We start from the raw sequence: 121,896 nt of genomic DNA on the forward strand, positions 1-121,896 counted from the left end.
CTCACACTTCTCTGGTTGCCAGATATAGAGCTTCCTGCCTGGACTTCTATACTGACCCACTGGAGCTATGTTGCTGCGTTCTCTGGTTGTTGTTCCAGAACGTTACCCTCCGGATCCCTGTTGGACCTTTGTGGTCTGCTGTTGTCACCCACCTGGGTTTATATGTTTGTTTGTATTGTCTGTCCTCTCCTTGGTGTTTTCCACTTAGTGTCAGTGGTGCGGACTAGCGATCCCACCAGCCCGTTCACTACCTAGGGCTCATTTTAGGGAAAGCCAGGGTTTAGGCACGTGATCGGCGCACGGGTGAGGAACCCGTCTAGGGACGTCAGGGCAGTCAGGTGCCAGCCGCAAGGTGAGTCAGGGGTCACCACCTTTCCCTCTCCCTTGGGCAGGGCTTTCCCTTTTACCTCCCTGTACGTGACGCCGGTCATTACACAAGGAGGGACAGCTAGCTAGCACAGGATATTAGGGTTGGCAGGGCCAAATAGTTGTAAGAGACCCAGTATCAGAGCCCCCCAACGCTAGTATTAAGTGTCGCTGCGGTTTAATGTGGTTTTGCACAATTTTACTATGGACATCTAAATATTAGGGCAATTTTACAATAAAAATTATGTATTAATTAAGGTACCTGTTGGATATAATTTGCGAAGTGTTCTTTGAATTTTGGGTTACCCTCAGCTATCTAAGCAGTGACCATTGCTGAATTGGTTGTGTGTACAGTAACTAGTGTGAAAATACCCTGAGACAACCCCTTTAAGTTCACAGTCTGCCCATGGGGATGGGATGCCTTGGTGGACTGGGGTACCTTAGGGCCCACCATTAAAATTCATTCTTGAGGCCCAATGTACAATTACGTAGATGCAAATACTACCTACAGCGGCAGGCAGAAGCAGGATGCTGAAGATGATTGATTATGGGATCTCTGAAATGACTTCAGAAAGGCAGGTCCCTGGGGAGAGAAGATACAGGTTGGACTGCCTCTGTGCATAGAAGTCTCCACCACCTCTGCATTTATAATAACAAATTGGGCCGTCTCTTAAATAATCTACCCAAGTTTTTTATATGGATGAGATTCTGTAAACTGCCTATTTGCATGTGTTGCAGTCAATCTACTGTGTCATGTGCCACTTGTGCAAGGGGTGGGCAACTGGGGGTCCACCTTTCCTCAGGGACCCACCGAGGTATTCACCTAATCCCCTGAGAGCCAGTCCAAGCCCGATGGGATATAATATAACCTAAGTAAAATTCTCCATCCAAAGGGGTATAGCAAATGCGCATTTCAGCAGCCGCCTACAGAGAAACCAAGGAGACAAATCTAAGGGCCAATTCACGTGGCCTCTTTTGACACCGGCGACTGCGCAGAATCTGCCTCCCATTGTTTTCAGTGGGAGGTTGTGCTCCTATATGTGCAGCCATGTCTGCGCCAAGAAAGCAGATGTACTTTCTTGGCGCAGTGTCCAGACGGATGCTGCAGCGGGTGTCCATTTGCAGTTTAGCTGAATTCAGTAGAGCTAAACCACAAGTAGATCCACAGCATTCAAACTGAAAAAAACGTGGCGATTTTTGCAGCGGACTATGCCTTTGCAAATTCCACCATGTGAACTAGCCCTCAGTTGGGAGGGCCTGATTTGGACATGTTTTATGTTTATATACTCATGTTGGGATATTTTTTCTTATTTAGGGTACTTTCACACTAGCGTTATTCTTTTCCGGCATAGAGTTCTGTCAAAAGGGCTCTATGCCTGAAAAGAACTGATCAGGCATATCCCAATGCATTCTGAATGGATAGAAATCCGTTCAGTTTGCATCAGTATGCCTTCCGTTCAGTCACTGTCAGGCGTTTTGCGGTTTTATGTCCGTCCAAAATGCCTGATCAGTCGCCGGCATTAATTCCCATTGACTTGCATTAGTGCCGGATCTGGCATTGCAAAACAACTGAAGGGCGTATCCGTCCTTCCGTTCTGCGCATGCTCAGAGTGGGAAAACTGTAAAAAAAGACTGCAAGACGGATCCGTCCATCCGCAAGACAAGCGGAGAGACGGATCAGTTCTTGCAATGCATTTGTAGACGGATCCGCACCCAGTTGTCACACTGATCGGCAGATCCGGCAGGCAGCTTCGACGACGGAACTGCCTGCCGGATCACACTAACGCTAGTGTGAAAATAGCCTTAGTTATTTATTTATTTATTGTATTACTCATTTTTATAGCTCCACTTTTTTTTATCCCTTTATGTCACCAGCTTATTTGCAATTTTTGTATTGAAAACTATAAATGTAGTTTTTACCTTCCACACAACTATCAAGGTGTTGGACCGCAATGTAGCCAGCAGTGTGCACTGGTGAGTTTTTCAACAAGATACCAGATGAGGTTACATATGTACACACAGTTTTCTCCTCTCTGACATGTTTACTGTTTAGTCACTGGGAGGAGACGGCCAATGATAATCTAAGTGACCCAACCAGTCAGGGAGCATAATTCTCCTTCCAACAGCGTGTACTGTGCCTCAGCAAATCCTACTCTACTACATACATTATGCTACCACACCTGCACCACTGAACTAGTAATTAGGTGTCACTTAACATGATATAAAGAGCTTTTCCTCCAAAACTCAAAAGTTGCCAACTTGTAGCAGCCATAATCTAAAGGGTTTGAGTTTATTTATTTATTTTTTTATATCTTACCAAAGTGCCAGGAGCCTGGTAAAATAATTTTAAAAATGACCTTTCTTTTGTGCACAACCTTGGAACCAGTGCTGCCACCGTGTCCGCTTCTCCGGGCGACAACCATTGACATATTGTTGTAGCTGCAGCGATGATTTCCCAAATATCACTGCAGACAATCACTGGCCTCAGCGGCCTTGAGGCATACACCAGTGAGGATAACGACTGGCTGCAGCAGTATACGGAACATCGCCTCTGCAGCCAAAGCAATATAAGGCTAGGTCTACACGACGACATTTGTTGCGCGACAAAAAGTTGCGCGACAGATAGGGCGCAACATTTGTCGTGCGACATTTTGTTGCACTAATGTCGCGCGTCAATTTTTATAATGGCAGTCTATGGTGTCGCACTGCAACATGCGACATGCTGCGACTACGACGCGACAGTCGCAGAAAAATCCATCTCGAATGGATTTTCTGCGACTGTCGCGTCGCAGTCGCAGCATGTCGCATGTTGCAGTGCGACACCATAGACTGCCATTATAAAAATTGTCGCGTGACATTAGTGCAACAAAATTTCGCGCGACAAATGTCGTCGTGTAGACCTAGCCTTACACTGGTTGCAGAATAAAAAAAAAGAGGTGGATCAAAGGGGCTGCAGGAAGTTTTTTTTATTAATTTACCAGACTTTCTAGCACGCCTTTAATCAAATGTTTTCTCTAATTTAATGTCAACTTTTCATATCACCAGGTCAGGTTATAAAAGAGCTTTCCCATCATTAAAGATCATATTCATTGTATAAATCCTAAAAAAAAAAAAATTAAAGGGGTTATCCAAGACTAACAAATTCTCCCCATATGCCGGGCCCTTAACACTGAATATACTTACCTGGCTCCCTGCTCCCGGTGCCGCTCCTGGTCCCTTCACCACCGCTGCTGCTTCTCCCTGTACACAGATGAAAACATCCGGTGTCGGGGGGAAACAGCCAATGGCAGGCGGGGACGAGCCCCCCTAGCGTCACCCGTGAGCTGTGGATAATAAAAATAAAAAAATCCACTTGCTTGTTCATCTTGTTATACTATCGCTGGAGGCGGGCTCCTTTTCATGGGCCACCCTGTAGAACAATGGTACAACTTATGGGGAAAAAAAGACCAAAAAAAATACCCTTTTTCGAAATCTCAGATAACCCTTTAAAAGTTACATTTCAGGTAAAACTCATACACTGTGGTGTTATGCCTAGCGCAGGGGCTTAAGGGGCATGTATGGTATGGGGATTCTACCTTTGGTGCCCTCTGAATCCCCATGGACAAGGCAGTGTATTAGTTTTAGGCTATGTTCTGCATAAGAGCCATAAAGCTTCATGGTCCATATAATTAACATACATGGACCGATCCTTGGCCATAACAAGTGTCAATTAATGACACCATGGGAGACACAAACAGTATGGGAACCAGCAAGACTGTTCGGTCACTGTACAGCTTGCATGTGGTAAGCAATACATAGAAAGCCATAGAAAGTTTCTTATATTCTTAGGGCTTGTTCACATCTGCGCCGCAGGCTCCTTTTGGGGCATCCGTTGCAGATTCCGTCAGTAACAGTGGAGAGAAAAACCCGGCATGCAGGACTTTTTCCTCTGGTAATAAAGCAGGTTTCCAGAAGGAAACCGAACAGGCCCCTAACAGACCCTATTCGGGTCATCTACATGCCTAAAATAATCCCTATAGGAGGATGCATTGTGATATGATGCACATATCTACTGGTAAAGTGGTCTTATCAGACAGCAGTGTCCAGCATGCATGGTGCCTTGGAGAACAACTTGTTGGCATAACAAATTTTTGCAGCGTACCGTTATAAATAGAAGCCCTCTCCTTATCTGACCACCTCAGATATCAAGGCCTTGCTCCTGACGTTCCTGCTGACACTTAAACCCATACTTTCTCAGACTGGTCCTGTTATGACTGCCCAAATATATGAAACAATTAGTTATCAGACTCGGACACTGCCAGCTGGTTACTGGAGAACGCAGTTGGATCTGCTGTAGCATCCGACAATGTTTAATACCCAACACAAATAAAGTTCACCGTAAGGCTAAAGTACATCTCGACAAAGCAGTCAATAAAAAGTTTCATCAGAATCCGCTTGGTGGTGTGACATGTTCAAAGTGCCAAGCTGCAATATTAGCAGTCAGGTGATATGCCATCCATTGTGATGTAAGATTTCAATTTTTAGGAGGACATTTTTTATAGAAATTCATATAGAATATCAAATAATGAAGTTAATGTATACCACTTTAAATCAAAGCACATGAGAAACATACTTTCGTTCATTTGTCCATCCCCCTTTTTTTATATGCCCTATTAAGGTATATGGACATCATGGGGGGTGGTCACCCACTTAGTACCCCTCTATTAAGAGAGTCTGAGGAGCTGCTAACAAACAGTGGCTTTTTTCTGCAAGTCTTGTGTGGTCCATCCATGTATTATGTGGTCAGCCATTTATCTAAATGCCTAGTATGTTCTACTACATTCTGCCTGCCGTGGCCATCACAGGGTTCATGTATGACCACCAGCTGCTTCCCCCCAGTAATAACAGCCGATCACCATTTTTTTCCGATCACCAAATGGCTGGACCCGCTCCATCAAATTATCTTGATATGAACCCCTTAATGACATGTTGTGGTCAGTGATTGTCTGCTACAGACGTGTAACGTACCGTGTGCTGGATTGCATATCATCACAAAGATGACCAAAGGACCACAGTGGCTGGTGACATTGGAAATTTAAGTATATTGGAATATAGTAGAACTTTTTTGTCCCCTTTTTACACAATTTTTATGGAATGAGAAACAAAACAGTATTATTTTAGTGCCCAGCCAGTACTATAGCATAGTGAAGCCTTCACTGGATGTTCCCTGTCCTTCTCTGAACAGTGAGCCCTCAGGTTCTGCTGGGACCTGTAGTTCCATGATGCCAACACTGATCTATGATTTTGGATTAGCAGCAGGAGGTGCCAGGACTGATGCTTGGTAGTACCACATGCAGCTCTACATATCAGGGAGCAGCATGAATGAGGAGTCCCTAGTATGATGGTACTGCCAGCAATGCTTCCCAGAGCTTCAGAACTGTCCTGGCTGCTAGATGAACTAGCATTTCCCATCTGCTCTTAGTAATGTTTGTCAGTTTCCCCTACAGGTCCATATCAGTCCATGTCATGTTTGGGCATTGCTATTTAAGCAATACTCTGCTAGATTCTTTGAAGTGGCTTCCAAGGTGGAGCTTCAAGCCTGAGTGTAAACTGTCCACGTGTGAGCCCACTTCCTCTGCTGTCTGTCCATGGGGGGGGAAAGTTATGGCAAACTGTTGTGTCCTCCAGAGAGTGCTAGGAGCCCTGTGCAATGAGAGCCGCCGCCTGTGTGCTGGGGATCCCAAGTGCCACTCCTATGTAGGGCATGTGCGATGGCCCCCGCCTCTCCCCTCCCTGCAGGAAGTCTTGTGGAGGAATGAAGCCGAGCAGATCGTCAACTTACTGGAAGTTGTACTGCTAGAAAAACAAGGACGGAGAGTCGGGAAAGCTGCCTGGACTGAGGGGAGGCTGAGCAGTATGGTGGGGCACTGAGGGATGGACCTGCAGCCATGGATCCTGGGGCTCTGTGCCCTGCTCCTGCAGGGGGGTCTCTGCAGAGAAGGTAAGCCATGGATAGGGTGTCCTGGGTCAGGAGAAGCGCTGGGTTAGGCCCCGCTGACTAGTGCTCCTGGGACTGGAGTTGCTGGTTGTGGTTTGCTGTGATTTTATTTTTGTGTGTAGATGATGAGATTTATGGAAGAGTGGAATACTGACGATCAGGAGGTTGCTGATGAGATCTAATAAGGAAGAACGAGATCATATTGTGTATACTGGTGATCAGGGGGTTAATGAGATCTAAAAGGACGTGTGCAGGTATATACTGGAGATCAGGGGGTTAATGACATCTAATGCAGAAGAATGTTGTTATATGTTGTATATTCTGACGATCTGGAGGTCACTGATGAGATCTAATGAGGAAGAACGAGATCATATATTGTATACACTGGCAATCAGGAGGTTAATAAGATCTAATAAGGAAGAGTGTAATCATATGTTGTATATACTGGCGATCAGGGGGTTAATAAGATCTAATAAGGAAGAGTGTGGTCATATGTTGTATATACTGGTGATCAGGGGGTTAATGAGATCTAATTAGGAAGAGTGTGGCAATATATTGTATATACTGGTGGTCAGGGGGTTAATGAGATCTAATAAGGAAGAGCAAATCCTGAAGATCAAGGGGCTGTTGATGAAATAAGGAAGAGTGTGGCTGTATAATGTAAATATTGACAATCAAGGGGTTACTGATGAGATCTAAGGATACAATGTAACAAATACATAAATACATATGGAGTGTCCATTAAAAGGACGCTCAGGGGGCAGATCCAATAAGTGAGAATTAAGACACAGAAGACAGGTGAGCTCCTTCAAAGAAAGTACTGCAGTGATGTTGATAGGTACATTGCCTTGCAAAAGTATTCACCCCCCTTGACTTTTTTCGTATTTTGTTACATTACAGCTTTAAGTTCAATGTTTTGTTAATCAGAATTTTATGTGATGGATCAGAACACAATAGTCTAAGTTGGCGAAGTGAAATGAGAAAAAAATATATAAATAAAACTATTGTTTAGAAATATAAAACAGAACATTGCCATGTGCTTATGTATTCATCCCCTTTGTTAGGAAGCCCATAAAAAGCTCTGGTGTAACCAATTACCTTCATAAGTCACATAATTAGTGAAATGATGTCCACCTGTGTACAATCTAAGTGTCACATGATCTGTCATTACATATACACACCTTTTTTGAAAGGCCCCAAAGGCTGCAACACCTGAGCAAGAGGCATCACTAACCAAACAATGCTATGAAGACCAAGGAACTCTCCAAACAAGTAAGGGACAATGTTGTTGAGAAGTACAAGTCAGGGTTAGGTTATAAAAAATATCCAAATCTTTGATGATCCCCAGAAGCACCATCAAATCTATCATAACCAAATGGAAAGAACATGGCACAACAGCAAACCTAAAACACGAAAAAACCCATAGGGACACACATACAAAAAATATGAAACTTTATTAGGTAATTAATAATTACAACACCTGATTCAAGACAAATATCTAAAACAAGTAAAGCATCAATGCAGGTAGTGCTGCAAGAAGTAGCTGACCTGCTGACTGACAAGGTATAAGAGCCCAATATCTAATCTTGCTCAACACAAGGGCAAATAAGCAATAACAAATTATATACCAATAATCTCCTGGGGACTATCTCATAATCCCATATGCCTTGTGTGCAAAAATCAACATAAGGTACCAATAGGAGACCATCAGTGGATATAAAAGCTGCAGGCAGATAAAAGGGAAGAGGGACAGAAAATACCTGGGAAATGGTACAATACAGGGATCCAACCTTCAGTCAGCTGTGAGTGCATCCCGACGCACGTTTAGCTTCAAGGGGCGGAGCTAAACGTGCGTCGGGGTGCGCTCACAGCTGACTGAAGGTTGGATCCCTGTATTGTACCATTTCCCAGGTATTTTCTGTCCCTCTTCCCTTTCATCTGCCTGCAGCTTTTATATCCACTGATGGTCTCCTATTGGTACCTTATGTGGATTTTTGCACACAAGGCATATGGGATTATGAGATAGTCCCCAGGAGATTATTGGTATATAATTTGTTATTGCTTATTTGCCCTTGTGCTGAGCAAGATTAGATATTGGGATCTTATACCTTGTCAGTCAGCAGGTCAGCTACTTCTTGCAGCACTACCTGCATTGCTGCTTTACTTGTTTTAGATATTTGTCTTGAATCATGTGTTGTAATTATTTGTTAATATTAATTACCTAATAAAGTTGCATATTTTTTGTATGTGTGTCCTTACGGGTTTTTGGTCTTTTATGTGATGTCATGCATCTTACCAACATCTTGTTGGTTTAATAGGTTGTATTACAACAGCAAACTTCCCAAGAAACGGCATCCCACCAAAACTCACGGACCGGGCAAGGAGGGCATTAATCAGAGAGGCAGTACAGCGACCTAAGGTAACCCTGGAGAAGCTGCAAAGTTCCACAGCAGAGACTGGAGTATCTGTACATAGGACGACAATAAGCCGTACGCTCCATAGAGTTGGGCTTTATTGCAGAGTGGCCGGAAGAAAGCCATTACTTTCAGCTAAAAACAAAAAGGCACGTTGTGAGTTTGTGAAAAGGCATGTGGGAGACTCCCAAAATGTATGGAGGAAGGTGCTCTGGTCTGATGAGACTAAAATAGAACTTTTCGTCCATCAAAGAAAACGCTATGTCTGGCGCAAACCCAACACATCACATTACCCAAAGAACACCATCCCCACAGTGAGACATGGTGGTGGCGGCATCATGCTGAGGGGATGGTTTTCAGCAGCCGGGACTGGGAAACTGGTCAGATATGAGGGAAAGATGGATGGTGCTAAACACAGGGATATTCTTCAGCAAAACCTGTACCACTCTGTGCGTGATCTGAGGGTAGGACGGAGGTTCACCTTCCAGCAGGACAATGACCCTAAACACACTGCTAAAGCAACACTTGTGGGGGAAACATGTAAATGTGTTGGAATGGCCTAGTCACAGCCCAGATCTCCATCCAATAGAAAATCTGTGGTCAGACTTAAAGATTGCTGTTCACAAGCACAAACCATCCAACTTGAAGGAGCTGGAGCAGTTTTAGAAGGAGGAATGGGCAAAAATCCCAGTGGTCAGATGTGGCAATCTCCTAGAGACTTATCCAAAGCGACTTGGAGCTGTGATTGCTGCAAAAGATAGCTCTACAAAGTATTGACTTTAGGGGGGTGAATAGTTATGCATATAGACTTTTTTCTGTTATTTTGTCCTATTTGTTGTTTGCTTCACAAATAAATAAATAAAAATAAAATCTTCAAAGTTGTGGGCATGTTCTGTAATTTAAACAATGCAAATCCTCAAACAATCTATGGTAATTCCAGGTTGTGAGGCACCAAAATAAGAAAAAAGTCAAGGGGGTGAATACTTTTGCAAGGCACTGTATATTAGGAGGAAGTGACTGATGTGACATATGTGGTGGTTGGAAGGAGGTGACATGTTTAGCCCAAGGTATTTTCAGTGAGGAGGCTGGGTATTCATTGTGATGAACATACTTAATGCAACCTAAAAAGTAGTCAGATTTGTGAATTATGACTTTCACACAGTCAGTGTACATCAGGTACAGGTCAACAATACAGAACAGGTGCAAATCTTTCCATTATACCCTATTTCTGTATAGGCACTGCTTCTGGTTTTGGCTCTGACCAAACACTGTGTGAAAGCAGCCTTTGCAGTCTTAGGAGGAAATTGTAGATCTTCTTATAACATGTGATGACATTAAAGCCTCCTTATTATAGCTGTGTATTAGGCTTTTTTACACTAGTGTTCAGGAAATTCGGCAGGCTGTTTCAGCAGGGAACAGCCGGCCGGGTCTGTCTGGATCCAGCATTGCCAGAAGCTAACATGAATGCTGTCCACCCCCTTAGCTATCATGGGGTCCAGCAGCAACCCGGCAAATATGCCCAGAACCAGCCGGACAATTACTGCTGCGTGAGGACGGAGGAGAAGTTTTCTTATGATCAGTCTTTGTTCAGGTGTCGCTTAACAGTAGAACAATGTACTACAACTACAGAGTCTGCTAAATTCTTCTGAAGGTCTTTTGCAGTCAAGCGGGGGTTCTGATTTGCCATTGCAGCAATCCTACGAGCAGATGTCTCTGAAATGTTTCTTGGTCTTCCAACCCTTCTCTTGATCTCCACTGTTCCTGTTAACTGATATTTCTTAATTACATTTCAAACTGAGGAAGTAGCAACCTGAAAATGCTTTGCTATCTTCTCATAGCCTCCTGCTTGATAGGGCTCATCCATTTTCATTTTCAGGGTGTTAGGCAGCTGCTTAGAAGAACCCATGGCTGCTGTTTTTGGGACAAGGTTAGAGGAGTCTGGGGTACTTATAATGCTTGGAAATTTGCATCATCTGGCCTTTCCTAACGATAATTGGGAACAAGCCTCAACCCTAACTGGCTATTTAAAGTCTGAGACCTCGGTCAAAGTTATCTGAGCACTCAAATCTCCTTGGGTTCCCATACTTTTGCAAGGTACTCCTTTCCTATTTTAACTCTAAAATTGTACAAAACCAAAATAATACACTGCTATTGCTTAAAATTTTTTCACCTTTAACTTTATACATTTTGGAGATCAGTTAATCTTCAACTTGCTTAACTGTTCACAGTAGCAGTAATTTTAACCAGGGGTGCCCAAACTTTTGCATGCCACTGTATGTGCACCCAGCCTTATAAATAACTGGGATGTTAATATTAAAAGTAAAGATGTCCAAAAATGTTATTCTGCTGACCTTTAGTTATATCTGTTCCTAGGAAAGATGGGTGATATCAGGGGGATGGCATTCCACTCTCCTAGGAATCTGTATAGAAAATCCTTCTAGTCATGAAGTGATACAGGAAAGTTAATTAATTTATGTAATGTAATGTTACGTTAGTAGACCATTTACTATACAGTCTGAGCCCATTAAAGTACCAGCTTCTGAAAAGATGAACCTGACCCATGAGGTCCAATTGATGACAGACCCATCTGAAAGTGACAGTGGGACATCTCACTTGATGCCTTAGCTAGCTTCTTGGAACCTAAGGATTTACCCCACTAGCCCTTACCCTACCTAGCTACACTACTGGCTTTAGTGTAGGCCACCCCAAATCATTCTCTCTGGTGGTCTCAGGGTACTCCACCCATTTGAGCTGTAATGTCAAGATACAGAATACCAGATATCAGTGTGCAAGAAGGAGGTGAGAGGTTGGAATCCTAATTATGTATTTGGGGAATGTCAAGCCTGGTGCATGTGTTATAGGTGCATTAGGTTTACTTTCTGTAATGGGGTCTGCAGTATATTGCTGTTATATTCCAGCCTTGTGTGCCCCCCAAACAACTGCCTTTTTCTGACGCACTTCAGTGCACGCTGAGACTGAAAGTAAATTGTTCAGGATCCTCCTCCACTGCAGCTCAATTTCCAGGCTCTTCTGTGGACATCCTTGCAAGACATAAACACGCCAGGCGCTACCCTGCTGCACGCACAGCCATCCTGTATTTATAAGGCTCCAGCTTACTACTCCAGTCTGTAATGAGCTGATGCTTATAAATGCAGATTGCATAATTTGATGATTATTACTTATTCGAACATAAGTCTAAAGCTGCCATACACTACAGTAGGTTTCCTGGCTAACTGGTATGTCTACCGGCGTTCCCATAAGTATGTGAGATCAATCAGTAGCTGCTGAACACCCCTGGAGCAAAGAATTGCATAGGTCAAAATTCATCTTACCCAACAAGAGATTTTTAGACACTGACAGTTTTGTCCATAGACATTAGATATTTGGTGGGTTTTGTTGAAATTATAAGGACCTATGAGGAAAAATGTAATGTGGCCAACATTTATATATCAAATTGATATGCCATAAATGTCTCCATTGGTGGCTCCCGACCCCTGAGATGTCTTGTCCCTTGTTCTTGGAGAGTTAGTCTGCCCTACTATAATAACTGACCTCGTATTGACTTCAACAGCAGGTGACCATGCAAGTGACAAACTCTGGGAACTGGGATCTTGGGATCAGAGGTGATCCTAGTGGTTGGACCCTCACTGGTCAGAAATCTCTTAAAGCTGATCATATAATATAATTTTTTCTTGGTGGCTCAAAAATAGAGATATTTTGTTATGAGGGATGCATTAAATAATTGCTTCTGACTCCTAGCAATAAATTCCTTCTTTAACTTCTAATGGTGATATCACAAATTACTAACATCTGCAGCACACCAAAACACAAGTGGAAAGCTTAGCGGTGTACTTACTCCGATGGTGCAAGCGGTGTCAGGCTGCTGCCCATGAGACCCAAGAAATTGCCAAAAATTTGTTAGAAACCCATCACACTTCCAATTTTGCATAGTAGAAAGCTGTGCCATTTTATTCACTGATTCATGTGACGTTTCCACCCCACGTGGGTTGAAAAAAAAAAATCTGGGATTGAAACATTGCATGATTTGGTGAATAAAACTACAAAAAAATCAGATGTGTGCTGTGGTTTATTATAAACTCAGTTACTTTTACTACCATCAACACAGTAGCTCTGGTTAGAGGGGTTTTCAGATCCCCAGTATAGGTCATCAGTATGTAATTGGTTGGGGTTTGACTCACCATGGCTTCTTCAAACAGCTGATCGTTGAGGGTGCTGGGAGGCAGACCCCCATTGATGAGATACTGATTACCTATCTGGAAGATAGGTAAGGGTGGGTTCACATCACGTTTTTCCCATTTTAATTTATACAAAAAACGTATAGAAAAAAAGGATGCCTCAGCCTGATACCATACAGTGGCATCCGTTCACCATAGACTTCCATTGTAAAAAAAAGTATACTTTCCATTCAGAATGCATTAGGGCAAAACTGATCCGTTTTGGACCGCTTGTTAGAGCCCTGAACGGATCTCACAAACGGAAAGCCAAAACGCCAGGGTGAAAGTAGCCTTAAAAGGGTTGTCTGAGTGTTTTATACTGATATGGGGGGTTCACATCACATTTTATGTCTCCGTTAGATTCATATGTTAGAAAAAAAAAGGATACAAAAACACAGCACACCACGTTCTTGTATCCTGCAGATTCCTTTTTTTTTATAAAAAGTATAGAATAAAATAAGTATGAGGCTGCACCAATGTGTCAAGAATCATGATGTTGTGCTCACAGTCAGATAGAATCACCCATTCCACATAAGTTAAAATATAAAGTAAAAACTGGGCACTAACTGGCAATAAAGAAAAATTAAGAGCAATTTATTTAAACAAAAATTCGCAAGTTTATAAATACTTGCGTATTTTTTTTTAAATAAATTGCTCTTAATTTTTCTCCATTGTCGGTGAGTGCCCAGTTTTTACTTTATATTTTAACTTATGTGGAATGGGTGATTCTATCTGATTGTGAGCACAACATCATGATTCTTGACACATTGGTGCAGCCTCATACTTATATTATTCTATACTTTTTTTTAATAAACGGACTCTGCAGGATACAAGAACGTGGTGTGCTGTGTTTTTGTATCCTTTTTTTTTTCTAACATATGAATCTAACGGAGACATAAAATGTGATGTGAACCCCCCATATCAGTATAAAACACTCAGACAACCCCTTTAAGGCTACTTTTACACTGGCGTTTTGGCTTTCCATTTGTGAGATCCGTTCAGGGCTGTGAGAAGCGGTCCAAAACGGATCAGTTTTGCCCTAATGCATTCTGAATGGAAAAGGATCCGCACAGAATGCATCAGTTTGCCTCCGATCAGTCACCATTCTGCTTTGGAGATGGACACCATATCGCTGCCTGCAGAGTTTTGATGTGTGTCTGAGGAAACTGAGCCAAACGGATCTATCCTGGCACACAATGTAAGTCAATGGGGACGGATCAGTTTTCTCTGACGCAATCTGGCACAATAGAAAACGGATCAGTCTCCCATTGACTTCCAATGGAGTTCATGACGGATCCTTCTTGGCTATGTCACAGATGATACAAACGGATCCGTTCATGACAGATGCATGCAGTTGTATTATTGTAACGGATCCGTTTTTGCTGATCCATGACCAATCCGCCCAAAACGCAAGTCTGAAAGTAGCCTAATAGCAGAGGCATAGCTGGGGGAGAGCCTGGTGGAGCATGTGCCGAAGTGATGGGGAGCCAGCAAGCTGCTCTGCTTATATCAGGGTATTTAGACGTGGGGATAAAATGAAATAATCTTTGCCCAGTGTAGGAAAGCCTAGCTACGCCATTTTTATGCCCCACGTTTTGGGCAAAAATGTTGAAAAATGGACGGTGACATTTTCCAGTTGCTCTCTAAGTCCTGCTGTTACTATCCTGTGATTTGCTTCTCCATAATGTCATGCAGACTCCAGTAAAGCTGATGTGTTGCAGTGAAATAATTGCTAAATCATCACTGCTTCTTCTCATAATCTGCGAGGATTCTCACGTGACCGTAGAGCAGTGGCATTATTGAGGGGAAGAAGCTGGTTGGCAATATTTGAATGACATTTGGACTCGTCCATATGCACTGCATGGAGTTTCTGATAAACTGTTTGTTGTACACCCACAAAATCTAGATGTCATAGAGGCCACTAATCCCTGCAGCAGCTGCTCCTGTCTGCAACGACTTAAGACAGATTCATTCAAGTCAAGATACTGTATGTACACTTGGTGCAAAGATATGACCCCATATGCAATGTGTGCCCGTCATATACATTTGCCGTAGTACCCAAATTAACATCGAGCATTATTAGTATGTGCAAACAGTCATTAAAGGGAACCTGACACCGGGATTTTGTGTATAGAGCTGAGGACATGGGTTGCTAGATGGCCGCTAGCACATCCGCAATACCCAGTCCCCATAGCTCTGTGTGCTTTTATTGTGTAAAAAAAAACGATTTGATACATATGCAAATTAACCTGAGATGAGTCCTGTATGTGAGATGAGTCAGGGACAGGACTCATCTCAGGTTAATTTGCATATGTATCAAATTGATTTTTTGACACAATAAAAGCACACAGAGCTATGGGGACTGGGTATTGCGGATATGCTAGCGGCCATCTAGCAACCCATGTCCTCAGCTCTATACACAAAATCCCGGTGACAGGTTCCCTTTAACATCAGAATTTGAAAGTGTATGTGAAGGTCTAATTCGGGGAAGGGCATTGCATTCCTTCATTTTATGTTAATATCATAGTGGCCATAGCATGCTGGATCTAATTGTTACAGTCCCATGGTATTCCTCATCAGTGACATCACAATTCCCCACTATCGATGACAGTCATACTGCCCCCAGTACCAGCCACAATGCCCCCAGTGTATGCCACAATCTCCCCATAGCAATTGTGGCTACAATGCAATGATCTGCACAGTTATCTGCCCGTCTAATATAAGCTCCACAGAACTCCTGTGAGCATGGTGTTTTCCTTACATTGTTTGCACAGACACAATGGTTTCTCCAGCGCCCACTATGACCGCTGTCCATGGGACAGTGAAGGATATAGAGGATCAGAAGAACCATATCAAAGATAAATATTAGACCCCTTTCAGGAAACTCTTAAATTACTACACTCCAGAACGTCTGCAAAAGGCTTTTGTCCCTATGCAGTTTTGCCAAGTGCATCTGGGGAGACCTGAGACGACATCCTTGCACAGGTTCTTATCATCTATTAAACCAGAGAACTTGGACAAACCTGAAATGGTCGCCATCTCATCAGTGGTCTCAGAACAAGTTAGCAAATCACATTGGATTGCATCTATGTTACAATTGCCTTTACCTAGGGCCTACACACACCAACAGTCAACCGTGATACCAAGATCAATGAATGAGTGATAGTACGAAAGATGCATTTATTGAATAATTCCAAATATGCAGCTTCTCCACCTTTTTCTTATGTGAATACTTCTATTCCATGAACTGAAATGTTATTTTTACACACCTCCAGGAAAGTGTTTTGTGAGCCTTCTACAACACCAGAACTTCAGCAGCCTCCTTCCTTGACCAATGTAAACTTCATTCCTCTGCAAATTCCTGCATATTTTTCCAGAAATGTAGGCATTTGGGGAGTAATTTAGGAACACTGGCACATAAATTGCTGTGTGTTCATCATTGATTTGGAAATATACTGAAATATACTTGTAGTATTGATAAAGTATTCAAGATGTTTGTGCAACTAAAGGCCTTCAAATCACATTGAAGTCATTGCTTCCATGAGACTTTATGAGTTGCTATGTGATGATTATTAGTTCAGGACTATGGTTGCCTTCTCTGTATGCTGCATATTTTGGCCTTGTACCCATAGAAAAGCCGATATTTAAATAAATCCAGTCAATAATGAGCAAAGTCTGATAAATGTTGCATCACTGATGATGCCAGAGGCAACACCACCAGGGCCATTAACATCATGCATTATATTTCCACCTCTTTTAGCCCAGCTTTCCTCCTCTCAGCAGATAACACATTTGACTGACTAGAGTAGAGATTACTCACTCAGATCCTCCATAAACATAGACCACAGCGTGCTACTGTGGATATGTTGTCTCTACTCTTAGGCTTCTACAGCTATTAGTGTTAGGCCTAATGCACACAACCACACACAACCATATGTATTTTCTCGTCTGCAAATCAAGGATCCACAAATATTGGCTTTGTGCCAATCTCCATGTGCCTCATTGTCAAAATACCTGTTTTTGTCTGCAAAAAAATAGGACCTGTTTTGCGGGACAGACATGGGATCATACAGATGTGGACAGCACACAGTGTGCTGTCCTCATTTATTGCGGCCCCATCGAAATGAATGGTTCCACATCCAATCTGCAAAAAATTTGGATCAGATGTGGAAAAAAACTAGGGTTCTGTGCATGAGTCCTTAATGAAGCTCTCTCTAATTATTTACCCATCCCAAACGAACCTGTCAGAGATGCCCCTCACCTTCTTCATCCCCTTTTCACTGCTTGCATCACAACTCTGACATGACTGGTGTCACTATGAGATGTACTAAATACAAGGTTGCTTACTTTTCAGATGATGTACTCATTTTTAGCTTCAAACCTCTCGTATCTCCCCACAGTCTCCTTACGGAATTATCACAATACACAGCATAGAATTACATAAAAATGAATTACAGTCAGGGGTATTTTGCTTTTGAAAGTTGTGATGTTCCAGCGCGACGGCTCCTGCCTCTGCCGTTTCTGGTTCCTGCCATACTGGAAGTGATTGTGTGCCATTCCTTCTCATAAGACAAGGCATGTCACTGCAGAGTTGCAGAAGTCACATGCCGTTCTTGGAGCTGCTGAGACCAGTAATTGGCTGTGGCAGTCGTGTGAATTGGAAATGCACATTCCTATCCAGTGTAGACCAAAATTTTTGGGGACAAATCATTTAACTTTCATAAATCAGAGAACCAGGGCTTGTAAGGCTGTTTTTAATTTTTTCTTAAAAAAGAGTTATCGATCACTTAACTGATCCCCTGACAATCCACTACATCATGGTCCTCACTGGTCTCTTCTTCATGGTCCCTCTTGAAATACAGTTCTCTCATCCTGATCAGCTTCCTTCTCTATCTGGTGGTTACTCACCATGTTGAAGTACTTAGTAGTTAATTTAACCTCTCATTTTTAGTGTTCGGAGCTGATAGCATTGTTTGTTATTTAGGCACCTGAATGGAGGTCTTCTACTGCATGTAGTGCAATCATTGTTATTTTGAAGAGGAACTCAAGTTGTCTTTACTTGAGTAGTTGACTCCTAAAGGGCTTCTCCCGGACTAAAAATATCCTTAGAACAGACTTCTTATATCAGATCTGGGAGGAACTGTCTCCTGGCATGCCAACAGATCAGCTAATTAAATGGCGGAAGTCAGACCCACCAAGCTGATACTGATGGCCTGTACAACGATTAGGCCATCAATTTTGTAGTTCCGGAAAACCCAACATCCACAGTTTTAAAGGGGTTGTCCGAGTGTTCATTATTGATGCCCTATCATCTGGATAGGTCACCAGTATGTGATTGGTCGGGCTCTAATTCCTGGCACACCCTGTTGTTCAGCTGTCTGAAGGGGCTGTGGCACTCTATTGGATAGTGGTTGTGCTTTGTATTGCATCTGAGCCCCATTTACTTGAATGGGACTGAGCTGCGCCTTGACCATGAACAAATAAACATGGTATCACTGGCCTAGGAAGGGGTCGCGGAGAGCTCTCTTTAAACAGCTGATCAGCAGAGGTGAGTCAGACCCACCACGATCAGGTACTGATGATCTATCCTGAAGATAGCTGATCTGTATAAAGACTCAGACAACCCCTTGAAGCATGTTCTAAAAGCACATCTTTTTAGGCGATCTACTTTTAGACTTTTTAGACTAATCTGTCATCTTTCTTTTAGCCGCCTTCTACATTATTCCTCAGAATAATGCCCCACATTCCTTGCACCTGAATGCAGTCTATATGCCCTGCTCCTTCTTGAGGCCATGCGCATTGCACTGCTTACACTGGCCACTCTCCTGCTCTGTCATGTTCTCCTCCTGGCTGTGCTGGTCCTGCTCGCCAGTGCTAGCTGCAGGCTGTTGCCTGCACATTCTAAGACCCTTGTCTTGTACTATAGGGCATGTGCACTGGCCCCTTTAAGAGGCTGAGAGCATCTAAATTCTTCCCCAGCCAAAGGTTGATCATCACTGGGTACTTAAGGCACTCTCTTCAGTGAGAGGGTGCCTGAGCTTTATGTTTCTAGTGCTTAGTATTTCAACAAAAGGTGTTATATTCTGTCTTCCAGTGTACTGAACTCCTGTCTGACAACTGACTCTGACTTCTAGCTGCCAGCCTTGTTCTTAGCCTGTTTCGTGGATAGCCTTACTACCACTTGCCCAGATTTTAGACTTGTCTCAGAGATATGCTTGTATGCTGCCTACCCTGACTTTAACTTGTCTACAGACTACACATATTGCCTGACCCCTTGGTGCTTCACACCGGATCTGTGATCCCAGTGGGCATGCGCCAACCAGACTGGGACTGACACTTGGTCAGTAATTTGCATCAGTATTTGGTCAGTATTTGTAAGCCAAAAGCAGGAGTGGAACCTACAGTGAAAATGTATAATGTGCCTCCTCTGTGTTTTGGATCTACTCCTGGTTTTGGCATACTATTACTGATCAAATACTGACCGTGTGAAAGAGGCCTATCTCAAGAGGTACCGGCCTGGTAGCTGCCCGACAGCGAAGTCCAGATCCGCATACAGGGGTTAAAGGGTTAATACTGGGAGACTGCCAGGATAACACCCCCAAACCGGTTGGTTGGTACAGTGGGACCCACTGTACCAACCAACCGGTTTGGGGGTGTTATCCTGGCTGCACACTCACACACCCACTGCCCGTCACAGTATAAAAGATGTCTGGACCGCTGCATTTTTCCATTTTGTATCACATATAATTTTTCATAGGTAATAAACTCTTCTCTGAGGGGGGTTATCATTCTTTTTGTTTGGATTTTTGTTAGCTTGTTACTAATGTCTGATTTCATGTAATGTCTGGTTTCGTAATGTCTGACTTTGCCTGTATATGTATCCTCTGAATTGCAAAGTTGGCGCTACATAAAGATTATTATTATCCTTATTATTATTAGCAGTAGTATAATATACCCCTTCAGCACTTTACAATAGGATATTTTGTAAGGCAGATAATCTGCTCCTAGTCTTGTAAAATATAAGAGTGAAACTGGATCGCACATCCTCAATACTATGCTTTTATCTAATAACTGCTTCTCAGCATAATTAGGTAGGCAGTGGGACCCAGCAGCCAAACAACACCCCCGCTGTCTGGCAGAGCCACCCTGGCACTGGGCCCCACCAACCCACCAGCACAGCACCAGAGCAACAATGGCCACCGCACAGCACTGCACCATGTGAACAGTTGTCAAAGCTCACCATATCACAAGCTCTCAGGAACTCCAACTGAGATGTAGGAATTTATACACCCTCAGGCCGAATGCACACGACCGTGTTCCGCAGCCGTGAGCGGTCCGTGGTATCCAGGCCTGGCATCCTGTTGAGAGCAGGAGCGCACGGCGTCATTGGTTGCTATGACGCCGAGCGCTTTATGCCGCCGCTGCACTACAGTAATACACTCATATGATCTATACGAGTGTATTACTGTAGTGCAGCGGCGGCATGAAGCGCATGGCGTCATAGCAACCAATGACGCCGTGCACTCCTGCTCCCAGCACTATGCCAGGTCGGGATACCACGGACTGCTCGCGGCCGCGGAACACGGTCGTGTGCATTCGGCCTTATGCAGACTCCTGCTAATTAAAAGCACCTGGGCCGAATGGGGAGGAGTGCTGATACCAAAGGGGGAAAAAGAATAAATTCTACAGGACATGTAAAATATAAGAAAAAGAACTGGATCGCACATCCTCAATACTATGCTTTTATCTAATAACTGCTTCTCAGCAAAATTAAAGAGGACCTTTTACCTGAAAATGAACGTTAAACTAAAGATATAGCCTTACTTACATGCCCCCGGTATTGCTTATTCAGTCATTCATTTTTCAATCCGTGCCCCCGTTTGTCCGGGCCTTTAAAAGTTCTCCCGGACGTGTCATTCTTCTCCCTGGCACGGAGCGCATCCAATCAGCGCGCTTCGCTCTTAGCCAGGGAGAAGACGCTCCAGTTCTCGTTAGATTCGCAGGGACTGGAGCGATTTCATCCATCCGGAGCCGGCGCCATCTCGCGAGAACTGGAGCGTCTTTTCCCTGGCTAAGAGCGGAGCGCGCTGATTGGATGCGCTCCGTGCCAGGGAGAAGAATGACACGTCCGGGAGAACTTTTAAAGGCCCGGACAAACGGGGGCACGGATTGAAAAATGAATGACTGAATAAGCAATACCGGGGGCATGTAAGTAAGGCTATATCTTTAGTTTAACTTTTATTTTCAGTTGAAAGGTCCTCTTTAACATCGCTTCTCAGCGCAATTTATACTATACCTACCCCTATGTTGCATACTGTAGGCTCCCACTCGAGGAGGCAACCTTGTCGCGGTGAGTGGGCCTAGGCTTTTTGATTAAATTGTATACCAATGCCTCATGTACAGCATGCAGCATAGGGGAAGGTATACTATAAATTGCGCTGAGAAGCGATGTTAATTATGCCGAGAAGCAGTTATTAGATTAAAGCATAGTATTGAGGATGTGCGATCCAGTTTCACTCTTTTATATTTTACAAAATCTGCTCTAGTTTTTTGCATATGTTTAAAAACAAAAATTCCAAATTGGATTTTGTATCCAGTCTTGGCATATGTTAGCATAGTAGCAAAATAAGTAGACCCTTGTACTAGAATATTTTGGGGTCATAGAGAAGCTATGAACCCCCTTTTGTGTGACAACCATTGTGCTGGTTTGTTCTTTGCTTCCAGTATGGTAACTAATTCCTATGCTGTAGATAACAGCTTGTTAGACTTTGAGCGCAGATATAGACCTGATATCTTAGTCCACAGTTCCTGGAAATGGCTAGACTTTGTTTTATATAAAAAAAATTGTTAACGGGATTTTCAGTATCAGGTGCTCTCACCTCTCCTGACAGGTCTGTGTCAGTAACTACTTGCATTCCCCAAGTAATACCGATTCTGGAGAATCTTTTCATATGACGCCATATTGTGCTGTTCCTCTATTAAGCCTCATTCACACGTCGGTGTTTCATGGACATGTGCTGTACGGACAGCACACTTCCCTATTCATTATAATGTGTGTATTCAGACATCAGTGTTTTCAGCACGGATGTATGCTCTATTTTGTCCGTGTTCACGGATCCATCGCGTTCATTATAGTCTATGGGTCTGTGAAAACCACAGATGCCATCCGTGTTTCACGGATCATTAAGAAGAGATACTTTACAAATTATTTTTCAGCTGTTCAGTGTCAGTGAAACACGGATGCAACACGTACAGCAAAAAATGGACCCACAGTCCCAACACGGATCCTTCACGGACAGCTTTACGGATGCATCACTGACCACCTGCTCATGGATTTGAGCATGGGCACGGACGTGTGAATGAGGCTTAATTCCTACTAGGAGGTCATAAATGAATTTCCAGCAGTCTGCAATACAGGTCAAACTGGCTGTTACCAGTCGGGGGCGTGTCCCTGCACAGTCTGGCAGCACTCATTGAATAATGTCAGACTGTGCAGGGACACACCCCAATCTGGTAACATCCAGATGGACCTTTATTACAGACTGCTTGCAATTCATTGATAGGAATAATAGGGATGACACAAGTATGATACGGTGCCGCAGAAGTGTTATTACATGGGGAATGCAAGTAGTTACTAAAACAGACATGTCTGGAAAAGCAATAGGACCTCTTAAATCACTGTATAATAACAAGTACTGCAGTTTTCTGTTTCTCGCCACTTAAAGAATCTCTGCTTGCTGTCAGTAAATGGAAAAATTTTTGTTTCCATCCGGATGGGGTTATACAGGTATAGAAAAACATGACTGCTTTCTTGTCAATGCGTTGCCACTAGGGATGAGCGTGTCCCCTCCTGCATAACGGAAACCAGACGGATCTGTTATGCGGTCCATAGACTTCTATAATGACGGAATGCAAAACGGAATGCCTCTAAAGGTATTCCGTCATAAAATTCCGTTATGGCCCGTGGTAACGGAATCCATCACGGAATTGTAATAAAACCCGAATCCCAAACTTGAACTTGTAGCACACAAGATCACTCATCCCTAGTTGCCACCTTTGTCCCCTGGAGGCCACCAAATGTTAGACTGTATATTAGTGGGGGTGCCAGAATGTGAAATGATTCAGAAACCTATAAAAACCTTTGTTTACCCGATAACACTATTATTATGGAATAGAGACATACCCATATTATTTTCTGGTGTTTGGCTGTAACAAAAATAACCTTGTTTTATTTCCTCGAATGGAAGCGAACAATGCGCCACACAATGCTTGACTGTTGAACCATCGCATATTTGTAAGAATTCATGCACAAAGAAAACAATGTTACGACATACAATGACCTTTTCATGAGCAGGTGAACACAGAGGAGCTAAAATACATGTGCAACCTTATTGTTCTCCATGGGACTGTCACCTGTCGGCGTGTCCTATAGAATGTGAAATGTGTGGACCACAACTACCTGGCGAAGGAGACGTTGTCTCTGAAACAAGTTGTAGTTTTAACACATAAAGTATACTATTATCATGATATCCTGGCGGTCCCTTAACATCTGCAGCAGCACCAATCCTCTGATCAAGCCTAAGTCTACCCCTATATGTGAGATTGTGGCACCCAATACCAACCACAGGCATACAAGTCTGGATAGATGGAGGTATTGTACTCAGTATTAACCTTTTTGGCTGCCATTTTTCTAGTAATCATCTTTTAAAGTTAAAAGTGATATAAATGTGTTAAAAGATTACATGCATGGCGCTGATTGAGACTGGTGTACCAAAACTAAGGGGTAGTGGTGGTCTATAGTACCGAAACCTCTTTGGGGTGCTTTACAGATCCAAAATATTACCCCCATGACAACACCTGCCCCTTTTTACCATTGTAAAAGTACTATTCATAATGTTCTCATAAGGCTTCATGCACACGACTGTTCCGTTTTTTGCGGTCCGCAAAACACGGAAGCCGCCCCCCGTGTGCCTTCTGCAATTTGCAGAACAGAAAAGGCGGCCCATTGTAGAAATTCCTATTCTTGTCCGCAAAACAGACAAGAAAAGGACATGTTATATTTTTTTTGCACGGAGTGCTGTCCGCATCTTTTGCGGCCCCATTGAAGTGAATGGGTCCGCACCAGAGCCGCAAAAACAGTGGCTCGGCTGTGGACCAGAACAACGGTCGTGTCCATGAGGCCTGAGGATGAGTGAATGAGCAGTGAGTGCTGGGCAGCAGGCCTCAAAACAATGGCAGTGTTCACATAGCAGTCCCATATTATAGTGCCCCATCTGCAGCATGCCTGATCCATCACAGATGCCGGCTGTTGCAACGGTTTTTGTCCAGCCAAAACCCAGCATTTATACCATAAAGGGGCCAGATCCCTGCTGGAACCTATTATTGTCATTGGAGATCTGACAATGCCGGATCTGATGAAATCCAGAAGAGATCCGATGCCGAATATGCGAATGTACCCTAACACTGCTATGCCACAATATTCCATGGCAGTTTCATGTCAAAGTGCAACATAACAGTACCATGCTACAGTTCTTCAGTTAGTAAACAGGTTGGGGACATAGGGCAGGGTTGGCAGCTGTGACCTTGATGGCTGTCTTGATCTTGTGTCTCCGTCTTGGCAATCTAGGTGTAACGGATATAGAAGTATTACATTTGGTTTTCAGTACTTCGGGTTTTCCCGCGCTGAACTTCATGCTTAGTGACAGGTGAGACGGCAGTTAGCTATTAAACAGATAGCATCAGTAACAGTAATTCTCTTGGTTGGTGAAAGTGCGCAGTTAAAGAGCCGAGCTTGATTACTGGACCTTGCTACCTTCTACTTGCAGAACAGTAGACTGAACTGGATGGACTTATGTCTTTTTTCAGCCTTACAAGCAATGTTACTATGTGATTCAGTAGAGCGCCAGTCTGAGCGGTTTATGTAGCACATCTTCCAATCTGTACAGGAATCTTAGGTCTCTCCTTTTCTGCTTATTTTGAAGCCTAATGTCCCATGAACGTTGCTTTTTTTACAGATGCATGTGCAGAATTGATGAGAACATCCTCCATATCATGCCTTAGTCAGTAGGTGCAGAAAACAAAGTATCTAGAGGAGAATACGGTGCCTCACAAAGACACCAAAAGATGGCACACAGAGTACCTGTGGGTCCCTATTACAAAATCTGTAGGGATTCTGTGGCCACCATACAGGTTCCATGCATGCAGCCTTGCCAGGAGCATGACTTCTTACTAGGAGCTCCATGTACTGCACTTGTGCAAGAATAATATATGAGCCTTCCAAACGCTCAATCATAGAGCACCCTTCTCTAACAATCCACCTGTAACTGTGAGCCCTGAAATTCACTGAGGCACTTACATGCAGTGGCATAACTACAACTGACTGGGCCCCACAGCTTCCCCTTCTTTTACTATAGCTACGCCCCTGCTTACATGCACCCTAAAAGATAATAAGTAGCTACCAGTTGCTTTAAGGTAGCATTGGGCGTTCTTTCCTGAGCCCTTGTGCAGATGCACAGGTTGCACCTATGGTATGTATACCCCTGATGGACATGGCCTTGCCATGTGGATGACCCCTTGTCTCAAACATTTCATATTACCTTTTCATAGATTTCTTATTCGCATCTAACTTTCCAGATTAAACTTTTCAGATTAATGTACATTGGGCAGACTAGATGGGCCAAATGGTTCTTATCTGCCGACACATTCTATGTTTTTATGTTTAATAGATGAATGGCACGAATCCTCCAGGGCAAGAGCTCCTACTTTTTAGAAGGTCACCTCTCTGGCTCATAGAGATGGATCTGTGCAGGAAGCCATCTTCTGTGATGCTCATACACCCTAACAGTTATGATGGGACAACCCTGCAAAAGTAAAGTTTGGGTTCTTGATACCTTAAAATATAACCCCACAAAATGCAGCCCTGAATATCTTGATAACATTTTTGGGTCAGTTGAAAGCCTACATTGGTTCTACTAACTGGATCATCATATTCCTTTAGATGGTGTTACTATCGTGACAGAAGAACTAGGCAAGATTGGAACAGAGTTCTGCTGTGGCCAAGTACTACAAATTTGACTACAATTCCTCAGTGACGCTAACCCTACAAAAATTGAGTCTTCAATTAATTATCGACAGTACTGGCTCCCCTTAGGGCTCTTTCACACTTGCGTTGTTCTGTTCCGGCATAGAGTTCAGTCGTCGGGGCTCTATGCCGGAAGAATCCTGATCAGTTTTATCCTAATGCATTCTGAATGGAGAGAAATCCGTTCAGGATGCATCAGGATGTCTTCAGTTCTGGACCGGAACGTTTTTTGGCCAGAGAAAATACTGCAGCATGCTGCGCTTTTTGCTCCGGCCCAAAATCCTGAACACTCGCCGCAAGGCCAGATCCGGAATTAATGCCCATTGAAAGGCATTGATCCGGATCCGGCCTTAAGCTAAACGTCGTTTCGGCGCATAACCGGATCCGACGTTTAGCTTTTTCTGAATGGTTACCATGGCTGCCAGGACGCTAAAGTCCTGTTTGCCATGCTAAAGTGTAGCGGGGAGCGGGGGAGCAGCATACTTACCATCCGTGCGGCTCCCGGGGCGCTTCAGAGTGACGTCAGGGCGCCCCACGCGCATGAATGACATGATCGCATGGACACGTCATCCATGCGCATGGGGCGCTCTGACGTCATTCTGGAGCGCCCCGGGAGCCGCACGGACGGTAAGTATACTGCTCCCCACTACTATGGCAACCAGGACTTTAATAGCGTCCTGGCTGCCATAATAACACTGAAAGCATTTTGAAGACTGATCCGTCTTCAAATGCTTTCAGTTCACTTGCGTTTTTCCGGATCCTGCGTGTAATTCCGGCAAATGGAGTACACGACAGATCCGGACAACGCAAGTGTGAAAGAGCCCTTAGTTATTGGCATAACTATAATAAGTCGACCCATTCTCTTTTGTTCATTTCTGTACAGTCTACAGACCTTTTCTCATTGCTATATTTTAGTTGCCTTCTGTATGGTAACGGATGGAGTTAAAGACTCGCATGTTAGCAGTGGTCTGTATTTGGCTGTACACTCTTAACGTGTCCTCGGGGCAGCCACTCGCTCAGACACTGTGTGGCATATTGCCATCTATTCAAGTGTGCCAACCAGATTCGGATGTCTGAAGCAAAAGGGAGGGGGATGTTATAGTGTCTGCTTTGGAAGTAGCAAGAACTGATTCTCTTAAATCAAAGTAGATCGCAATTCTGCAACATCAGGAAGAAAAGGCATGCTGATATAAAAGTATTTAGAAAAATGGAATTCATTGTATATGCTCAATCAGTTTACTTGGAGCTAGGGATATTACTGAGGCATGGCATATTTGCTCCTGTTGAAGACTATTGATGGGTTCTGCCTTCAATATAATCTTAATTTATTTGTTTTCACATACTTTTGGAGGTAGGTGTGTAGCTAGGTGGGGGCGGGCATGATTTCCAAATGCAGGGTATTTAAAATGAACAGCCTGTGTGAATTTTATATGTATTTTTTTAAATAAAATGGGTGGATGGTTTTCTGGATATACTTTTTTTTTTTTAAAGTCATTCCATGTTTTCTACTTCCTGCCCAGAGTCTTTACCTTCCTCTTTGTTTAGACTTTTAGCACAACAAACAATTTTTCAGTTGGACCATTACTGTGACCAGAGTCCCCATCCCCCCCCCAATTAGAACAACACATATTCCACTAATCAGTTCTATGCTCTTGAGTATGACAATAGAGTTGTCATACTGTCATCCCATCCTTACACCTACTAATATGATGAGGATTACTTTGCGGTTCACATATTCCCCCTCACAGCATCAATAAACAAATTATGGATTACATATTTGCGTAGGAGAATTTTTGACCGCTATAGGAGGACAAAATGTTGTAATTAATTTTCTACGACACAGCACTGCTGACATGAAAAAGAAAAACTAAAAAAATTGTTTTGCTAAATGTTGCGTTCTACAAATTAAAGATCATCTTTATCAAACTGGTGCAAAAGAAAACTGGATTAGCTGCCCATAGCAACCAATCGTATTCCACCTTTCATTTTTCAGAGCCCCTTTGGAAAATAAAAGGATCAATCTGATTGGCTGCTATGGGGAACTAAGCCAGTTTTTCTTTGCACCAGTTTTTAAAAATCTCTCCCACTGAGTGTAAAAAATACCCTTTTCTGATGGAAGTGCACCATTAAGGAGCATTGCCCACACCCCATCCCAGAATTTCAGGAAAGAGAGCCCCTAAATTACTGTTCCTCAGCATATCGCAGCTATATTACACACAATCGAGATATACAGCTGCTCATAGTAAGAAATGCAGCATGTTGCTTTAAGGCTTCAGAGCTCTGCAATGCGATTTACAGTGAAGGGGTGAGAAGTGGCCTTGCCCTCCCCTCCTCTAGTACAAAGCGGCCATTGTGTGCTCTCTTTTCTCCCATCCCTTTCTTCCAGTCCCAGATTCCCCCACAACCTCCTCACCACAATCTGTAGTAGTAGAAAAATGTATCGAGGAAGCTAGCAATGCCTTCTGGATCTGTAATTAATTCTGTGGAATGTAGGCTGCTACGATTTCACTTTTAGATTTTTTGTGTAGTTTGTCACTTTAATCCAGCCATTGTACTGGGATTTGAAAGAAAATTTCCACTCAGAATACCTTTATCAATATGAATTTATTTAGTATGAAATTAAGGTCACAATTATGATCTTATGTTTTCTATTCTTTCATCTATCACCATATATAAAGGGCATCTGTCAGCAGTTTTGTAGCTATGATACTGGTTGACCTGTTGCATGTGCTCTTAGCAGATGACGAGATCTGTGTTGGTCCCATGTTCATATGTGTCCGCATTGCTGAGAAAAATGATGTTTAAATATATGCAAATGAGCCTCTAGGAGCAATGGGGGCATTGCCCTTACACCTTGAGGCTCTGCTCTCTCTTCAACTGCCACAACCTCCCTGCTTTGATTGAGAGGGCCAGGCAGTGAAAACATCATAGCGTCTGGCCCTGTCAAAGTGCAGAGGGAGCAGCGGTTGCAGAGAGAGCAGAGCCTCTAGGTGTAATGGCAACGCCTCTATTGCTCCTAGAGGCCCCTCTGCATATATTAAAACATCATTTTTCCCAGCAATGTGGACACATATGAACATGGAACCATCGCAGATGCCTTCAACTGCCAAGCGCACATGCAACAGGTCAGCCAGTTTCATGGGTTCAAATTTGCTGACAGATGCCCTTTAACTTTATAAAATGCATCATTTTTGTATTGGCTTTCAGTAATATAAACATGCCGAGAGGTGGCCGGAACAAAACTACGACATGTCCGGAGCGGTAGTCTGGGGGCATGTGTGCACTAGCGGCAGCACGGATCCAACAGGCTGTTCACCCGCTGGAACAGCCTGCCGTAGTTCCTTGCAGGAGTTTTTCTAAAGCAGGTCATATAGCTCATTTTACCTACCCTTTTCACTTTTGGAAGGGGCCACAATAATGACTGGAACCAGTGTCGGACTGGGGTACCTAGGGCCCACCATTAAAATTTATTTTGGGGCCCACCATACGGATACATTAAAATATAATAAATAATCTAACAAGTTTTTTATATGAACATAGGCTGGTTGAGGTGTTGTACATTGAATATATGTATGCAATCCAGTAAGTCTACTGTGTTATATGCCATTTGTGCAGGGGGTGGGAGACTAGGGGCCCACTTTGCTCAGGGGCCCACCGGGGGATTCCCCTGTACCCCTGTTGGCCAGTCCGAGCCTGACTGGAACTATACCTTGCTCTTCCACCATCCACAGTGACCACCAACTGAACCTCCCATATTATCCCATAGGTTCTAAGTATTATAGAAGATCCCATACCTGCTACGCTGGTAGTTACGCTCATGTGCATAAGTTTGTTTTTTAACCAGCACCTTTACCTTTACCATACCTTTTCTTTTCTCATTCACCCTTACCTTATAACAGAAGCCATGATGCAAAATTGAGTCTGTCATACGATAGGTACCATTAAAGCCTGACGGACCCTATTGTATTGTTTTGAAGTACAGTACTTCATGGTTCTTTTGGGAAGAATATTACCGCATGCGCTATTCTTGTTAAATCTGACAGTATTTGTGATGGAGGCTCTATGCACACAAATGTGACTGGACAGCTGAACCATAACTGAGCCTGAAATATCTTCTATCCTGTTATCTGAGAGTATAGAGGGAAGTTTTAGACCCTGCATGTGGAATGGAAAAATGATTTATAACGTAATCACAGTGAATTGGGAAGCTTTAAGAAAAAGTCTGAAATTGAAGGATTCCATGTGAAAAGCAGATTTTTATTCTGGAATAATACTACCAGTGCTTTTGGTTTTAGTACTACCTTCTGAAAACTGGGTTTCTTTTGCAGAATGAAGCCACCACCAGTTTCAAAGGGCTGAAAGTTAAGGTTTTACCCTGGGTTCACACCTAAGCGTTCCTCAAACGCGCGTTTTACGCGCGTTTTTGTCGCGCGTTTTTATGCGCGTTTTTGTCGCGCGTTTTTATGCGCGTTTTTTGTAATAGTAAACGCGCGTTTGACGCGCGTTTGTGTCATTGACTGCAGTGTCCTATGGCCACAAACGCGCGTCAAAACGCCCCAAAGAAGCTCAAGTACTTGTTTGAGCATCGGGCGTTTTACAGCGCGTTCGGACGCGCTGTAAAACGCCCAGGTGTGAACCCTTCCCATAGGGAAGCATTGGTTTTCATGTCTTAAGCGTTTTACAGCGCGTTTGAACGCGCTGTAAAACGCTCAGGTGTGAACCCAGGGTAAAGTGGTTGGAGATGGCTGAAGTGGTTCGAATAAGCCAAAAATATTCCTCTAATGTCAGATTTGACCCCTGCTGCAGGGTGGTGGACTGGTCATGGGAATACAGATGATAGGGAAAGATAAGAGGGAGATGTGTTTTCTAGTAATATAGTAGCCAATTGTGAAGAGTAGGACTGATCATAGCAGATAATTTACTTTATGGTGAAGATACATTGTTAGGCTCAGTCTTCACAAATTCTGCTGAGAGTATATGTGAATGGTAATAGTGAGCTGGTGCCACCATGCTGCAAAGTAAGTATCTTTAGCCATCAGTTTTCCTATGAAATTTGGATTGCCAAATCGCTAGTCTGTTGCTAACTGCAAGGATTGTCTGGGGCCTATGTCAGGGGTCATCAAGTCCTATTTAATTCCTATTCGTATGTCAGTCACTTAATATAGAGACTGTCTGATGTGTAATTGTCATAATACTTCAAAGGGAATGTTGTGTGGTTGTGATTCATTGTTTTTTTTTCTCTGACCAAGGCTTCAAGTGAGGCTAGTCTGTAATGAGTGAAGCAGCTGGTTTAAGACTTTTGTGGAATTAGTCATAGACTTTCTATAGAGAAAACTGACCATACAACAGACACTGCCCTCTGCATGGTAATTCAAGGTAAATGTATTATCTAGAACCTTGGTGTGCTAGGTGGGATCACTTTGGTCCAGAGCATAGCTATAGGGTGCATAGAGTTTGCAGCTGCACCTGGGACCTGAAGCCTAAGGGCTCTTTCACACGAACGGATGCTGTGCGAGTAATCCGCTGCGTGAAAGAGAGTGAGGCCCGGACAGCAGAGACATGGAGCATTAACATGATTGTGACTTTTTTACTACAAAATCACAGTGAGATAAAGTTGTCACCATGATTTTGTAGTAAAAAGATCACAGAGAGGCACAGAGCATTATCAGTCATGTTAAAGCTCCATGTCTCTGCTGTCCGGAACGGCGCTTGGCACTCTTTCACGCAGCGGATTACCCACACGGCATCGGCTCGTGTGAAAGAGCCTTAATGGTGCTCAAAATGCTAGAAGACTAGGACTATAAAAAAAACATATTTCGTGGGCCTGTTACAGATTTTGTATCAGAGGCCTAGGAGCTTCACGTACTTACTTAATGGCCCTCTGATTGCGATAACATGTGCCAATATCTGTGGGGACAGCCAGGCCTTGCCTGATGTTGGGGTAAGATAGACATCTTGGACTGTCTAGTAGCTGTTCATCTCCTTCAGACATGTACTTTTTAGATGGATGAGCAAATCTCAGGAGCTATGCAGTAATTGTGCTAGACATCTGTTACTGGCCTTACTTGATTGGTTTCTATTGATGTCTATGAGATTTCTTATTGCTGGCCCTCAAAATTTACATTGACTGCTAGAGGGGTCTGTGGTGTTGTGCCCATCACTATTATTACATAGTTACATAGGTTGACACAGGTCCATCAAGTTCAACTTTTAAAATGGTCGCAGAAATGAATATCTCATTTCTGATCAAAAACATTTCGCCAAACTGTATTAGCTGATTGTGGACCTGCACTCTTGACCCTCAAAGAGGTTGTTCGGCTTAGGAGATGACAACCCCATTGCAGCTAATCTGTGGTCCATTAAAAACGCATAAACACATAAACACACACTTATCCAGGGTCCTGCTTCACCAGCGCCATTGTCTGGTTCCCAGTCGCTTCTGGTCCCCACAGGACAGCAGTGTAAGCTCCTAAGCTAGACAACATATAAGGGTATTGTAGTGGATGCATGGAATAGCCTTCCTGCAGAAGTGGTAGCTGCAGATACAGTGAAGGAGTTTAAGCATGCATGGGATAGGCATAAGGCCATCCTTCATATAAGATGGGGCCAAGGGCTATTCATAGTATTCAGTATATTGGGCAGACTAGATGGGCCAAATGGTTCTTATCTGCTGACACATTCTATGTTTTTATGTTTCTATGTATGACCACACATTCAGGTTTCAAAATCAAGAGTAAACTCAAAAAAGAGAAATAGCATCTGTAATTTATACTTTCTCTCCTTTTATGAAACACTCCTGATGTTAGCTTCCAAAACTGCATCAAGAAGCTTGAAACATTTGCCTCTAACCTTAAAGAGGACCTTTCATCGGTCCAAACATTGTGAACTAAGTATCATGACATATACAGCGGCGCCCAGGGATCTCACTGCACTTACTATTATCCCTGGGTGCCGCTCCGTTCTCCTGTGTTCGGGGACTTGGTTATAGTAGGCGGAGTCTGCCCTTGTTCTGCTGGGCGTCTCCTTCTCCTAGGCTGTAGCGCTGGCCAATCGCAGCGCAGAGCTCACAGCCTGGGAGAAAAAAAACTCCCAGGCTGTGAGCTCTGCGCTGCGATTGGCCAGCGTTACAGCCTAGGAGAAGGAGACGCCCAGCAGAACAAGGGCAGACTCCGCCTACTATAACCAAGAGTCCTAAGTCTCCGCCTACTATAACCAAGTCCCCGAACATACCGGAGGACATAACGGGAGAACGGAGCGGCGCCCAGGGATAATAGTAAGTGCAGTGAGATCCCTGGGCGCCGCTGTATATGTCATGATACTTATTAGTTCACAATGTTTGGACCGATGAAAGGTCCTCTTTAAAGTCCTTGTTTATGACCTGCCAATTCCAAGCACCAATTGGTGATATAGGATGTCTGAAGGTATGACCACAAGTTGCAGTCATCTTACGGTTGCAATGTGGCCGTGCTGCCTTCAGGTACTGCGTGGCCATACAGACCACAGTGTGCTTTAATTAAGATAATGATCTCCACACGTTTAGTCTGTCTGCATTGTTAATGGCTGTGCGACACTTGACTACAGCGCGGCTGCATCAAAACCGCGACATGACTGTGCTGTGTGATTGTACCCTAATTCAGTTCATTTGCAATTATCAGGAGGGGTTTGAACAAACAATCATTCTTTCAAACGTCTCTTCTCATAGAATGACATTGTTTGTCGGCAGCAGATATCCTGTTTATATGAGGAAATGTTATGCCAATTAACAAATTATTTTTTACATCTGCATAAAAGATGCTATTAATGACAAACATATTACCATTTGTACTTTCCAGCGATTGGGGATGGACAATCATAGAAATGTCTGTTCAGCAGACCACTGGCCAATGTAACAGAGCCTTTAGTAGTGGCAGTAACCTGTTTGCATGAGCACATTTCACCAATTCCCTCAAATGGAATCCAACCCCTATAATGACCCCCCAATGCCTGAGCCCCTCGTGTACAATATACTTACCTGCTCCCCGGCACCTGCGTTACTCTGGATCCTTGCACGGTCGCTGCTGCATCTCCCCGTAGCTTGGATCAAAACATCCGGCAATGGGGGAGCAGCCAACAGCAGTCTGCGATAGCATTGCGGGTGACGCTAGGGAGGCTGATCACCGTCGCGGCCTGCTATTAGCTGCTTCCCCCTTCGCCGGATGTTTTGATGCGAGCGACAGGGAGATGCAGCAGCGGCTGTGCAGGCTTCCAGAGCAGCGAGGGTGCCGGGGAGCAGGTAAGTATAATGTATACGAGGCATTGGGGGGGTCATTATAGGGGCTGTATTACCCCCTTTAATTCAGGATACTTACTGATCCACCCATCGGCCATTTTAAATGGGCATTCTTACAGTTGCTGAAGTCTTAGTTACACATTTCTTCATCTCCAAAGTGAGATTTTGGCCATTTATTAGATAAGGAGGTAAGTTGGGTTTATAGAAAGCACATGTCTTGCACAGGAAGATGATAGCATTCCCAAAAGTCTTTGTATAGCGTCACAGTTCATTTATCAGCAAATTAGGATTCAGTATTGCACTGATGGCCATGTAATTCCAGCTTAAATTTGGTGGAAGCCACCATTTGTTTGAATATTGCTAATTTTTCTACTAAAGGGGTTGTCCAGGTTTAGAAAAGCATGGTTGCTTTCTTCCAAAAACTGTGCCATACCCGTCTATGGGTTGCGTATAGCAGGTCAGCTTCACTGAGGTAAACGGGACTGAGCTGCAATTCCACATACAACCTGTGGACAGGTGTGGAGCTGTTTCTAGCAGCAGTGTTTTTCTTATCCTGGACAATCTTTTTAACAAGTAATGAAGTAAAGGCTCATGTAGACAAGTAGATGATCGTTCAGGCGAATGAGGACATGGGCACAAGGCTAATGATAACATTTACACGCACGGAGTATCGCGTACAAATTAGTTTATATTCCATCATATACTCACTTAAATAATAATCGTTGACTGTTCAGACAGGTCCAGGAGAAAGGTCACACGATGCACATTTACATTACCACAATTCATTAATGACAAAGGATACTTAAAAAAAAAAAAAATTTTTGTAAAATAGTTTAGTTGCTGAATGCATTCACATTACATATTTATCATCCACCATGAATGGTTAGCGTTTGAATCGTAACGATTATCTAATTCATCTACGGCTATATGGCTGCTCGTTGACTATTTTTTCGAGAGGTTTGACTGCATTCCAGTTACTCCTAGCAGAACTCCCATCCACAAAACCTAGGTTACATTCCAGCCAGTTAACCAACCTTTCATCGACTTGACACTTGTTTTTACTACATATCACTGCTTGAAAACCTGAGAAAGTGCCATTTGTGGGATTTTATTGTCTTCTAGCTAGCAAAACAAGGTACTGTATCCACCAAGACAATCAGTCAGTTTTTGTGGTGTACTTCACAATAAAGGTCATGTGCAACTATTTTCCCACTTAGAATAGGTAGGTGTGCACTAACATTACAGCTTTAGAAATTCTTATGTTTCAGGTGAGACTGAAACTGACATTCAGATGGCAGGACAAGCGTGACGCTACATAGGCGCTGCTTATCTGTTACAAGCTGGCGCAGACCACCTTTGCCACAACTTCATTCTCCCGTGCCAACGATTGATTGACTGATGTGTGGTCCTTCTCGCTTTTAGGCTGGGGCGTAAAGCGAATCTCCAGACAAGTCACGAAAACCAAAAACATTTGTGCAACTTGTTGGGGGTCATTCATCAACTGATAGAGTTGCAGATTTTGTTGCACGCCATTTTGCGGCAAAATCTGTGACTTTTCCCCACTCACACGACTTTTCCGACCTTTCAAAGGGGGTGTGGCATGGGTGGGGTAGCAGGCGGGCCAGCGGGCCCATCCCATTCATCATTCGCCAATTTTTGGCGTGGAAAATGGCTTAAATTTACGCCAGCAAGAGCTGGGGTAGAGTTAAATCTGTCACAGTAGAGTATAGAGTTAAGTCTGCACCTCCACATAGCTTTGGCGCTTCCTCCAGCAGGACAGGCAGACACTGGATGGAATCCTATAAAGAGACGTTCACATGGCGGCTTATGCCACCGGAATTTTGGCAGCGATACAGTTTGTACAGCCAGAAATATATGGCCATCACTTCGAAAGGGTTGGACAACCTCTTTAAGAACATCTGCCATGTATTTATGGTATATGTACTGTAGCAGCAGTCCCAAGTAATCGTTGTTGGAATGAAGTGAGGCAAAAACAAATCCCTGTGTCTGACTGGTATTATGGGTATGGCTTATAGTCAGTCAGTGCCGTAATTAAATACCTATTCAGGGTCTTAAAACACTCTTATTCACAAAAGAATGACACATAACTGTTATGATGCTGTAGTAATAAATATTATGCTTCTTTAAAACAAATTCTGTTCCTCAGAGGCCCTCTTATGACAAATATAATAAAAAAACAAAAAACTGGTAAATTGTGAAGTGCCTCAGTCCGCAAGGAGTGCAGAATACAGCCAGGCCTGTCTTTTCATCCATACTGCGTAGGCCTGATCTCAGAAGGCCGTTGCTAGGAGACCCCTCCACAGACATGCAGGAAATGTCTGCTCGGAGCAGCTGCATTAAGCCCCCCACTCCTACTAACATGTACTCAATGCCTTGAGGGGCTTAAACTCCCCAAGAGGGTGTGGGAAGGTTATGGATCCCAGTGGGAGATTAAAGTGGAGGTCACACGTCTATTTCTGATCTGTAATGTCGTGGAAGGAAACTATAGTATTGTTTAATACTTCTTATTATGCCGCCCCCCCCCCCCCAAAAAAAAATAAATTATACTGTGTTCTATAGCTAAAGGTTTTGATTGGTGGGTGTTGAGACCCCTACTGATCACTAATTCAACGGAATTGAGATGGGGCCACAGACTTTCTATTGAGCTATTGACACTAAGCTAAAAATAATCATGGCCGGCAGGACCCAAAAGTCCATGGCACCTAGAAGATGGACCTCAGCACATATTTATGGCATAAGGCCTCATGCACACGACTGTATGTATTTTGCGGTCCGCAAAAAATACGGATAACGTCCGTGTGCATTCCATATTTTGCGGAACAGAACTGTTGGCCCCTAATAGAACAGTACTATCCTCGTCCGTAATACAGACAATGATAGGACATGTTCTATTTTTTTACGTAACGGAAATACGGACATACGGAAACGGAATGCACACGGAGTACCTTCCGTTTTTTTTGCTGACCCATTGAAATGAATGGTTCCATATATGGTCCGCAAAAAAACGGAATGGACACAGAAAGGAAATACGTTTGTGTGCATGTTTCCAGAGGCCTCTTGCACACAGCCTTTGTGGGTCTGTTCTGTGCATTGGGGACCGCAATTTGCGATCCCCAATGCACGGGCAGCATCCGTGCGGAGGCCGGGACGGATCGAGAGCCATTCAACTTGAATGGGTCCGTGATACGTCTGCACCGCAAAGAAATTGAACAAATTCAATTTTTTTTCGGTGCAGAGGCGCGGACAGAAACACCACAGAAGCACTCTGTAGTGCTTCCGTGGGGGTTCCGATCCGTGCTTCCGTTCCAGATTCAAGTGAATGGGTCTGCATCCGTGATGCGGAGTGCACATGGACCGGTGCCCGTGTATTGCAGACCCGCCGTATGTGGGCCGCAATTCGGCACGTGAACACAACGTTCGTGTGCAAGAGGCCTAACTCAGAGAGAAGGAGGCCTATGCTTACTGCTATTATACTGCACTATCTTATTTTTAAATTAAACATGGTTCACAAATTATCCCTTTTTGGTGGCAGATGCCTTCTTCTCTGTCTTCTGACCTGTAAAATGGTGGGCAGCATTTTGAGAGATTTGTCCAAATTGAATCACAACAGATTCGGATTCTGCTAGATTCTGAATATTTGGGAAATACAATGGGAATAACTATTTATTTAGAATCGATTCTCTCATCTCAAATAGTGACTCAAATAGTGGAACTTTTGAAAAGTGAAAAAGTCCCCAAAAAAGTCCCAAACGCTAAAACTGCGCACAAATTTGCGACTTTTTTCTGCTCTGCACTATGCTCGCTGGTTTTCTGAAAGTGGGCGTGTTTTCTTATGTAAATGAATCTCTAGACAGATTTACTATTGGGACTATTTAAAAAGTCGCAAAAAAGTCGCAATTTCACTCCAGTGAGGACCATGCCTATCTTATGAGACTTTTTAATAGAACAAGCGACTTTTTCATAAAAACATGCAACTTTTTCGTAAAGATGTGCGACTTTTGTAAAGCTGCTTACTGACGGATAAACTGCTACCGTCAAACCACATTTATTACAGTCTTAAAGGGCCGATCATAAATCTGACTTGGCTAAAACTGACGTTAGCCATATGTTAAAGTGGAGTGAGCTGTCAGAGTCATGATAAATCTGGCCCAATGGCCCAGAGATACTAATGTGTCTGTGCCAAAAATCTGTCTAGAAGTTGTCCCAGATTGATGGAAATTACAGCAACCAGGGTCTCTACACTTTTGTTTCCTGACTGTGCTTCAAATGGGCAGGGAATATTGGAAAGGGGGCAGAGCTTCATTTGAAAGGGGCATGGCCTGTGAGCCACAATTGTCGCATAAAATTCAGTTTTAAAGTAAGCCGACCAATAGTTGGTACCTCTGCACCACATTTATCATCCAGCCTGAGCCCCTGTGATAAATGTGGGACAGGTCTAGACACCCCGTCTAAGCTTACACCGTCTTTAGCAGGGATCAGCAACCTTTTAGGCACTCGAGCTGTTGTGAAACTACAGTTCCCAGCATGCTCCATTCACTTCTATAGGAGTTCTGAGAAGAGCAGAGCGAGAATAGATGCTGGGAGTTGTAGTTTCGCAATAGCTGCAGTGACGGATGTTGCCTACACCTGATCTTTAGGATTAGTAAATCTGGGCCATTGTGATGATATCCCTACTATTTAAAACTAAGATTAATATTACCCTATAGGGTTATTCCTATCTTTGCGTTTGATTGCCAAGATCGGAATAACCCTCGTAAGCGGCGGCCAGGGGACAAGTTGCCAATCTGTTTCGTTCATACCAGATTTCTTGGTGCTGATGTCATTCCTTCTTGAGTGCTGCCATTGTAATTTTCACAGTGCCATATTATGCCACATAACAGCGAGTTGATTTCAGAACGGCCTTTTGTTGATGTGGATCAAGGGCGTGGACCCTGCCCGTTTACTACTGTTGGGCAGTGCTGTGTGTGGCACTATTGCTGGCACTCTCGCCCCATGTATACAGTTGTCTGCATCTACAAGGAAGTTAATAAAGCTCCCATCGGACAGGGAGTGGCTCAGCCTTTTAAACTTGGAAACCGGTTTTACCAATATAACGTGACAGGTTAATATGAGGACTCAATTATAAACATGAGCTCACACATGCCCAAATTTCCTGATGCTGCCTCCAGCTCCCTGTCGCCATTACAGAAGGAGAAAGTATGTTGCTATCATTTTGCTAATTGTGTACTGGCAAATGAATTGTATATTGTATTATGTATTTGCTGTCTTTTTGATTGTCACTTTCCATAGCTGTTATCTCCTATTGTGTATATGTTGGAACACCTTAAGCCATATGGGTTTACACTTATATTGGGGAATAGTATATAGTTTGGGTACAAAAAAAAGCAATAGGTCTGGGCACAGAAAGAAGGCAAACATTAGCTGGGACCAAAATACCTGTTGTCAATAATTATATGCATTGCCAGCCCTTTTAATCAATGTGAGATGCAGGAATGTATCCATAGAAGGTGAAGAGTTAACAGCTTCACCAGGCCCTAGTGTCTAAGGGGGCCCAAGGGCTACTTGAACAGACAACAGATTTTACATTGGGGCCCAGAAGTTACACAGCTGGTGAAAAATGATATGGGATCTCCACGTGGCGACCAGGGGCATAGCCATGGGCGTAGCTATAGGGGGTGCAGAGGTAGCAGTCGCTACTGGGCCCAGGAGCTTGAGGGGGCCCAAAGATCATGGTGCCACATAAGACACTGGCATTATAGAAAGTGAATACTGGTCAATTTACACCTCTGTCTGTAGGGAAGGGGTTAGGTTAAGAATTTGGCATGAGGGGGTGCCCTTTCAATGTTTGCCTCAGGCAGCAGGAAGACTATGTGCTCCCCTGCCCCTTGCCAACAAGCACTGAGGGACGGGGGCCCAAGCTGAACTCTTGCACCAGGGCCCATGAGCTTTTAGCTACTCCCCTGGGCATAGCTAAAGGCTCATGGGCAGAGGTCGCACTACATTTTTTCCAGAAGAGTAAAAATACTCCTCTGACCATTTTTGAGGAGTATTTTTACCCGAGGAGGAGTACGAAATCTGCAGTAATTCAGATACATGATATATAGGCCTACACTTGCTCACATCTCTGTTGCAGATTCTGTCAAAAAGGCCAGACAAGAAAGCCTTATATGAAGGACCCTTTTTTGTCTGGTAAAAAGACAGATCACGAATGGAAACCGAACTGTCTCCATTCTTAGTCGGCAGAGTCTGTTCAGCTTCTTCCCAGTCAGCTAGGCTGGGTTCACAACACGTTTTTTTCATACATTTAATGTACACACAAAAAACTTATATATGTTACCAGACGCCTGAGATAGACGCCATACTGTGGCATCTGTCACCATAGCTGCATTGTAAAAAAAATTATACGTTAGCCTACATGTTTTTTGCTGGACTTTGCAGGATGGAAAAATTTGGTACACTAGGCTTTCCCATCCTGCATATACTTTTTTTTTGTTGGTTTTTACAATGGATCTCCATGGTGCTGGATGCCACAGTATGGAGTCTGTTGTGAACGTATGACAAAAACCCACTTCTGTTATTTTCATTCTTCTGCTCCATTGGATGAGCAGAACAACAGAAATAAATAGCGCTGGTGTGAACGGGGCCTAAGAGGAGGGTATGCAGGCGGACCATTACTGGTCTAACATCAGGCAATTATAGCCGAGTGATAAAGTACAGTCCAATACAGTGGATCTTCCCTGTACTTTACCACTTGACTATAATAGCCTGCCTGCATTCACTGCACGCTGCGCCACATACATCACACGCTGCGCCACATACATCACTACATCACACGCTGCACCACATACATGCGTATGATGTATACATGTATGTGATGTGATGTATACATGTGTGTGATGTGATGTATACATGTGTGTGATGTGATGTATACCTCACACACTGCACCACATATATCACACATATGTATACATGTGTGTGATGTATGTAGTGCAGTGTGATGTATACATGTGTGTGATGTGATGTATACATGTGTGTGATGTATGTGGTGCAGTGTGTGATGTATACATGTGTGTGATATATGTAGTGCAGTGTGATGTATACATGTGTGTGATATATGTAGTGCAGTGTGATGTATACATGTGTGTGATCTATGTAGTGCAGTGTGATCTATGTAGTACAGTATGTGATGTATACATGTGTGTGATGTATGTAGTGCAGTGTGATGTATACGTGTGTGATGTATGTAGTGCAGTATGTGATGTATACATGTATGTGTGATGTATGTAGTACAGTATGTGATGATCACACACTGCGCTACATACATTACACACATCGATACATTACACCCTGCGCTGTCACCTTCTTCTGCAGGTCCATCTTGATGTCTGCGCTGTAGGCTTCAGCTCCCCAGCCGTCATGCCTCTTGGGGTCCTTGCGCAGCCCGCCCGGCACTCCTTGCTTTAGCCACCCCAGGGAGCCAGCCCCTCCTCCTTCCAGCTCCCGCCAGCTTCCCCTGCTGCAGGACGCTGTATCGCTCCGGCACCCGCCCAAACTAACCAATAGCAAAGCTCCTTGCTGTCCAGACCTTTGCTACTGGTTATTGCAGTCACAGCGTGCCCTGCGCTGATAAACAGCAGGGAAAAATCTAAGGCGTATTGGTACGCCTTAGACTTTTTCCAAGCAATAACGCTTGTACAGGCGTTATTGCGACCTCTGCTCATGGGCCCTTGTGCAAGAGTTCAGCTTGGGCCCCCTTCCATGAGTGCTTTGTGGCCAGGGTCAGGGAAGCACATTGTCTTCGTGCTGCTTGAGGCAAAAATTGAAACGGCACCCCCCATGCCAAATTCTTGACCTAACCCCTTCCCTCCAGCCAGAGGTGTAACTTGACCAGCATGCACTTTCTATGATACCGGTGTTTTCTTATGTGACACAAGGGTCTTTGGGCCCCCTCAGGCTCCTGGGCCCGGTAGCGACTGCTACCTCTGCACCCCATATATATGCCCCTGGTGGAGACCCAAAGTGGTCACCCATGACCTGTGTCTTCTGTTACTAAGCAGCAGCTCAAAACCGTTTGTACTTGAGTTTCTCCTTTAAATGTTATAACCTCTATTCAGTATATGTCATACTATGTAGACAGCTTATAGCGAGTGTTACTGATTCATGATGAAATCTGAATAGTGAGAGGATTGTAGAATAGGGTGACGTAGGGTAAAAGAATCTTGTTTTGCACCCTCCGAATATTTGTTCACTCAAGAGTGGAAAAAGCAGTTTGGTTAAAAATTGAAAGAGCCCCAGGCAAATGAAATAAGAGGTGTGACACATACACACTGTGGTGCCTCGTAGCACGACAAACAGAGTTCATAGTGCTCCATGGCTTCCTGTAGCACCATGTACATAGCATAGTGTAAATGCCTCAAATGTTCAGTTTACCATACAATACCCATAACCCTGTTTTTGGAAGTTTACATCTAGGAGAAAAGGCGTGTTTCCCTTGTTCCTCTGAATGTTAGAGAAGTTATCAAACATTTTCAAATATTCTTTTAGGGAGTTCTGATTTAATGGAGGTACTCTGTACAGGATCCTCAATCAACTGCAAATAGTGTATTTGTCTCTGGAGGACCCAACATTTTGATACCTTACAAAGCCAGTTCATTGACTTCACTAGAACCTGTGTAATACTTCTTTTCACCCAATGGTGGTGCTGCAGGGAAACTGAACACCCGCTTCCTGGCTCCCCTAGAGATTACTGCTGATCGATGGAGGCTGCTGCAGTAGGACAACCTTTGATCAGCTTATTGTCAGAAGACCTTGTGAATAATCAAAGATTGTCCTTTTAAATAGTAATTGTCACAGTCTCTAAGAGACTGGCTGCATGTGATGTGATCTGACAGCCTCTCTGGTTTCACTTGCTTCTGTGTTGTTGCTGGGTATGACCACACCTCTGGTCTCAGGTGTAGCTTCAGTGGTCATTCCAACTCCTCTATTTAGTCTGGCCACACCCAGTTTCTTTCCTTTATTTCTTGTTTGTTGTTTTTCACTACCTTTTTGGTATTAGGCCTGAGGGAGTCTCCTGTTCCTTTAGCTGGGAAGGAACAGGTCATCTCTTGTCCTGACACTATTTCCAGGGCACTTTAGGGTCAGATAAGGCCCTAGCTTCCAGCGTGTGAACCATCCTACCATTAAGGTCTGTTCATATTTATAGTAGTCAGGGCTCTGTTTAGGGTTTCACTAGGTGGTGACCTTTGTCCTTTCCTTAGTTTCCAGGCCTAGTACCTTTTCCCTTCCCTCTTGTGGTCGGTGTGGAGTTATCTACCCACACCGCGCTGTGATAGTACTTGCAATCAATGTAGGTTTTTAATTGTTCTGGGGCCTCAGCAAAAAAAAATGCCACAATCTGATTATACAAAATAGATCCATGTTAGCAGAGAAATCTGATCTGTTTGGTGGCATCCTGATTGTCCCCCTGTGGCAGATAGTGGGGAAAACGAGGATTGGGCTTTTGTATTTCAACATGTCTGAGCCCTTTGTTTTGTCATGTGAGATGCAGGGATGTATCTATAGCGGTGGAGAGTTAGCAGCTTTACTTAGCCCTAGTGTCTTGAAGGGTCCCAAAGACTATAAACAGACAACAGATGTTGCATTGTGGCACAGAAGTTGCACCTCCTGTCTCCCTGTGGCAGATATTAGGTAAAATGAGGACCGGGCTTTTGTATTTCAACATGTCTAAGCCCTTCTTGTACCAGAAGATACGAGACAGCCAGTGATATCTCGCAGTAGCATGGATTACCAAGAGAAATACTGCTCCTAGGGCAGTAGGTTTGAGGCTATGTAAGTAAAGAGGGGACTTATCGAATGCCATATGGTACACGGCTTTGAGAATTCGTCTCTGTTCTCATCACACCATACCTTTCAATCAGACATACTGGTATATTTTGGGATTATTGCCCGATGTATATCTCTGACAGAAGGCTTTGACGTAAGCCACCTTACAGCCTCATGTAGCCCAATGACTTTCATTGTAAAACGTATAACGTGTGTTTTTTTCCGTCATATGTCTGCATAGAAAAGCGCAGTCAACTATGCTTTTCTATGCCAACATATACCAAGCCAATAGAGGAAAGAGGACACTATGGTTAATGCAGCACTGTGGATACATTTTACATACATGCCAGCAGCTTTCCCAGCATGTACAGCAATAGTAGGGCTCAAAGGTGATGTGAACAGAGCCTTAACGCTGGGTTCACATCTGAGCGTTTTACAGCGCGTTCCTACGCGCTGTAAAACGCACAACAGGCAAGAACCAATGATTCCCTATGGGAATGGTTCTCACCTGGGCGTTTTACAGCGCGTACGATCGCGCTGTAAAACGCCCGACACTCAAACAAGTGCTTGAGCTTTTTTTTGGGCGTTTGTCGCGCGTTCCCGCACATAGATATTCGGGAACGCGCGACAATGTGTGCACCCCTGTCTCTGTATGCGCGATTGTAAACGCCCGTACAATCGCGCATACAGAGCGCTCGTTTCCGAACGCTCAGGTGTGAACCCAGCCTAAAGGAAATGTGTAATTAAAAAATGAACTATTGTTTAAAGGGAACCTGTCACCGGGATTTTGTGTATAGAGCTGAGGACATGGGTTGCTAGATGGCCACTAGCACATCTGCAATACCCAGTCCCCATAGCTCTGTGTGCTTTTATTGTGTATAAAAACCGATTTGATACATATGCAAATTAACCTGAGATGAGTCCTGTCCCCAACTGCTCTCACATACAGGACTCATCTCAGGTTAATTTGCATATGTATCAAATCGTTTTTGTTTCCACAATAAAAGCACACAGAGCTATGGGGACTGGATATTGCGGATGTTCTAGCGGCCATCCAAAAACCTATGTCCTCAGCTCTATGCACAAAATCCAAGTGACAGGTTCCCTTTAAAGCACAATTTTATGATAAACACGCTTTTAAATGATTTTTGGTGGTTATTTTAAATTTTCCATGTGAGTATCTCTATTTAAACAAAAACTATAAATCCTGCATTTTTGCACTGGCCACTTGGCGGTATACGTCTTAGGCTACTTTCACACTAGCGTTCGATCGGATCCGTTCTGAACGGATCCGATCATATTAATGCAGACGGAGGCTCCGTTCAGAACGGATCCGTCTGCATTAAAATGGCAAAAAAAAAAGCTAAGTGTGAAAATAGCCTCGGACGGATCCGTCCAGACTTTCAATGTAAAGTCAATGGGGGACGGATCCGCTTGAAGATTGAGCCATATTGTGGCATCTTCAAACGGATCCGTCCCCATTGACTTACATTGTAAGTCTGGACGGATCCGCACGCCTCCACACGGCCAGGCGGACACCCGAACGCTGCAAGCAGCGTTCAGCTGTCCGCCTGTCCGTGCGGAGGCGAGCGGAGCGGAGGCTGAACGCCGCCAGACTGATGCAGACTGAGCGGATCCGCATCCATTCAGACTGCATCAGGGCTGGACGGCTGCGTTCGGGTCCGCTCGTGAGCCCCTTCAAACGGAGCTCACGAGCGGACAGCCGAACGCTAGTGTGAAAGCAGCCTTAGTCTGTACAGATCACTTTACTACTTTAGTTGCAGTCTCATTATATCACTTCTGTGTACAGACAACACAGGATCCACCATTCACCACAGGTGATATCACAGCTTATCTACTCTCTCCTGACCTCTGCACAGGTCACAGAGCAGGCCTAGAAAACTCTCCCTTAGAAGTCAATGAGGTCCCCTCCTGACCATTGTGTCTATGGACCATCTTTTTTTTTTCTGCTCTCTAGATCATGTTAAGAACAGATCAGGCAAGATGGCCGCCCCCCATAATCATGTTCAGGAAACAGAATAAATAAATTTACAATCAGAAAATGAAAACAGATTAGTAAAAAGGATATCTGTTGCTATCTGGTTTTAACTGGTAGATAACATTTTTGGTGATACATTTCCTTTAAATGTATTGAGGATGGATAAGCGTCTCAGAAGATATGTGGCATCACAGTGCTGCCGTTGCAGATTACATCTTAGGTCACATAGTTTTAGTGCCTGGGATACTAGATTGTAGTGCCTGGTGCAGGGTCTTCATCGATACAGCAAATAGTCATGCATGAAACGCACAGGTCACTGATTTCAATTGGAACTCTGCAATGCTTCACTACGCCTGTGGTGGTGCTTCTGGGAAATTGAGAATTTGCTGCCTGGTTCCTCCACAGGTGATCACTGGGGGTCACAGCAGTAGGACACCATATGATCTTTTCATTGTTTGAGAGCCCTTATAACAAAAAACAATTGGCCAAAGTGGAACACCCTTTACGGTTCTTAAAGGGAACCTGTAATCAACTTTGTGCTGAGCTCACTGAGGGCAGCATAAAATAGTGACAGAAATGCTGATGTCAGCGGTGTGTCACTTATGAGCTAAAAGTCAGTGGTTGCCGAGAACCAGCATCATAACTGCAGCCCAGGCCTTGAAAAGAGTCAAATCTACCTGAGAAGAGTCCTGCTTATCCATAATCTCCTGCTCTCCTCGCCCACCTGCTGATGACTGGCAGTTCTCTCCTAGAGAGGAAAGGAGAAAACTAGGTAGAAGACTGTCAGTCATCAGCAGGGAGAGCAGGAATTCATGAATAACCAGGACTCTTCTCAGGTGGCCGGGACTCTTTTCTAGGCCCAGTCTACCATGATTGTGATGTTGGTTCTCGTGAACTTCCTACTTTCAACTTTTAAATGACAGACCGCTGAACTCAACTCACCTTTCTCTACTTTATGTTGCCGTTAGTATGGGCAGCACAAAGTTGATGACAGGTTCCCTTTTAAAGGAATGTGTCATCAGAAAACGACCTATTGTTTAAAAATCGTTTTTATGTTTAATTTTTTTTGCGTTTTTGATAGTTATTTTTAATTTTCCATGTCAATATCTATATTTAAACAAAAACCATAAAATCCTGCAGTTTTCGCATTGGCCACTAAGCCTAATAATAGGCACCACTTCTTGGTCTGTACTGATCACTTTACTGCAGTTATCTTCTTATCTGTAATTCTAATCCTGCCTGTAATGATAACCTCTGGGTATAGATAAGACAGGGCCCACCGTTCACAATAGGTGATTGTCCAAAGCGTATCTATTCTTTCCATGTACAATCATCTCTACACAGGTCATAGAGCATGCCCAGAAAACTCTCCCATAGAAGCCAATGAGGTCCCCTCCTGACCATTCTGTCAGGAAATACTGTAGAATAAAAAAAAAAATCTGTAATCAGAAAAAAAAACTGATTAGAAAAAAAAAGATGTGTCACTATCTGGTTTTAAAGGGGTTGTTTCACCCAGGCAGCCCTTCTGAGTGGAGCGTCTGAGCGTTTCATGCTCCGATGCTCCCCTTGCCCTGCACTGCATCGCACAGGACAAGGGCTGTTTTGTTTATATTTTTACACTGTTAGGCGGAGGCTTCCGCCTAGCAGTGTTCCCGGTATATATCGTGCCTTTCAAGGGCTTTTTCAGCAGCTCCAGTGAGGTCACCGGGCTCACTGCTAGGGGGAAGCCTCCGCCTAGCATTCCCATAGTGATACCTAGTACGACACTGGATCTGCTGAAAAAGCCCTTGCCCTGCACGATTCAGCGCAGGGCAAGGGAGAGCATCAGAGCATAAAATGCTCTGATGCTTAACTCAGAGGGGCTGCCTAGGTGAAGAAGGGGATGTGTCTGGGTTTATCTCTGAACCCAGACAACCCCTTTAACTAGCAGATAAAACTTTTGGTGATATATATCCTTTAAGATCCAACAGACCCCAAAAGTCATGCATTAATAAAAGAATGGCTGTCCACCAGAGGACTTGTTGCTGCCTCTTACTATAGATCACGTTATGTGTTTGTTCACCATATGGTGTTATAACCAGACTGATTTCTTGCTTTCAGTGAGTCCATATGGCTCATGTTTGTTCTTCATCCAGTTCAGGATGTCTCATTTCTATAAACTTATTTCTGGCGCAGACAACATCCAGGTTCCAGTGAAGGGGGTCAGAGATCCCTAAAGAAACATTATGCTGGTGTCTTGGCAGTAATACAGGAAGACAGAGGGAAGTTGTTGGGAAAAAAGTCAAACAGATGTCATATAGGTCACTAAAGATATTTCCGGGAGAAAGCCACAGTTTCCTCTCTGCTGGACATGAGCTGATACATGGAGGAAAAAGGCCAGATTTGATTAATCCCTCAGTAGAAAAATGAGAAATGTTGAATAGATTTATTTATATATATATATATATATATATATATATATATAAAAATGAACTCCGCGGCACATCCAAGTCGTGAAAAAGTAAAAGAAATTTTAATCACCAAACATGCGACGTTTCAATCCTCTCAATGGGATTTTTCTCAAGCAATGACGTCATTGCTTGAGAAAAATCCCATTGAGAGGATTGAAACGTCGCATGTTTGGTGATTAAAATTTCTTTTACTTTTTCACGACTTGGATGTGCCGCGGAGTTCATTTTTTTATACCGTTTGGAGGTGGATCGCCGACTCAGCTGCTGGCACTCCGCCAGTACTATTCTGATAGTGGTGCTGCCCACATTCCTTGATTTATATATATATATATATATATATATATATATATATATATGTATATATTCAAAAAAGGATCTAGGTCCTAAGTTGTCAGACTAACCTGATTTGTTTTTATGAGGAAGTGAGTAGAAGCCTGAACAGAGGGGCGGCTGTGGATCTAGTGTTTCTGGATTTTGCAAAGGCTTTTGATACGACGTTTAATAGGTAAAGTAAGGTCTATAGGCTTGGAAAGTATAGTGTTGCGGTCCCTCCAGTGACAGAGGTTAGAAGATCTGAGAGACTGGCTGCACGTTAGATTATCTGACAGCCTATCTGTTTTCACTTGTTGCAGCGTTGTTGTTGGTAATGACCACACCTTTTGTCTCAGGTGTAGCTTTTGGTCATTACTGCTCCTCTATTTAGTCTGGACTCACACTTCATACCATGCGGTTGATATTCTCTGCCTGGAGTTGAAAGAGCTGGTGTGTGGTCCTCATCTGAGTTCCTGCTCATCCATTTTGTGTTGAAAATAAGTGTACTTCTCTTGTTAATTTGTTGCCTCCATTTGCTTGTTGTTTACTAGGCCTCAGGGAGACGCTGGTTCGTTCATCTGGGAAGGAACCAGGCCTGCCTTGAACCTACGGTTTCTCTCCCGGACAGATTTTCAAGGGGAAGTGACAACTTGATTCGGTTCGGGGAGTCGTGAAAATTATATTTTAGACTGCGTCCTAACTCTTCTGGGGACGAGAGTCAAAGAGTGGGTATAATCATTTGTTACTGAAAGGGGACGCTCAATCTTAGGCTTTTTTGTTGCTGACCGGATCACAGTCCCTCCGGTCGGCAGATGAATTTTTCAGAGCTCTAGGTCTTATCTACGATGGCCCAGATCGGATATCCCTGGCCGAGACTAAGTTGTGTGGCTTACGGCAGGGAGAGCGTTCTGTGGAGACCTATTACTCTAAATTTAGGAGATGGGCTACGGATATGGAGTGGAATGATCCAGCTCTCCGTAGTAAATTCTGTCAAGGGTTATCCGAGAGCCTGAAGGACGCGTTGGCATTTCATGAATATCCTGAGTCATTGGAAGCGGCCATGTCCCTTGCTGTATGTATTGATAGATGCCTGAGGGAGAGATCTAAGGTTCCTCACTCTTAGGATGTACTATCATATAAGGTGGCGGCCTCTTCCGACACTTTGGGTAGAGAGACACATGTCTGGTGACGAGCCAATGCAGCTGGGAGGAGCTACTCCTGGTGGGGCATCTGAGAATTTACTTTTGTCATTTGCTGGTAGTACTCAGGTTCTCCTGTCTGCCGAGGTGATGCTAGATTCCCAAACTGTGGGAATTGAAGTGTTTATTGACAGTGGGGCAGGGGTTAAAGGGGTTGTCCGGGTTCAGAGCTGAACCCGGACATACCTCCATTTTCACCCAGGCAGCCCCCCTGACTTGAGCATCGGAGCAGTTCATGTGGGTTCCAGCGGCCGACGTTAATGCTATTCGCCTTGTGAAAGCCTTTCACAGGGCCCATCTGGATAAGGTTGCTCCTGGGTATCCGGAATTCAGCCGTAGAAGGTGGGGGGGGGGGGGGGGTTACTGTCACTGTCCCTTCAGTGGCAGAGGTTAGAAGATCTGAGAGACTGGCTGCATGTTAGGTCATCTGACAGCCTATCTGTTTTCACTTGTTGCAGCGTTGTTGTTGGTAATGACCACACCTTTTGTCTCAGGTGTAGCTTTTGGTCATTACTGCTCCTCTATTTAGTCTGGACTCACACTTCATACCATGCGGTTGATATTCTCTCCCTGGAGTTGAAAGAGCTGGTGTGTGGTCCTCATCTGAGTTCCTGCTCATCCATTTTGTGTTGAAAATAAGTGTATTTCTCTTGTTAATTTGTTGCCTCCATTTGCTTGTTGTTTACTAGGCCTCAGGGAGACGCTGGTTCGTTCATCTGGGAAGGAACCTGTAGTCTCAGACCCTGTCACTAATCCTAGGGCTTTTCAGGTTTACTAGGGCCTCGGTTTCTGGTGTATGAATATTTCCATCTTCAGGGTCTATTCATACTGACAGGAGTCAGGGCTAGGTTTAGGGTTTCTTTAGGTGCTCACCATTTCCCTTTCCCTAGCCTTGATGCTTAGTTCCTGGTCATTTTCCTTCTGGTGTTCCTCCCCTCCCCCTAAACTGTGACATATAGTTTGTAATTGGATTAAAAATTGGTTGAAGAACCGTGTCCAGAGAGTTGTGGTCAATGATTCCTATTCAGAATAGTCCCGGGTTATAAGTGGTGTACCCCAAGGTATACTAAGTGTACTATGCTATGTAGTACTGTACAGTCTATGGAAGATATCTATAAACTACAAGCTGAATTGAACATTCGGAGTAATTGGGCATCAACTTGGCAAATGAGTTTCAATGTGGATAAATGTAAAGTTATGCATCTGGGTAGTAATAATCACTGTGCATCCTATGTCCTAGGTCAGTGATGGCTAACTTTGGCACTCCAGCTGTGGTAAAACTACAACTCCCAAGATGCCCCCCTTGCTTGGCTGCTCTCAGAACTCTATAGAAATAAATGAAGCATGCTGGGAGTCGTAGTTTCACCACAGCTGGAGTGCCAAGGTTAGCCATCACTGTCCTAGGTGATATAACACTGGGAGAGTCACTTATAGAGAAGGATTTGGGTGTTCTTGTAGATAGTAGATTAAATAACAGCACACAATGTCAATCAGCTGTTTCTAAGGCCACCAGGATATTGTCATGCATTTAACGAGGCATGGACTTGCGGGGCAGGGATGTAATATTACCACTTTACAAAGCATTGGTGTGGCCTCATCTGGAATATGCAGTTCAGTTCTGGCCACCAGTCCATAGAAAGGATGCTCTGCAGCTGGTAAAAGTACAGAGGAGAGCGACTAAACTGATAAAGGGCAAGGATGGGCTTAGTTATAAAGTAAGATGAAAATAATTAAATGTATTTAGTCTTGAGAGAAGATGTCTAAGGGGTGTGAGGGGTAGCTTTCTTTCAGGGGATCATCTTTACAAATACCTTCGCAGACAACAGGTTTTCATGTCCCAACTCGTGCGTTATTGCGACACAAGCAGAAACAAATGATACAAAACAAAATGAAAGCCTGCCCAGCTAGGCATTACCTAAACACACTATATCCCTGACTCCCCTAAGTCACCGTTCACACACATGTGAACCCATGCGGCTTTTCCCAGCCTAATGTCCATCAGCCTCCTGGCTATTACCACACCGGTGTCTTTTGGGGGATTGTGGTCTAGTGGTCCGCCCGACGCTGACCATGCGACCCTTATCCCTAGGTGTCAAGGGACCCCCCCAAACCTCAGGCTAATCCTAGCCTCGTAATCTCGTGCTCCCAGCTCAGACCACACACAGAGCTTCTGTACAACACAAGACACACCCCTCTCACTTTGAGGACAGCTTTAGGCCGAATGCACGGCCGTGAGTGGTCCGTGGCAACACGGCCTGGATTCCTGCTGAGAGCAGGAGCGCACAGCGTCATTGGTTGCTATGACGCCGTGCGCTTCATGCCGCCGCTGCACTAAAGTAATACACTCGTACGAGTGTATCACTGTAGTGCAGCGGCAGCATGAAGCGCACGGCGTCATAGCAACCAATGACGCCGTGCGCTCCTGCTCTCAGCAGGAATCTAGGCCGTGTTACCACGGACCGCTCACGGCCATGAAACATGGCTGTGTGCATTTGGCCTTATGCTCCGTTGATTGTGGCACCTGTTGCTGCCTCAGGCCTGACCACTGATGGGAAAGAGATGGATAAGGGCTCGTTCACACGAACGTGTGCTGCCCGTTGCCGTTTTGCGAATGTGCAATACACAGGCACCGTTCCGTGGCCATTCCGCATCACAGATGGGGACCCATTCACTTCACTGGGTCCGCAAATCCGGAGATGCGGAACGGAACACTAAGGAAGTACTACGGAGTGCATTCTGGGGTTCCATTCCGTGCTTCCGCACTGCAAAAAGATAGAACTTGCTCTATTTTTTTGCTTAATGGAAGGATCGTGGACCCATTTGAGTGAATGGGTCTGCGATCCCCATGCGCCTGCCCCACGGACGGTGGCCGTGCATTGCGGACTGCAATTTGCGGACCACAACTCGGGCTTCACATGTTCGTGTGAATGAGCCCTTATCCTGCCATTCCTCTCTCCTAACAGCCATGAGGCCTGTCACTGTCTCACAGGGAGGACATGATTAACCTATACAAATATATAAATGGGCCATGCAAAAAATACAGTGAAAAACTGTTCCATGTCAAATGCCCTAAAAAGACAAGGGGCACTGCCTCCGACTGGAGAAGGAAAAGTTCAGTCTCCAGAAGCTTCAACGTTTCTTTAGGCCTCATGCACACAACCGTTTTTTTTTAAGGTCCGCAAAAATGGGGTCCGTAGGTCCGTGATCCGTGACCGTTTTTTCGTCCGTGGGTCTTCCTTGATTTTTGGAGAATCCACGGACATGAAAAATGAAAAAAAAAATCTAAGTCAAGTTTGCCATTGAAATGACAGGAAAAAACGGACACGGATCACGGACGCGGATGACAATCTTGTGTGCATTTGTGTTTTTTCACGGACCCATTGACTTGAATGGGTCCGTGAACCGTTGGCCGTGAAAAAAATAGGACAGGTCATATTTTTTTCACGGCCAGGAAACACGGATCACGGATGCGGCTGCCAAACGGTGCATTTTCCGATTTTTCCATGGACCCATTGAAAGTCAATAGTCCGCGAAAAAAACGGAAAACGGCACAACGGCCACGGATGCACACAACGGTCGTGTGCATGAGGCCTTACTGTAAGAACTGTGAATCTGTGGAATAGACTTCCTCAGGACAAGGTGACAGCAGGAACAGGGGACAGTTTAAAAAAAGGTTTAGATGAATCCTTAAAAGTAAATGACATTAAGGCCTCATGCATATGACCATTGTGTGTTTTGCGGTCCGCAAATTGCAGATCCGCAAAACACGGACAGCCATTGATATAACTGCCTATACTTGTCCGCAAAACTGCCAAGAATAGGATAGGTTATTTTATTTTTTTGCGGACCACGGAACCACGGAGTGCTGTCTGCATCTTTTGTGGCCCCATTGAAGTGAATGGGTCCGCTTCCAAGCCGCAAAAACTGCGGCTCGGACCAACACAACTGTTCTGTGCATGAGGCCTAATGCTTATGAAAATGTGTAGAAATCGGAGTCTCACTTCCTTCTGGGATTTCCCATATTAACTACAATATGTAACTAATATACGGTATATATGCACAAAATCACCTGCAACTTACGTTGCCAGTTGTGCTCCAGCCTTATCACGTGACTTTCCTATAGCTACTGATATTCTTACCAGTCCTCTTTAAAGGGCATCTGTCAGCAGATTTGTACCTATAAAACTGGCTGACCTGTAACATGTGCGCTTGGCAGCTGAATGATGTTCATATGTGCCCGTATTGCTGAGAAAAATTATCTTTTAATATATGTAAAAGAGCCTCTAGGAGCAATGGGGGTGTTGCCGTTACACCTAGAGGCTCTGCTCTCTCTGCATCTACACACTCTGCATCTCTGCACTTTGATTGACTTTATGAGAAGTCACGGCCAGGTGTGATCAGGTTTACACTACCTGGTCCTGTCAGAGGGCACAGCAGTTGCAGAGAGAGCAGAGCCTCTAGATGTAACAGCAACTCCCCCATTGCTCCTAGAGGCTCATTTGCATATATTAAAACACCATTTTTCTTAGCAATGCGGACACATATGAACATGGGACCAACACAGATGCCTTTAGCTGCCAAGCGCACATGTAACAGGTCAGCCAGTGTCATAGGTACAAATCTGCTGACATATGCCATTTAAAGAGGACCTGTCACCTCTCCTGGCATGTCTTTTAGTAACTACTTGCATTATTCCTACCAGAAATTATGAATGAATTGACAGCAGTCTGGGGATGTCCCTGCGCAGTATGACACTATCCAATCAGTGCTGTCAGTATCGGATTGTGCAGGGATACCCCTCCCATCTGGAAACAACTATCTGGACCTTCATTACAAACGGCTAGCAATTAATTCATAACTTCTAGCAGGAATAATAAAGGGATGGCACATCATACAGTCATAGGGGGTGCAGGTAGTTACTAAAACAGACATGGAGATGTCAGGAGAGGTTACAGGTCCAATTTAAAGTCGCTGTGTGGTTCAAGTCTAAATAAATGAAAAAGCAATCAGAGTTTGTATAGGCAGGGGCATAACTATAGGGGAAGCAGGGGAAGCAGCTGCTTTGGGGCCCTGACCCAGAAGCGGCCCATCCAGGAGTAGGAGAACTAAAAGAGTTTGTCAGGGCCCCCTCAACAGTATTACACAATGAAATTCTATACAGTGACAGTATAGACAGCTGCCGGGCCTGGTCTGAGAGAGCGAATGGGGGCGGCATGAAAGGAAGGGGTTGCGAAAAAATTACTGTGGGAGGGGGGCCCCATTCAAAAATATGCTGTGGGGCCCAGTCATTTCTGTGCATAGGTATAAAATAGTTACCGCGATCTTGGCGGTCAGCCAGATCCCAGTGTAGTGAATTGGGGAGGGGGCATGAAAGCTCTGACTATTATCTTTTCACACTTTGTTCATATCCTGTAAACTCTCAAGGTCCTTTATAGTATTTGTTGTAAAAGTAGACACTGAGCAGACAAAACCAATAATCACATGCAGAGTGCAAGAAACTGAGCGCTTGCACTGAGTGCAATGACATGTTCATCTTCTTTTTTTTTTTGACTGGGTGACTAAAATAATAGACGGTGGAGGTGCAGTAGACATCGCATATCTAGATTTTAGTAAGGCTTTTGACACTGTCCCACACAGAAGACTTATCAATAAACTGCAGTCATTGAGCATGGACTCCCATATTGTTGAGTGGATTAGGCAGTGGCTGAGGGACAGACAACAGAGGGTTGTAGTCAATGGAGAACATTCAAAACAAGGTCATGTTACCAGTGGGGTTCCACAGGGATCTGTACTGGGACCAATTTTGTTTAATATCTTCATAAGTGATATTGCAGAAGGCCTCGATGGTAAGGTTTGTCTTTTTGCTGATGACACAAAGATATGTAACAGGGTTGATGTTCCTGGAGGGAAACGCCAAATGGAAAAGGATTTAGGAAAACTAGAAGAATGGTCAGAACTCTGGCAACTGTAATTTAATGTGGATAAGTGCAAGATAATGCACCTGGGGCGTAAAAACCCAAGGGCAGGATATAGAATATTTGACACAGTCCTGACCTCAGTATCTGAGGAAAGGAATTTAGGAGTAATTATTTCAGAAGACTTAAAGGTGGGAAGACAATGTAATAGAGCAGCAGGAAATGCTAGCAGAATGCTTGGATGTATAGGGAGAGGTATAAGCAGTAGAAAGAGGGAGGTGCTCATGCCGCTGTACAGAACACTGGTGAGACCTCACTTGGAGTATTGTGCGCAGTACTGGAGGCCATATCTCCAGAAGGATATAGATACTCTAGAGAGAGTTCAGAGAAGAGCTACTAAACTAGTACATGGAATGCAGGATAAAACTTACCAGGAAAGGTTAAAGGACCTTAACATGTATAGCTTGGAAGCAGAGACAGAGAGGATATGATAGAAACTGTTAAATACATAAAGGGAATCAACAAGGTAAAAGAGGAGAGAATATTTAAAAGAAGAAAAACTGCTACAAGAGGACACAGTTTTAAATTAGAGGGGCAAAGGTTTAAAAGTAATATAAGGAAGTATTACTTTACTGAGAGAGTAGTGGATGCATGGAATAGCCTTCCTGCAGAAGTGGTAGCGGCAAATACAGTGAAGGAGTTTAAGCATGCATGGGATAGGCATAAGGCAATCCTTCATATAAGATAGGGCCAGGGGCTATTCATAGTATTCAGATATATTGGGCAGACTAGATGGGCCAAATGGTTCTTATCTGCCGACACAGTCTATGTTTCTATGTTTCTATGTTTCCAGGGGTACATGCCAGTGTAGCTTGCCTTACCTATAGATATAACCACCGGGCTCTTAGCAGCTGCCGGCTTCCTATGAGCTTACAGTAGTAGATAAAGAGGTGACTGCACCTCTATAATCATCATTCCATTGTAATGAATGGAGACTTGACTGCAATATCCCCCCTCTCCCCCCAAATGAGCTCTTTACCGCTTGTCACCTTCCTGTGGCGGCTCCATTTCCACTTGTTTCACAGATTCCTAAAGGCTGTATTAGACGATCCCGCGGGTGATTGTCAGGAGGGAAGCGCTCCTTCCCGGAAATCGCCTGCTCATTAGCGGAGGAGACTGCTGCTATTACATACAGCGATTTACTCCACAGTATAGGAAGAAGCGAACATTATGCCATCACTCGTCCCATACTGAATCACTGTTTGCTTGCGGCAAATCGTGATTAGACGGCATGATCTGCCACCGGCAAACAATGATTTTTAAACCTGTTGAAAGATTCCAAATGGCAGATGCGTTTGCTCGTTCATCGGGTAATCGGCAGCAGTATTAAGCCTCTTGCACACGGCTGTTGTGTGCCTGTGGCCATATAGTGGCCCACATACGGCGGGTCCGCAATACACAGGCACCGGCCAGTGTGCACTCCGCATCACGGATGCAGACCCATTCACTTGAATGAGTCCGCAATCACGGAGGTGCGGAACGGAAGCACGGATCACTACGGTGCTTACATGGTGTTCCTGTCCGTGCCGCCGCACCGCAAAAAAAATAGAACTTACACTGCCAGATCATCGCTAATGAGCATTCATACAAACGCTTGTTAGCGATGATCTGGCAAACAATCTGCCGGTCTAATCCAGGGTTTACTTGGATATTTGCATTATGTCAGATTGTTTCTGATAATAAACAGTTGTGTTCCTCACATGTGACATCTGGAATGACCATCCTTTGTTCTGTTTTACAGTTTGCACTGGAACGGACATGAAACTGCTTCATCCCTACAGCCATGAGAACCATTACCAGACTTTGCGGACCCTCTACCAGGATTGTCAGGTTATCCAAGGGAACTTAGAGATCACCTACCTGAAGGAGAGCGATGATGTGTCTTTTCTGAAGGCAAGTTTTACTGGTCTTCCATATATTATAACTAGACCTTCACTGCACACAGATTACTGTTAGGCCTTATCCACATGAACATAATTTATGTCTGTGTGCTGTTCATGTGTAAAACACACTGCTCACTATTGTGGTCTGTGTCTCACTGAACATAGACCTGGTGACCATTGGAGACAATTGACTCCTATGGTCACCAGGTCTATGTCCTACGTCAACATAAAGACCTTACCAGTTTTGTAGCCACAACATGGACAATTTTTAATACGTGAAAAAAATAAACAAAACTTTTACATGTGGAGTCAACATATATGAAGGTCATGTTTGTAGGCTGTAACATATGAATATATGGACCCAAATTTTCTAGTGTCTGCGCCTACAGTTTTCTAAAAGTGGTGCAAATTGGCACATTTTGGTGCAACTTAGGGTTTCTACACCTTTTGACTTACTTTACTAGGGCTTATTAGAATGGGTGGAGCTTCACTGAAAGGCAGATGGTTTTAGGATGTGCCCCTTTGCTCTAAATATAAGCCACAATTGTAGTGTAAAATTCTGCCTCAAAGTAAGCCAACCAATAGTTGGTATAGAGTTGGACAAAATTGTCCGTCCCTGCATCACATTTATCTGCCTGCCTAAATTTACACCTTTTACAGGCTTAGTAAATCTGGGCCATTGTGTTTACAGTTTGCTACAGGTGCACATATGTTGAAGTCATATGTCCATGGGTTGAGGCCATGTTTACGGGTTGCTACATGTGCATAGATATCGAAATCGGATCACGATCACAATGTTACATGTACACAACGCTGCCCCTCGCAAAAAAAGACATAAGTCTGAACTGTGGTCATAACCTACATTTATTGGTTCAGTCACCGCTTTCATGGTCACAGGTTCATAAACAAAGTCTGTTGACAATTTACAAATGACCTGCATGTTCTGGTCTGGAGCACAAACACCAGACAACATCTCACCTTACATAAGGTAATAAGGAGGACTCCAAAGGTTTGCATGGGCTTCCTGTGCAACATGGGCCACCACGGCTAATGTAAGGAGTACATGGTACCTACAAGGCTGTTAAGCATAAGTTTTGCCATTGTCATAACTCTGAATTAAAGCAATTTGCAGCCCCATGGGAGAATATAAAAAGGCATGTTGACCATCACTGCAAGAGAACATGGCAGCTCTGTGTATAACATAACTCATGTTCCCACTTTAGGACATTAAGGAAGTGCAGGGCTATGTTTTAATAGCACATAATCTGCTGAGCTATATCCCCTTGGAGAAACTGCGCATTATTCGTGGAACCCAACTCTTTCAGGATCAGTATGCCTTAGCAGTGCTGTCCAACTCACAGTCTGGAGGAACAGCTGGTCTGCAGGAACTGCGGATGAGGAGTCTCACAGGTGAGCCTAGGAACTGATGCTATATCCAGTTACTGTGGATACTATGGGGTGAAATTCTGCCTAATTTTTTAAATCTTTTCATCTCCATATTATGACCCCCGATAACTTTTTTATATTGACGTCTAAGGAGCTGTGTGAGGGCACATTATATTTTTTTTTTTTGTGGGGACGTTTGTAGTTTTCAGTGATACAATTTTGGGGTGTGTATGGCTTTTTGATCACTTTCATTTATTAAGTTTCCTGGGAGTGAAGTGACAAAAACATTGCAAATCGACCAATTAGATTTTTTCACCAGCGTTCACCATATATACATTAATATTTTAAAAGTTTTGGTGTTATGGGATGCAAATTTTTTTTTTTTTTTAGTATGGGAAATGGTGGGTGATTTTAATTATTTTTTTTTTTGTATATTTTTAAAAACAATTTTTACTTTGTTAACCCCCCCCCCCCCCCCCCCCCAAAAAAAAACAACTAACAAACATGCAATCTCCCATAAACTACTGTGATTTAATACAGTAGTTTATGGGAAATTCAGTATGTTCTTATAGGGCACTGCCATCTGCAAAATTCAATGAGAATATGCCTATGATAGGCTTGGTAGCCTCCAGAAGGCTCCAGCCTATCACTACCAATGAACAGCTTCCCCAATCTCAGTGCGGGGAAGCTGTTTGGGCCCCCGGAGTGCAAACAGCAGATGTCATTAAGGGGTTAAGGGTGTAGTCAGCGGGGAAATAGTGGCACAAAAAACACCATAACAAACAAATCAAAAAGTTTTGTAGAAAAAAATAACTTGTGCATAACTTTTTATTTGTTTGTAAAGTGAGTATATGGCATGTACTAATGTATTCTTTGTTTATATTCTGAACAATTTTCTATATTTCATAAGGTATACCCGCCTTGTTGGCCAAGACTTTTGTGCTGTCTACATGGAGGTCCTGTCCATTAAATTGTTGCAGATGGATGTTCATGTGGCCAGGCAAATCAGTCTTCCCCTTTCAAATACATACTGTGTCACATGACCCACCATCAGTGGCCATCTTACAGAGAGGATCTCTATGCAGATGGCACAGAAGATGTGCCCAAAAACGGGACATGGCTTATGAAACATAGGAAACTGCACAAAATATGACCAAAGACTATATATGTGCTATATAGTCATTGTACATACACATTGGTCAACAGTAGCCAGAGAGTGCCCATCCGCCTTAATACATTCCATGTACTGTCCATTGATTTCAATGAGAACTGTGTAAAGCTTCATTTTTCCTGTTTGTGGTGCTGGTGGTGCTGCTGCAAGGGAAGTGTTCCCTCACAGATTACAGCTGAATATCAAGGGTCCGAGCATTAGGAAACCCTGTGATCAGCTTAACATTGGTTAGATATTGTCAAAAGCAGGTGCACCCTTTAAGATACACCAAATTAGGAGGCTTTACTTCATCATATCTGTAAGGTTTACTCATATGTAGAATTTTCTAATGCTTTTATTTTTACTTATTCCCTTGCTTCTCTCTACAGATATCCTAAAAGGGGGGGTGATCATACAGAATAATACCCAACTTTGCTATCATGAAAGCATCAAATGGGAGGACGTCATGATTCAAAGGGACCTTTTCCATAAAGACATGGTTCTACAGAGTGGAAGCCGTCTATGTAAGCAAACTCTTTTGGCATATAGGTTTAAAGGTGACAGATATCTGCTCAGAGTGGGGACACCCATTTTCAGGGGGTCAATTAATATATAAACAGTGATTTTCAGCTGGGTCTCATGGTTACAGGAACTAGTTCTATTGCTGAGGCTGCTTATTGTAGACAATCACTAAAGTCCAGATCACTAAACACTTGTGTCACCTGAGACAGTTCTCATAAAAGTGGTTTGGGGTAAAAGTTTGTGGGACACTAGACATGTCTTGATTGATGGACTATTGTTGGCATAGACAATAGTGCAGCACATCCATAAGACCACTCTGTTACCTATGCAGGTATTTTAGCCATACATCCAGAAGTGGTAATAGCAGAGGCCCTTTAGTGTTCCTATTCAGCAAGAAGAGAGAAGTTAGTAGGTGACTCTCTTGTGGTGACTTTCTTTCTTTCTTCTCTTGTAAGGTCCTCCTTGCTCAAGCAGCTGTGGATCCTTGTCCTCAGGAACAGCGGGATCATGCTGGGGAGAGGGCGAGGAGAACTGTCAGATTTGTGAGTACCTAGTATGATTTGTATTACTATGATCAAACAGTGTAAAGAAATTGAAACATCTACTGAAATTACAAATTCAGGTACCCTTTCTTAGTGTCTAAATTTTTTTGGTTCAGAGCAAGAGAGAGAGCAAGAAGGTTGAATCTCTCATTGATAACTTTAAAAAAGAGAACCATGGTTGTATTATTTAGGGAAGTTTCGATAAGTATAGCACTTGTTAACTATGTAGGTTGGCAGGACATACACGCTCATGGAACAGGAGGGGGCAGATGCGGACTGGGAATTTAAAGTGGTCCTGGAAAAACAGAAATTTACAGAAAATGGTGCGCTACAATGGTAAATGCAATTGACAATATATGGCTAAACCCTCACACTGATATTAAAATGAGACTTTCGCCAATATACTCTTATATCAAGAACATACCGGAGCCCACACATCCCGTCAAGGTCTCTCATAGTGGCACGGGACCTAACGCTAACCTACCTGTGCTGTATGGGCAATTACAGATAGGGGCATAAAGTCCGACACACAGCAAACAGCTCCCAGTTACCTCCAGCGTGAAATTACACATACAATGGGAGGAGGGAGGAGGCTGTGAGTCCCACCTATCACTGACTCATGTTACGCAGGCCGCACAGGTGCACCTGAATGTTATGTTACCCATAGATCAAAATCAAGGCACATTTTAAAACTGGAGTTGCCACACCTCCAGGCATGCATGTACAAACAGAATAACAGAATAAAGTGGTCTTAAAAGGCAGAAGCTCCAAGCCCCATATGCTGTTGCATATTTCTAACTGGGGGAGCAAATCCTACACATGTGATCCGTTGCTAACAGCAATCCCCAGAAAAAATGCATACAATGGAGGATGCCCGCAGCGGACCACATGTACCACAAGGATATCCTACACAGGATAGCCAAATGTGCGGATGTGATTGGCTTTATAAAACAGAAATTTACAGAAAATTGTGCACTACAATGGTAAATGCAATTGACAATATATGGCTAAACCCTCACTCCGATATTAAAATGAGACTTTCTTTTTTTATATAGCCAATCACATCCGCACATTTGTCTATCCTGTGTAGGATGTCTTTATGGTTCATATGGTCCGCTGCGGGAATTTTCTATTGTATGCATTTTTTTCTGGGGATTGCTGTTAGCAACGGATCACATGTGCAGTATCTGCTCCCCCGGTTAGAAATGCGTGACAGCATATGGGGTTTTGAGCATTTTCTTCCCTTTTAAGACCTCTTTATTCTGTTATTCTGTTTGGCCCTGGAAAAAAACTAAAAGTAGCCCTTTGTTGTAGGTGAGTCCAAACTGAAAGAAGGTGGGATAATAAAAGTAGGCAGGGACTACAGAAGTAGGCAGGACCATCAATGCAGTTCAAAATACCACCCCAGCAAAACAACATACCACAGTGCTACACAGACTGCAGTACTCAACTGTATCTATGTCTTGAGGACTTGAATTCGGGGCATCTGCTGCCGTCGGCCAGGTGCATAAGTACCTAATGCTCCTAGCATATGGGGGGCTTGGGGTGGCCCCCTGGGCATTGGCCCACCGAGACATTTCCCTGTAGGCCAGTCTACCCCTGGGAGGGGGACCTTGGACCCATATTTAGACATTGGCATCATTGACATCAGTATCAGTATAGCAACATGAAGATTCCTGCACCTTTTAGGAAAACTTAAAGGGGTTGTCTCATTTCAACAAATAACATTTATTATGTAGAGAAAGTTAAGGCACTTACTAATGTATTGTTATTATCCATATTTCCTCCTTTGCTGGCTGGATTAATTTCTCCATCACATTATACACTGCTCGATTCCATGGTTACGACCGCCCTGCAATCCAGCAGTGATGGCCGTTCTTACACACTAGCCTATGTGCGCTCCCACAGTCCTGGCCACCAAAGAGGCTGGCGCTTTTTCCTATAGTGTGCATGCACGACCACCACTGATGGATTGCAGAGTGGTCTTAACCATGGAAACGGGCAGTGTATAATGTGATGGAAAAATGAATCCATCCAGCAAAGGAGGCAATATAGATAATACCAATACATTAGTAAGTGCCTTGTATTAACTTTCTCTACATCAGGGGTGCACAACCTTTTTTGGTGAGGGCCACATTGTCAGCCTGAACCAAATCCAAGGGCCAAAACTAAAACTTAAAGGGATATTACCAACTAAAATGCTATATTTATGGCATATTGAACATACAGTATATATCATAAATGTCTAGCTACACTTCTAGTACTCTCGTATTGTTTTCCCAATGGGAAAATACCTGAAAGATACATGTGAGCAGCCACAAGACATAGACATACATGTCTGTTACCTGATGGTTGGGAGCCACACAGAACGGTATTGAGGGCCGCATGTGGCCCCCTCACTGCTCTACATGATAAATGCCATTTGCTGAAGTCAGACAACCCCTTTAACTAATGAACAAAACTTTATGGAAGATATTACTTAGGTCCTCTTGAATATGTAGGTTACAGGAGAACTCAAGCTAAAATGATTTCCTGAAAGGTCATCTTTGATAAAGTGAGAGCCATTATAATCATTGGTGCTCCATCCATCAAAATTGTTCTGTACAGATTTGGTGCCATAAAACCAGGGTCAAATATTGTCCACATTTTTTTTAAAACCATCCACAAGAGGCACCTGTGAAGGGAAGTATACTTACCTGCTCCCCGCCACTCGGTTCAGGCTTTGTGGGTCCTGGGCTGTCTTCACTTTCTTCACCAGACGTCTAGTCCCTGTGTGTTTACATGCAGGGACTGGAAGTGCAGTGAAGACAGCCTGGGACCTACAGAGCCAGTATGGTTCCCTTCACAGATTTGGCTGCATGAAGGAGGGATTTTAAAAAATCGTAGACAACCCCTTTAATGATCTTTATTTCGGGAATTGGCAGGTATCTAGCCTCATAAAGCTTCATTGATCTTACCTTCTGACCTGCATAGATAAGGTCCACTATGAAGGCTTTTCTTTACCCAAAGTTTGAAGAGAATGGTTGTATATCATGAAACGAAAGATCAAACAATTTTATAATTGTGATATAAAAACGCGGTGGCGGCCTTGGATTGTGACCTTCTCTCTGTTCTTTATGCCAGTGACCAGCATTATCTGCCAGAGCGGCTGCCATAGATGTAAAGGGAAACATTCCAGTGACTGTTGTCATGAACAGTGCGCGGCCGGATGTACTGGACCTAAGAACACCGACTGTCTGGTGAGAGCACAGCGCAATTGTTGCGTGTCTGTATTTACCTTCATTATTTTTGGATATTTTTCTTTTTGTGCTAACATTAAAATGTTTCCAAAAATGTAATAGCCTAAAGCTGATCCAAAATCAAATGGATTATTTATAATATTAGCCATGATTTGTTGCATGGGGCTATTTCACAACTGCTCAGTAGGCCAATGTAGCAGGGCCCAGAGCACTAGGGAGGCCCACAGCCCTCCACCTTAAAACTGCACCCCATATCATTATAGGGAAGGGGCCCAGAACTGATTTTAAATGATAAAAAAATTATCGGAGAGGCCTAAGACCATTTATTTCCAAGGGTCCCATACATTTCTCAATGTGCCTTGGCTAATAAGATTTAAAGTGAATTCTGCATTCATGTTTCCTCTGGTCTTTAAAGATGGCTTCTCACCAATTTTTCCCCCATGTACTCCCTCCTGCTCTCTTTGCAACTGTCGCGCCCTCTCGTCTTTGATTGACAGGGCCAGGCAGTGAAACCGTCATCTCTTTGGTCCTGACTGCTAAGGTCAATCAAAGTGCAGAGGGCGCCACAGTTGCAGAGGGAACAGATCCTCTACGTGTAATGGCAACGCCCCTGTTGCTCCTAGAGGCTCATTTGCATATATAAAAACTTAATTTTTCTCAGCAATGTGGACACATATGAACATGAGACAAACACAGATGCCTTCAGCTGCCAAGTGCACATCCAACAAGTCAGTCAGTTTTGTAGGTACAAAGCTGCTGACAGATGCCCTTTGATTTTGGACAGCTCCTTTGACAAATGAAAGGTGGAATCTGATTGGTTGCTATGGGCAACTAAGCCAGTTCTACTTTACACCAGTTTTAAAAAGGACCGCCAAAATGTAAATTATTTTTTTTTTTACTACCATGCGACCTAAATATAATTTTTTTTCCCTCCAGGCATGTCTTAATTTCAACAACAGCGGCATTTGTGAGATGCACTGCCCTCCTCTCACCATATACAACTTTCTGACCTTCCAGACCGTAATTAATGTAGACGGAAGATACACTTTTGGAGCAACCTGTCTCGTCAAATGTCCTTGTAAGATGGCTTTACTGATTCTTGTTATTATCAGCAGCACCCTGACTATACAGTTCATTATTTCCGTTTTGAAATTGTGTTACAATACGTGACTGCAGAAACACCTCAACATTTTGTGAAATCGATTTTAATATCTATAGAAACTTAAATGCTGGAATACAAATGATTGGATGCAACGACATAACACATGACTTCATTTTTGTCACGTAGACAACTACTTAGCCACTGACATTGGTTCCTGCACTCTGCTTTGCCCACATGAAACTCAAGAGGTCCTAGTAGGAGATATGCAGAAGTGTGAAAAATGTGACAAGTGCACTAAAGGTAATTGACGGATGTTTTCTTAGCCATATCAAAACTCAAGACGATGTCTTCATGCATATTGCTGTCTTAGTGCTTCGTGTTACACCTGTTCATGATATAGTGTGAAGGCCAGGGCTGGAGTATGTGGACACCTACGGCAGCATTGAGGGAAGAGTTTACATTTCTACAGCCAATGAAGCCACTGTCTAAGCGACTTAGAATGCTGTATGACACGACTATACATACATTTATGGGCGTTGCATGTACAGACGTAGCATGCCTGTTTAGCAGTGCCCAATGTGCATGTTACTGGGTGAATCTGGACACTACCATATTTTCAAGTTGTAACTGTAACTGTATTGAGAGATTAGCCAACCTATCCTACTGTGGAGGACATGTCTAAACCTGAGCACCGTGCCAAGGTTTCTCAAGTAGCTCGGGACCTAACACTCACCTACCTGTGCCATATGGGCAATACCAGGAGCCACTGGGCAAATTACAGGAGCGTAATTGCGCTCCTGTAATTTGCCCACTGGCTCCTGGTATTGTCCATATGGCACAGGTAGGTGAGTGTTAGGTCCCGAGCTACTTGAGAAACCTTGTCGCGGTGCTTGGGCCCAGACATGTCCTTCACAGTAGGATAGGTTGGCTAATCTCTCAATTTTAACATCAGTATGAGGGTTTAGTACGACTGCAGAGTGCACCTGTTTTTGCAAATGTTATTAGAATTTTATTATTCCATCGAGTTACATAAATGCTGTGGTGATTTAAGACATTACACGTGGAACAAATAGTCTTATCATCAGCACCAATATCTGTACAGATATATAATAGTCCTGCAGAAGTGACAGGTGCCTAGTACAGCCACTAGTCTCTAGTATAACACAGCTATAATAAGAAATCCCATTTAGAAGTGCATGGTTTTATCTGGATCTTTGTTCTCCTTCAGTTTGCTATGGTCTTGGAATGGACTTCCTGAAGACGACTCCATTTATTAATTCTGCCAATATCCAGAATTTTCGAGGATGCACAAAAATTGTTGGGAACCTGGTATTCCTTCCTGAATCCTTCCAGAGGTTTGTAACAGTACTTTTGATGAGGGATCCCAAGTACTTATTATGTTGTCCTATAGTTTGTAGGCAGTCTCTAAATGTCTCACATTTGGGTTATAAAACCAGGTGCAGAATAATGAAAATAAAGTGCTGGATCCGGCACATAACGGAAAAGAATGGCATGGGACAGAGCCTACTGACTTGTAATAGGGTCCACTGGGTTTCCGTCAGAAAGTCTGGAATTTCATCTGCTATATTTGATGGATTCTCTGATGGACTCCCACAACAGACTTGAATCAGCCCTTAGCTACTCTTCAGCTTATCCACTGATATGGTGCATCCATAGTGGCTAAACAATTACATCTGGGTCTTGAAAACCTAGTGGTTGATTTTGGAAAAAGTCCAATGTAGCTCAATGTAAACTAGTCTGCAATCATTATCCAAATTTTACCATATGTTCTATTGGAGTGTGGGTCTTTATCATGATACAGTGACCTGGAAGTCACTCAATAGGCCTATCCATAATATGCATTAAATCTTAATCTTTTTTAATTTGAAGTGTATCCTATCTAGTTTAATGGCACAGGTAGCTATAGATATGGGTTATACAGTATATGGGGTTGTACATATAGAAGGCTTAAAAGGGTTATTTGGCCTTGGACCTGACAACCCCTTTGGTCCAGACCTGTGCCTGTGAACATATAAAAAGGAAGACGCACCTTCCGCGGTCCTCCTGCTGTTCTATTCCCGGAATCTTCTGGTTCTCTTAGGACTAGGAAGTGGTTGGGTTCAGTGACTGCTGCTGGCAATCTCAGGCTCCAGCATCCACAGAGACTTTAAGGGTACATCACCGCTGTGACGGCTGGACCAAAGGGGTTGCCGAGTCCTAGGCCATCCAATCGCTCATTTACCGATGATGGGTTCAGTGGTAGTCAAACAAACATAAGTCAGTTACTAGGGCAGGATGACATGGACATGGGAGGTAAGTGGGGGCTGGGGTAGTTTACGAACAGTTCCAGTCCTGCTTTGGATAGAGTGGAGAATCCCATCTAGAATATTGTATAGAGAAGAATTGCACTCCTGCCAAAGAATGTCCATTTCAATTAACAGATTACATTGATGTTACAGGACTTCAGATAACACCACTCAGCTGACTGTGGAGGACTTGGAAGTCTTCAGGACCCTTGAGGAAATTATAGGTACCTGATTTGAATTTGGTTTTTATGGGACTTCTAGGAGGCAAGAGATTTCAATGACTGGAATTGCATTAACTGTACAGAATATCACAGACCAGAAAAAAATAAATCTAATAAAATTTTGCAACATTTTTATCCGGGCTCCCTTAGTAATAGTTCTTCTTTAGGACTTGTGCACATGGTTTTACTATTTACTACAAATGGCAATTTATAAGAAGCCAGAATACGGCACCTCTTCTCCAACATTGTGCCCTCCCGTGCGCCAATTCTTATTATTTCTATTATGTGTGATAAGCTGGAAATCTATATCCGTGAAGTTGTTCCTTCATGCTGTCTTTTATGATGCAGGATATATATACATTGACATGTGGTCTGATGAGCTGAATAGTCTTCAAGTGTTTGAGAACTTGCGTCTCATTCGGGGCAGGCTGCTATATAAGTAAGTATATTACATTGAATTCTGAACAAATGTATGCGTTACTGAGGGGGTCCAGTTTACATTGGCACAGTTAGTAAACTGGTTCATTCCTCCTCCTGTTCTAAAACTTTGCAACATTAGCAGGTGGCAGGTAGTGGAGAACCAGCCTAGATACTAAGTAGACCTTTTGTTCTACAGGGTAGGTATGGTATTGGAGAAGTAAAACAAATGCCAGCTCTCTTGTCCATTGATTAAGGTCGTGGAGTTGTTAGCTAGCACCAGCATAGGGGCCAAAGTGTGACTTTTAGCTATGGGATGGCCACACTGTATGAATGAATACTATATTTAATAATAGGACTGCAGAACTTTCCACTAGTCACAGTTCATAATGTAAGCAAAACTGTCTCCAATCAGATGCTTCTTCCTTTATATAGACACTTTTCCAGGAAACTACTTCCTTTAATACAATACAACATCAAGGGTCTTCTCAAGGTGCAATACACTGTACTAAATAGTGCACATTATCAAATCTTACATCTTGAATTCTTTTGCAGTGGAGCATATTCTCTGGTCATACGCAATCTTTCCATCTCGTCTCTCGGATTGCGGTCTTTGAAAGAAGTCAGCAGTGGAATTGTACTGATAGAGGGGAACTCTAACCTCTGCTTCTTGGACACCGTCCCATGGACAAAAATATTCAGGAATTCCAGACAGACTATTCTGCAGACCGGCAATAAGCCACAAACTACGTGTGGTAAGTAGTGATACAGACAAGAGGACCAATTAACTAAAGTGGCCCAGGCCACGGTTGTCTTTCACATGCTCAACATTCAATGTAGGTCCCTCCTACATTGCTTCTAACATTATGGTGCTTGTGGTCAACCAGAGATACGTAGTGTGGTACCTATGACCTTCAGTGGCACCACATCTTCGTAAATATTGATGTCATATTTTCTTGTATTTTTTTAGAGGAAGAGGGCCATGTATGTTTTCATCTTTGTGCTAATGCGGAGTGCTGGGGCAGTGAAGCATCCCAGTGTATGCAGTGTGATGGTTTGCTACGTGGGTTTGACTGTGTGGATTCTTGCAATGTTGAGGAGGGGTGAGTACTGATGTTCAGAATCACTCTGAAATGATATCTAATAAACCATTTAATATATCAACTGTTTCTCTTTTCAGGGATCCAAGAGAAATTATCAATGGAAGCCAATGTATAGCTTGTCACCCAGAGTGCATGCCTCAGAATGCATCGAATACATGCTTTGGCCCGGTGGGTGCATCCTATTTCATATATTACATACATTTCACAGTATCGTGGATGCTCTTAGACATTATAACTTAAGACCTTCCTTTTCCTTGCAGTTAGCAGATCAGTGTGCGCAATGTGCACATTACAAAGATGGGGCCACTTGTGTTAATCAGTGTCCAAGTGGGAAAAAAGTTGACTCCTACGTGCCCATTTGGAAGTATGCAGATAAAGATGGCATCTGCCAGCTGTGTCCTGTTAACTGCTCCCATTCGTAAGTGAAGCATTTGTCTACTTTCACAATGGCTGCATGAAAAATATGTACGATTCATTTATACATTTGGGGTAATGATCTTGGGTGTGGTTTCATCCTAAAGATGATATGACAGGTCCAAAAGAGCAGTAGAACAGAACTCTGCATTCTGGCTCAAAGAGGGAGGTCACACTCTGCAATGTCCATATTCACTATTCAGGCATATGAACAGGGGTTGACGTTTAGTGTGATTTATGGACCCCAAGAATTTCATGGGAAAATAATTTCAGGTACAGTGGGAAAATGTTGCCTTTGCATCCATGTGAAGCATTAGCAAATCCAATAAGGCTGCAAGTGAATATAAATCCTTGTTAGAACTGTTTCTGTTATCAGCAGTTAAACAAGTTGAGAAAACAAAGATAAAAAGTTGGCAGCTTGTCCACAGCTTTATGTACTTAAAAGGGTTGCATGAGATTGAAAAAAAAGGTCTGTTTTCCAGAAATAGCGCCATTCTATGGGCTGTATACAGTATCACGGCTCAGCCAAATTATATTCTATAACCAAAGAATATCTAAATAGAGAAGTGCAATTATTCCTTATGTTGGGGGAGAGTGCTCTTTATTCTTACACTGTGGACATAATATGATAATCAATATATTCATTAAAACGTATGCAACGGAAAAGTGGAGCAGTTTCTAATAGCAACCAGTCCTACTGCAGATCTCTAACTGGATAGGTTGCTATGAGCGACTGCTCCTTTGCGGTTTCCTCCAAAGTCTCTGAATAAGGGTCACTTTTGTGACTAAAATGTCCGTATGTCATGACAGGTGTGATAAACAAGACGAGAGGGGGTGCCCCATCATTGTGAATAATAGGTGAGTGCCTGTGTAGTGTATGATTTAGCGGATTTTCCTTGGGTCCATGTGTCTTACGTTTTTTACTATTACTTTCCTCTACAGTCAAACCTATATGATAGTGGCAGTGGTAGGCAGCGTCTTACTCGTGGTCACATGTGCAGTGGTCCTTGTGTTGTACATCAGACGAAGGAAGCAGTTGAAGAAGAAACACACCTTAAAGCGCATACTTCAGGAACATGAGGTGAGAGGGGTTAGGTCATGACATGAAATGATGAAAGTGAGAGTTAGACGAGGCTTTCTTCTCACTCACTCTACTCTTCATCTAGTTGGTGGAACCTTTGACTCCCAGTGGAGCAATGCCTAACCAGGCTCAGATGAGGATCCTCAAGGAAACAGAGTTGAAGAAGATGAAGATTTTGGGGTCCGGTGCATTCGGCACTGTGTATAAGGTAGGGACATTCATTTTGATAGGACAACAATTGTGACCTATTCTTGGAACATGGATCTCTATCTCACATGATATATGTTTCAGGGCATATGGATCCCAGATGGAGAGAATGTAAAAATCCAGGTGGCAATCAAGGTATTGCGAGAGAACACATCTCCAAAAGCAAACAAGGAAATCCTGGATGTGAGTACTACAAAATTGTATATATGGATGGGCAGCATGTAGAATGATGTATTACACCTTATTTCTACTGCAAAACTAAAGCAGATAACTTAAAGGAGAACGAAATCTAAGTATAAGAATAGTTACACACAGTGTTTTGATGCAGTTTTTTTTAGCTTAAGCCAGAAATGGATCCACCAAGGAGGCTATATGTCCATCCTTTATATTTTCTATTCCGTGAGAATCCTCTGGCTTTAACAAAAAAAAAGAAAACTACCTGAAAAACTCCCAGTGTAAATTTCCAGGGGTCACATGCGCTGCTGTGGTCAATCACTGGCTTTGGCACTGACATGTCCCCAAATAGTACACGACCCAGCAGTAAAGTGCCAACTCATTAAACCTTAGCTTATCTTGCACAGTTAGTACAGTGGTCATATTAATGCATTTCCCCACTGTGTTTCAGATCTTCACAGATCTCTATTTACTGTCAGTAAATGAGAATTTATCTAATGCCCTGTTCATACGTTCATAACGTGTAGAAGAAGAAATCTGTATAGAAAGATGAATGTTCTACTGTTTTAAAAAGGACCTGTCACCACAAAATGCAATCTGCAGGCTGTATGGTATAGAACAGGAGATGAGCTGAGCAGATTGATATATCGTTTTATGGGAAAAGATTCAGTATAACTTGTAATTTATACATTTAAGTCTCTGCTTTTTCTATACTCAAGACCACACCTCCATGTACATCTATCAGTGACTGACAGCTATCTCTGTATACACATGTACATGGAGAATGCTGTCATTAATAACAACTCCCCGTGTACAACTGAAGTCAGAAAAAGCAGATATTTAATGGGACTCTCCAGGATTTTCATATTGATTGTCTATCCTCAGGATAAGGCATCAATATGACACCCGGCACACACACCGATCAACTGTTTGAGAAAGCTGCGGCAATTACTGGAGCTCCGGTGAGCGCTGCAGCCTCCTTACAGCTTTTATAAGCACAGCGATGTCTGTTAGATAGCGACTGTGCTTAGTATTGCAGCTCAGCCCCATTTACTTGAATGGGCCTGAGCTGCACCTAGGCCACGTGCCTGATGAAGCACTCATGGAGCTCCGCAGCCTCTGTTGATGACATATACTGAGGATAGGCCATCAATATCCCAGACAACCCCTTCACGAAACTATATATCAATCTGCTCATCTCCTCCTGCTCTATATCATGCGGCCTGTAGATTGCACTGCATTTTGTGGTGACAAGTTGAGACAGCATGTTCACGATTGTCTCAGATTCCGCAAGAAAAAGACAGAGATTATCCCAATTTAAGTTCCCGGCGAACATAGCTTGTTCGCGTTCGCCGCTGCGGGCGAACATATGCGATGTTCGGTCCGCCTCCTATACGTCATCATTGAGCAAACTTTGACCCTGTACCTCACAGTCAGCAGACACATTCCAGCCAATCAGCAGACCCTCCCTCCCAGACCCTCCCACCACCTATCAAAAAGCAAGGACAGCATCCACCTTAGATTAATTCTGAAGCTGCAGTGTCACAAAGTTGTAATCGCAATGCGATTAATACAGGTTATATTGTTTGCATTGCGATTACAACTTAGAGCTGCTGGGTTCTTAATGGTTATATTGATAGAAATTAACGAAGATTGAGAATATAGTGCTATATTCGTTGTCAATTCTAGCAATACAACCATTAGGAACTCAGATCTAAGTTGTAATCGCAATGTGATTAATGCAGGTTATATTAATCGCATTGCGAATTCAAGCTAGCGAATGCAGGCTAAGTTCCTAATGGCTGTATTGCTAGAATTGACGAATATAACGAATATATCACTATATTCTCAATCTTATATACTAGCAATACAACCATTAGGAACCCAGCAGCTCTAAGTTGAATTCGCAATGCGATTAATATAACCTGCATTAATCGCATTGCGATTACAACTTTCTCAAATCCGACAGTACATTCTAGCATGGAGCCGTTCCCATGGTGATGGGGACGCTCCATGAGCACGGAAGTCGGCAGAAGCTCTAAGTTGAAATCGCAATGCGATTAATTCAAGTTCCATAAATCGCATTGCGATTTCAACAGAACTTCTGCTGACTTCCGTGCTCATGGAGCGTCCCCATCACCATGGGAACGACTCCATGCTAGAATGTACTGTCGGATTTGAGAAAGTTGTAATCGCAATGCGATTAATTCAAGTTCTATAAATCGCATTGCGATTTCAACTTACCACACTCTGCGTCAACTACGTAATTTTCCATGGGTGTTTTGCCATGGATCCCCCTCCGGCATGCCACAGTCCAGGTGTTAGTCCCCTTGAAACAACTTTTCCATCACTATTGTGGCCACAAAGAGTACCTGTGGGTTTTCAAATTCGCCTTCCTATTAATGTCTATTGCGGTTCGCCCGGTTCGCACGTTCGCGAACATTTGTGGAAATTCGTGTTCGACGTTCGCGAACGGAAAATTTTATGTTCGCGACATCCCTACTTTTGGTTTGTTTAGCTCAGAGAGGTTGTCGAAGCTGGATACAATTGGTGCAAACTCTCAGCTGTGTAGAGTGTTGGGTCAATGTTTATTTTCAGCCTTTTAGATGTATAAAAGTCATTTTTATTAAAGAGTTGTACAACTGAAGAAAGTTAAGGATGTACAAAATCAGATGACAAATTCAACTCTGATATATCTGTATGTAAATGCATAACATACTGTAGCAGCATATAAACCATAAGACATTGCTCTGTTACTTCTTCCAGGAAGCATATGTGATGGCAGGGGTGGCTAGTCCGTACGTGTGCCGTCTGCTGGGGATCTGTCTGACCACCACAGTACAACTGGTTACTCAGCTCATGCCATATGGCTGTCTGCTGGAATATGCACGAGAAAATAAGGATCGTATTCACTCAAGAGATCTTCTCAACTGGTGTGTCCAAATTGCCAAGGTATGCTATTATCTACTAGCCAGAGCCGGCATTAACACCAGCAAGGTTTGGCGAATGGCAAGGCCCACTGGAGGGGACAGTGCTCAGCCTAAGGGCTCATGCACACCAACGTGTTTTATTTCCGTGTTCATTCAGTTTTTTTTGCGGACCGTATATGGAACCATTAATTTCAATGGGTCAGCCAAAAAAACGGAAGGTACTCCGTGTGCATTCTGTTTCCGTATGTCAGTATTTCCGTTCCGCTAAAAAATAGAACATGTCCTATTATTGTCCGCTTTACGGACAAGAATAGTACTGTTCTATTTGGGGCCAGCTGTTCCGTTCCGCAAAATACGGAATGTACACGGACGTCATCCGTATTTTTTGCGGACCGCAAAATGCATACAGTCGTGTGCATGAGCGCTTACTTATGATCTGCTGTATGGGAGGCAGAAACACTAACAGTGAGCTATAAGTGTGCTGTAAGCTGCACTGTTGTCTATGAAAACATTTTCTCTATCTAAAAACTACAGTAATATTCTTCACAGGTTTACTGGTAAATACAAATACTGTATATTGCTATATGGCAGTACATTATAGGTAGAAAAAAGATTTGACATTTCTGTGTATGGCAAAATGGTACCTAAAAAACTACAGCTTGTATCACACAAAACAAGACCTTATACAGCTGTGTCGATGTAAAAATAAAGTTATGGCCATCAGTGTGGGAAAGATAGAAAAATTTCAATCTTATGGTTATCGAAACAAGCGCTGCACTAACATTTACGTCACCTATGACTTCCGTGCTCCTATGGTGGGCTTTCTTTGGAGGTAGAAATGGGAGGAAATATATTTGTAAGGGCTCATGTATTTTGAGGTCCGCAAAACATGGATCCGCAAAAAATACGGATGACGTCCATGTGACTGTTTTTGCGGATACATTGTCAAAACAGACAAGAATAGGACATGTTCTATTTTTTTTGCGGAACAGACATGTGGACATACAGAAACGGAATAAACACGGAGTAACTTCCATTTTTTTGCTGACAGATTGAAATTAATGGTTCCGCATACGGTCCGTAAAAAAAAAAAACGGAACGGCCACGGAAAGTAAATACGTTCATGTGCATAAGCCCTAACTCTTAGACCTCATGCACACGACTCTATGTATTTTGCGGTCTGCAAGCCGTATTTTTTGCAGACTCATTAAAATTAATAGGCTAGTGACCACATTTTGTGGACCGGAATAGGACATGTTCTATAGTTTTTGGAAGGGAGATATGGATACGGACAGTATCCATATTTTGAGTTTCAGCAGTTTGGAAACCACAAAATACATACTTTTAAGTGTATGAGGCCTTACAATAAAAACATAATAAAAGGAAAAAGTGATGACAAAAACATCACTGGAGCCATTAATGATGTATACTGGGTGGATGACAGACCTGGAGGCATAAGGAGACCACTGTGACACGTAAATCTGGAGCCAGCCCTGCTCTAAACTGAACATGTACAGGTCCCATGCCATAGTCTTCATCTAAAATACACTAATGTGCCACTGACTGTTACATTTGTTTGCTAATCTAAGGGGATGACATATCTAGAGGACATCCGCTTAGTGCACAGGGATCTGGCTGCAAGGAATGTTCTGGTGAGAAACCCAACTCATGTAAAGATCACAGACTTCGGACTTGCAAGATTACTGGATGTGGATGAAACAGAATATCATGCAGATGGAGGAAAGGTAACAAGCTGCAATGTCTAGTATCTTCATGAAACATGTTCTAGACTTACAGTCATCACTTACAAACTCTACACACTGCAGACTGTAAGCTCAGAGAACGGCTGTGCTGATCAACATACCAAGAAAATGAGGCATCACAGGGCCCTCGTTGTCATGATCATTGAAGGTCCCAGTAATCTGAGCTTCACCGATCTAATAACTATCCCTTATCCTGTGTATAGGGGATAACTTAACCACTTCCCATTTACTATAAACATCATTGGGCAGTCAGTTTATCTCTGAATGGACATTCTGGAACATCCTTTCAGAGATGGCAGCTGCACGCTAATTGTGCAGCTGCCGAGCGGGGGGCCTGCTGTTAGTGACAGCAGGACACCCCAGAGAGAAGGCAGGGACCATTTCTGTATCTCCCTGCCTTCTAGATCGCTATGCCACTTCCTGTCCCGGCCTGGTGGTCATGTGACAGCCGGGGCAGGGGGAGTGCTGGAGCTGACGGGTCTTCCATAGACCGCGATCAGCCCTGCATTGAGGCTGTACAGCGCAGTATTATGCTGTACAGCCTCTCTGGGGGTTGTATTTCCCCTGTAAACTGGGGCTACTATGTCAGCCTCAGTTACAGGAGAAATCAATAGTACAAAAAAAATATTAAGTTAATGTCCCCCAGAGGTCTTGTATGACCTTATAGGGGACACAAAGTGTAAAATAAAAAATAAAAAAGTTTCACATTTAAAAAATAAAAATTCCCCCCAAATCCATTATTTAAAAAATGTTAAATAGAAAAAAAACACTAAAATAGACATATTTAGTATCACTGCGTCCGCAACGACCAGCTCTATAATATCATATAATCTACCCCATTAGGTGAACACTGTAAAATAAAAATAAACATTACGCCAAAACAGATTTCTTTGTTAGCTCACCTCCCAAAAAACGTAATGTCATTCAAACAAAAAGTCGTACGTACCCCAAAATGGTAGCAATAAAAATGTCACCTCATCCTGCAAAAAATGAGCCCCCACACAAGACCATGGCCAGAAAAATATAAAAAATATGTCTCTAAGAAAATTGCAACACAAAAACATGATTTATTTTCAAAAAATGCTTTTATTGTGTAAAACAAATAAAAAAATTGACATATTTGGTATTGCAGCGTCCGTAACAATTGGCTCTACAAAAATATCACATGATCTACCCCATCAAGTGAACGATGTAAAAAAAAAAAAAAAAAAAAAAAAGCCAAAACTGCTTTTTTTTTAGTCACCTCACAAAAAACATATCAATCAATCAATAAATCAAAAAGTGGTATGTACCCCAAAAAGGTAGCAGTGATAACTTCACCTCGTCCTGCAAAAAACAAGCCCTCACACAAGACTATAGCCAGAAAAATGAAAAAAATATGGCTGTAAGAAAATGCCAATACAAAAACATGATTTTTTTTTTCAAAAAATGTTTTTATTGTGTAAAACGTAAAAAAAAAAAAATACTTGGTATTGACGCGTCCGTAATGATCGAATCTATACAAATATCACATGATCTACCCCATTAAGTAAACGGTATTAAAAAAGAATAGAAAAATGACTTCACCTCCCAAAAAATTTGATAAAAAGCAACCAGAATGCCAAATGTACCCCAAAATGTTATCGCTCTTAAAAACCCTGACAGAAAACTCCATGTTAGAAACTCCAGATGCCGCTCCCTCCCTTCTGAGCCCTGGCGTATCCCCAAATAACAGTTTACGATCACAGTTGGGGTGTTACTGTATTCAGGAGAAAGTGGGTAGCAAATTGTGGGGGGATATTCTCCTGTTATCTTTTGTGAAAAAGTGGAAAATCAGCAAAATCTGCAAAAAAGTGACATTTTGAAATTTTACCTCTATTTAGCTTTAATTCCAATGGAATACCTAAAGGGTTAACAACATTTCTAAAACCAGTTTTGAATAGTTTGAGGAGTGTCATTTCTAAAATGGGGTCATTTATGGGTTGGTTCTATTATGTAAGCCCCACAAAGTGACTTCGGAACTGAACTGGATCAAAAGGACTTGTACTTATATTTAAGAATAAAAAAAATACAATGGAAAAAAAAAAGAACTGAACTGGTCCTTAAAAAAGTAGACTTTGGAAATTTTCCTAAAAATGTCAAAAATTGCTTCTAAAATTCAGAACCTTTTAACGTCCTAAAATAATAAAATTACATTACTAAAATAATGCCAACATAAAGTAGACATATGGGAAATGTTAATTAATGAATATTTTATGAGGCATCACTATCTGTCTTAAAAGCAGAGAGATTAAAATTTAGAAAACGGTGAATTTTTAAAAATTTTCGTTAACTTTTGGATTTTTTATAAATAAAGGTAAAACATATTGAGTTTAACTGCCTGAATACACGCAGTTAAACATAATTTCGTATATATACGCAAAATCCAGTTTATAGTTACACCCTAAAACATATTGACTCAAACGTACCATTAACACGAAGTGCAATCTCTGAATGGCTTGGATAAGTAAAAACATTCCAAAGTTATTACCACATAAAGTGACACATGTCAGATTTTCAAAATTAGGCCTGGTCAGGAAGGGGGTAAATGGCCCAGTCTGGAAGTGGTTAACCAGCACACACCTTTAAAATCAGCAATGGGCTAAAACATTTCTGCATCTTGTTCTCTAGGTTCCCATTAAATGGATGGCTTTGGAATCTATTCTGCATCGGAAGTTCACCCATCAGAGTGATGTATGGAGCTATGGTGAGCAGTGCTATCTTAAATGATATTCGTGAGCATTAAGCTGGCCATACCCTTTAGATAGCTGTGGGCCGAATGCTTATTTGGCCATTATTCATTCTAACCCTTTACACGCTCCGATCTAACAGCCGATTGACAGTCAGCTGCTCGTTCACTGAAGGAGACCAGTGCATTTACATGCAGCGATGTCCTTCACAGCATACGGACAAGGGATTGCTATTGCGATCGCTTGTGCCCATGCAGCAGCACTATTTTTGGGCAGCAGATCGCTGTTTAGACAGTACGATCTGCTGCCTAGAAACGATAATTGATGTGCCTGCACGAATGACAGGATCACCCAACAAACAAGCGTTTTGCTTCTTCATCAGGTTATCGGAGGCACATTCAGATTAGCAGATTGTCGGGAATGAGCGTTCGCCAGGAACGATAATCTGCCCAAATATCGGGGCGTGTAAATCCACCTTTAGCTGCTGCCAGATACCTCCTGGGCCAAACACCTCTTGTTGAAATTCAAAAGCACAAGCCTTCTTTTCCCCGACACCTGCCATCAGAAGAGCTCGGTAGGGGCAGAGCCTTCCACAGTGCAACACAGTATGCGGCCCCAGCAGATCCAAATACCACAGTGCAGCACATTATGCTGCCCCAGCAGAACAAAATGCCATACAAACGCTCGTTAGTGATAATCAACTAGTTTAAAGGTAGCATGAATTAAATTACTTGATAAACCATGGCCTAAGTGCATTACTTTACATTTATCAACATTGACATTCATCTGCCATGCTCCTGCTTATGCTGCCAGCTTACCTAGGTCTTTTTGTAATATGTTGCAAACAAGCTGAGTTTTAAAGATAATGTGTCATCAGAAAATGGCATATTGTTTAGATTAAATTTTTGTGTTGAGGATATTTGTTCTTAGATTTTTGTTTTAATTTTCCGTGTCACTATAAATATATATATATATATATATATATATATATATATATATACATACAGTATCTCACAAAAGTGAGTACACCCCTCACATTTTTGTCTATATTTATTCTATCTTTTCATGGGACAACACTGAAGATCTGACACTTTGATACAATGTAAAGTAGTCAGTGTACAGCCTGTATAACAGTAAACATTTGGTGTGCCCTCAAAATAACGCAACACACAGCCATAAATGTCTAAACCATGTGCAACAAAAGTGAGTACACCCTCAAGTGAAAATGGCCAAATTGTGCCCAATTATACATTTTCCCTCCCCAGTGTCATGTCACTCATTAGCGTTACAAGGTCTCGGGTGTGAATGGGGAGCAGATGTGCTAAATTTGGTGTTATCGTTCTCACACTCTCTCATACTGGTCACTGGAAGTTCAACATGGCACCTCATGGCAAAGAACTCTCTGAGGATCTAAAAAAGAGAATTGTTGCTCTACAAGAAGATTGCCAACACCCTGAAACTGAGCTGCAGTATGGTGGCCAAGACTATACAGCAGTTTAACAAGACAGGTTCCGATCAGGACAGGCCTTGCCATGATCGACCAAAGAAGTTGAGTGCACAAGCTCAGCATCATATACAGAGATTGTCTTTTCAAAATAGACATATTAGTGCTGCCAGCATTGCTGCAAAGATTAAAGGGGTGGGTGCAGCCAGTCAGTGCTCAGACCATACACCACACACTGCATCAAATTGGTCTGCATGGCTGTCATCCCTGAATAAAGCCTCTTCTAAAGATGAAAGCCCACAAACAGTTTGCTGAAGACAAGCAGACTAAGGACATGGATTACTGGAACCATGTCTATGGTCTGATGAGACCAAGAAAAAAATTATTTGGTTCAGATGGTGTCAAGCGTGTGTGGCGGTAACCAGGTGAGGAGTACAAAGACAAGTGTGTCTTGCCTACAGTCAAGCATAGTGGCGGGAGAGTTAAGGTTTGGTGCTGCATGAGTGCTGTCAGCTGTGGGGAACTACAGTTCAATGGGGGAACCATAAATGTCAACATGTACTGTGACATACTGAAGCAGAGCATGATCCCCTTCGGAAACTGGGCTGCAGGGCAGTATTCCAACATGATAACGACCCCAAACAAGCCTCCAAGACGACCACTGCCTTGCTAAAGACACTGAGGGTAAAGGTGCTGGACTGGCCAAGCATGTCTCCAGACCTAAACACTATTGAGAATCTGTGGGGCATCCTCAAACGGAAGGTGGAGGAGCGCAAGGTCTCTAACATTCACCAGCTCCGTGATGTTATCATGGAGGAGTGGAAGAGGATTCCAGAGGCAACTCCATGCCTAAGAGAGTTAAGGCAGTGCTTGAAAATAATGGTGACCACACAAAATATTCAAATTTGGGCACAATTTGGCCATTTTCACTCAGGGTTGTGCTCACTTTTGTTGCCAGAGCTTTAGACATTAATGGCTGTGTGTTGAGTTATTTTGAGGGCACACCAAATTTACACTGTTATACAGGCTGTACACTGACTACTTTACATTGTATCAAAGTGTCAGATCTTCAGTGTTGTCCAAGGAAAATATAGAATAAAATATTTACAAAAATGTGAGGGGTGTACCCACTTTTGTGAGATACTGTATATGTCGTTTTAAATTTCGTACTAGCCACTAGGTTTAATAACGTTAAAACATCCTGTTTTGTACAGATACCTTTCAGTAGCCCTAGCATTATCATCACAGTTGGGATTCGAATTACATAGTAGCTCTATATATAGGTAACACAGGATCCACCATTCACAATAGGTGATGTCACAGCTTATCTACTCTTTCCTGACCTCTGTACAGGTTACAGAACATGCCTCCAAAAAATTTCCCATAGAAGTCAATGAGGCCTCTCCAGTCTTTTATGGTCCATCTGGCTGCTCTCAAAGAACAGGAAGTCTTGTCATATTGGACCCCTGCCGATCTGATATTGATGACCTATCCTGCACTGCTCCCATTCACTTCAGTGAGAGCAGCGCTGCAGTAATCAGCTTCCTCCACTACACAGTGCAAGATCACTAACATCCTAATTTCCTCCTACTCCCTCAAAAAATATCAAGCGTCTGTTCATTTTCTGTTATAGGAGTTACTGTGTGGGAGCTGATGACCTTTGGAGCTAAACCTTATGATGGGATTCCTGCTCGAGAGATTCCAGATCTACTGGAGAAAGGGGAAAGACTCCCTCAACCTCCTGTATGCACCATTGATGTGTATATGATCATGGTGAAGTGTAAGTAATGGCAGTCTCCAACTTGCCAATCTATTACAAAAAATTGTTACTAATATTGTATTTCCATTTTGACAACTTGTGTTCTTACCAGGCTGGATGATAGACTCAGAGTTCCGGCCCAAGTTTCGGGAGCTAGTCACTGAGTTTTCACGCATGGCTCGAGATCCAAGTCGCTTTGTGGTCATTGAGGTATATATCTAGCGTTAGAACATATTGCAAGGTTACTTTGTATCATCCAGAGCCCTCTAACTTTCAGTGATTTGCAGGATGAAGAGCTCATGTCCCAGTCTAGCCCTTTGACTACTCAGTTCTACAGCGATTTATTGCAAGAAGCAGCCATGGAGGATTTGGTGGATGCTGAGGAGTATCTAGTTCCTCACCAGGGATTTTTTGGATGTAATGAGAGTGCAGTAGAACATCGTAGTCGAATATCATCTACACAGGTAAAAGTCCGCTTTTCACTTACTATCATATTGGGTAGATCCATAAAAGTATGCTGGTCCCTCCTTTATGGTTCAGCTACTGATTATCTTAATTCTATATTATTGTCTAAATTGTTTTTTCACATTATAGTTGATCAGTTTTAGCTTTGTTTAGGGGGCAGCCCAACTAAAAGAACAATCAGCATGTTAGATTTCAACATACGCCTGTTCCCCTGGGAGATAAATACTGGCAGTGGTGCTGGGTAGCGGCTTATCCACATCTGCCTGTGGCCAGATGTTCAACTATCTAATGTATATGTCCAACCAAAGCCATAACTGGAAGTTATGCTCCCATTTTGCATGAGCTGAACTCAAAGATCTGAAACATTTTCTACATACAAAAAAGACCCATTTCTCTCAAATATTGTTCACAAATCTGCCTAAATCTGTGTTAGTGAGCACTTCTCCTTTGCCTAGATAATCTATCCTACCTCACAGGTGTGGCATATCAAGGTGCTGATTAGACAGCATGAATATTGCACAGGTGTGCCTTAGACTGCCCACAATAAAAGGCCACTCTGAAATGTGCAGTTTGATCACACACCACAATGCCACAGATGTCGCAACGTTTGAAGGATCTTGAAATTGGCATGCTGACTGCAGGAATGTCTACCAGAGCTGCTGCCCGTGCAATGAATGTTCATTTCTCTACCATAAGCCACCTTCAAAGACGTTTCAGAGAATTTGGCAGTACATCAAACCGCCCTCACAACCGCAGACCATGTGTAAACACACCAGCCCAGGACCTCCACATCCAGCATGTTTACCTCCATGATCGTCTTGAGACCAGCCACCCGGACAACTGCAGCAACAATCAGTTTGCATAACCAAAGAATTTCTGCACAAACTGTCAGCTTCAACTTCGCACAGCTGTTGAAAAGGAGTGGACCAACATTCCACAGGCCACAATCAACAACCTGATCAACTGTATGCGACGGAGATGTGTTGCACTGTGTGAGGCAAATGGTGGCAGATACTGGCTGGTTTTCCGAAGATCCGTCTGCATAAAAGCTTTTTCAGAGCTGAATTTTTAACGAAGTATATTCTAACACAGAGGCGTTCTAGTTAGAATATACTCCCTCTATTGTATTTATATTATTGGTGGCACAGTGTGTGGCCCCCCCCCCAGGCCCCCCTCCCTCTATTTATATCATTGGTGGCACAGTGTGCGGCCCCCCCCCATCATTGGTGGCAGCGGAGAGTTCCGATCGGAGTCCCAGTATAATTGCTGGGGCTCCGATCGGTAACCATGGCAACCAGGACGCTACTGCAGTCCTGGTTGCCATGGTTACTTAGCAATATTAGAAGCATCATACTTACCTGCTGGCTGCTGCGCTGTCTGTGACCGGCCGGGAGCTCCTCCTACTGGTAAGTGACAGATCATTAAGCAACGCGCCGCACAGACCTGTCACTCACCAGTAGGAGGAGCTCCCGGCCGGTCACAGACAGCGCAGCAGCCAGCAGGTAAGTATGATGCTTCTAATATTGCAAAGTAACCATGGCAACCAGGACTGCAGTAGCGTCCTGGTTGCCATGGTTACCGATTGGAGCCCCAGCGGGGGGGCCGCACACTGGCCACCAATGATATAAATACAATAGAGGGAGGGAGGGGGGGCCGCACACTGGCCACCAATGATATAAATACAATAGAGGGAGGGAGGGGGGGCCGCACACTGGCCACCAATGATATAAATACAATAGAGGGAGGGAGGGGGGCCGCACACTGTGCCACCAATGATATAAATACAATAGAGGGAGGGAGGGGGGCCGTACACTGTGCCACCAATGATATTAATACAATAGAGGGAGGGAGGGGGGACGCACACTGGCCACCAATGATATTCAAACTGGGGAGGGAGGGGAGTCTGCCCCCTGCTGCCTGGCAGCTCCTGATCTCTTACAGGGGGATATGATACGCACAATTAACGATGTAACTCAAATCCGATGGTATATTCTAACATAGAGGCGTTCCCATGGTGATGGGGAGGCTTCAAGTTAAAATATACCATCGGATTGGAGAAAACTCTGATCCGATGGTATAATAGGGACTCCTGACTTTACATTGAAAGTCAATGGGGGACGGATCCGTTTGCATTTGCACCATATTGTCTCAACGTCAAACAGATCCATCCCCATTGACTCGCATTGTAAGTCAGTTCGGACGCATCCCTTTTTGCTCCGCACGGCCAGGCGGACACCAAAATGACTTTTTCCTTCATGTCCGTGGATCCTCCAAAAATCAAGGAAGACCCACGAAAGGAAAAACGTACACGGATCACGGACCTACGGACCTCGTTTTTGCGGACCTTAAAAAAAAAACGGTCGTGTGCATGAGGCCTTAGACAGATTAGTGAACAATATTTGAGAGTAATGGGTCTTTTGTGTATGTAGAAAGGGTTGTGTTTATATTTTTGTTCAGTGTGTATATATATATATATATATATATATATATAATCGGCTGAGCAGTTTTAGCAGTAATAATTTTTCACTGGCAACAATAGGGGACACAAAAGTGGACAATACCTTTTAAGTATAGGGGTCTAGTATATAAAGCTGTCTAAGTGGCACAATTGATAAAACTAAGTTTCTTCACTGGATATTCCAACCTTTTCTCAACAGAGTCAAGCAGAGACACGGATAGACCAGATCTTAATGGATGAAACTGGCCATGTGGAACCACTTTTGTCGCTAACTTTATCACACAAGTCAGATGCCAGCGAGTCTGATGATCTAAGTGAAGGGGATTATGTGTTTGATCCACCACATCCCAAGGAAAATAGTCTTAAACACAGGTATTGTAAGGATCCTACATTGCTTGGAGGAAAAGACACAGTGGATGGAAGGGGGCTGGAGATAGATGGCTTCATAGCCCCAGGATCACCTACATATCCTCCAGGTACTAAAAGTATAGTAGCTACTGAATGTCTACAGCATCTTTCAGGGCCATTGTTGACTCAGAAATTATTTTTCAAGTTTCAATTCCAGACAACACCAGCACTTCATTAAAATGGTTTACAGGATTGGAAAAAGGATCCACATTTTCCTCATATCATAAATATTGCCTCCTCTGTCCTTGGGATTTGTTTGGAATTGCACCATATGAACCTTCAAGTAAATGGGTACAAGGTGAAATACCACACACATCCTCTGTACAGAGGTGGCACAGTTTTTTTTCTAATCCTGGAAGGCCCTTTAAAGGGGTTATCTAATTTCTGAAACAGCCCCCCATGCGCCGGACCCCTCACAGTTAAGGTATTTGCTGCTCCCCCCGACACCAGATGTTTTAATCCGTGTACAGGGAGAAGCAGCAGCGGCAGTGCGGGGACTAGGAGCGGAGCGGGGTAAGTATATTACCTGTGAGGGGCCCGGCACATGGGGGGGGCTGTTACAAAAATTGGATAACCCCTTTAAGGTTAAAGTTATACCTAAATGTTGCTTCATCCCAAAAATTTCAGAAGCATAATGTCTTGTTCACATTAATGAAGCCTGTCTTGCTCAGTTCTTCAGGCCCTAGAGTTCCACAATCATACAGTAAGGGCTCATGCACATGGCCGTCGTTTTGGTCCGCATCCGATCTGCATTTTTTTGAAGATCAGATGCGGACCCATTCATCTCAATAAGGTTTTGTTGGTAGCGAGCACATGGATTTCTGCAAGCCACATTCAGGTGAAAGGAGCTGATTTTCAGTTGTAGAAATTTTCTGCAACAAAATCTGGCGCGTGTAAAGGCACTCTAAGGGCTGTTTCAGAAGAGCTTGTCCTGTGCGGGAATCACACTGTCTGTGTGAGCGTGATTACCTGTTATGGACAGTATTCGTTTCTCTGGAGCTACGCAGCATTATACTGATTTATAATGCTGTATGTCTCTGCATGAACTTACTGCTACAGAATTATACTGACAGCATTATTTCAGTATGATTCTGTAACAGAAAAGTCAGACACACAGAATTATAAATCAGTATAATGCCCTGTGCTCCTGAGAAATGAGCAATGTCCATAATGGAGAATCATGCTCACATGGAGAGTGATTCCTGCACAGGACACGCCTGTCTGAAACAGCCCTAAAGACACTTTTACACAGTCTGTGATGTCTGTCAGTGGGAGCCAAAACCAGGTGTTGGTCAAAAACACAGAACAAGTGGAAATCTTTCTATTGTACCTTATCTCTGTGTAGCCTCCGCTACTGCTTTTGGTTCACAGTCACTGATGGAAATCACTGAACAAACACTGAGCAAACATTGACTATGTTAAAGTGGCCTAACAGAAAGAATGCTGCACTTCTTCTTATGATGCAGATCAAGTAAACTATTATTGACTGAACACTGCAACATTTTAACACATCTGAGTATTCTCAATTACCTATATAGTGTGCCTAAATCCCTAATTAATTAATAAATTGCCAATTTATTCCAAAGTGTCACTAACCTTTCAACAAACTTTGCATTAATCAGTACTAAAGTGTGTGTACGTGAAGAAAAACATATTTCTAGTCATTATATCACTTATATCTAGCATTTTTTAGCAGTTTTCCTCTGTGCATAGTGAATGTCCAGTTTGCAGTTTTCTCAGACATAGCGAGTAGAGACGAGCTGCCATCTACTGCACACAGAAAGTAGAGGAGAATTTGCTTACTAACCTTATCTTATGCAATCATAAGCAGCCCCAGGATCATGGAGGACATTACTGAGAGGTACACTTTTCTCTAGAACGGAGCCTGCAATCTCCTTTCATTTTTATAGGAGTGACAAAAATAGCCATGCTCAGCCATTTCCATCAGCCCCATAGAAGTGAATGGAGCCATGGCCACTCTTCCGCGGTGCACTTCCCATTCATTTTTATGGAACTTCCAAAAACAGTCGAGCACTCCCATAGAAATGAAAGGAGGGCAACCACGCATGGTCTGCTCTCCTTCACTTTGCGGGCTCTGTTGTAGAGTTAGGTGCAGGTCCCATGTGATAACTGCACCTATCAGACATTGGTGACATATCCTAGCGGGGTCATTTATTTAAATACAGCAAGTGCTGTGTTTCCTGACCGGATTATTTGAAGATGGGCCATAGTGAAGGCTCTGCTTTAGAAAAATGCCTACTTGTTAGAAGGGGCCTTTGACAGTAAGTTGCTCACAGTGTGTCCCCCTGCAGGGACCCCCAACAATCTGTGGTAAAGCCTGATAATTTGGGTTCTAGCATCATCACAGGGGAAATTAAGCATTACACAGTGCCCATCCAAGTCAATGGGTTGTCTGTGAAATGCAGGAGAGGACGTCTAGAGCAAGAGTTAACCGGTCTTCACTCTGACCAAGAGATGGGGATCCTGAACTGAATATCTATATATGAAAATGTCCTTGTATCGACTTAATCTTTGTTAATCTTTTACTCTGACTCATGCAGAATACGTGAACCAAAGAGAACCAAGCAGAAGTCACTCCCCGGTGAAGACACCAAGAACATCCGTGTCTACTTTAGAGCGGCAGAAGGGACCGTTGTGCCGGAATGGTATGATAAGGGATCCAAGGAGTCCGGTACCAATGAGTGCTGTGGAAAATCCAGACTATCTTCCTCCTCCAGGAATGCACTTGCCAAACTCTTTCCCTCAAGCCTTTGACAATCCTTATTACTGGAATCATGAACTCAAAGCAGAAAGTGAACCTAACCCTACACAGAACGGATTTACCACACCAACTGCAGAAAACCCAGAATATCTGTGGCTAGACGAGGCTATGAAAAGGCCGCGGGATGTGATTGCATAAATTAGTAACCCAGTTAAAGGCAGCTGTTTTTCAAAGAGACATCATCGAAAAAGGCATACAATACAGCACCTGCTGTGGTCTACACAATTATGGCTGACAAATATATGCATTGGACTGATGAACTGCCGATGGCTTTTTGGACAGATGAGAAAGTTTTAGCTATTCTTGGGTTGATGAAACCCCACTGTTGGGTTTTCTCTATAATCTAACATTGTGTACTTTACGCTACATATAGCGCCTAACCTGGAGATGGAGCAGAAACTTAGAGCTTTGTTAATGCAAAGCAACTAACTTTAAGAAATGAACCGTGAATGCACAAGAGAAACTTACCAAATGAATATATTCAAATGAACTAAATCTGGTAGATATTTAAGAAGTTCAGACCTGGGATGTAACTTGTTAAACATCTACATTAATTATTTTTACCAAATCTTAATTTTGTGTATTCCTACAGGTGCATGATGGAGGTAGGCATCTGTAGTAAGCTAATGGTTGTTAACATGGATCGTCCTTGTAAGTAGACAGAGCTCATACTTTGTGTGGCCTTGGTGAGCAGAATTACACCTTATTTCTGCTAGAAGAAAGGTCAAGAGCAGCACCCTACTGTCCATTACTCATGGACTAACTAAACCAATAGTGCCAATATAGCTCATCTAAAGAATCGATGCATTGTGATAAATGATCAGAATATCTCATTACAGCCCTTAAACCTCATGTGTGTGGCCATATTACATACCCATGGAGGTCTTGTCCCATGCGGTTTCATGTGAAATCCAATAGAGGAAAATCAATGTTGCATTGAGTCTGAGAGGACACGGTGCTTCATCAAGGTCCCATATGGCAACACAAAGAGAACCTTAAAGCGGTTGTCTCATCATGGACAATGGGGGCATATCGCTAGGATATGCCTCAATTGTCTTATAGGTGCGGGTCCCACCTATATCGAGAACGGGGCCCCTCAAGTGAAAATTTCCGTTGGCCCTACAGAAATGAATGAGAGAGGGGGGCCGCGCATGCGTGGGAAGCTCCCATTCACTTCTATAGGGAGCCGGCTTGATGGTGGCCGGACCAGAGTCCTCCAGCCACCACCTTGCAGGGCTCCGTTCTCGATATAGGTGCGGGTCCCAGCGGTGGGACCCACACCTATAAGACAATGAGGGGATATCCTAGCGATATGCCCCTATTGTCCATGATAGGACAATCCCTTTAACAGTCTGATATGGGTTCACAGCATCTCTATGTAAAGGGCTTTGTCAAGTTAAGACTGGATGTAAGGTATATATAGATGACCAATAAGGACTCTCTCACACAAGAATGGTTTATTTTTAATAAGATCAAATTATTTACTTAGTAGTACAAGATAATACAATATTAAAGGGAATTGAGGGGTCAAATATGTTATGCAATCCTTCTAAGGAAGGAGAGTGTTTGGGGCAGCTGGCCATATAGTCACTGTTACCAGTGATCTGTATGTAGGGAAATACAGGGGAGACATGCTTTGCATCCCCTTCCTGTCCCACAGTTATCAATCATTATTATAACGTGATGTGCTTTCACGGCAACCTGCTCCAATGGAGCACAGTGTTGTAAACCACTAGTGCCAAGGAACTGATTATTTGAGTTTCCTGTCACTCTACTGGAACATGTCGGTGATGACATCTTCTAGAGAAGATGTCTATTAACATAGGTATTAACCTACACTACAATGTGCGTTTAACTAATTTTGCAGCTTCCTCACTGCAGCATGCTTACTAGATGTCCAAGGATTGCCCAGGACATCTAGACAAGAAGAATGCATGGTAAGAAAAAAGCTGTGAATGTCACCTCTTTCTGTATGGAAACTGATAGTAGGACGCCGGGATAATGTCTCATTCACACGTCAGTGTTCAGTCAGTGATTTTAAGCCAAAACCAGGTGCAGTTCTAAACACAGAAGAGGAGCAGACATTTCCCTTGTACCTTATGTCTGAGGCTCCGCTCCTGGTTTTGGCTCACAATCACTGATGGAAATTATTGACCAAAACACTGACGTGTGAATGAGGCTTAAAGAGGACCTTTCATGGGTTTGTGTGTTAGAAACTGGTATCCTTACCAGATAGGGTGGCCCCTACAGATGCCAGAATTATTTTTTTTCTTCTAAAATATTCCTCCATTCCGGTGCTGTGTCCCCCCGCTGCTTTTCACTCCCTGTATGTTAATTTAGAGTATCGGTACAGGGGGGAGGAGACAACTGGATTTCTCAATGGAGGTCTCCTTCTCCATGGCTGTAGCGCGGTCCAATCGCAGCAGGAGAGCGTCACAGAGAAAAAACTGCTCACCTTCTCCCTGGTTGTGACGCTTTACATTGCGAATGGACCGTGCTACGGCCAGGAAGAAGGAGACGCCCATTGAGAAATCCAGTCGTCTCCTCCTCCCTGTAACGATACTCTACATTAACATACTGGGCACGAAAAACAGAGGGGGACACGGTGCCGGGAGGGGTATTTTAGAAGAAAAAAAAAGTGCTGGCATCTGTAGGGGCTGCCCTATCTGGTAAGCATACCAGTTTCTAACACATAAACCCATGAAAGGTCCTCTTTAAGGTTGTTTCTATCTCCTGCATTATACAAATGGTTCATAATACACTGCCTGTCCCAAAAAAAAGTCACCACCTGGATTTAACTAAGCAAATAGTTATGAGCCTCCTATTGGATAATTACTGCATGGGCGATTATCTTTCAGCTGGCAACAAGTTATTTAACCCCAACTGGTGCAATGAGTTGCTTCTCATTTCCTAAACAACCATGTCGAAAGACACATCTCGTTGTCGTGGAAAAGATGTTAGTCTGTTAGAGAAGGGTCAAATCATTGGCATGCATGAAGCATAGAAAACAGGAGATTGCAGAAACTACTAAAATTGGGTTAAGAACTGTCCAGCGCATTATTAAAAACTGGAAGGATAGTGGGGACCCATCGTATTCGAGGAAGAAATGTGGCGGGAAAAAATCCTGAAGGATCGTGATCAGCGATCACTTAAATGTTTGGTGAAATCAAATCGAAAAAAAACAACAGTAGAACTCAGGGCTATGTTTAATAGTGAAAGTAAGAGCATTTCCACACGCACAATGCGAAGGGAACTCAAGGGATTGGCACTGAACAGCTGCGTAGCCGTAAGAAAACCACTAATCAGTGAGGCAAACCAGAAAAAAAAAAAAAGGCTTCAATTTGCTAGGGAGCATAAAGATTGGACTCTGGAGCAATGGAAGAAGATAATGTGGTCTGATGAGTCGAGATTTACCCTGTTCCAGAGTGATGGGCGCATCAGGGTAAGAAGAGAGGCAGATGAAGTGAAGCACCCATCATGCCTAGTGCATACATGCCGTAATCAAAGCTAAAGGCGGTCCAACGAAATATTAGAGTGTGTGACTTTTTTTTTTGGTGGCGACTTTCTTTTTAGACAGGCAGTGTATATATTGTTAGGATTTTTAGTACACAAGGGCAATAGAAATTCCTTTGGAGCAATTTTTAAAGAGATTCCTCACTATCTAGACCACTTTAGCATGATCAGTGCTTGCATCAGTATTGGTAAGCCAAAAACAGGAGCGAGTCCAAAAAATAAAAAGAGGTAGCAATCTTTCCATTATAGTTTTTCTCTGTAGCTTTCACTCCTGGTTTTGGCTTACAAATACGGATACAAAAAAACTGACTAAAATATTGTGGTGTAAATGTAGCCTATAGTTGGTTTTCAACACAGAAACATTGTGCTTTTGTGGCATTTTTTTTCTTGCCCAAAAATGCTGTTGCCATATCTTACACAAAGGTCTGTAGGTATAGGGTTTGTCCCATCTCTCTGTTACTAAAGCAATATGAGATTAAGAGGAGACCACCCGGTGGCCAGTAAACAGCAGTGGGCCAGCACTGTATCAGTGGATGGGACTGCTCTGCTGTTTCCCGGCCACTGGTGCTCAGCCCATAGTCCCATCTTGCCTTTAAGGGAGTTGTCCAACCCCCACAGCAATTTTAGTTATGGCCTTGACAAATCTCAGTCTAAAAAACAAAGCCACTTACCCAGCACTGCAGCCTTCTCACTATTTACCATGCACCACATATTCATAGTCACGGCTGCGCAGCTCTGTCCCGTTCAGGTGAATAATGTGAACCCAGAAAGCCCTGTAATTGAGTTAGCAAGCAAATCAGTTGCTAGGGATTATGAAAGGTTGTAGCTGTGAGGTATTGGATCTCTAGCAATTGGTCTGTTTCTATGCTGACAAGAAAGGGGAAATACATCTCATGTCCTGTCTCAGCTTTGCAGTATTAATCAGATTTTCCAGAGGTTGTGAACTATACCTTTGCACGGGTTATCCTATGTGTGTTACTAGCAGTCTGCTGTGTAGTGAGGTTCATGGATCTTGTCTTTGCCTTTAAAAAAAACCCATTGTATTACAACTGTGAGTATAGCTTAGACAAAAGTGACAACTGACCCTGGTTAAAAGAGTTGCCCAGGATTAGAAAAAAATGTCTACTATTTTCTTTCTAGAAAAAGTGCCATATCTGTCCTCGATTTAGTGTCTGGTTGAATTACGCAGAGCTGAAGCACACCACACAACCCATACACAGATGTAGCGCTGTTTCTATAAGAAAGCAGCCATGCTTTTCTAACCCTATACAGCCCCTTTAATAACAATATACCACTAGATCAGCAGAATTTGGTAAACAGGTCTGGTCATTACCACAGCCATACTTGAGATCCATGATACCTTTTATATATTTTTTTTCTTCCAAAATCAGAATGGTTCCTGACTTTGGGAAGGAAACAGACTGTAATGTAGCCACCCGCTTCTTATTCCAGCCCATCTCAATGACTCTGCCCATTGCACTATAAACTCTGGGCATAGCACCGCATTTACCCACGATCACTGTAAATTTAACCCTGCTGCAAAATACCATGGGATGTTTTTCAGAGTTTTACTATGTGACGTTTGCTATTGTTTTCTATGAAGTTTGTATATTTTAGATTTTATATTTAGAGAATGTGTTTTTTATAAGTCTATGTTTTGCTTTTTACAAAAGTTATATTTTCCTCACAATGGCACATTTGTAATTTCACAATGGGTGGCAAATCTAAACCTGTTCCTACTGTATTGTAAATTCTTTTAAAACACTAAAGAGACATATTCCTCAATGCTATGTAATCGTGGCTTTTCCCTCTTACCTTGGTTGTATCGCACTTCTCATCAGGAAATCTTGAATTGTACCTGTCATTTTTAAATATTTTATTTTGACTTGAAAATAAGCTCTACCCTACTAAGCCAAGGAGACGCAGAAAGCCTTCTAGCAATCAGGGATGATTCCTGTTAGGCTGGGTTCACACTGAGTTTCAACTCCGCAAGGGCTTTCTGTTAGGGGGGGGGGGTTCTACGTCCGAATACCCGAAAACAATACTCAGATGTATACTGTGATGGGTACACTCGCTTTAAGGGCTCTTTCACACAAGCGGATGCCGTGCAGGTAATCCACTGCGTGCAAGAGAGCCAGGCCCCGTTCCGGACAGCAGAGACACAGAGTGTTAACATTATTGATAATGCTCCGTGCCTCTCTGTGATCTTTTTACTACAAAATCACAGTGAGATAAAGTTGTCATTGTGATTTTGTAGTAAAAAGATCACAGAGAGGCACAGAGCATTATCAATCATGTTAATGCTCCGTGTCTCTGCTGTCCGGAACGGGGCTTGGCACTTTTTCACGCAGCGGATTCCATGCACGGCCTCTGCTCGTGTGAAAGAGCCCTTATAGGTCAGTTGGAGTTAAATGCATTCACCTTTGGACTCCATGTGATTTGCTTTCCTTTTGTTTGCTGACAGAACAGTACGGTCTACCAGGTTATTCTGTCCAGGAAAGAAATAAACAGCAATTCAAACTAAGGCTACTTTCACACTGGCGCTTTGGCTTTCTGTTTGTGAGATCCGTTCAGGGCTCCCACAAGCGGTCCAAAATGGATCCGCTTTGCCCTAATGCATTCTGAATGGAAAATGATCCGCTCAGAATGTATCAGTTTGCCTGTGATCAGTCACCATTCCGCTCTGGAAGTGGACACCAAAACGCTGCCTGCAGCGTTTTGCTGTCCGCTTGACGAAACTGAGCTAAACAGATCTGTTCTGGCACACAATGTAAGTCAATGGGGACGGATCCGTTTTCTCTGACACAATCTGGCACAATAGAAAACTGATCCGTCTCCCATTGACTTTCAATAGAGTTCATGACGGATCCGTCTTGGCTATGTTACAGATAATACAAATGGATCCGTTCATGACGGATGCATGTGGTATTGTAACGGATCCGTTTTTGCAGATCCATGACGGATCCGCCCAAAACGCGAGTGTGATAGTAGCCTAAGTCCTCAGAAGAACCCTTTGAACTCTGTCTGAGCCATTAAAGGGAATTTACCAGTTGCAGTATACGTTTGAATATCGTATTTGGGTAATCAGATGTATACCCCTAATGGAAATTCCTAAAAAGCATTGTGAACAGTGCTCGATGTTTTAACAAGGTTTCAGACTAGTATGTCCATTGCGTGGGAGGATGATTTCCCTTTATGGACACTGCTTCTTTGACAGGATTTATAAGACTGTGTGTCTCTGCCCGATCTATTGGATTACGCTGATGATATTATGTCAGTACAATTCAGTAGATGCAATGCCGGGCAGAGACACACAGCCTTATAAATCACTATAATGTTGTGCGGTTCTTTGAAAGGAGCAGTGTCCACAAATGGAAATCACGCCTCAACACACAGCGTGTCTCTTAAAGTGGATGCGCTTGTCCAAAACTATCCTAAAAGGGTTTCCTGGGATTTTAATATTTGATGGCCTGTCCTCAGGAAAAATAGGCACAGATTTTAAAATCGCAGCATGTCAACTATTTTGCAGATTTTCGCTGTGGATTTCAACATGATGCGTGAAATCCACATGTAAACTCTGTGGTGGAAAAAATCTGCCCTATGTGTGGATAGATACCTTTAAGGAGATATTCAGGTTTTTACAAAATCTCGCTAATCAGCTGGATTTACATATCTGATCCTTTGTTGCTGCTAAAGATAAGCCTCTGCCATGCTGGTGCAGGATTTGGCCCCACTGCAGCTGCTATGTGTGCCCGTGTCCTTAGGGATGTGAACACTTTGGACTTTCCATATTGCTGCTGCTCGCAGAATATTAGTGGTGCTTACAGTAGCAGCAAAGTGGATGAGATTTAAAAAAAAATGTATATGGTTGATCTGCAGCAGATTTCATCCTTTGCAATGCAGAGGGTGAAAACTGCGACCAGCCCACACCATATCCACGAAAACATCCACACCATTTAGTGCAGATTTTCCTGCTGTGGATATGTCTCGCCATACTCTCAGGGTATGTGGTATACAACTTACTTAAAAGGAAGGGAATTGCTAACATTCGGGTCTGAAACCAGGGGACACCAGGTGGAATAACAGAGGAACAGCACAGTGCTGTTTTTTTAAAGAAAAAATGCTACAACATATTTAATAAAACAGGCACATTAGGAGAGCTAGCACGTGATGTGAACGATCTATGCACAAAGATCGGTTCATGTCACACATCTGGAGGAGAACTGACTCTAAGGGTCCATTCACACGTCCGTTGTTTCTTTCCTGATCTGTTCCGTTTTTTGCTGAACAGATCTGGACCAGATCTGGACCCATTCATTTTCAATGGGTCCTGAAAAAAAATCTGACATTGTGCTGTCCGTTTTTTTTCAGGACCCATTGAAAATGAATGGGTCCAGATCTGGTCCAGATCTGTTCAGCAAAAAACAGAACAGATCAGGAAAGAAACAACGGACGTGTGAATGGACCCTAATCTGTAAAAAATACGTATATCCTCATATAGTAGTGGTACTATTATATTGCACTTGAATTAGTCCATTCATAAAACAAACAGTATACTACTACCACCACCACCATTTTCATAATCAAAATAGAGGTAAACACAAAATGAAGAATCACATTTGTTATTTTATTTTCTCCATTTATTGGCATAAACATTTTACAAAGTGTGGAACTGAGGTTAGAATACAAGGTCCGCCCAATCCAAAGAAAAAGCACCACTCCTGCCCATGGGTTGTGTCTCGTATTGCAACCTTTACACATTCCAGGGAATGAGGTTGAGCTAAAATGCTATTGATTCACGGTACTATAAAGTGAAGGCGATACACGTCTCTAGCATAGCTAATAGTGTCATGGTGAGCAGAAAAGTTCACAAATAAAACAAAAAAAAGGGGGAATGTATATTAAAAGCCCACAAGCAAAGCGAATATATTAACGAACTCTTGATGGCAGAGTGCCGCCATTAGCCATCAAGCGTTCGCTAATATATTCGCTATACTTTGCTTGTGGGCTCTTAATACACATTTCCCCTTTTTTTGTTGTTTTATATGTGAACTTAATAAAGTATATTCTTTAAACGCCCCTCCTCACCGTGACACTATGAGCTGCACTGCGAGACAAACAATAGTGTCCCTGTTTTACAACCTCATACAACCCCTTTGGATGTACTTGCCATATTCTGTTGCAAATCACTTGTAGGCTGCATAGTGGATACCGTAGTGGAGCTGCACTTGTCCAGGAATATAAATAGAGTCCATCCAGGTACGTACACTTTACAAAGCCACATGTGTTCTATATAGGCTGAGGACTTCACCTTGTACCCAGGTTATGTGGTGGGTGCAGACACCGAACAAGGCAGTCAGATATCGGTGTGGTAGCAGACTCATCTCCACAGTGGCCATACAGGGACATCAATATTGGGCGCGGTGTGAATCACAAGTATGCTCCCACCAGACAGAAGACTGGTCATTTTGTTTGAGGGACACATGCTTAGAGCTCTTACAAGATGACACAGGGTGCTTGGCTGTTGGTGATCTTCTCCACTGCTTCTCCATTTATGGCTTTACGGATGGCCGCTATCAACTGAAGAAAATGGATTAATACAATGTTACTCCCTGTGAATTATTGTTCTCTGATCAACCATTTCAGTCGAAAGATGGGATTTATTCTATGCCACCAGAGTTTTGCTCTAGAAATACTTACGTCGGTTTCATAGGGGAATCCACCAAGTTCCAGCTTGGAGAAGACTAGTTTTCCATTTATTTCAATCTCAAATGCTCCTGAAACCAAAAACAGATCAGATTAGAAGTGATGCCAGGTGGATGACCCCTGCCACAGCCATCTGTGGTGTAAAAGAGTGGTCTTCAATCTGTTACCTGGCACAAAGCTACAACACCCAGAGTGCCCCGACATCTCCATTTCCTCAGGGCATGCTGGAAGTTGTAGTTTTGCACCAGCTAGTGAGTCATAGTTTGGATACACACATGAAATTTGCAATGGCAGTTTTTTTTTTTACTTTGGAAACTAGCTTTTTCAGGTGCTTTTTGCAAACAGTGGCCGAGGTTTACTAATCCTATATATCAGGGATTAGCAACCTCCGGCACTCCAGCTGTTCTGAAACTATAACTCGCAGACTCCCCCTTTCACTTCTGTGAGATTTACATGAACAGCCAAGTACATGTGCATGCTGGGAGTTGTAGTGTCATGGTAGCTGGAGTGCCGAAGATTGCTGATCCCTGCTATAGATGATGTGAGGGTACTTTCACACTTGCGTTTTTCTTTTCCGGCATAGAGTTCCGTCACAGGGGCTCTATACCGGAAAAGAACTGATCAGGCATATCCCCATGCATTCTGAATGGAGAGTAATCCGATCAGGATGCATCAGGATGCCTTCAGTTCAGTCGTTTTGACTGATCAGGCAAAAGATAGAACCATAGCATGCTACGGTTTTATCTCCGGCGAAAAAAAATGAAGACATGCCTGAATGCCGGCATTTTTTCCCATAGGAATGTGATCCGGCATTCAAAATACTGGAATGCCCGATCCGTCCTTCCGGCCTGCGCATACCGATAAAAATGTGAAAAAGGATACAAGACGGATCCGTCTGTCCGCATGACAAGCGTAGAGACGGATCCGTCCATGTAATGCATTTGTGAGACGGATCCGCATCCGGATCTGTCTCACAAATGCTTTCAGTCAGCGGCGGATCCGGCGGGCAGTTCCGACGACGCATTTTTACTCCAGAATTGTGGCTCAATATGGCGTATCTCTGACCCGCCACTTTCCAGCAATGTTCTGCCCCTTGGCAAATAAAAAAAATATATATATATATAAGCAGCTCACTACCTGGACTGTTTAGAATAAGATGCTCTATCTTCGCCCCAAAAAAATAAAATAAAAATGAAAATAATTATTATAGATAGGCACTCTTCATGAGGAACCACCCAGACATATAAACGTCTATTAAGATATTTAATATTATACGTTCCTAAACAAAATATACTTTTAACTTAAAATCATAAAAATAAAATACAATAGAAACATCATATGAAAAACCAACAAAGTCAATAGGATTCTTGCTATATCAACATCCTGTATGGCTGTATATATATCTGCTAATAATATGTAATTGTCACCTATAGTGTGACTGTTGGTAATATATAACTGTCACTTAGGGAGCATTCACATGACCGTATAAATGGATCCGCATCCGTTACGCAAATTTGCGGAACGGGTGCGGACCCATTCATTTTAATGGGGCCGCAAAAGATGCGGACAGCATATAATGAACAAATATTAATTATCATCGAACAAATCTATATGTATGTGCACCAGCACATCTAGGAATGTGGACTATATGAATTGAAAAAACATCAATACGTTGAGCACAAAACTATAAGTTTTTTTTTGGGCTTCAATATATACTGCACTTTACTATATAAGTGACAGTATATTACCAACAGTCACACTATAGGTGACAATTACATATTATTAGCAGATATATATACAGCCATACAGGATGTTGATATAGCAAGAATCCTATTGACTTCGTTGGTTTTTCATATGATGTTTCTATTGTATTTTATTTTTATGATTTTAAAGTATAACTGTAATTTTTTTTTTTTGGGAGTATTGGATTGTGGTGATTAATATCTTCTTGGTGGCCCTATTTAAACTTTTCACTGTGTATTCAATTACCCCTTAATTCCACAGTTTAGTTCCCTGTACTGCCTACTTTTACCTGTGCTTAAAATCAGGTTGCTATGCAGGGTCCGTCTATGCAGCCTGCAAGGTCAGATTACTGACAGCCAGGGACTGTAAGTAAATGATTAAAGCCAGGTCCTCCCCAGCAGCTGATAACAGTGCCTGGGCTGTGTGCACTTCTCCCTGTCCCTGCGCTTGGCAGACGCTCCCTCACTCAGCAGACTGGGACAATGCAGGGTTGAAGCGGCGCAGACCGGGGAAGGGAGATCTGCCGTCTGCTCAGTGTATAAATGAAAGCAACATGTGGTAAGAGGACCCCTTTCTGCTGCAGGAGATTAACCCTTTAGGGGGGAGGGCTCTGGCTACTGACACTTTTGGGGGGGTTATTGTTACTGGCTAGTGAGGGCAGGCGGGATTAGCCTCAGGGGGAGGGCAGTGGCGGCCATCTTAACTAAATAGTGAAATTGCAGTTTTATGCAGACTGGTTGCTAAGGGCTGAATCTTATTAAATATGGGGTAAGTCAGTCTACTAGTAACTGATTCTGGAATATCATGTTATTAGTAACTACATATATGAAAATTGAAATTAGGGTCTAAACGTGACAGTTATCCTTTAAGTTAGAAGTATTTTGTTTAGGAACGTATAATATTAAATATCTTAATAGACGTTTAGGTAGGGTTGTTTCGGGTATTGAACTTTCGATACACAGTCGGTACTTTTGTCCCGGTATCGATACAGACACTGGGATTTGCCTTTTATCGATACTAGGCTGTGATACTGCACAGCCCAGTATCAGAGAACATGAGCACACTGCTCTCAGCGCGGCCATGTTCCCTCAGCAGCACGGCGAGAAGGAAGCAGTCTCTCCCTCCCCCTGTGCTGCTGCTGCCACCAATGAGAGCGCAGAGGGGCGGAGGAGGGGAGGGGCTGTGGCCACTGCGCCACCAATGATAATTAACGTTTAACCCCTTAAGGACACAGCCCTATTTCACCTTAAGGACCAGGCCATTTTTTGCAAATCTGACCACTGTCACTTTAAGTGCTGATAACTTTAAAACGCTTTGACTTACCCAGGCCGTTCTGAGATTGTTTTTTCGTCGCATATTGTACTTCATGACACTGCTAAAATTGGGTCAAAAAAGTTAATTTTTTTGCATAAAAAAATACCATATTTACCAAAAATTTTGAAAAATTAGAAAATTTCAAAGTTTCAGTTTCTCTACTTCTGTAATACATAGTAATACCCCCAAAAATTGTGATGACTTTACATTCCCCATATGTCTACTTCATGTTTGTAGCATTTTGGGAATGATATTTTATTTTTTGGGGATGTTACAAGGCTTAGAAGTTTAGAAGCAAATTTTGAAATTTTCAGAAATCTTCAAAATCCCACTTTTTATGGACCAGTTCAGGTTTGAAGTCACTTTGTGAGGCTTACATAATAGAAACCACCCAAAAATGACCCCATTCTAGAAACTACACCCCTCAAGGTATTCAAAACTGTTTTTACAAACTTTGTTAACCCTTTAGGTCTTCCACAACACTTCATGGCAAATGGACATACATTTTTAGAATTTAGATTTTTTGGAAAATTTTCCAATATAATCAATTTTTTCCAGGAAAAAAACAAGGGTTAACTGCCAAACAAAACTCAAAATGGGTTGCCCTGATTCTGTAGTTTGCAGAAACACCCCATATGTGGTCGTAAACTACTGTTTGGCCAAACGGGAGCACGTAGAAAGAGGGGAACGCCATATGGGTTTTGGAAGGCAGATTTTGCAGGGCTGGTTTTGTTTATACCATGTCCCATTTGAAGCCCCCTGTTGCACCCCTAGAATAGAAATTTCGAAAAAGTGACTCCATCTAAGAAAGTACACCCCTCAAGGTATTCAAAACTGGGTTTACAAACTTTGTTAACCCTTTAGGTGTTCCACAAGAGTTATTGGCAGATGGAGAAACAATTTAGAAATTTCTATTTTTTGGAAAATTTTCCAATATAATCAATTTTTTCCAGGAGTAAAACAAGGGTTAACTGCCAAACAAAACTCAAAATGGGTTGCCCTGATTCTGTAGTTTGCAAAAACACCCCATATGTGGTCGTAAACTACTGTTTGGCCGAACGGGAGGACATAGAAGGAGGGGAACACCATATGGGTTTTGGAAGGCAGATTTGGCAGGACTGGTTTTGTTTATACCATGTCCCATTTGAAGCCCCCTGTTGCACCCCTAGAATAAAAATTTCAAAAAAGTGACTCCATCTAAGAAAGTACACCCCTCAAGGTATTCAAAACTGGGTTTACAAACTTTGTTAACCCTTTAGGTGTTCCACAAGAGTTAATGGCAGATGGAGAAACAATTTAGAAATTTCTATTTTTTGGAAAATTTTCCATTTTAACCCTTACTTTATTACAGAAAAAAATGGGTTAACAGCCAAATAAAACTCAAAATGGGTTGCCCTGATTCTGTAGTTTGCAGAAACACCCCAAATGTGGTCGTAAACTACTATTTGGCTAAACGGCAGGACATAGAAGAAGGGGAACGCCATACGGTTTTTGGAAGGCAGATTTTGCTGGACTGGTTTATTTACACCATGTACCCTTTCAAGCCCCCTGATGCACCCCTAGAGTAGAAACTCCATAAAAGTGACCCCATCTAGGAAACTATGGGATAAGGTGGTTGTTGTTTTGGTACTATTTTAGGGGTAAATATGATTTTTGGTTGCTCTATATTACACTTTTTTGAGGCAAGGTAACAAAAAAAAAAAAATTCTAAAATTTTTCTACATTCGCTATTTAGTTTTGTGGAACACCTAAAGGGTTAACATAGTTTGTAAAGTAACTTTTGAATACCTTGAGGGGTGTAGTTTCTTAGATGGGGTCACTTTTTTGGAGTTTCTAGTCTAGGCTACATCAGGGGGGGCTTCTAATGGGACATGGTGTCAAAAAAAAAACTGTCCATCAAAATCTGCCTTCCAGAAACCATATGGAGTTCCCTTCGTTCTATGCCCTGCCGTGCGGCTATATAGCCATTTACGACCACATATGGGGTGTTTCTGCAAACTACAGAATCAGGGCCATAAATATTGAGTTTTTTTTGGCTGTTAACCCTTGCTTTATTACTGGAAAAAAAGGATTCAAATGGAAATTTTGCCCAAAAATGGGTGTTTTGGCACCGTTTTTATTTTATATTTTTAACACCGTTCATCCGAGGGGTTTGGTCAAATGTTATTTTTATAGCGACGACTTTTACACACGCGACGATGCCCAATATGTATGGCTCTCAGACTTTGGAGACACTAAGCAGGCATCCTAAAACTGCGGCCCTCCAGATGTTGTAAAACTACAATTCCCACCATGCCCTGCTGATGGCTGTAGGTTGTCTGGGCATGCTGGGAGTTATAGTTTTACAACATCTGGAGGGCCGCAGTTTGAGGATGCCTGCACTAAAACTAATATTTTTTTGGGGGAAAAAAATTGTTTCTGTGTCTCCAAAGTCTGAGAGACATAGTGTTTTATGTTCTCTAGGGGACTGTTGGAGATTATAAAAATGTAGTACTCCATGGAAGTGTGATACTCCCTGAAGCAATCGATAACGCAGAGGCCCGGATGATAGGGGCAAGTGTCACACTGAGTAGTGGTGTCCTTCCGTATCCCCCTCTTGTGACACACTCTGCATCTTTTTTGGGTTCGTCCCTTCTTTCCAGTATGGGGGACCACACCTGGAAAGTGTTGGCCAGGGACGATCCGGGCGCCTCCAGTTCCCGAGGTACTCCGGCCTGCTCTTTCCCGGTCCGAAAAGATCAGGGCCTTGAGGACTGCCTCATAGAACTGGAGGAATGTCCCTGTGCTGCCAGCGCTTCGGGATAGTACAAAAGAGTTGTACATGGCAACCTGCACCATGTAGACCGCAACTTTTTTGTACCATGCCCGGGTTTTGCGCATGGCATTATATGGCTTGAGGACTTGATCAGAGAGATCAACTCCTCCCATATACCGATTGTAGTCGACGATACAATCGGGCTTGAGGACCGTTGCCGTGGTACCTCGCACAGAGACTGGGGTGGTGCTGTTACCGTGGATTGTGGACAGCATAAGGACATCCCTCTTGTCCTTATACCTGACCAGCAACAGGCTTCCACTGGTAAGGGCACGGGTCTCACCCCTGGGGATAGGTACCTGGAGGGGGTGGGCAGGGAGGCCGCGTTGATTTTTCCGCACGGTCCCACAAGCGAACGTGGATCTGGCGGCAAGGGACCTGAACAAGGGAATGCTGGTATAAAAGTTGTCCACGTACAAGTGGTAACCCTTATCCAGCAGTGGGTACATAAGGTCCCACACGAGTTTCCCGGTAACACCCAGAGTGGGGGGACATTCTGGTGGTTGAATCCGGGAATCTCGCCCCTCGTACACACGAAATTTGTAAGTGTACCCTGAGGTACTCTCACAAATTTTGTATAGCTTCACGCCATACCTCGCCCGCTTTGTGGGAATGTATTGGCGGAAACTGAGTCTCCCCTTGAACGCAACGAGAGACTCATCAACCGCGACCTCCCTTCCAGGTACGTAGGCCTGCTGAAATGTGGCCCCAAAGTGATCGATGACCGGCCGTATCTTGTACAGCCGGTCATAGGCAGGATCACTTCGGGGGGGACATGCTGCATTATCGGAATAATGCAGACATTTCCGGATGGCCTCAAACCGGGAGCGTGTCATGGCCGTACTGTACAGTGGGGTCTGGTATAGGACGTCCCCACTCCAGTACAGCCTGACACTGGGTTTTTGCACTAGACCCATATGCAGCACGAGGCCCCAAGGGATGCGGGGGGGGCAAGTGGCAGGGGGGGTCTGGGGTCTGGTAGCTGAAACAAAAAAGTTTGGAATAAATGTGCTTTTTTTTTTTCTAACTTTTCCCTTCTATCCCTGCCTAAAGGTGCCTCTCCCTCACTGACCCTAACCTACCTGGGTGGCGATGGGTGCAGGAGGGTGATGGATGCCGATTAGGGGGACACAGGAGCTGGTGCTGGACGATGCTGCACGGTCAGGGTGCTGGACAGGAAGAGGAGGGGAGAGAGGAGCGCAGGAAGTTTGAATCTCGCGCCTCTCTCCCCTGCACCAATCAGCACCCTGGACAGCGGCGTTCAGCACTAGGGCCAGCTCCGCCTCTGCAAATCTTCGGACTGCGATTGGTGGTGTAAAATTACGCCACCGATCGCAGTCTTTTTCCGGTTCATCGGGTCACAGGACACCCGAATGGACCGGAAACGCAGAAAACCGCAGGTCTGAATTGACCTGCGGTTTTCTGCGATCGTCGATGCGGGGGGGTCAAATGACCCCCCCCTGCATTGTTACAGGATGCCGGCTGAATGATTTCAGCCGGCATCCCGTTCCGATTAACCCCCGCGGCGCCGGCATCGCTATTTAAAGCCATGACGTACCGGTACGTCATGTGTCCTTAAGGACTCGGGAAACATGCCGTACCGGTACGTCATGTGTCCTTAAGGGGTTAATATACAAATACAGCTGCTGGCAGAAACACATTGCCGGCACTCGACCTCTGACAGTGCGCTGCGATCCGCGGCAATTAACCCCTCTCAGGTGGCGCAACCCCCGTCCCCATTTTTAAAAACATTGGTGGCGCAGTGCGTCCTCCATCTCCAGTATTAAAAACACGCTACTGAAGCCCTGGCTGCCATGGTAAGCTCCCTGCTGCTATGTGTACTATGTACAGGGCAGCAGGGAGAGTGTGAAGTCCTATTCACCCTGATAGAGCTCTATTAGGGTGAATCGGACAAGGGATAAAAAGAGCCCAGGTTCTAGCCCCTAAGGGGGGAAATAGTTATTAAATAAACTGTAACAAAAAAAAGTTAAGAAAATACACCAAAATAGTATAAATCACCCCCTTTCTCATTTTTACATATAAAATATATAAACAATAAATAAATAAAATATTACATATCGCCACATCTGAAAAGTCCAAAAAATTTAAAAATCTCTCTTATGCGGTGAACACTGTAAAAGAAAAAAAAAAGAAAAGAAAAACTGCGCGATTCGCCATTTATTTATTTTTTGTCATCTTGTCCCCCCAAAAAATAGGCTCGGACTGTTCTATTATGGGCTGGACGTTCCATAAAATGCAGAATGCACGCAGCTTTTTTTGGTATATTTTTTTCGCGTTGTATCGAATATCGCAATACTTTTTTATGGCATCGAAACCTAATCAAAATTTTTGGTATTGAAACAACCCTACTTCTGGGTGGTTCCTCGTGAAGAGTGCCTATCTATAATAATTATTTTCTAATGTTCTGCCCCTTGTCAAGCATGTCGAAAAAAGTGTAGAAACTCAAGTTGCGCCAAGTTGCACCTATTTTTAGACAGATTGGTTAATCTTGGCCAGCCTGTTTGCCAATTATCATTTTCTTTATAGTGTCTTGAAAATGTTTGAAATAATGCAAATAGCTACAGCATGGTGTGTATTTTAAAAGAGTACAGAAACACAAAAAACATCACCTAGTGAACAAAAAACACCATTAGCAAAAAAATGTGTGTCCCCTGCGTTTTAGATTTCTTATAGTATTTCAGCTAACACCTGGAGCTGGGGTTTTACTGGGGAAAAAAAACGCAGTTACAAGAAATGCCACTAAAAACCTGTGTGAAAGCATGCTTACACACCTGAACTCTGGCATTTTTTAACAAAAAACCCCCCCACCAGAATAAGCTAATTTTTGTTTCCTTTTTCTGGGCCACTTACATTTGTTGTCTTTTTTCATACATTTTTGCACACGTGCTACACAGGTCTTCATATGCCCTGTGCTGCTGGAGGATAGGTTTAAATTATGACGGAGCGGAGACCTAGTCATAAATTAGGTGCATCCGCTGGCAGTCTGTGCACCTAAAGTTAAATCTACGGCAGCTCCAAGCTCCTGTAGATTTCAGTCTTCATTTACACCAGAAAACTGGCATAAAAGAAGACAAATGTGCTGGGACTGTTGGCACCCGCACCCACCCTCATCACCCCCTTCTCGGAAAGTGGTGAGGATGGTGTACAAAACGCTACTTGCTACTAAATTTAGCCGCAGTGGCATTTAAAAACATGCAAACATGGGATTTGTGACTTTTTTTCACCAGAAAACAGGTGTAGGGAGATGATAAATCTCGCCCAGCGCCTTGCCACTGGCAAAAAAAATTGCCACTAAAAACGCAAAAGTGCAAAAAAACGCCAGCAAAAACTTTTGTACGATCCAACCTTAAGAAGAAATAAGTCCTTACCAGTACCGCCAGGACGGGAGTCAATGCTGACATCCGGAAACTCCTCCAGCACAGCGCTCCTTAGCTCCTCGTAGTGAGACTTAAACCCACAGGGCTCACTGAATGGAACAGAATCACAGCATTACTGATAACAGTCACACACAGCCTCACAAGATTAGAAGAACATGGCCGCTTTATTTTAAAGACAGGAAGCTGCTTACCCGATGGGGGTACTTAAAGGGCATCTGTCAGCAGATTTGTACCTATGACACTGGCTGACCTGTTACATGTGCGCTTGGCAGCTGAAGACATCTGTGTTGGTCACATGTACATATGTGCCCGCATTGCTGAGAAAAATTAAGTTTTAATATATGCAAATTAACCCCTAGGAGCAATGTGGGCGTTGCCGTTACACTTAGAGGCTCAGCTCTCTCTGCAACTGCCGAGCCTTCTCCACTTTGATTGACAGGACCAGGCAGTGTAAACACCATCATGCCCGCCTTGTCCTCTCAAAGTGCAGAGGGCTTGACAGTTGCAGAGAGAGCAGAGCCTCTAGGTGTAACAGCGACGGCCCCATTGCTCCTAGAGGCTCGTTTGCATATATTAAAACATCATTTTTCTCAGCATTGCGGGCACATATGTACATGTGACCAACACAGGTGCCCTCAGCTGCCAAGTCAGACAGTTTCATAGGTACAAGTAGCAAAACAGCTCATGGAGTAGGTGACTTGTGAAGAGCCAGAATAGAACGCTGCTCCCTTCCTGTTGTTGATCTTACTTGGACCCCCACATGAGATGCTGTAACCAAAAGGGAAAAAAGGATGGACGGGGCAGATGTGTCCGAGGAAGAAGGGTAACCCCTTCACACACATCACACAAGTTCTTTTATCCATGGGGGAGATTTATCAAACTGGTGTAAGGTAGAACGGGCTTAGTTGCCCATAGCAAACAATCAGATTACACCTTTCATTTACCAAAGGAGCTCCGGAAAATGAAAGGTGGAACCTGATTGGTTGCTATAAGCAACTAAGCCACTTTACACCAGTTTTGATAAATCTCCTCCATGTGTTTTATCCATAAATCATTATTTTTTTTTTAACTCTTAAAGAACATCGCCCTGTCCATCAGTTTGTTCTTTTAGTTACATCACCACAGGTCCTGTGTGATATTGCAGCTCAGCACTGTTCACTTCAAGTCAGCTGAGCTGCAATACCAGACACAACCCATGCACAGGTGTGGCGCTGTTGCTGAAAGTAACCAGCTATGTTTTTCTAACCCTATGCAATTCCTGTAAAGGAAACCTCCCCTAGGGGCAATGTCTGACCTGCTAACCTCCCCTCCCTGATGCAGCGCCTTGTACATTGGAGAGCGCCAGATCCTCCTTGTACATTTCTTGGCGATTTGTTTCCTTTGAAGGGGTTGTCTAAGATTGGAAAAGAAGGGTCTGTCTTCTTCTTTTCCCCAGAACACTGCCCCTAATGCCCGTGTGCTGGTGTTGTAGATTTCATATGGATGAGCTGCCTGCAATACCTGACAAATCCTATGGGCAGGAGTGGAGCTGTTTCTTGGGGAAAAGGAGACCCTTGTAATCTTTTCTCATCTAAGACAATTGCCTTATCGTAAGGCTATGAAACCCCATAGAGTAGACAAACAGCAGCTGTTATGGAACTACAGGTCCCACAATTCCGAGGGGCAGCGATGCCTCCTGCAGCTCCACAATCAATAATCAAGTATAATAACTGGCACAGCGGCCAGTCCTCACCAGTACACCACCACAATGCTAACACTCATCTCGTTCCTTCAGCTTCCGAGCAGCCAAAAAAAAAAAAAAAAAAACTGCTCCAAAGCGTCCTCACAAGAATTTACTTCCGGTGAGGTTTTCATCTACTTCCGCCCTCACTGCCAAATCATTCTGCCGGTTAAAGCGAGAGCTTGACTGTCCCTGCCGGCCGTCCTGATATTGCAGCCAGCTGCAGGTAATTTGCACTGCACATAGAAACTGTAGCAGACGTTCATGTGATTATAGAGTGTTATATTAATTGATGTTATTACTGTAGATTCAATATAGTCACTGTGATGTCACCTAAAGCATGTGCACCTCACCACCTGAACATCACATCCATTTGTATGCTGAACACCTAGTTCCAGAACTATGATATACAGATGCTTCTAGTTGCTACTGCTGCAATCAGCCATTAGTGAGGATGGGAGCTGCTGGCTATGGGCATACCTTAGTGCTGTTCAGGACTGGTGGGGGGCATACCTTGGTGCTGTTGGGGATTGTTGGCAGGCATACCTTAGTGCTGTTGGGGACTGGTGGTGGGCATACCTTAGTGCTGTCTGGAACTGGTAGTCGGCCTACCTTAGTGCTGTCGGGCACTGGTAGTGGGCATACCTTAGTGCTATCGGGGACTGGTGGTGGGCATACCTTAGTGCTGTTGGGGACTGGTGGTGGGCATACCTTAGTGCTGTCTGGAACTGGTAGTCGGCCTACCTTAGTGCTGTCGGGCACTGGTAGTGGGCATACCTTAGTGCTATCGGGGACTGGTGGTGGGCATACCTTAGTGCTGTTGGGGACTGGTGGTGGGCATACCTTAGTGCTGTCGGGGACTGGTAGTCGGCATACCTTAGTGCTGTCGGAGACTGGTAGTGGGCATACTTTAGTGCTGTTGGGGGACTGATGGTGGGCATACCTTAGTGCTGTCTGGAACTGGTAGTCGGCCTACCTTAGTGCTGTCGGGCACTGGTAGTGGGCATACTTTAGTGCTGTTGGGGACTTGTGGCCGGCATACCTTGGTGCTGTTGGGGACTGGTGGTGGGGATACCTCAGTGCTGTCGGGGACTGGTGGCGGGCATACATTAGTGTTGTTAGGGACTGATGGCGGGCATACCTTAGTGCTGTCAGGGACTACTGGTGGGCATACATTGGTGCTGTTGGGGACTGGTGGCAGGCGTAGCTTAGTACTGTCAGGGACTTGTGGTGGACATACCTTAGTGCGGTCAGGGACTGGTGGCGGGCATACCTTAGTGCTGTCGGGAACTGGTGGCGGGCATACCTTAGTGCGGTCGGGGACTGGTGGCTGGCATACCTTAGTGCTGTTGGAGGCTGGTGGCGGACATACCTTAGTGCTGTTGGAGACTGGTGGCCGGCATACCTTGGTGTGATCGAACACTGGTGGTGGGCATACCTTGGTGCTGTTGGGCACTAGTGGTGGGTATACCTTGGTGTTGTTGGTGCAGGCACTCCTAATAGGCTTACCTTGATGTGGTCAGGCTTGATGATGACCTTAGTGTCTGGTACTGCTGGACCACCCTGGCCACGAACTATAAAGCGGGCACTTTTAAGCAAGATTTTTTCCTGCTGCAAAGTGCCTCTTATAGGCCCCTTTCGCACGGGCGAGTATTCCGCGCGGATGCGATGCGTGAGTTGAACGCATTGCACCTGCACTAAATACCGACCCATTCATTTCTATGGGGCTGTGCACACGAGCGGTGATTTTCACGCAACGCAGGCCCCATAGAAATGAATGGGGTTGCGTGAAAATCGATTTTCACGCACGGTTGCTAGGAGACGATCGGGATGGAGACCCGATCATTATTATTTTCCCTTATAACATGGTTATAAGGGAAAATAATAGCATTCTGAATAAAGAATGCATAGTAAAATAGCTCTGGAGGGGTTAAAAAAAATAATTTAACTCACCTTAGTCCATTTGATCGCGCTGCCCGGCATCTCGTCTGTCTCCTTTGCTGAACAGGACCTGTGGTGACGTCACTCCGGTCATCACATGTTCCATCACATGATCTTTTACCATGGTGATGGATCATGTGTTGGATCATGTGATGACCGGAGTGACGTCACCACAGGTCCTGTTCCTTAAATGAAAGCTCACCACAGGTCCTGTTCAGCAAAGGAGACAGAAGAGATGTCGGGCTACGCGATCAAGTGGACTAAGGAGAGTTAACCTTTTTAAAAAAAAATTTTAACCCCTCCAGCGCTATTTTACTATGCATTCTGTATTCAGAATGCTATTATTTTCCCTTATAACCATGTTATAAGGGGAAATAATACAATCTACAGAACACCGATCCCAAGCCCGAACTTCTGTGAAGAAGTTCGGGTTTGGGTACCAAACATGCGTGATTTTTCTCACGCTAGTTCAAAACACATTACAATGTTTTGCACTCGCGCGGAAAAATCACGGGTGTTCCCGCTACGCACCCGCACATTTTCCCGCAACGTGTGTGTGTATGTGTGTGTGTGTGTGTGTATGTATATATATATATATATATATATATATATATATACCTTCTCACTATACAGTACAGACCAAAAGTTTGGACACACCTTCTCATTCAAAGAGTTTTCTTTATTTTCATGACTATGAAAATTGTAGATTCAAACTGAAGGCATCAAAACTATGAATTAACACATGTGGAATTATATACATAACAAAAAAGTGTGAAACAACTGAAAATATGTCATATTCTAGGTTCTTCAAAGTAGCCACCTTTTGCTTTAATTACTGCTTTGCACACTCTTGGCATTCTCTTGATGAGCTTCAAGAGGTAGTCACCTGAAATGGTTTTCACTTCACAGGTGTGCCCTGTCAGGTTTCATAAGTGGGATTTCTTGCCTTATAAATGGGGTTGAGACCATCAGTTGCGTTGTGGAGAAGTCAGGTGGATACACAGCTGATAGTCCTACTGAATAGACTGTTAGAATTTGTATTATGGCAAGAAAAAAGCAGCTAAGTAAAGAAAAACGAGTGGCCATCATTACTTTTAGAAATGAAGGTCAGTCAGTCCGAAAAATTGGGAAAACTTTGAAAGTGTCCCCAAGTGCAGTCACAAAAACCATCAAGCGCTACAAAGAAACTGGCTCACATGCGGACTGCCCCAGGAAAGGAAGACCAATAGTCACCTCTGCTGCGGAGGATAAGTTCATCTGAGTCACCAGCCTCAGAAATCGCAGGTTAACAGCAGCTCAGATTAGAGACCAGGTCAATGCCACACAGAGTTCTAGCAGCAGACACACCTCTAGAACAACTGTTAAGAGGAGACTGTGTGACTCAGGCCTTCATGGTAGAATATCTGCTAGGAAACCACTGCTAAGGACAGGCAACAAGCAGAAGAGACTTGTTTGGGCTAAAGAACACAAGGAATGGACATTAGACCAGTGGAAATCTGTGCTTTGGTCTGATGAGTCCAAATTTGAGATCTTTGGTTCCAACCACCGTGTCTTTGTGCGACGCAGAAAAGGTGAACGGATGGACTCTACATGCCTGGTTCCCACCGTGAAGCATGGAGGAGGAGGTGTGATGGTTTGGGGGTGCTTTCCTGGTGACACTGTTGGGGATTTATTCAAAATTGAAGGCATACGGAACCAGCATGGGTACCACAGCATCTTGCAGCGGCATGCTATTCCATCCGGTTTGCGTTTAGTTGGACCATCATTTATTTTTTAACAGGACAATGACCCCAAACACCTCTCCAGGCTGTGTAAGGGCTATTTGACCATGAAGGAGAGTGATGGGGTGCTGCGCCAGATGACCTGGCCTCCACAGTCACCGGACCTGAACCCAATCGAGATGGAGAGAGTTAGCTGGACCGCAGAGTGAAGGCAAAAGGGCCAACAAGTGCTAAGCATCTCTGGGAACTCCTTCAAGACTGTTGGAAGACCATTTCAGGTGACTACCTCTTGAAGCTCATCAAGAGAATGCCAAGAGTGTGCAAAACAGTAATCAAAGCAAAAGGTGGCTACTTTGAAGAACCTAGAATATGACATATTTTCAGTTGTTTCATACTTTTTTAATAAGTATATAATTCCACATGTGTTAATTCATAGTTTTGATGCCTTCAGTGTGAATCTACAATTTTCATAGTCATGAAAATAAAGAAAACTCTTTGAATGAGAAGGTGTGTCCAAACTTTTGGTCTGTACTGTATATATATTGGGGGAGGTTTGCCTGCTACTTTCCTCCAAATAAAATACTGGATTACCAATGGTTTGGGCTGTAGTTCTTTTTCCTGGAATGCCAGTTTCAAAGAGCAGAGCCTCTAGGTGTAACAGCGATGCCCCCGTTGCTCCTAGAGGCTTATTTGCATATTTTAAAACATAATTTCTCTCAGTAATGGAGGCACATATGAACATGGGACCAACACAGATGCCTTCAGCTGCCAAGCCCAGATGTACCAGGTCAGCCAGTTTCACAGATCCTTGTCATAAATGCCTCTTCCAGCGGTGCAGGCCCCATCAAGACCGGTGTAGCACACGCCATAGTGTCTACTGCCATATACACATAGGAAACATCTCTATCACTGTAGAAGGTGTTGAATAATTTTTATTAGTTATCATTATATCAGATTTATATCATAGTACAAGTTATTATATTATCTGCAGAAAATATGCGATAACATTTTAGAAATGCAGAACCTTCATATATAATCTGGTAATTCAGCACATTTCTCTCTTCTGTGCACTGATTCACATGGCAGATCGCCATTGCACATGTCAAACTGAAGTATTTTGTTGAGCCACTTATGCTCAAAAATAATATCTCGCCTAAGTGTCCCTGAGACTTAAAAGGGTGTCCCCACTTCTGAAGCTTATGGCATATCCACGTCTTGCTCAGCCGTTTCCATAAGTCCTATAGACTGTAATAGGGAGAGTCACACACTTCTCTTCCTATAGGCAGGCACACCAGACCACCTTGGCTTGTCTAAGGCCCCTTGCAGACAAGCGTGTGTCACGCTGCGAGTGCGCTGTGTAGCTCCAGACCTGACCTCCCAGCACTGACGGGGGTCACACAGCGTTATATTGATTTATGATGCTATGTAACCCTTAGAATTCTGGAATGTATTGGATAACATTGACATAATGCTGTTAGTGGATTGCATAAGTCTCGCGCATGCGCAGTGCGCTGCTGAAACCTAGCTAACAGCTGCAGCCGGAGACAGGATCGCGCCTTACCAAGAAGTGCACCGCACATGCGCGAGACTTATGCAATCCCGGCCGCACTGCAGGCTATCAATTTAACAAAAGAGGGGACGGTTAAGGGGCAAGCTTACCTTGACTTGAAGCAAGGAAGCCGCTGCCCCCTGGACTTCAAGCTGACCGGCAAGATAGTGCTGATAGCGCTTAAAACATAGGTTTTTTGAATCTATGGAGCATCAGACTGCCGGATCAAACATATGATTATTAACAGACTGGGGGCTACTATTAGGTAATGCTGGCGGTTTTATATGCGTTTTTGAGGTGACCGGTTTCCTTTAACAATAACACTTTCTACATCAGGGGCGTACATAGAAATCACTGGGCTCCATAGCAATAATGTAAATTGGGCCTCTATTCCCCATTCATAGCCCCCCCCCCACTATCAGTTCCTGGACAGTATATACAGCAGTGTACTGATATGTGAGGTAGGAGGTTTAAATTACACTTCATACCTCACATATCAGTACACTGCTGTGTATATATAGTATATATCTTAACACACTGCATCTATTATACCTGGTACCTCACATGTCAGTACACTGCTGTATATACTACAGTTAGGTCCATATATATTTGGACAGAGACAACATTTTTCTATTTTTTGTTCCGTACATTACCACAATGGATTTTGAACAAAACAATTCAGATGCAGTTGAAGTTCAGACTTTCAGCTTTAATTCAGTGGGTTGAACAAAATGATTGCATAAAAATGTGATGAAGATAAAACTTTGTGGCACTCTGCTTTCTATCCGCTGCTGAAAGAGGAATAGGAGGCAGCGCCTCATGTGTGGTATAGTCAGGGGTGGGATTCAAATTTTTAACAACAGGTTCCCTACTCAGCGGTGGATACGCAGCGCGTCACGAGTCATGACACATATTTACATACACCATATATATGCAACACAGTCACGACATATTTACATACACCATATATACACTACACACAAATACACTATATATACACTACACACATACCACTCAACTTTTAAAAAGCCTTAGGCCCCCTCTTTGTTATTACTGTAATGGCCCCCTCTTTGTTATTACTGTAATGGCCCCCTCTTTATTATTATTATAATGGCCCACTCTTTATTTTTAATGTAATGGCCCCCACTTTATTATTAATATAATGACCCCCTCTTTTTTATTAATATAATGGCTCCCTCTTTATTGATAATATAATGGCCCCCTCTTTATTATTAATATAATGGCCCCCTCTTTGTTATTACTGTAACGGCCCCCTCTTTGTTATTAATGTAATGACCCCCTCTTTGTTATTACTGTAACGGCCCCCTCTTTGTTATTACTGTAACGGCCCCCTCTTTGTTATTACTGTAACGGCCCCCTCTTTGTTATTACTGTAACGGCCCCCTCTTTGTTATTACTGTAACGGCCCCCTCTTTGTTATTACTGTAACGGCCCCCTCTTTGTTATTACTGTAACGGCCCCCTCTTTGTTATTATTATAATGGCCCACTCTTTATTATTATTATAATGGCCCACTCTTTATTTTTAATGTAATGGCCCCCACTTTATTATTAATATAATGGCCCCCACTTTATTATTAATATAATGGCCCCCACTTTATTATTAATATAATGGCCGCCTCTTTATTATTAATATAATGGCCCCCACTTTATTATTAATATAATGGCCCACTCTTTATTTTTAATGTAATGGCCCCCACTTTATTATTAATATAATGGCCCCCACTTTATTATTAATATAATGGCCCCCACTTTATTATTAATATAATGGCCGCCTCTTTATTATTAATATAATGGCCCCCACTTTATTATTAATATAATGGCCCCCTCTTTATTTTTAATGTAATGGCCCCCACTTTATTATTAATATAATGACCACCTCTTTTTTATTAATATAATGGCCCCCTCTTTATTATTAATATAATGGCCCCCACTACATTAATAACAAAGAGGGAGCCATTATATTAATAATAAAGAGGGGGCCATTATATTAATAATAAAGAGGGGGCCATTACATTAATAACAAAGAGGGGGCCATTACATTAATAATAAAGAGGGGGCCATTATATTAATAACAAAGAGGGGGCCATTACATTAATAATAAAGAGGGGGCCATTACATTAATAACAAAGAGGGGGCCATTACATTAATAACAAAGAGGGGGCCATTACATTAATAATAAAGAGGGGGCCATTACATTAATAATAAAGAGGGGGCCATTACATTAATAATAAAGAGGGGGCCATTACATTAATAATAAAGAGGGAGCCATTACATTAATAATAAAGAGGGAGCCATTACATTAATAATAAAGAGGGGGCCATTACATTAATAACAAAGAGGGGGCCATTACATTAATAATAAAGAGGGGGCCATTATATTAATAATAAAGAGGGGGCCATTACATAGTGGAGTACCGCTTAAAAAAGCTGCTCTTACTCTGTGGGCAAAATAGATGTGTTTCCCTGTGTGTGGCCACCTTAAATATTGTCATCAACCCCATCCATAACTCTTGTTTGGCTAAAAGAATCTAAACATTGGGTCAGGATGAGGGGAAGGTGGAGTAGGCACCTGCTTAGGAGAAATAATTAATACTTACCTCTCTCTCCTTCACAGCTTGTGGCATCCTGGTACAGGCGGTCACCAATGCCTCGCTCACTGTGCCTTCCCGCGCCGCGTCATCGCGTCATCTCGCGAGATCCGCCGCAGGAGGTCACAGTGAGGTACGTGACTAAGTCCTGCGTCGCACCTCAACTGAAGCCGCTCCCCCGGCCCCTCCTCACTTCGCCTGCCCAGCTGCCCTGCACAGTGCGCGTCACACAGGGCCTCTCCTCTCGGCTTCCGCTCCGCCCCCACCCCTATAGCTACGCCACTGGTGCAGGTGCAGGCGCAGCTGCAGGACCGGGTCGGGATCCCTGCTTCTCACCGGTCCTGCGAACCGCCTGTAATTTTAACAAACGGTTCGGCAGAACCGGAGAGAACCGGCTGGATCCCATGCCTGGGTATAGTAGGATAATTGATAAAAGAGGTAAGTGAAAACTCTTACCGGATAGTGTTGTGATGAGTCACAACACCTATATGAAGCTTCTGCTGATTTGCCCGATCAGCATGCGGGGTGCCTGCGCTGCTGCCTAGGTTCCAGCCCCGTGCCTTGGAAGCAATCGTCGGGGAGAGGTATCGTTTGTAGAGAAGAAATAGAATGAACCTTTTAGATGGCGCTGTCAGCAGGAGTCAGAAACAGGTAGGTATTGTTAACACAATACTTTTTTATTTTCAGTCAACGCGTTTCAGGGGCGGAGGGCCCCCTTCATCAGGACAATATACAACATAAAGCCACATTCACATGTGGCAGTTATTTAAACTCAAAAAAGGCGCGTGAGGCTAAGGGGGGTGGAGCAGGGGAGGGGGAAAGGGCGGGGGGTAAGTAAGCATCTTAAGATCGTGGAAAGCTGTCATCTGGTATTCAGTCCCTTGTTAAGTCCCTTACTGATCCCTTTAAAATTATATATAGTGTGGACCTCATTCATTTTAAAGAAGGGGAAATAAATAAGATAAAATGGTTATATATAGGTATAGCTACAGCGGTTGAATTTGGTCATCTTTTAAAAAGGTTAGAGATGGATTAGTCTAGTATTAAGACTTTTTTGGGGGGAGAGAGAAAAAAAATAAAAATTAATTAATCTTTTTAAAAAAAAAACTTTTATCCGTTAGCAATATAACTATCAAATATCATATCATTCCACGCACCTTTTATTAGCATTTACATTATCATTTATTATTCACCAATTATTATTTTTTCTATTTTTATCATTATCCCACCACAAATAACCACCATACTTTACACTCCCTTTTCCCTTTTTTTTTTTTTTCTCTCTCTCCCCCCAAAAAAGTCTTAATACTAGACTAATCCATCTCTAACCTTTTTAAAAGATGACCAAATTCAACCGCTGTAGCTATACCTATATATAACCATTTTATCTTATTTATTTCCCCTGGCAATTTAGGGGCCCAAATGTGTGAGAAGAACTTTGCAATCAAAATGTGTAAAAAATGGCCTGCGAAATCCGAAAGGTGCTCTTTGGAATATGTGCCCCTTTGCCCACCTTGGCTGCAAAAAAGTGTCACACATGTGGTATCGCCGTACTCAGGAGAAGTTGGGGAATGTGTTTTGGGGTGTAATTTTACATATACCCATGCTGGGTGAGAGAAATATCTTGACAAAAGACAACTTTTCCAATTTTTTTATACAAAGTTGGCATTTGACCAAGATATTTTTCTCACCCAGCATGGGTATATGTAAAATGACACCCCAAAACACATTCCCCAACTTCTCCTGAGTACGGCGATACCAGATGTGTGACACTTTTTTGCAACCAAGGTGGGCAAAGGGGCACATATTCCAAAGTGCACCTTTCGGATTTCGCAGGCCATTTTTTACACATTTTGATTGCAAACTACTTCTCACACATTTGGGCCCCTAAATTGCCAGGGCAGTATAACTACGCCACAAGTGACCCCATTTTGGAAAGAAGACACCCCAAGGTATTCCGTGAGGGGCATGGCGAGTTCCTAGAATTTTTTATTTTTTGTCGCAAGTTAGTGGAATATGAGACTTTGTAAGGAAAAAAGGAAAAAAAAAGAAAAATCATCATTTTCCGCTAACTTGTGACAAAAAATAAAAAATTCTAGGAACTCGCCGTGCCCCTCACGGAATACCTTGGGGTGTCTTCTTTCCAAAATGGGGTCACTTGTGGCGTAGTTATACTGCCCTGGCAATTTAGGGGCCCAAATGTGTAAGAAGTACCTTGCAATCAAAATGTGTAAAAAATGGCCTGCGAAATCCAAAAGGTGCACTTTGGAATATGTGCCCCTTTGCCCACCTTGGCTGCAAAAAAGTGTCACACATCTGGTATCGCCGTACTCAGGAGAAGTTGGGCAATGTGTTTTGGGGTGTCATTTTACATATACCCATGCTGGGTGAGAGAAATATCTTGGCAAAAGACAACTTTTCCCATTTTTTTATACAAAGTTGGCATTTGACCAAGATATTTTTCTCACCCAGCATGGGTATATGTAAAATGACACCCCAAAACACATTCCCCAACTTCTCCTGAGTACGGCGATACCAGATGTGTGACACTTTATTGCAGCCTAGATGCGCAAAGGTGCCCAAATTCCTTTTAGGAGGGCATTTTTAGACATTTGGATCCCAGACTTCTTCTCACACTTTCAGGCCCCTAAAAAGCCAGGGCAGTATAAATACCCCACATGTGACCCCACTTTGGAAAGAAGACACCCCAAGGTATTCAATGAGGGGCCTGGCGAGTTCATAGAATTTTTTTTTTGGGGCATAAGTTAGCGGAAATTGATTTTTGTTTTTGTTTTTTTCTCACAAAGTCTCACTTTCCGCTAACTTAGGACAAAAATTTCAATCTTTCATGGACTCAATATGCCCCTCACGGTATACCTTGGGGTGTCTTCTTTCCGAAATGGGGTCACATGTGGGGTATTTATACTGCCCTGGCTTTTTAGGGGCCCTAAAGCGTGAGAAGAAGTCTGGAATATAAATGTCTAAAAATGTTTACGCATTTGGATTCCGTGAGGGGTATGGTGAGTTCATGTGAGATTTTATTTTTTGACACAAGTTAGTGGAATATGAGACTTTGTAAGAAAAAAACAAACAAAAAAATATATATATTTCCGCTAACTTGGGCCAAAAAAATGTCTGAATGGAGCCTTACAGGGGGGTTGATCAATGACAGGGGGGTTGATCAATGACAGGGGGGTGATCAATGACAGGGGGGTGATCAATGACAGGGGCGTGATCACCCATATAGACTCCCTGATCACCTCCATCATTGATCACCCCTCTGTAAGGCTCCATTCAGACGTCCGCATGTGTTTTGCGGATCCGATCCATGTATCCATGGATCCGTAAAAATCATACGGACGTCTGAATGGAGCCTTACAGGGGGGTGATCAATGACAGGAGGGTGATCACCCATATACACTCCCTGATCACCCCCTGTCATTGATCCCCCCCCCCTGGTAAGGCTCCATTCAGACGTCCGTATGATTTTTACGGATACATGGATACATGGATCGGATCCGCAAAACACATGCGGACGTCTGAATGGAGCCTTACAGGGGGGTGATCAATGACAGGGGGTGATCAGGGAGTGTATATGGGTGATCACCCTCCTGTCATTGATCACCCCCCTGTAAGGCTCCATTCAGACGTCCGTATGATTTTTACGGATCCATGGATACATGGATCGGATCCGCAAAACACATGCGGACGTCTGAATGGAGCCTTACAGGGGGGTGATCAATGACAGGGGGGTGATCAATGACAGGGGGTGATCAGGGAATCTATATGGGTGATCACCCGCCTGTCATTGATCACCCCCCTGTAAGGCTCCATTCAGACGTCCGTATGTGTTTTGCGGATCCGATCCATGTATCTGTGGATCCGTAAAAATCATACGGACGTCTGAACGGAGCCTGACAGGGGGGTGATCAATGACAGGCGGGTGATCAGGGAGTCTATATGGGGTGATCATGGGTGATCAGGGGTTTATAAGGGGTTAATAAGTGACAGGGGGGGGGTGTAGTGTAGTGTGGTGTTTGGTGCGACTTTACTGACCTACCTGTGTCCTCTGGTGGTCGATCCTAACAAAAGGGACCACCAGAGGAGCAGGTAGCAGGTATATTAGACGCTGTTATCAAAACAGCGTCTAATATACCTGTTAGGGGTTAAAAAAAATCACATCTCCAGCCTGCCAGCGAGCGATCGCCGCTGGCAGGCTGGAGATCCACTCGCTTACCTTCTGTTCCTGTGAGAGCGCGCGCCTGCGTGCGCGCGTTCACAGGAAATCTCGGGTATCGCGAGATGACGCGCCGATGCGTCCAGGAGGAGTAAATCAACCACCTCCCGGACGCATCGGCGCGTTAGGCGGTCGGCAGGTGGTTAAAATGAATGAGGTCCACACTATATATAATTTTAAAGGGATCAGTAAGGGACTTAACAAGGGACTGAATACCAGATGACAGCTTTCCACGATCTTAAGATGCTTACTTACCCCCCGCCCTTTCCCCCTCCCCTGCTCCACCCCCCTTAGCCTCACGCGCCTTTTTTGAGTTTAAATAACTGCCACATGTGAATGTGGCTTTATGTTGTATATTGTCCTGATGAAGGGGGCCCTCCGCCCCTGAAACGCGTTGACTGAAAATAAAAAAGTATTGTGTTAACAATACCTACCTGTTTCTGACTCCTGCTGACAGCGCCATCTAAAAGGTTCATTCTATTTCTTCTCTACAAAAAATTCTATCCGCTGCTGAAAGTCGGGTTCCCACCCCGTCTTGTAATAAAATTATACACTCCAGCGGATGCGGTGCAAAAAGGTACAATTTTTATTGGAAAATGCGGCATTTTCCCCCAAAATTTTTTACCTTTTTGCACTGCATCCGCTTAAGTTTATAATTATATTGCATAAAAATGTGAGGGACTAAAGCATTTTTTAAACTCAATCCCTTCATTTCAGGGGCTCAAAAGTAATTGGAAAAATTAAATAGTTGTAAATAAAATGTTAATTTCTAATACTTGGTTGAAAACAGTTTGTTGGCAATGACTGCCCGAAGTCTTGAACTCATGAACATCAGCAGATGCTGTGTTTCCTCCTTTTTACTGCTCTGCCAGGTCCTTACTGCAGCGGTTTTCAGTTGCTGTTTGTTTGTGGGCCTTTCTGTCTGAAGTTTAGTCTTTAACAAGTGATATAATTGGGTTCAGATGAGGTGACTGACTTGGCCATTCAAGAATATTCCACTTCTTTGCTTTAATAAACTCCTGGGTTGCTTTGGCTTTATGTTTTGG

The 121,896-nt window shown here is 43.3% G+C and overlaps 2 protein-coding genes across 2 annotated transcripts; one reads left to right on the plus strand and one right to left on the minus strand.

Moving 5' to 3' along the window:
* The first annotated feature begins 6,010 nt into the window (after nt 1–6,010).
* Nucleotides 6,011–88,759, plus strand: ERBB2 (erb-b2 receptor tyrosine kinase 2). The gene is made up of 27 exons (XM_044296345.1): nt 6,011–6,346; nt 57,862–58,013; nt 59,227–59,413; nt 60,929–61,063; nt 61,517–61,603; nt 64,727–64,842; nt 65,779–65,920; nt 66,131–66,244; nt 67,173–67,299; nt 68,404–68,474; nt 68,820–68,910; nt 69,444–69,643; nt 69,859–69,991; nt 70,069–70,159; nt 70,252–70,409; nt 71,216–71,263; nt 71,348–71,486; nt 71,572–71,694; nt 71,778–71,876; nt 74,634–74,819; nt 76,387–76,542; nt 79,210–79,285; nt 82,346–82,492; nt 82,584–82,681; nt 82,759–82,935; nt 85,594–85,870; nt 88,364–88,759. The coding sequence occupies exons 1-27, from the start codon at nt 6,280–6,282 to the stop codon at nt 88,720–88,722; spliced, it is 3,756 nt and encodes a 1,251-aa protein (XP_044152280.1). The 5' UTR covers nt 6,011–6,279; the 3' UTR covers nt 88,723–88,759.
* A 7,944-nt stretch (nt 88,760–96,703) lies between these two features.
* Nucleotides 96,704–108,916, minus strand: MIEN1 (migration and invasion enhancer 1). The gene is made up of 4 exons (XM_044297451.1): nt 108,806–108,916; nt 107,065–107,162; nt 97,798–97,874; nt 96,704–97,677 (listed from the first exon to the last, which is right to left on the minus strand). The coding sequence occupies exons 1-4, from the start codon at nt 108,832–108,834 to the stop codon at nt 97,594–97,596; spliced, it is 288 nt and encodes a 95-aa protein (XP_044153386.1). The 5' UTR covers nt 108,835–108,916; the 3' UTR covers nt 96,704–97,593.
* Nucleotides 108,917–121,896: the final 12,980 nt, after the last annotated feature.

Source organism: Bufo gargarizans, chromosome 6, assembly GCF_014858855.1.
Source record: "Bufo gargarizans isolate SCDJY-AF-19 chromosome 6, ASM1485885v1, whole genome shotgun sequence".
NCBI classification, from domain to species: Eukaryota; Metazoa; Chordata; class Amphibia; order Anura; family Bufonidae; genus Bufo; species Bufo gargarizans.

Excerpts from the sequence above, each read along its gene's own strand:
- ERBB2 (XM_044296345.1), top strand. The coding sequence starts at position 6,280 with ATGGACCTGCAGCCATGGATCCTGGGGCTCTGTGCCCTGCTCCTGCAG. Across the intron at positions 68,911-69,443 it reads CGGGGCAGGCTGCTATATAA|TGGAGCATATTCTCTGGTCA; the intron begins GTAAGTATATTA and ends ATTCTTTTGCAG. Across the intron at positions 82,682-82,758 it reads GTCGCTTTGTGGTCATTGAG|GATGAAGAGCTCATGTCCCA; the intron begins GTATATATCTAG and ends AGTGATTTGCAG.
- MIEN1 (XM_044297451.1), bottom strand. The coding sequence starts at position 108,834 with ATGAGTGTTAGCATTGTGGTGGTGTACTG. Across the intron at positions 107,163-108,805 it reads AGCATTGTGGTGGTGTACTG|TGAGCCCTGTGGGTTTAAGT; the intron begins GTGAGGACTGGC and ends TGTTCCATTCAG. Across the intron at positions 97,678-97,797 it reads GATTCCCCTATGAAACCGAC|TTGATAGCGGCCATCCGTAA; the intron begins GTAAGTATTTCT and ends CATTTTCTTCAG.